Source organism: Camarhynchus parvulus, chromosome 2 (genome assembly GCF_901933205.1).
Source record: "Camarhynchus parvulus chromosome 2, STF_HiC, whole genome shotgun sequence".
Lineage (NCBI taxonomy): Eukaryota > Metazoa > Chordata > Aves > Passeriformes > Thraupidae > Camarhynchus > Camarhynchus parvulus.
Window position 1 is genome coordinate 47,114,428 of NC_044572.1, and position 144,179 is coordinate 47,258,606.

At 40.6% G+C, this 144,179-nt stretch overlaps 2 protein-coding genes across 5 annotated transcripts in view; one reads left to right on the top strand and one right to left on the bottom strand.

Moving 5' to 3' along the window:
- The window catches only part of HERPUD2 (HERPUD family member 2), a 20,548-nt gene extending 19,921 nt beyond the window's left edge, over nt 1-627 (bottom strand). For both annotated transcript variants that reach the window (XM_030971335.1, XM_030971334.1), the window contains exon 1: nt 154-627. In XM_030971335.1, coding sequence (XP_030827195.1) covers nt 154-300 — 147 coding nt within the window. In that variant the 5' untranslated portion in view covers nt 301-627. The remainder of the gene's footprint in view (nt 1-153) is intronic.
- A 35,961-nt stretch (nt 628-36,588) lies between these two features.
- On the top strand, nt 36,589-115,915 carry SEPTIN7 (septin 7). 3 transcript variants are annotated; one of them, XM_030943633.1, is made up of 15 exons: nt 36,589-36,954; nt 37,797-37,798; nt 55,490-55,592; nt 89,075-89,181; nt 95,153-95,253; nt 95,849-95,983; nt 98,948-99,065; nt 100,743-100,835; nt 102,049-102,145; nt 104,171-104,222; nt 105,129-105,254; nt 109,237-109,257; nt 111,527-111,662; nt 114,227-114,366; nt 114,895-115,913. In XM_030943633.1, exons 1-15 carry the CDS (start codon nt 36,951-36,953, stop codon nt 114,932-114,934), a joined length of 1,275 nt encoding a protein of 424 aa, XP_030799493.1. In that variant the 5' UTR covers nt 36,589-36,950; the 3' UTR covers nt 114,935-115,913. The 3 variants fall into 3 exon arrangements, with proteins under 3 accessions (XP_030799493.1, XP_030799492.1, XP_030799494.1); XM_030943632.1 differs by lacking the exon at nt 37,797-37,798 and adding an exon at nt 52,774-52,778 and having other exon boundaries at nt 36,590-36,954; XM_030943634.1 differs by lacking the exons at nt 37,797-37,798; nt 109,237-109,257 and adding an exon at nt 52,774-52,778 and having other exon boundaries at nt 36,591-36,954; nt 114,895-115,915.
- The last annotated feature ends 28,264 nt before the right edge of the window (nt 115,916-144,179 follow it).

Sequence of the window (144,179 nt, forward strand, 5' to 3'; positions counted from 1 at the left end):
CCATCGCCTTCACGCAGGTCACTCTCCGGCAGCAGGGCTCTTGTTTGTTTATTTAACAAGGCTTAAAAGGGAAGTCTTGACCGCCTGTCCCCAAGTCTCCGCAGTGCCAGCCTTAACGACAAGGCGAGGGAAAAGGGCTGGCCAACAACTCACCGGCTTACTGGGGTACACCTTGGAGAGGTGGGACTTCAGCTTGCCCACAGTCCACTCCAGAAAGCAGCTGATGGTCTGGTCGGTGTATTTCTGGTTGGGGGCCTTGATGATGAGGGTCACCGGGTGCTCCACCACGCTCTGGTCCATGCTGCCCGCGGGGCCTGCCGGCCCTGCCCTGATCTCCTCCTCCTCCTCCTCCTCCTCGCCGGGGACACGACCCGCGAACCTTCTGGGGGCTCCGGGCGGGTTCAGCGGCCGGGGCCGAACTTCCCGGGGGAGCTGCGGGAACCCATCCCCGCGCCGGCACTCCGGGAACCGCAGCCACAGGAGATCGCAACCTCGTCCACCACGCCCAAGGAAGAAGAAACAACCCGGCACCCGGAACGCACCCGTCCGGGCCGAACTCTCCACCCGCGGCACCGCCTCGGCCTCCGGCCGCTGCCGCCGCGTAAAATGGAGGCCGGAAGCGGCGGCGCCGCTGCCTCCGCCCCCCGCCGCTCCCGCCCGGCGGCACCCGGGGGCGCCCGCGGGCCGCAATGGCGGGCGGGGGCTGAGGCCGTGGGCCGCGGTGCGGTGTGTGGGTGTTCGCCGGCTGCTCGGGTCGCCGGGCTCATTCACAAGAAGGTCTCAGCGACTGGAAGGCTTAAATGCTTCTCAGCATGGGAATTAAAGCTTTGCTGCTTGTGTGTCTTGCCTCCGTCACGGTTGCGTGGGAATGCCGCAGTGTAGTTAGCCCAAATGTCCTTGTGAGGTCAGGAAATGCTATTTTATAACCGGACTGGAAGCCACAAAGAATCACTAAATCACAAAATAGTTTGGGTTGGAAGGGATCTTAAAGATCATCTGGTTCCAAACCCCTTGCCAAGGGCAGGGACATCTTGCGGTAGGACCAGATTGCTCAGAGCCCCATCCAGCCCGGCCTTGAGCAGTACCCGGGATGTGGCATCCACAGCTTTCCTGGGCAACCTGTGCCAGTGCATCACCACCCTCACATTAAAAATTTTCCTCCTTGTGTATTTAATCTAAACCTACGCTCTTTTTGTTTGAATCCATTCCCCCTTGTCCTGTCACTACATGCCCTTGTAAATAGTCCCTCTCCGGCTTTCTTGTAGGTTCCTTTCAGGTACTAGAAGGCTGCAATTAGGTGACCCTACATCAAGCTTTCTCTTCTTCATGCTGAACCAACCTCACTATCAGCTATTTTTTCTAGGAGAGCTGCTCCATCCCTCTAATTGTCTTGGTGGCCTCCTCTGGACTCGCTCCAACAGGTCCATGTCCTTCCTGTGCTGGGACCCCAGAGCTGATGCAGCCCTGCAGGTGGGGTCTCAGCAGAGCAGAGCAGAGGGACAGAATCCCTTCCCTTGCCCTGCTGGCCACGCTGCTTCAGATGCAGCCCAGGACACATTTGTCTTTCTGGGCTGCAGATGCACATTGCTGGGTCGTGTCCAGCCTCTCATCCATGAGCACTCCCAAGTCCTTCTCCCCAGGGCTGCTCTCCATCAGTTCATCCCCCAGCCTGTGCTGATACTAGGGGTTGGCCCAACCCAGTGAGCACCTTGCACTTGGTTTTCTTAAATCTGTAGATTCCCATTAGCCCACTTCTTCAGCTTGTCCAGCTCCCTCTGGATGGCATCCTGGAGTCACTCAGCCTGGTGTCATCTGCACATTTGCTGAGAGTGCACTCACTCTTTGTTTATATCATTAATGGAGTTATTAAATAACACTTGTCTCAATATGGACCCCTTATGTTGCTCAAGAATTCTGTCTAAAACCATAAAATAAGCTTCTGAAAATTTCCAGGTTAACACTGCAAACTTTTAAATCATCAATGTGGTTTTTCAGTTGCTGGGAAGAAAATACTCTAAAGGATAACCACCAAGGTGGATGGATAAAATGACAATGAATAAGGGAAAAGTTCAGTTCATTATACTTCTACTAAATTTTTACAATAAAAGTTGGTCTCATTAACTTGACAAAAATTTTTAAAAGGTTATAAAAACCCAAATTGTTCTCTTGAACAAATAAACAATGTTTCCTTCTATTCCCTTCTGTCATCAAACACTGAATGTAGCTACAGATGGCTCAAGAGTTTCAGACAGGTTTGATTTTTCCAGTAGATAGTGTCCCTTTAATGCCAAAGAATCAGACCTTTAATTAAGCTGGAGAGAGGCATGAAGAACTTTGCTAATGAAGAGAGGACCACAAGGAACTCCAGCTTCTGAAGGAAAAGATTAAAAAAAAAGCCTGAAGGAATATCATAAGCCCCCAGGACCTAATTCCCCTGTTTAAATAAAACACGGATGCAGACAACTAATGTTAGCATGTGCAAAAGCAGAGGAAACAGTCCTTATTTTTATGTTTATTGACTTTTAATTACCTTTCTGTACAACTACGCCTTTGCAAACCTCATGTTTGAGACGGGGCATGAGACCTCAAATGTGTTCCTACAGCACCTGTTGTCTTTGAGATGGCTTATCAAATTGTAAATGTGGACAACTGGTACTTGACAGCGCCTTCAGCGACAACACTTGACATGCTCATACCAGCTTCCCAGTTCCCTCCCTTGTTCTATAAAAGCAATTGTTTGCTCTTGAAATTCTGATCATGCTGTCACTACCAGATCATGTTACTTGGAATTCCTGGGAATTTCCAAGAATAAACGGGAATTTCCAAGAATAAACTGGAATTTCCAAGAATAAACTAGAATTTCCAAACATCTGGCAAATATTTGTACATAAGGCACTGGATCAGCTAGCTGATCATAGGCACTTGTAAGAATTAGTATGCAAAAATCAAGGCAAATAGTCCTTAGATTTTTCATTCAGAGTGGTTGAAATTTTATTGCTTGACAATTTGATGGTCTGTAAATACACACTGTATTTCTACAGTGCACATTTTAACTGCTGTACAAAATTTTAGACTTGGGATGACTGAGAAATCTCCTGAGTTAGAACCTGAGAACAGTAAGATCCCTCTGGTGGTGGCATTTTAGAAGCTGCATGGTGTGCCAGCTCTGTGAGCAGATCCCTGCACTGTGCACAGGGCCACAGAGGGCAGCATGACGCTTGCAACAATCTCATTTTAGGACTAAAACTTAAAACCTTGTAAAAATGGCTCAGCATTTATTTATGCTCCAGAAAATCAGACTGATAGAATTATAGAATTATTTGGGTTAGAAGGAACCTTAAAGATCATTCCAACCCCTACCATGGGGGCATAAATGTCTTATTAATATAGATTGTGAGGTATCATTTCACACAAAGAGTCCATTTGAGATTTTAACATGCAATAAATTATGTCATTATTCTTAATACTTGCCTGGCTTGACACACCTTGACACATCCACAGTAATAATTTGCATGTTTCTGTCATCTGTGACATCTCTGTAGTCCAGAGGAAAAATTATGGCAAATCTTTAAGAATGCCAAAACTTTTCTTTTTTGCAAAGAAATTCATGCATTAAAATTTTATAAAAGACTGAGGGATCATCTTCTGACTCTTGAAATGTCTAAAACAGGTACCTAATTTGAAAGTTGGGCCTTCTTATAAAGCCACTAGCCTATCCACGAGGAAGTTCATAGCCTATGACATCCTGCATCTCCAGGCTCTAAGGCACAGAAGATACACATATAATTAAATTATTAGAGAACATGCAAAAGGGGCCATGAAGATGGTGACCAAGGGGGAATGAAGATGGTGGTCTAGAGAGGGAATTCATACAGAGGGTGGCTGAGGTCACTTGGCTTGTTCAGCCTAGAGGAGACTGAGGGGAGCTCTGATTGCAACTTCCTCACGAGGGGAAGTAGAGGGGCAGGCACTGATCTCTGTGGTGACCAATGATAGGGTCTAAAGGAACAGCAGGAAGCTGTGCCAGGGGAGGCTTAGGTTGGGCAACCACCAAAGGGTGGTTGGGCGCTGGAGCAGGCTCCCCAGGGGAAGTGGTCACAGCACCACCCTGACAGAGTTCAAGGAATGTTTGGACAGTGCTCTCGGGCACATGGTGTGACTCTTGGGGTGTCCTGTGCAGGGCAGGAGTTGGACTCAATGATCCTTGTGAGTCCCTTCCAATTCAGGATATTCTGTGATTCTAGTCCATGCTAATATCCATTTAATCATGCTGGAATAGCTCAAAATCTCAAGTTATTGGCAGTAAAACACCATCTCTGTTTCTCCATTATTTTATTAATTTATTTATCTCCTGATATGGTAGTATACAGTCTAAAAACTTGGATAATTTCTTTCTTTCATTCCTCTGCAGAAGCCAGCAGGGCACAGCTTAGGCGCTGTAACATGAAGTAAAATCACAGCAGTTGCAAGCTGAGTTACAAGCCGAGTTGCAACTAACAAATTCAGCCTCTTCTGTTATTTATACTAATAGTAGGGGTCATGTGAAATGTCTGACCTGTATGTGGGATGACAACCAGAAAGAACTTGAGAATCTCTATGCTGAGACACATCAGTTTTCTCCAAGAGTTTTTAAAAACTCTGCCTTACCATGAAACAATCACAAGGATTCCCACATTCCTTCCCAGAACAAATGACTTTGAGAAAATCAGTATTTCAGTCCTTGCCAAGATTTTATCTTATAAATCACAGAATTTACATTTCAGTTGATGATTTGGAAAACTTGATTGACGGGGAAGAAAGAGTGGCTTTGTGCTGTTTTTGCTCCGTTCAGTTGTATACATGCAGCCAGAGTGGTTTATTCCTTAAGAAAACTAAGGGAAAGGTCATGTTCACATGGGTTTTCTCACTCTGGAAGTGTGTATCATCTTCTCAGTACTAGAAATATTACAATTCCCAACAGTACTATAGGAATTTCCATAATGGATTTCCGTCAGGAAGAATGTCTCTGTAAGCCTTTTTGTTGCCATATTAACACCACTGACAAACAGGTTTGACTGCATGTCTTTTGACAAGAAGTATGCAATTTGTGAGTGATGTTTCTGATATTTCTGTGAGCAAACAAGCTGAAATGCATATGTTTTTAAATTTACTATATTTAAATAATCAATATAATAAATATTATTATATTTATTCAGAGGGTTTTTTTTGTCAGGACTCATGCACTTATGTTTTCTATATGTACCAGTTGATCCTTCCTCTAAACTTTTAACTCAGTGGCCAATTTCCAGCAAACATCACAAGGGGTAGCAGTCAGATATTATTTAAAGGCTGCAAGAACTATGGGGCTATTAGGAGAGAGACAGAGAGAGAAACTTTACAAACATATTCACTGATAAGAAAGCTAATAATCTCTCTCCTTTCCAGCCACCAGAGAATTCAAATGGAGCAGACGGAGAGAGAAATACAGAATTACTTGTTTTCACTTGCAAATCATGTAAAGAACGAGTCAGTTTAAAGCCCTACAAGTCTGCAAGGGGTGACAGTCGAACATTTGGCAACATGGAAATGGGCTTCTGGAAGAAAAAGAAAAATTATTTCAAATACTTAATTTAAAACATTGCTAAAATGGCCATTGGAAATCTATCAAAACTGGCTATTATCATGGGGTTTTTTCATAAAAACACTTGTTTTTGTAAAAAATACTATTTCCATTTGGCAAATTCCTTGTCTTTTTAAATTTCAAATAATTCTAAGACACTACAAAGAAAAATTGGAGACAAATCAGCATTTCTACAAAGAATGATCTCTTGCAAAGCAGTAAATACAGGAAAGTCTTCTGATACAATTGATTTTTAGCTTTGAAGAAGCCTCTGACCTTGCTGCCCACAAGAGGCTACTGATGAGATGAGTGCTGTGATCCAGCTTCTGCTTCCCTCAGTAGCATTCTTTACTCATGTGACGCCCCATTAACATTAAGAGACCTGTCAGTCTGCCCACATGAAAGAAACTGCAGTCAGCTCCCACAAAGACACTGATAGGGCAGTATATGATAAAATGACAGTGAGAGCTGAAAAAGTGTTTCTCACTCTAAATGTTTCCTTGTTTTCTGCTACTTGCTCGGCTACCCTTTGAGGTTTATAAGCTCTTTGGAGCAGAGACTGTTCTCCACAGTGCCTGGCTGTAGACCAAGAAACAAGCTGGCTGTGTTTTAGGGACATGTATGAAACATGGGAGGTGCATAACTGTCTGCAGGAACTGGGGCTTCTTTGTGCATCATGGCACAGCCCATGCAGCCCCACAATTCTGGGTCCATAACCATAGAAGCAATAAACCCAGAAGGATCTCTCATAATTTGAGAACAAAGCGATACTTAAGTAAAATAAGAAGAAACAAAGGGTGACCCCTTTTTTCATAGTTCTTTTTACAACAGCGTATAATTAGTCTGTGGAACTTGCTATCTAAAGATAATCCCAAGCCCCAGGTTTGAGGGCAGTTGTCAGGAAGCATTTGATTAGGGAAAGGCATAGCTCATGGTAGGAAAGGAGTAACTTGTCCCCCAGCTAAGAACAGAGCAAGTGCAGACTGAAAAGGTGCCTGTTTCATTCTCCACAGCATGTTGAAGCATTGCCAATAAGAGTATCATCCCTTTCACCTCCAAGAAGCAGTAATGGACTCATCTGAATCAACAGCAATGTAAAATTTACTGTCACTGAAGATCACTCCTTCCTATAGTCTTATTTTTTTCTTTGAGTGTGTTCAGGGCTAAAAATCTAAGGAAAAAAACCCAAGAGAATTGATGGTAGCCAGAATTTTTCATGCTCAAAGGAGAAGTTCCTCTGAAACCTGATAGGTTCCTGCTTTACATTACAGGGGCTCTGTCAGATATTTTAAATTTTTTTTTACCTTTTCTTATGTAAAGTTTGTGTCAGCATCTTTAATTGCAGCTCAGGACAACACAGGCAGAAAAAGGGATGGAGGCATCTCCTGGCAGATAACTGGCACTTGCACAATAAGTGTGACATGCTCCAGATACTTTGAATTTTTATTCATTTCAAGTACAGTTGATCTTTGTATGTGTGCTGGGCAGTTATCAGGACAGACATCACTTGGTCTGCACTACTGCACATCCACTCAGGTTGCTAGCTATCCAGAAATCCCAGACATAAGACCAAATTCCTGGTTTTCTGTGTCAACAAAATTTTGGGGGTGAGGGGAAGAAATTACATGCATGGAAAGAAGGTAGATATGTAGGTGAACACCCAGCTTTTCATGAAAGAAGGGATTGCTTCTCCACTAACCACTACAGTGGTGTTTGTTGCTGAGCACCTCCCCAGCTCCCAGGACATGGCACAAGAGAATTACAAGGGCAGAGCAGTGCAGCACTGCCAATTCCAAGCGTTCCTCACCATGCTCCCTGAACGGCGTGGCCCAGCATCTTCTTTCAGTGGCACTTGTGGGACAAGAAATAGAATTAGGAGCATGGTTATGGCAGAATTATCTGGATGAGAACAAGGTGTGGCAGGCTCAGTGATGAAAATGCTTGGAATTAGCAAGGCAGCTCCTCCCTGCTTGCAACTCTGGTGTAGCCATTACCTCCTGGCAGTATCCCTTGCAGCAATCCCTGGGGATTTCTCTCTCCCCCTGTCCCATACACTCTGTGTGTCAGTGCTACACAGGTGAAAATAGCCACACGAGTAATTCATTAATTGGCAGAAGAATGTGAAATGCTGAGAATGTGTCTTTGTGAAGGGGTAGAGGAAAACCTTTAAAAACTGCCAGTCTAATGATTATAAAATATCTATCTTCCCTCATTCTTATCTTTATATGCCTTATTATTATTTCTAACAAAAATTATCAAATGCTTGCTAAGTTTTATCCAGTCCGTAGAAAAGAAACCATTGTTCTTCAGAATGGTTTATCCTTTTTGAAGTTCCAGTCTTACAGGTTTGCAGATGTCACAGCACATGACTGGAGACTTACAGACTCTAATATCTTTACTCATGAGCAGTCCCAGGAAACTTCATGCATCCATTTCAGTGTGTAGGTATTCACAGAAACAAGATCCAGTTGTCCTGGAAATCCATATATTTTGTATATTTATATTTTGTTTTGTCTAAGCCATTGTCTCATGTCTGTTGTGATGACACTCTCATATATTTTTGAGTGGAAACAAGCTGGTTTAGATTTTGCTTCCAAATATTTTGCTTCCAAATGCTTTTCTATTCTTGTTTGTCTTTTTAGGGGTCATCCTGACATCTGTACTCTGAAAAATATAACCTTCTCAGTCTGAAATGCTGTTCTTGCAGCAAGAAGAATCTATGATAACATTTATCTCTGTCCACTAAACATCACACTCTTATTTAAAGAAAGATTTTAGAAGTTTTTGAATATCATAAGAGTCTTGAGTCTCAGTTTAAAGTTTCAAAAGCTCCTTGCTCATAAATGTGGAGCTTAACACTGTGTTCTGAGAATCTGTAGTCACATCTCATTTACAAGAGCAAGATATAATGAAATAACCTGGGGGGGTATTTTGCCTGCAGTTATTGATGCTTTGGTTTTTGTTTTATCTAAAAATTGCAAAGGGTGAATTGAGCCTGTAGGTTGTGTAAGCAATAGGGGTTACAATTTAATTTAAGCCATGCTGAAGTGGTTGCAAGAGGAAGAAAGACACAATTTCCTCATAGTGACACTTCAAAGAGAAGTCTTAGCCATGTAAATCTGGATGCTCCAGTTCCAGCAAGGAATCCTATGTGTGTATGTAATCAGCCTTCTTCCTAGCAGAGCACTTAGAGCTTCCTCAGGGGCACTGCAGGTCACAGGGCTCCTCCTAAACCCAAGGGGGATCGTGGGACTTCACACACCATTTGTGAAGACCAGGTTCTACGAGCTGTCATGAGGGTTTTTGGGCAGAGTCAGTTGCTCTGGCCAGTCTTGATCCCTACAGTCATTTCATAACAATGCCAGACTTCTTATACTGCCAGTCTGCTGTTTGACTGCATTTGCCTGAGTGCCTTTTGGACTGTTCAGCCAGCTACTTGTGCAGCAAGTATGCCAGGTATTTTCTCAGTTTGCTGGCACAGACATTGTTCCCGCTGAACCTTATATGATTATTAACCAACAGAAGGTTGGTAAGAGTGAGCTTCTTGACATCTATCCAGGATCTAGATGTTACCATAACACAAATGGTCTTTAAAATCAGTATTTCATGCACTTTCACTCCATTTTCACATCTGTCGTTTTAAGTTGAATGAACTTGAAAGGTTCTTTGTTTGTTTGCTTTAATGAGAGTCTTTGGCAAGACATGGATTTCCTGCAAGACTCTGTGGTCCTAGGACATGCGAGCCCTCAGGTCACGTAGCACACAGGGTGTTGCATGTCAGGCTCCATTTTCAAACACCTGCATCAGCACACAGCCTACAAACAGCTCCTAAATGCAATTAAAGATCCTCAATAATTCCCAAGTCAAAGATTTCCATGTTAAAGATTCCCATCCCTTTATTTTGCCAGGTTGCTCCAGTAACATTTTGTTATGTCCAGAGTGTTTTTCTGCCTTCTACAGAGTAATCAGTGCTCAGCAAACACCAAGCTTGCTTCTCAACCACGAGATGTGTTGCCATCTCATGCTTGGGAAAATAAATGGCACATGCTTAGGAGTGCTTATTCACACAGGTACCTAACCAGATGTCAAAGTGATGAGTAATAGGGAGACTCAGCAAGTTGCTAATCAGCTATTAACTGTGTGCTTCAGTAATTGGCTTCTGCTGAAAACCAGTTCTCCACAGGCCACAACTTTAGGATGGAAATGGCAAGTTAAATGAGAAGCGCACAGAGATGCTGTGGTTAACCTTGTCAGTCAGCAGATGGCTCTGTTGCTTCTAGCCACCTTCAGGGAACGACACTGCATTGCCATGGCCAAGGAGAGTGCTCTTCCCCAGGGATACAAGGAGCCAATGACAGTGCTCACGGACCTTTCCACTTCGTTTTTTCCAAATAGTTCAATTTGCACACAGTATTGTTCATCTATTTTTTTTTTTTGAAGGTGTTTGTTAGTTGCACAAAATCTTTGTTAACTCTCTGGTTGAGCCATCTATGCATTGCTGTTTCATACAACTTAGCTTAAGTAATTATCTGCTCTTGACATCACCATAATTTCACAGCAACAGGTTACAAATGCCCCACTGGGAAGGAACAAGTTATTTCAACTGCTTAGAAGTGGACTGTGAGTTTCTTCAGTTGTGTATTCATAGTCACTGTCCTGGCTCCTTCTCATTCTCACCTTGTGGCCTAGCAATTGTGCAAGTGATGGGCTTCCTGTCAGCTTAAAACATGGAAACACTCACATCACCAAAAAATTACAATTGCTTCATTGATTAGCCCCAGCAGAGAGAATGAATAAATACAGAGTTCAAGCTACTCTTCCCTTCCAAAGAAACAGTCACACCAAATTGGAATTGCAGGAGACTGCCAGGGCATCAGGAGGAAGCTTGGAGTGTTAGGCTGCCTCTATTCTGCAGATAAAAACAACATTTCAGTTACCCAGAAAATCTATTAATGAGTTTTCTCATGCATTAAATGACCACACAAAACCCTCTTTCCCTCTGTCCTAAAAACACAAGCCAGCATGATGCCAGAAGAACTCAGTGGTGGCAGAATTTGCAATGGGCACAAGGAGATTATATTGGCTGCAATGGAAAGAAATAAAAAAAGAGACAAGTTTATTCCTTGGCAGTTGTGGGAAGATACAGCAAAACTAGTAGCAGAGGTAAAAAGTTCAGGAAAAAATAGTAAACACTTTCAGATGCAGGTGGATTAATGTTCAGAAGGTGGTAATATTCTCTGAGCTCCTATAGCAAGGAAAGCAGGTCCTGTAGGCAGGATCTGCAGTCCTCTGGAAGCACTGGGAATGTTTTTATGGGTTTCAATAGCCTTTAGAGCTGCCAAATGTTGTGCATTTCACTCAGGCCAGTGAGGACCTTCTCACGCTGGCCTGGCTTTCAGCTGGTTTCTCAGGCACTCAAGCTGGCAGTGGGAAAATGTGTCAGGCTTTTGGCTTGTAGTTCTGTCTTTGGACTGTTAGGGGCCCCTATGGCTCTACTCCTGTGTAATCATGACCTGTCTGTAACTGGAGTATGGCCCTAAGCAGTGGACCTGATCCAGGACAAGGGTACCAGGATAAAGGTTCCCAAGCTGACACATCTATTGTCAGTGATGGCAGGATCCCCAACATTTTGCTCCACAGGTAAAGTATCTTTTACCTCTGGAAAGCCCAAGTCAGAGCATCAACTCCTTTTCTCACTCAGCAATGTCTGACTCATTCATTATCCTTCTGCACTGGAACCACATGGGTCTGATGTTCTCTGTGCTTCCCTCCTGCTTGGTGACCATCTCCTCCCATTAATCCCCCTTCCACTTCCCAGCAGCATCCATCTAGCAGCCCTCTCCAGCACTGCACTACCTCACACCTCTGCTCTACACTGCTTACAGTAATGTGTGTTGCCTGCTAGTCTAAAAATTGTTTGCAAGCATGTGTAAAATTGCACACAGGGAGCATGGCACCTTTTGGAATCACTGTTTCAGTCCCAGTCTGGGGCAACATAATGAGCACAATAATAATCACAAAATCAAAGAAACAAATTTTCAACTTGTGGAAAATGCCTGCAGTCAACGGATGACTGCCCAGCATGTGGAAAAGAATAACCAGGGTCTGGAACAAAGTAGGATTTATATTGCCATAGATTTCATACTGGATGGCAAAAAACATCACACAGATTGAAACAGCAGAGGAATTTATCTAGAAAATGCTGCCTCACAGAGCTGAGAGAATATGGAACGTTAAAAATCCATATTCAGTGAGGGGTCAAGGGAGATATTTAACCTTTCTTGGACTGTACACTTACGAAAACTTGAGTTAGATGGTTACAAGCTTTAAAGAAGGCTGACCCATTTTGCTGTTTAAAATATTCTGAGACTTCCATGGAGACATATCTGATGCCACCTATATATAATGACCTAGATTTTAGAAACAGTTGGGAAGCAGACGTCTGGAAATCTGCTGTGAATTTTAACGTTTTCCATGCAAAGATGGAGTGTAAACTCGCAGTTTCATTTCACTTATGAAGGACCAAAATGCTTTTAGGGCTTCCCAGTTATATAATGAGGAATGTCATGTTTGGAAGATGACTGTCAAGTGACAACAGAGCCATCCTTTCTCCCTGCCAGATTCCTGTCCCAAAGGATGCTCAGGTAAGCACAGGTCTAATGCTATCTAATAACTGTATGGTTGTCTGTGTGCCATATCTTAATGGCTTATTAATAAATGGGTGTCAGTGGCACAAAATTCACAGGCACCATTAGTGCCTGCTGGCTGAGTGCTCACAGTGACCGACTAACGGAGCAGTGAAGAGAATGAATTGCTTTGCCAATGTGAAGCACACAGAATAAAACAGACATGTGATGATCGAGATGAAGCACTTTAAAGAATACCTTCCCCTCTCCTCAGATTAACAGGCTTCAGTCCACAGGTTTTTCTTCCCAGCTATATTCTCTGGAGATCACTCAACCATCCATAGTATGGACTATGTGAAGTGGCATTTCTAGAGTTCAGCAGGCAGGCTGCCAAAAGAATCTCTTCTACTCCTATTTTAACGTGAATTTCTATGAGTTGCGGAAACTAAATCAAGCAGTCACATGAAAGGAAATTTCTGGCAGAAAATATTTGGAGAAAAAAAAAGAAAAGAAAAGGAAACTAAAATGTCCCTTTTCATATTTTAAATAGGAAAAAATATCCCAGAGCCTCATAGGCTCAGGGATCCAAAGGTCAGGAGAAACAATAAGTAGTAAGCCTTAAAGAAACAAATAATCTAGTAGAGGGAAAAAAAAGAAAATTTGTAAAAATAATCACAAGCAAGTTAAAGGGTAATTAGTGAGATAAATAATACTGATTTCCAGAAAAATATTTCATCTGACAGCAAGGGGACACAAATATGTTTTTAGTGGAAGCTGACCAAAGATAACTAAAAATTGGTCCATGGGAGCATAATTGTCTTGATTGTCACAGCTCTTTAAATAAAAATTTTGAGATTATGAAAACAGTTGTGTGATACTACTGAAAGTGCTCATTAAAATAAGGCAGGCATTTCTGCAGACTGCTAACAAAAAATTCCTATGAAAAGGTTTGATTAGAGTTTCCTCTTCAGAAACTCTCTGCACGACTTTTGGAGGCCAGAATGCACATGGAGCCAGAGAAAAGTAGAATTAACTATGCACTTTCTCCCACAGTTTCATCAAAACCTTAGTGAATTACATTATAATCGCATTATAAAATAAATGCTCATTTTAATCCCCTGCAAGTCTCACAGGTGCTATCCCTGTTACACAAACAAAGATGACTCCAGACACAACAGTTATGTCTTGAGAAATATCAGGCTAGATCATCTTTCACCAAAGCAAATAAAGGCCAGAAAAGATAAAATACTGTGAAATTATGTTGTCCTTTTCTGCAGATGTCAAGGAAAATTCTGTGTTATAGTAGCAATACTGAATTAAGTCAGAGCTAAATACTAAAGCGATTATTGCTGTGCAGAAGATACAATGGCAGACATATGTGCAATGAATCGGAACATACCAGATGCTTGTTCAGATGAATCTTTGCAAAAATTGAGTCTAGTGAAATAAATTTCAGAGCTTCAGCTTCTCAGAAGAACACACTTTGAATTACTTCTCATAAATATTTGGTGGTTACTCTTGCAACTCTTCTTATTTCCTGAGTGCAGGCCCATTAGTGTGAGACAACGTTCCTCGAGTCTCTTGAAGCCCAGTCTCAGAGGGGACTGCCACCTGTTTAATGCTGGCCCAGTGGCAGAACAAACTGGTTTGGGATGAGGCGAGCATCAAGGGCATTTGAATATCCTTAGAAGTATCAGGTGGAAACCCTGGGCAAAGGGAAGCTTGCAGTGGTGCAGCAGACACAAAGAACCTGAGTAGAAGGCAAGCAAAAAAGCTTGCAATGGACAGAAGACAAATGCTACCAGATGCTTTAACATCAGCTGAGTAATAGCAAGTAATTTTCACTTGACTGCTCTTTCTTACAACTGCAACGCAAAGAAGCTTTGCTAATGCCTCCCATTCTTAACTGCACTTTTGCAGCAGAGAATTTAAACCTCACAGAAGCCAATATGGTACTGCTGGCAGAAGAATGGATTTTGCACATGATTTTTTTTAAATACAAATGGAACTAAACTTTTTTTAGTGTATACTGTGATTTCCAGAAATGACTAGGTTTCCAGAAATTGCCTATCTTTTATACCAACATTAATTAAGAATAACTCAGGTAGCAAAAACCTATAGCCATTTTACCATTTCATAGCTTGCAAAGTTGTCTTACTAAAAATTTATAGCTCACACCCTCCACAAACATGACAAGAGTTAATCCCCAGAAGTTAAATGAACCACATCCTCTGTGAATATACCAGCCCCCAACCATCTGCAGAAGGCCTGAGAAAATAGAGCTAGTAGTATAACCCAGAAGGTCAATAAACTGATTCTTTCAGATCTGCACTATTTTGGATTTGGAGATAAAAGCCAGGATGTGAGCTTTCTGAGGCTCTTGCTTCTATATGTAGAGTGTGTTCACAATCTTTCTAAAGACAATTCAGAGCTATGTTAGTCTTCAGCTTTTCACACTTATTTGATATTTCCTAATTACAATTCCACTCAGTGACAGGACGATTGAAATTCCTATGATTCCTGTTGTAGCTATTTTGCAGGCTTCCTTTATCTACATAAACATTTCCTGTTCTGCTTTCTCATCCTCCCCCAGTGTCCTATAATGGCTTCCTATTGTCATTTTTTACCTTTTCTTTCACTTGAGTTCAAATGGATTTTCACTGGTGACCATTCTGTCTGTGATATTTCTTGGGTTAGAAATACATCACAGCACCTCCCCAACTGTGAAGAGGTTTCTGTGTGCTACCAAATGCTTCAGATAAAATATGTAGTGAAATGTTTAAAATTCTTGACCACATGTTAATTTGACCAGAGCTACAACACAACTGGTTCAAGTTCTGCACCTTACCCTTTTGTGATTTTTACTCCTGAGTGGTTTATTATTTATAGAGCACCATAGGTGTAATTTAGCCACTGTACAGGTGCTGTATTTCTCTGTGATTTATACTTTAGCACTATAATGATTTACCATGGAGCCTGCAGTCTGACTGAGATAGTTACAGACCACACAGGAAGGGAAAGACCAGTGCTGAACAGCACCAGTATGAAAGCTAGTTCATTAAAGTCAAGTCAAAGTCAAGCTGAAAAAGAGGAGTCTTAAGGAGGTTCTTAAGTCTTTGTTATGTGGAATGAGAGATGCAGCTGAGGAAGGTCTGGGAAATGAGCCTGAGTGACATTTGTCTATCCTCACCCCCACTGCTGTGCTCTGACCAAAAAACCTTGCCTCCAGTGACTGTTTCGTCTCTCTCCTACTGGCCTTAAATCATACTAGTCACTTTTACAGCCTTACTTCTCATCATCTTCCTTTCCAGTCATGAAATTTATGAATATCCCCCAGATACCACCACTGGCTCTGTCCTCTTACTAGCTTTACCAGTCCCTTGTTTTTTCTGTGCTTCCCATTTGGATATCACCATCATGTGCACTTAATCTGTAGCACATTTTGCTGCCAGTCACTCAAACCTGTCCCACGCTACAGCCCAAGGGATTCTTCCACTAACAATTAAGTGTGCTTTGGGCACTCTATGGTGCTTTTGATTTCAAAAAAGTAGAAGCCTGGTTTTTTTCCTTTCCCTGAAGGCCCTTCATGAAATCCAAGTTTCCTTCTCCGAGATAGTGGGTGACTCCATCCTGTACACCTGCAGATCCTGTTCCATTAGTGGGTCTCAGTTCTCAAGTAAGAGTGCTCCTCATTAACTTGTATGAATTCCCTCATAATTGTCATGATTGTGGATGGCCACCATGTAAAATAGTCTGCTTTACTAAAACAAGTGGAAGTGGAACATTTTTTAGGGATCTGCCTGTTTTTTAAGAGGAAGATGTTGTAAACATGGCTTCTCTTACAATCCAAGAATTATGTTGGTTCATCCTCAGCTGGAACGTCTCTCCAATAGCTTTTGTGTTTTGAGAAATAAGTAGATATAAGGTAGTTAAAAGAAGAGACAAGGGAGATAATTTAGCAGGAAATATATCCCTGCTTCTGTTGAAGGAAGGTTTAGAATAGAATATAGAATATTGGATATAGAATATAGAATATATAGAAGATAGAATAGTTCAGCTGGATGGGAGCTAAAATGATCATCTTGTCCAACTGCCTGACCACTTCAGGGCTAACCAAGTTAAAGCATGGTATTAAGGGCTTAGTCCAAATAAATGCCTCTTGAACACTGACAACTGTGCTGCATCAACCATCTCTCTAGAAAGCCTATTCCAGTGTTTGACCACCTTCTTGGTAAAGAGATGCTTCCCCATGTCCAAACTAAGCCTTCTATGGTGCAACTTTGAACCGTTCCCGTGCATCCTATCACTGGATCCCAAGGAGAAGAGATAAGCAACTCCAAGGATATGCCTTCTTGCCCTCTCACCATCTTTCATGTACTCCAGACATATTCAAGGATCTTCACATCCTTTTTAAGTTTTGGGGCCCAGAACTACACAATATACTCAAAATTAGGTTGCAGCAGCTTAATACAGTGGGATAGTTATTCATCTTGGCTGGTCAGTTGTGCTGTGTTTGATGCACTCCAGGATGAGATTTGCCCTCCTGGCTGCCAGGGCACACACTGCTGGCTCCTTTTGAGCCTCCAGTCAATTGGCAACCCCAGGCCCCTTTCCGTGGGGCTGCTCTCCAGCCACTCCTCTCCTAGTTTATACTTGAACCCAGCAGTATTCTCTCCCAGGTGCAGAATCTGGTATTTCAGGTGGCTAAATTTCATCCCATTAATCATAACCCAATGTTCCTGTCTATTCATACCTCTCTTCAAGGCCACTTGTCCTTCAAAACAATCAACAACACTTCCCAGTTCAGTATCATCAGCAAACTTGCTAATGGTGCATTCAACTCCTGCACCTAAACCATTGATAAATACATTGAACAGAACTGTTCCCAGGATTAAGCCCTGAGGAGCACTGCTGGTGACTGATCTCTATCCAGACGTAGCCCCATTTCCTACAACACTCTCAGTTCTACCCTCCAGTCAGTTAAAGCTTGAGTAAAAAATATGCACCTTGCCATCTTTTTGAAAAAAGCAAGCAATGATCTGCATTTTGAATAAAAAAATATCACCTTTAAAAAAGCAAGCAATGATCTGCATTTTTTTTCTTTGCCAGATGAATTTCTGCAATAAATGTGTTTTCTTCACACTCTGTCCCCTCAACTGATCTGAGCTTCATTTCAATTTTCAAGACAATTACATCATTCCCTTTGAGCCAAGTATCCCTGGAGTGGTAAGGAGGGAAATGCAGTCATTAATGGGGTTAAACCCTATCCTGCAGAAAGCCAAAAAGAAAAAGAGAATTGTTCTGGTTTAAAGCAGTGACTGAATGGGGAATCACTAAGCTGCAGGGTGATATGTTCTGAGCCATATGTATTTGCCTTTGCAGCTCAAGAGATGCACAGCTGTACAGTGGACTGGTTAATGCTTCTGAACAGCTTTCTGGACATTTCAAAAATAGAACATTCCCATCTTCCATTTTAGAAATAGATACAAGGATAAATGCCTCAGCCCCAAGAAGCAGGTTGGTTTAAGATGGAAGATGTGTAAGATGGCTTCATGGGTGTTCAAACCCTTATCAGAATTAAGTATTACCTGGGTGCTGGTATTCTTGATACTCTCTTATATATAATCTCTCCTTAGCAACTGATGGAAGAAGGGGAAAGTCGTGATTTCCTTGAAGTGCTGTACCATCTGTCAGCTCTACTCATCTTTTCTTCAAACTTATTTTGAGATACCTTCTTTTCTCCTTCTGACATTCTCTATTCCCAGGCTTGGCTATAGCTGCATGATTGTTATGTTCAATTACAGATTATGAGATACATACAACTGTTCACTTGAGAAATCTGAAGTATCTCATCAAGTGACATCCCATTGACACAAACGTTGACAACCAGTTTTCCACGAGGGGACGTGAAGCAAGAAGATTACCAGTATGATTCTCTCAGATATTTCTGCTTGGAGTGCAGATATAGCATGACCCCATTGATCCCAGGTAGCTTCTGTAGAAAAGCAGCCGGATCTGATGTTCATTTGTGTTGGGAGCTGATGATAAACCTTGCAGACTTTCACCAGAGATAAGAGGATCATATTCTGCAATAGCCATAAACCATGCTAAGGAAGGTTTGTATTCCTGTGAAAGCTGTGAATTACTGAACCTGGCTTTTTCATATTTTTCTTGAACTTAAAAAATACAGTGATTATGCAACACAATAAATAGATTCTTTTCTATTAATATGTGATTCTCTCATTGAGTAACATCTGGATCATGTATGAGGGAAGAAATTATGCATCTTTTAAAACTCTGTGTCTGTTCTGATAATTTTAACCTTGCAAAGACTGGTTTTTGGCTTTTAAATTTTCTTCTTGCTGTTAGTAGGACTTTATTTAGGGTTTTAATTATTTTACTTGCCCTCTACAGTCTTTCCAACAGAGCATTAAGGCAGAAGACGTTAAAATGACAAAAAAAAGGCACATCCTTATACAATCAGGATGCTAAATCCAGCTGAGCAAAGCAAGCAGAGTGCAGATGCAAGACAGAAATAAAATATGCAGCAGATTCTGAAGTGAAAGAATAAAGAAGTCAGTGTGGCAGACAGTGAGAAACTAAGCAAACACTGAAAACACAGCCCACGAAAGAAGCAAACATGCACCACGTATAATGAGGAAGGAAAAGTCAGGCTCAGGCCATCCCCACTTACTGGCAGCACATGAAGAGAGTCAGCAAATGCAAGCTGTATGGGTTTCTCTGAAAACAAAGGCTTGATTTTCAGAAATGGAATTTTCTTCTTCCCATGAAGCAGCATATCGCTTTGTAAAAGTCAGTCCCTCCAAAAAGTCAGTGTAAAATACCAGAATGTGGTTTAGGGTTTTGTCTTCTGGGGAAATGTTTATCCTCACTAACTGGGGGTAATTGGAAAGGAATCATTAGAAATTATCTGTGGAACTTTGAAATTTATCTCTTGCATTGTGTCATGTTCTGGCAGTAAAGTGAAAGTAAGTTAATGCTGGTGGTTCAGGAAAAAAGCTGGAACAGGAAATATCAGGAAAAGGGAAGGCAGTGAGTAGCTACTCAAAGCATAATTTACAATATGTGGATGTTACACACATACCTGGAGCAAGATGTGCACATGTACACCTTTGGCATGCAGACACTGAGGCAAGAGACAGAAAGACTGAAGCAGAAAACAGCTTAAGCACTCTGAGCCCATGTTCACACGTGTTAGACCTCTGTCCCAAGCCCACCCACACAGAGCCCTTTTTGTTCACTGCTAGTCTTGAAAAATGTGACGAAGAACCCTGGCATGTGGGAAAAAGCCAGTGGTTTGCTAAAGCTCTTATGGGTTTGCCTGCTTTTTTAATCCTTTGTTAAATGTGATTGCAACTCAGAATTCATCCTTTTTTTTATGTTTTGCAAATTGAATTAAAAAAAATAAATAGCTAAAAGGAGCTTTCTGGCAAATTTATTTTATGTCTGTGTTGTTATAATTCAGCTAGTAAACACCAAGTTTTTCAGAGGAAAACATCCAGGGCTCATGGCTTAAAAGATCAAAAAGCAGAAACAAGGGAGAAAGGAGCTACATCCTTTGCTACCAGCCCAGCATACATTACTAAGATTTTTATTATTAAGTTATACAAAGGCAGCAGTGAAAAATTATGAGCTCAGGAAGATCTCATCTATCACATTGATGGAACTAACAAAATTTTAAAATATGTGTCATTTTAAAGGGCAATGAATAAAGATAAATGTGTCTTGTTCCATACTCCAGAAATGAGCAGCTATTCAGAATGGGGAACTGAATAAACCTATCGTTTCACATCACTTTCAATTCTTCCACCATAATTTTCACAGCCAGAATAACTTAATGGGAAAGTGACACAGGTCACCGATGTAATAAAAAGCTGAATGTCAGATGGTGAGAAAAAATCCTCAGTGGTTTTAACAGTATCAAGAGTATCAGAGGCCTGGCTTCCCTGAAGCCAGGGCTATCTGCTACCAGCTCTCACAGCATTTGCACTGGGGGAACTGCTGGTGCAAAGCAGGCAAAGCAAAATGAAGTTCAAGTAAAGACCTATTTCTGAAAGGTGGAAAGGTCTAGGTACAACAGACACCTCAGCTTGACAATGTAAATTCTGTAAGGACTCAAACAGAAAGGGGCAATTACTGCCTTATGCTCAGGTCTAATCTTAAATTACAGGATAGTTTCCTAATGAGGGGGAACACTGCTGGAGACAGCTGTGGTGGATGGAAGGGAAGGGAACACTGCTGTAATTACAGATCCTCGCACATCAGTGACAGAAGTTTCCAAACTCCAAGGGGAAACACCTTCATGATGTTTGTTTTTACAGAATCAAATATCATTCTAAGTTTGCAGTGGAATGGAAACATTCAAGTATGGGAACCTTAAGACTGGATTTCAGCCCTACATGATGCATGTTAGGAGCTGGACTGTTTTGGCAGAGGTGAGTTAGTATGCTGGGATCTTGGCCTTGGGTATGATAACAATGGTCAACTAGAGAAATGCAAGATTTGTCACTGGAGAGGGAGAAAAGAAAGAAAGCCAGCAGACAAGTCTTAGGCAGAACATCTGATAGGGCATAATCAGAACAAACTGGTTCCCTTCTTTCAAGATGACTGCTAGCAGCAAGGGCGTTGAATATTTCACACGCTTTCTTATGCCACAGAGCATGTTACTGGACAGACTGAAAAAACGATTCTTGGTTTAACATTTTTTTTTTGCCTTTGTGAGATATACAGTCACAGACAGCAGTCTAAAACATGTGGTCTGCAGACTCCCAGGGTTCCACAGATGACTTCCAAGGGCTGCAGCAGAAATAACTGAAGAACAAGCTGTTGTCTAGTCACTGTTCAAGGATCTGCATGTCTCCAGTAAAGTTTACAGGTGAAGAAAGCTTAAAAATCTTTGCATTTACACTATTACTATTACATGAGAAGAAATGGATGATATTTTTCCAATTAGTACTTCCATGGATGACTCAGCTCCTACTAGCATGATACACAACTATATTTTCAGAGTATCTTTGCTTCAGCCAGTACACAGAACAAGACCTGATTATGTAATTAGCAGCTGTTCAATGATTTGTGTTCTACTGGTTGTTTAATGGGGCTTCGGACTTTGCTGTATTCTTTTGTAATGAAGGATTTTTTGTTTCCCTAGATGCTTGCTTATTGGCATTTAACAGTATAAAATCTGACTATTTCACAAATATTTTTTTAAGAAAACCTATAAGTGGATAAAAAAATGGGGGGAAAAGTAAAATAATCTTGGTAACCAATGTGAGATATTAAAACCTGATCCTTTTAAGCACTTAATGTTTGGGATTTTTTTTTTCATATACAAAAAACATAGCCCCCATTGACTTTGGTTACAGCTCTGAACACAGCACTTTCTCACATCAGGAGTCACACTGACCACCAGGGAAATTAGGAGCTTCCAGGTAAACATATACAAAGTTTGCCTGGAATGCAAGGAGTTCTGGAGCAGTGGGACAGAGTCCAAGGCAGCATTTAAATCCCAGGGGCCATTTATCCATACCATATATTCTCTTTGCCCTCAGCTTTGAGTCCTGTACTTCTGACTGATCCAATCCTTACCTCCACTCTCTAAACTTCCCACCCAGTCCTAATCTTCTTGCACAGTAAAACCTAGGCCTTAGTAAATCCAAGATTAATGGCCCACAGACATCGGTCCCATGTACAGTTTGCTTCTTGGACCAGCACTGTTCCCCCTCTCCTTGTCTCAGCATCAGCGTTCCCACTGCCTTTCTCCCTTTCTCCTGTGTCAACTCAGCCAGATTCAACCACAAGTTCTCTTCATGGGTATTCCCAAGCTCTGATGGTCCCTTCCAGCTTCTGCCTTGCACTTTACTTCATCACCAGTGTTCTCCCTCATCTCTGATCCTGGTCTAAAACTTTCATCCTTCCTTCTGCCACCTCCAGGATCACTTTCCACTATTCTGAGGCTTCTGCTGTGCAGCAGCTTCGCCTTTCCTCCTTTCCTTCCTGCTAGCCAGGGGAAGCTGGCTGAAAACCAGGCTGCGCCCCTCTCTCAGTTCAGATCTCAACATTAGGTGTGACCTGACACAGAGCCAGCCTTGTAACAACCATACTGGGGGAAAAGTTATCTTAAATTTGGATTGGAATGTGCTCAGGGAAGACAAGTCATCAGGGAGGTTAGCTGCTGTTTCTGTTGAATATTTGTGAGAGACAAACCTTCAAGGGCCTCCCTCTGACTGAGCAAACTGTAGCTGCATTTGCTGCAGGAGTGTAAAAGAGAGAGCTCTTTCAGCAAGACCACTTCTCCCTCCTCCCCCCAGCCCTCCTGATGGCAAAGGCCAAATCTTCACTCCAAATGCCTTTGACCTGACCAAGCCTTTCAGGCTGGATCTGAAAATTACAGCCACGCGTACGTAGGTGTATCCCATAGAGCCAGACAGCTCTGAACAGCTCAATTCTAGGAGCTGAATTCAGAAGAAATTATAACTAGCTGCAAACAGGGCTTTGTAAGGTGTGCAGACAATTTTAATAATACCTGGAGCCACCAGACTCACTTACAATAACTGATTTCATTTGAAGAAATCTATACAAAAACTGTTTTGGTACAGCCTACAGTAAACAAGCTTTTGTTTTATCTTCCTCCTCCCCATGTTAATTGTGACAGATACAGCCTGACATCATTGTAATCTGGGAAACAGATAGTTAGGAAAGGAATTGCAGCCACACCAGCACCTAGCTTTCATCTGACTTCTTTCTACTCTTTGATCTCTTAGCTAGCTAATTAAGAAGCTTGAATCAGCACCCTGCCAAAATAGGTTGTGTCTTTTTTCCATACCTGTGACCCTCAGAAAGAACAACCAGTGTACTCACGTTCAGTGAAAGAGGCTTTGCTTATGAGTCTTTCAGCTCTGTTCATTTAGATGACCATATAAATGTGTGCTGTGCTCTACTGTGGACCCTCCTCTTTCTGCATTTCCTATTCAAAGATGAATTGAGGGGGAAAAATACAAGCATTGACATCACATTTTGCAAAGGAAGCAAATGTGCTCCTCCCTAAATCTAAATGAATGGCCTTTTAAGGTGACTGCTGAATTAAATTCCTGTATGATGAAATCAACAGGCATGAGAAAGTTCTTATTTCCGAAAAAGAAAAATGCGTCAGGGGAGGAAAAAAAAATCAGCCAGTATGTGATTGCAGGGCTGAGAACTGAATAGGAACTGTTTACATTAACTCAATAAAGGTACTTTACTCAGCTTTGGTAGTAAGGCAGCTTCACAGGCTGAAGGGAAATGGGGATATACATACTCTGAGCCTGCTAAGCTTCTCTAATGTAAGACATGTGCCTTTCGCTGAAGTCCTGAAATACCTCACTTAGAAGAAACATGATTGAAACCCCAAGCCCATCTTTCTGTTTATCATACATCACATATTTCTGACATACTTTGAGCAGTACTGTATACAACCAACACCAGTCTTTATATATATATGCCTGTAAGGTATGCAGCTAAAACTTAATTTCTGTGAAGACCTAAAATACCCTTAAGACAGAGTAAAAATAATCTCATTAGGGGAATGGGGCACGTCTGGACATTCTCAGGATAGAAGCTCTACCCAAGCACAGCCTGTCACTTTACCCTTGCACGGGGAAATCACAGGGAACCAAACCACCATGAAATGCAAAAATTAAACAGTCTCCCTGCAGTCTTGAAAAAAAGAGCCAGAGACCTCCATGAAGGCCATAAATTTTGTAGAGCTCAGGAGGTCACTAATGGTTAATTAACACTACTGAAGCACTTTTCTCTAATTTTTCACAGAGATATTGCAGAAATATGAGAATACAATGGACATGAAAACCTGAGTCCAGTTTTTTACCTCTCCTTATACCTGCTGCCCCAATGTAACCTTAAAACTTGGGTCCTTCCTCCACATCTTCCATTGTTGGGATTTCTCCTGTGGCTGCATTGTTGATAGAAATAATAGCTTGAGGGCAGGAGAGGTCCTTTAAGGTGTTGGTATTTTTATTATTATTCCATCATCCAGACTTGCATTAAGTAAGGTTAGACCAAACAGTGATAAAACATTGATGTCTTATCTTAACTATTCTGAGTGTTGCTACAGGCAATGGTGCTACACGAGAGATAACTGAATGTTAGGGGAGGGTGGCTATTTTAGACAAGCCTACATGTGCAGGAAGGAAGGGAATGTGACGCCTCGTTACAGATTTAGTTTTAAGATAAATGAAGCAGAAAGCAATGATTTTCCTTTTTTGATCACAATTCCTCCTCCTATCACAGATTTACAGGTGGTAAATTAATTACTTGGGCAGTACAAATAAGGAACAGAGAAGGAGCTGAATGATGGATTGAAAACCTTTCAGAGGCAAGTGACTTCTATCACAGCAGACATGGGAGTACTGCAGTCAAAGCTACTTTTTGTGTCATAATCTGGAGCTAACCCTGAACTGGATGTCTCAGCAGGGGATGTGACAGCATTGCATCCTTTTAACTTCTCCTGTCTTCTTTGCTCTCTGTCTACTAAAAGAATGAAATCTGAGTTTTGAACCCTACATATATCTTATCCATAGCAACCACAACACTTCCCTCAGATTTGCTAAAATGTAAATCTTGAATTTTGATGAAAGAAGATGGATCTTCCCCCGATACTCTAATTCTGAGCTTGACTGAAATTGAGAGGTAAACATCTTTGTCAGCATCAGGGCTTCCTGATGGCCCTTCCCATCTTACAGCCTCCAGACTCTGGCTTAGCAACCCATGACCTTTGCTAGCAATCAGTGGGAAAGCACTGAAGAAAAATTGCTGAGTGATGACTCACTCTACCAGAGCTTGGTTGCTCTATCATTTTCTAATGCTGCTGATGGGAAGATATTTTCTATTGTGAGAGGCTTGTTTTCCTGCTCCATAGGAACAATGATCCATAAGGATTTCCTAAGGAGTGACTTCTCCTTAGAGTAAGTCTTTTTGTCTCTTAGCCTCTGGAAGACTAACTGAATTACCCATTACCCAGTTACTTATAACCTTCCTGCTCCCTCCTGTGTTTTCAACACCTACTTTAAAGTAGAGAACTCCTCATTGGACACGGGCACTGGGGAAAAGGGAACTAATGAAAAACTTTCATAAATCAGCAGAGGAGGTGGAAACATGTAGGACCCACAAGAGGAATCAGGGGACCCATGTGGAATACAGCATAGTCCTGGCAATGCTGGAGTGTGAACTCCAGCTTGGAACTGCTGACCCTGATGAGGGTCATGGCAGCAGACTTCTTTCTTCTCTGATCAGAAATAGCACTTGAGGCTTCTTAAGAAAGCAAAGGCACAACAGCAGTCAAAGTTTATCTGCTTGGGCAGAAGTCCCAAAGCCACTATATTCTTCCCCTTTTATTCATAGCCTTCGGTGATGACTCCTCTCCTCTGATGGCTGCAGACTGTAGTGTTTCACTGCAAGCACAGCTGGCTGTTTGGGGTGGCTGACACACAGAGCTGCACCTGCTAGAATAGATGCTAAGAAAAGAGATGTGTTCTGCGAGATACAAAGGCATTGTCTGACCAGTGACTGATTGTATGGGCAAAAGAGTTTGTTAAGACCATCCTGTGTGACCTCCTGCATTGACCAGCTGCTGGCTCCTGGTTGGGTGACAGAAAGCCTTTCAAGATGCTACCAAACCTATAGAAATTACTCTGATTTGATGGTGAGTATTGGTAAATATGTGTGTGTGTGCCTTTAGATTGGAAGAGATGTCATTCGCACTGCATAGCTCACTATTGTCCCTTTTTCTACTCCCAGGAGGCTGGGAGAAGCAGCTGTACTGCAGAGATGCCAACCATCAGCAAAATACAGCAATTGTTTTATGAGTTTAATGCTATTTATCTTCTAATTTATTTGCCAGAGATACATGAAATCTCAATGCTCAATGAAAGCCAGTTTGCTGAGGAGAAAAGTCTTAAAAACACCCTTCCATTTGCTAATGTATTTTTCTTATTAAATAGATTGTTTTGTTTGTTTTAGCATATTTAAGCATCATTAAAAAAAAAAGAAACAAGCAAGTGAGGATGGAGAGCTCAAGCTGAGAGAAGATGGGAGCAGGCAATGGAAAGCAGGCCAGCGAGGTCTCATCTTCTTGTTTCTAATTACTTGCCCCACCAAAGACAGGGCCCCCATTGGCCTGGAAGCGTTTGGTGCCTGCTCAAAGGCTGACAAGCTTAGGGGTGAATGCTCACTTTGTGTAACTGCGTCTGAAGGAGCTCAATCTGATCTCCAGACGCATGTGAGAAAGTTGCTGGCTTGGTATTTGCCAGCTCAGGTACTGCAATCTCCTCTATGTTTACCACAGGTATTTGTAATGGCTGGGAGTGCACAGCGAGCACTGCCGGCCTCTGCACCATGCGGAATTAATGGCAGGAGAGAGGCCCACGGCGGAACAGATAAGAGGGATCTAGAAAAATGACAGAGGCCAGACAGCATGAGATAAATGGTGGTGAGAAAGCCTGCATTAATAGCAGTAATGTAGCTGTGCTTCCTGAAATGAGAGCAAGAAATTCCCTAGTGTGGACACACTTCTTGTTGGCCAAAACATTCTGAATTCCTCAATAATCAGGCAGGAAGTGGTAAAATCCATCAGACAAAATGAGCAAGATGTTATTTTTTCCAACATTAAAAATACATTTTAGGTCATAGCTATTACAGAAAAAACATTTTTATGGCAAATTAGATTTATTTTTTCTGCCATACTTAATTTTTCAGTGATGTACAGCAAGTGGAATTTCTGTACACAAAGATGTGTTTTAGGAGCTTTGTTTCCATCCAGATCATTACTTTACCTAATAGGTGTATTATTCAAAAGTACTTACTGCTCTTTCAAAAATTTGCTCAAATAGAAATTATGTTTTAGTAGCTTCTCAGTCAAATAACCAGAGAGAAGAGCAGAATTATAAATGCCAGGAGTTTTGTGCTTTATGTAAAACGCTGGAGGTAGGTAATTTCGAATTTATTTTTGTCACTTTGTGTGATTTTGTCTAGTTTGCACCATGACTGAAGTCAGTGTTGACTCTGTACCGCAACAGATCTACAGCCTTGTATCCACCTTGTCTTTGTTGGCTGTTCTGAGAGCCTCCTACCAAGATTTCCTGTTGCCTCCATTTTAGAGCAGTTCTGTCTTTTCTCCAATGAGTGGAAGTCAGTAAGATCCAGCAGATGCTGCTGCCTGAGTTCAGTCAGCAGAGTAACACTGTGATTCCTTCCAGCTTCTCTGCTTGTACATCAAGAGGAAGGAGGATGCTAACTTTATAACTTCTCCCCATTGTGCCCCAGAGGTTAGGCACCTTGCCATATACAGATGTTATCAAAAATGGAATCATTTTATAAATAAACTGTGAAATGACAACGGACTACATAAACGTATGCTTTGGTTCAAGACCATGTATTCCATTCTTTGAGAACATTCTCTAAATAAACTGAATGTTTTCATTTTATACTTTGTTATGATTTATCACATTGTGGTTTATTTAAGGCTTTCAATGTTCTCTCTTCCATTTGCTGAACTTTAGATATGGAACTAAAATACACTTGACTGCACGGTCTTCCTTTATAATCAAAGAAGAAGCCATGTAGCTATCACAATGGATTAAGACATCCTACATTAAAACCCTGTCACTTTTGCAACTGCATTTATGCAAGAAGACAACAGTAGCTAATGGGTCCATCTAAGACATTGAGTAGAAGGGACAATTTTTTCATAGCTGTGGTAATCATGAATACTCTGAAAAAGGCTGCTTTGCCAGTTATAGCCCAAGAAAATTGAATACTGTTCTCTTGCAAAAAATGCTCTGCATGTATTCAGCCATCTTATTCCATTACATGCCATTACAAAAAACAGTGATCTGTTTATTCATTGGAAGTTCATGCCCATACACTACATCTTTTGACAGTCCATAAACACTGCTTTAGCCTGCTTTCTGTCAGAGGCAGAGGCTCACGCTAAGAACCTTTCTGAAGGATTACTTCTCCATTTGTCCACGATGGACAGACCATAGCACTAATAGATGCATGCCCCCAGAATTAAGTGATCCACATTCTTTCACATAGGTTTCAACAGCCAGCTGTGCTGTCTGGACTCAGGCACAACAGAGTTATGGGGTGATCCACCCATCTGCAGGGAAAGCTTTTCTTTTGGGGGACATCCCCCAAAACATCAGGATCAAACATTCAAGTCTGTCCAAACCAACTCTTTCAAGAAGTAGGAGTTTCCAGGAAAAAAATATAAATGGTGTTGAAGTATCTTCACAATAAACTCTTTCTGCTGTTTCCAAATCTATTGACTTCCATTTGGTATTTAGTTATGCCTTAAATAATTTATTTACTGTCTTGTAATGATTCATATAACTATATAGTGCTGCCAAGTGAATTCCATTACTATGGGGACATTTGCAGACATTTTAAATAGTTGAGATAAATACAATAAACTAGAAAAACCACCAAGAAATAAATTGATATAAAAGGGGAGATCACTGGCTCTCAAACTGGAATGAAATACACTACATTTTTGAACCAGCTAGCCAACTCAACAGCAACTGCACAAGTTGCTTAACAATACACTACAGGTAGAACAATACTGCATTCTTTTTGCAATAAAGCAGGCAAAACAATTTTTAAAGAAAGGTAATGTGGACAAGTATCTGCTTCCTTCACAACTGAACCCTCTTTCAATAACATTCAATTTTCCAGCTAGGTATTTTAAGGAAATAAAGAACACACAGGAACTGGCATGTAAGTGTCAGTCCAATAGACTATTTCTATCACAGTATCTTTGGTCAAAGTGAGTAATATCTGAAGACAGGCATGGCCATTACAAATACTACTAAATTCATAAAACATGAAGTCATACATCTAAGCATTTCTGGTAGGTCTATCTATCTATCTATCTATCTATCTATCTATCTATCTATCTATCTATCTATCTATCTATCATTTAGTATATTACATAACAGAGGCATTCCCATGCACCCCAGTAGCACAAGATTAACTACCAAAAAGTGCTATCAATTTAAAACCAAACAGTATATGCTTCCCATATATTTGACCAGTTTTTTTACCATAGTTTTTACAGAACTTTGGGCATTACATTGGGCTGTTAAGGGGAAAGGAAAAAAAAAGCATTGGCAAGGAGTTTAGAAACATCCTGTATAGGAAGAGTCCATGCTGCCAATTTATCCAAGAAGGACACTTAATGAGTGCATGACCCAGAAGCTGTTTCAAAAACATATATTTATGATATTATGCAAATAACCCCAACCCTTGTTTTTCCACACTTCCATGCAGATTATGTGTCTTGCATTAAAATTTACACACTGTAAGGAGTATGTCTGAAGTCTGGCTCTGTAACAAGTACATAATTTCTTCAAAAACTCTCTAACATGCTAACTTTCTGTTATTGCAACAACACAAGTACTTTCCTTATCTGGAAGAAAAAGGGTAAGTTTTGGGTTATGCTAATGGATCTACTTTGAAACAAGCTCTTGAAATATTCTTGGCTTATATAGTGTATTCATCGTCAAAAAGACAATTATCTCCCACTATGAATCCCAAATGTCTGTGTAACTGATTCTTTCAGAACTGTGCTCTATTTCTAGTATTGCTCAGTCATCATAGAAAAATCACCAAGTATTTTTCTCCTTATGTAAAATAGAAGTTCAGAATGTTACAATTCAGAATATAAACACAAAGAAGTAATCTGAATTAAGCTGCAGCATTTTCCTTGTTCTATGTTTCTAGGGTTTTTTCCACATTATCCACCAATAATTTAACTAAGTGGATTGAACTATAATGTATTTTGAGTATTTCTGTAGTGTTATATTCATATTTTATCAGTTTGTAGTTTTCTTACAAAATATAGTTTTGAGATTTTTTTCTCTTAATAGTGAGCTTTGACTGTTCAAGATTGAATAACCCTTAAATTGCAGAATTCCCACTATCACCAATGGCACTAGCATTCAGTCAGACCTACATGTAATCAGATGCTAACTGTCACACATGGTTTAAGTAAAAATAAAAAAGAGTTTGCTTTTTACTTACTGCTAAGTATCTCATGTCACCTTTTGTTGCACAAGACAAGTGAGTAGCTCTACTGGATTAACTGGAGCTATATGCATAGGTGTGTTCAGCTTAATGACTGGCACTAAATAAACTATCAGCAAAGCCCAAAAGACAGGGACAAATAAGTCATCCTCTGACAAAAGCAGGAGACAAAACTAAGCAGTGAGCTATAAAAGCTTCTGTTCATTGATTCTAGCCCAGGGGTTCAACAGCTGGGTTTAGGCTGGAACCTAGAGATCACATGCATAAGGAGTACCTGAAATTTGCAACTGAGTGTCTGCAAAGTGACTTTCTGGAGGTTTTGTAAGGCTGATGGTCTGGTGCTGAGACACCAATAAATTTTTTCATACAGAGCAGCTACTCAGAAAACCCAGGAAGGATGGTCTGACTATCTTGGATAAATTACACGTTTGTGTGGTAGATTAGACAGGAGTGGTGCTACAAGTCCTACTCTGTGTGAAATCCTTTGCTCCTAAAGGTCGTGCCAAGCAATTAATTTTGGTTAATCAATTCATTTAAGCGCCAGGTGCAGCCTCCAAGGCCAGATCTGGGAGCCAAATCACGTGCTAAGTAAGCACAGTGGCACAAAGGTAAGTGCACTGGTGGACTCAGAGCCTGCCTACCCAGAGGGAGCAGAGTCCAGGCTGGTCCAGCTTGAGGCACAAAGGGAGAGACTTGTCACTTTGGAATGAACTTGGAGAGGATTCCAGATTGTAGGCATGCCAGTAACTATAACAGAAACGACAGTCACATTTTTACAGGTAAAGGAAACAGAATGAAATGACAAAGTAATTAAAATGCCAGTAAGTGGCACAATCTGCAACACTTGGCTTCAGCTGTTCAGCATTTCTACCCAAGGCCTTACTTGGGATGTGCATACTGCTACCTCAAGTCTAGTGTCAAGTACTAGATGTACTGCTGCTTTAGTATGTGCAAAGACAAAGCCCAATTCAATGCTCCTAGGCTGATATAGATGTCCTTTAATCAAAAGGTGACAACGGCAAAACACAAAGCCAGACTGCTGGGGCCACAGTGGCACAGGGTACACAGTACTTGTTTCCCATCAGAACCTGTCATTCACTTTACTTTTTATAGAAACAACGTCAGTTAAGAGAATAAAGAGCTGACAACTGTACATACAGAATTGATGTTTTAATTAATTCTGTAATATTTGATTTATTCTCTAATATTTTTCTTCTGTAATTTAAAAAAAACCCACTGTCTAGTGTTTATGCAGGAAATTAATTTTAGCTCATTAATTCATTTTAAGAAAAAACACTTTTCTTTGGGATAGCATAACTACTTTCCTGAAATAAAAAAAAGGCAATAAAATGTCACATTGCATGGCATTTCTAAGTATTTTTTTCCCCTAATCTAATATGCAAAGTGTGACAGCAGCACCTTATTCCAGGCTAGGAAGCACTTGCTAATGTAAAGAGGCAGCGAGCCCAGCTGCCCGAAGGCCAGGCTCTCACAGCAGTGGCAGCCTGAGCAGCCCCTTCCTCCGTGCCCCGCTCAGACACAGCAGCCCCTCAGACCGCTCAGCTGCAGCGCTGCTCATGAACAATTACACAGCTGGCTACACGGAAAGCCTTGCAAGGATCTACCCAGACCTGCCCAGCCCCAGTGGGGTTTACTTATTAACAAATAATCAAAGGGAGAACAGGAATTACAGGACACGTGGCACACACGATTGCCTTGCTCCTGGTCATACCAGCAGTTGCTGTTGCTGCCTGCAAGTGGAGGGGTGGAAGGGTGAGAGGGGCCTTTGCTCAAGGCTCTGATTCCCTGGAGTAGGAAATGTATTTTTCAATATGTCAGCTCACCAGCTTGCATCTGTGACTCTTGTACAAACAATGCATTAGATGGTGCATTTTTCAAATAGCTTAACACTACTGGAAACCTCCTATGTCTCCCAAGACAGGAGTCTTTCACGTGGATGAAGGAAACTGCCATGAATACTGTATCTCACCTCACTTAAGGAAGTAATAGCTGTTAGTGTGAGTGTGGGGCTAAGGGTTAGGCTGCCTTCCTGCTTCTACTGAGCTATATTCCCTGCTACACCACTAGAACTGCACAAAGCAACCATTTTCTACCTTAAACAATAAGTGCATGTGTGTGCCTCTCACAAGGATCACATCATTGGGTCGTAATCTATCAAAGCCTCTTTCTTTAGATAATTGAAGTAATGGATGTATACCAGGACGATACAGTAAACACACTACAAAACAAGAGATGCTGTATTTTTCCTGTAGCAATTGTTCAATAGAAGTCTGTGTTCATAACTTTTACAGCATTCACTTGCTGGTGAATGTGGCTCTTTCCTATTGCTGCAGAGCACTTTTTAAAAAAAGCAAATGAGAAAACTTAAAAGGGGGGCAAGAGGTGAACATTTTATCTTGCTTTATTTGCGTATCTGCAGAATAATCTTGTAGGTGGCAGCCAAAGACGCCAGTCATGATGCAGCAGTAATGATAGGATAGAATAATAGAATGGCCTGGTTTAGAAGAGGCTTTTAAAGATCATTTAGTTCTGAACTGCTTGCCACGAGCAAGGACATCTTCCACTAGACTGGGTTGCTCAGAACCCCATCCCATCTGGCTTTGAACACTTCCAGGGTTGGGGCGACCACAATTCCCCTGGGCAGCCTGTTCCAATACCTCACCACTCTCACAGAAAATATTTTTTTCCATATATCTAATCTAAACCTAGTTTCAGTTTGAAGCCATTCCCCCATGCTCCAGTGAAAAGTGTATCTTCTTCCTTGTAGGCTCCTTCCAGGTGCAGAAGGCAACAATCGGGTCACCCTGAAGCCTTCTCTTCTCCAGGCTGAAAAAACCCAATTCTCTCAGCCTTTCCTTGCAGGAGAGATGCTCCATCCCTCTAGCTGGTTACTGTGCTGCTTGTGAGTTTGCAACGGTTGTTTCATGACAGCCCTCCTCCTCTGAGAACAGAAAAGTGCCATAAATACAGGCCTGACTCTGGAAACATTTATTCAGGCAAATGGCTGTACTGACTCGGTATGTTCCCAAAAGACAGGGTCAAGGGACAAGACAGACGTGACACCTGATGCCTCAGATTACTGTTAGCATTTGTGTTACTGCTGTTTCTTGTGCTAGAGAACAAAGCAAAATGGCAGCATTTACAAAAAGATCATCCAATGTAAAGGGCAACAGGTGTCCAAGAGGCAACACAGTACAAGGACAAGAGACGCTTCTGGTTAACATGACAAGCTGATGTCAAAGAGTGGTCAAGATGCTGGTAAGCATTATTCCAAATTTGAAATTTAAGGATGGGTTTGAAGCAGGATGCTGTGCTCATTATTCCCCACTGAGTATCCTCAGCCTCCTATCTTGCAAGAGTTAGACTGTAGACAGAAGCAGGAATCTGGGACTTCACCCCGTTACTGTGAAAAAAACCTGTTGTTTCGGCAAGACATTGCTTGGTACACTAAGATCTGTCCCATTTGCACAGCAGCTCCAAAGGATGCTGCATACTTTGGACTGACTGAGCAAGCATGATTCAGTCTGGAGATGCACCAGGTGTCCTACAAACCCAGGAGGGACTGGAGTTGCCATGCCGGAGCAAGCCAGCAGAGTACAAGTGCAGTTATTCCAGCACATCTCATGCTGGAGCTAATGCTGTGTGCAAATTCACCTAGTGAGTCACGTCTGCTTGCATTAAAAGAAATACAAAAACAAAATAGTCTTCCTATGTCTCACTGGCAAGGAGAGACTGAAACTGGCTAGGCTGGTTGGGAACCAACCTGGAGGCAACTCTAGTTAGTAGATTTTCTAAATGTGGTGAGTGGTTTTTGTTTCTGTATCTGAGGACAAGAGGGACAGAGATGGGGGTTGAGTTATGGTAGGTAGGGTCTGCATTTAATTTTGCAAAGTTTTTTATTAATTTCAAAAAAAGCAGTAACAAAATTGTACCTTCAATATTTGAATCAAATAAACACAATCTCCTGAAATTTACTTGTTGAGTTCAGTTTTTTAAAGTTCAATGACATATTTAATGAAGCCTTTGTTTTTGAAGAGGAGCAGCAGATCACTACAGGAATGGAAAAGTTTGGCTTTATTATATTGTACACAGAACACAGTATTTTTCAAACCTCAGGGACCCATTTGCATTTGCTTTATTTCTCAAAATGAACACAATTTTGCGGAATCTTCCGAAGCCTGTGAATTGCTGTATGAAAAGAGACGTCCCCCACACTGCTATTCACAACCCAGAAAAATGGGACATTAACCTCACATAAAACCCATTGGCTTGCATCTTGCTTCCTCATTAACCCTGTGCCAGTTTTGCAGGAGGTTTCAGAGGTGCAAGCTCACTTTTGTTTTTCCAACAATCAATACACAAAGTAATGTTTTACTTAAAAGGGAATTCCCCAAAATCATTATTTCCTACTTGAAGATATCCCCATCAGTTACATGCTATTTTCTTAACATTACATATCTGAAAACCAAGAGAAATATTTTTAAGGAATGTGAAGCCCTTACTACAAGAGAGAAGACAAGTCTTATTTGTACTGTTTGTTTTCCCACAATGTATTTTTATGGGAGAGCTGTGGGGACCATATTTTGCATTCAGTGAACAACTTCTGTGGTGTAAAATGTCTCTCTTTGGTATTCTAATAACCACAAAAGCAATGTAGCTCTATCTCATTCCCATGGACATTACCACCTAAACCAACCAGAATGAAAAAAAGGTTATTTCTTACCTCATCCATTGTGAAAGACATGGATTTACGAGATAACATTTGGCAGTCCTGTGACCAATGATAATAAAAATCTCTTTCCCTTGGGCACCCAAGAACCACAGCACATTGTAACATTTCCAGTTCTTAAAGAGTGCTGAACCACATTGTGAAGGGCTGCATACCTTTCTGAAAAGATTATGCATTTTCCTTGTTGTCATAAAAAGTATTTGTTTATCAAATGCACAAAAAAAAAAAATACACTAGACAGGAAAGAATTGGATGGAACTCTGTGAGAAATAAAGGCAAACTTTGTGTCTTCATTGTTGCTCCTGCCTGCCTGGCTATGAGTGCCTACAGAACTATTGCATTATTGAAAAATTTCCTTTTGCTGCTGAAATGAAAATTGCTATTTTCATCCTCCCAGTACCAGGGCATGATGTTAAGATGTACTTTTAATAATGGCAGCTACAAATTATATAATAAACAGTAATTAATGTATTTTTACCTTTTTGCTACCACCTTTCCTGATTAGAGAAGTGCACCATGCCTCATATGAAAGAAAAGGCCAGGAACGAACCATACTTGAAAATCCCTGACACAAAAGAAAGTATGCTAAGTTTCAAATCGCACATCATAAATACAGGTCTCCAGTATTCCAGTTTGGGCATAAAATATCCCAGATTTTAAAGGCTCTTGGAGCCTTTGGATAGATACCTGTCCAAAAAGTAAAATGGAAATACAACGTGGAGAGCTCTACTGGGATAGGAAAGGCAAAAGGCATGTTTCTGCCTCTCTTGGAATCCATGTTTTCACTTCTGTACTGCAGTGGACGTTTCTCCCGGCTGGCAGCAGCTTTTCCGGGGAGCCAATGCAGGCTCTCGGGGACGTATTGGACAGACCAGCCCAGGCGGAGGGCTCAGCACTGGGATTCCCAGAGCACCCAAGCATCCCTTCGGCCCTCTACAAAAATGTTACCTAGCGCCTACCAACAGCTGCATTCAAATGTTTTGGTTGTGTTTTGGTTGGTTTCTCACTGAGTGCTCGTCCATTACGGGGGACTTGGGCACCCAGTCGTGACTATGTGGGGGCAGCAGCGAGTCGATCGCCGCAGTGCCGCAGCCCGAGGCTCCCCGGGGCTAAGCGCCGCCGAGGGCCTCGTTCGCTCCGCCCATGCCGGTGCCGCTCTCCCGCCGGCCTTTCCCTACGCCGCCTGTGTGGGCGGCCGCGGGCGGCGCAGGGGCCCCAGCCCGTCCCACCCCAGGCCCCGCCAGGCGCGCACGGAGCGGTGCCGCTCCGAGCATGGGCCCGGCGCAAGGCGGGGGCGGTGCGACCGCCTCGCCCCGTGCGTCAAGCCGGGCGGACATCTTTGATCCGGGCAGAGCCCGCCGTGCGGCCGGCGCGCTCTCGCAGGGTGCGCCCGGTTCCAAAATGGCCTCCGAGCGGTCCCTGTGTTCTTCGGCGCGGCGCGGGAGGAAATAACAGCGTGATCGACCCCGGGCTGGGAGGGGCGGGGGAGAGACGTGGGGACCGCGCCGGGCGGAGGGGCTGAGCCGGAAGCCGCTGTGTGCTCGGAGAGGCGGGCGGGGAGCGTGTGAGGAGCTGGGCGGAGGCGGTGAGGGAGAAGGAGGAGGAGCAGGCAGAGGCGGCGGCGGGAGCGGAGCCGCTAAGTCCGTCCGGCCGCGGGAGCGCGTAGGCGCCGTGTGCGGAAGGGCCGCGGCCCCTCGGCGGAATCGGCGTAGGGGGCGTTGGAGAATCGCCGCCGGGTTGGCTGGCGGGAGGCGCTCGGGGAGGAGGGGGCGGCCCGCTCGGTGCCGCCGCGGCTGAGGGAGGCAGGGCGGGAGGACGAGCAGCCAGCCGGAGCCCAGCGTCAGCAGCGGCAGCCGCACCGCCGCCGGCCAGCGCCATGGGTGAGTCTCCAGCCCGGGGCCGAGGCGTGGCGGGGGGGGCCGTGACAGTGCGAGCCTGCGGCCGTGGGGTCTCCGCGATGGGTGGGCTGAGGGGCGGCGCGGGGAGAGTGGGATTCAGCGGGCACCGCCGAGGCTCCCATCCCGGCGGCCCCGCTGCGGGGCCCCCCGAGCCTTTGGCCGCCCCCCGCCTTCCTCGTCCTCCTCCTCAGATGCGGCTCCAGCCCCCTCGCCGCCGCCTCCCCCACCACCCCCCCAGTCACTTCCTGCCTCGCCGAAATTGTATAATGCCTGCGCGGGGCTGGGGGAGCCGGGCGGCGAGAATGCCGGAGATATTTCTTCTCCCTAGCTTTTCTCCCCTTCCCCCTCCATCCCGGTCCCTCCTCCCCTTTTTTTCCTTTTGCGCCCAAATTTGGGAGGGAGGAATTTGCTGCTGCAGGAATTAAAGCAGCCTTTCAAATATGCGGGAGAGGAGCGGGTGGGACTGGAATCGCGGGAGGAGGGGGAAGGAAGGAAGGGGGCGCCCGTGTGCGGGTGGGAGCGTGTGTGGCAGCGGGAGCCCGCCAGCCGCCTGCCCGCCTCGCTTGCTGCCTTCTCCTGCCTTTTTTTCCGCTTTTTTTTCCTTTTTTTTTTTCCTCTCATTTTTTTTCTTCTCTAGAGCATTTTTGGGGGGTGCATCTCGCTTGGGTCTGGCTTTTATTGGCCCGCCCGCGCTGCCCCGCCGGCCCAACCCGTTCCCCTGCAGCCCGAGGGGTCCTCGGCCGGTCGTTCGTAAAAAAGAGAAAGTAGAAATTACAATTTTCGAGCAGCTACCCCGGGAGTCTGCATGAAACGCCTTTTTTGAGCTGTTTCTGTTTGATCCACTCGCTTAGCGAACCAGTCTTGCAGAATCAATTGGAGAGGTGCTTAGTGTTTCAGGAGGGTGGCTGGGAAAAGGGGCGATTACGCACGAAGATTGTTTTAATGGGCGACTTAAGGAAAAGCAGCTAAACTTATTTTAGCGTGAAGTTGTTGGCTTCACGCTGAACCAGTTATGTGCAAATGTAATTCCTAGAGAAGACAGCGTTCAGGAATCTTCTGCGTGCAGTTTGTGTGCCGCCTCCTGCAGATGAAATATCGCTGAACAGAAGACTGTCAGAACTACCCATTCACTGAATGTTTTTTCCTGGCCATTGTAATCTCCCTCTGACTGACAGTGGCGTCAGGTTGGGCTCAGTGAAAGAAATGCTTCTACATGCAGAAATATCTATGGTCTGTATTAATATCTTGACCAAAAAAAATGTCAGTTTATGTAAAATATGGAGGTTTAGTTCCCATGAAAGTTAGATGGGCCACTGCTGTGTATCTGGGCTTAAAAGGCAGACCATACCTTCTTATGGAAGTGAGATTTTTTTTTTGTAGTAATAGCTGCTCAGTGCTAAATGATAATTTATGTCTAAAACTTTCACTGAGGTATCAAACTAATATTTCTTTTTTATGATTCTGTATATGAAATACAGTTTTTACCTGCTGAAATGCTAGGAAATAAGGGAAGATGTATTTTTGCGTAGTGTTTAGCATCTTTCACTTGATACCTGCTTAGTTTGTGGCATTTTTAGCTGTTGATTTGTGAACGTAAGAGCAGTAATTCAATCTGACTTTGGATGACTGCATTTTTTTTAAGCTGACTCGCAAATAGCAAAAGTCAAGAAATAGAAATTTTTTACCTTAGGAGAGTGGGTTTCAAGAAGCCATTGCTTTAAAGTTAATTACTGCCTTATCTGTGTTGAAACATGAATTGGAATCCAAGAGCGTCACCTGTTCTGTGTTTGCTACTATGGAAGAAAGGGTTGTTACTTAAGTAATTTTGAAATTGAAGCAGATGTAACAAGAACTGTGCGTATCATCCATGCACTGATAATAACTCACAGCATTTCCTTCTGCTTACCCATAAGGACAAGTAACTGGTCTCAGTTGAAACAGTGCTTCAGATATGTACTCAGGGTGCATGTGTGTTTCTGTGTAAATGGATAAAAACTTGATTGTTTATCTTGTGCAGAAATTAAAGGTCAGTTTTGTCTGCTTTGTAATATAAATACAAGAGCTTTTGCTTTTTTCTTGCATAGAAATGTCTAAACGTGCACAGCAGGATTTTTTTCTTTAACTGGCTGTCAGCTTAGTGATATTTGGTCTCTTTCATGGGGCAGGCTCATACTTTGTGTGCTTTATTTTCTTCAGTTCTAGTAACTCAGTGCTGCTGTGGTGGTTTTTTTTATTACTACCTTAAAATACCCATTAAGACAACAAAGATTTACAAATACAATGGCTGCAGTTTCAAAACCCCATTTTAAGCATAAAGTCAGTGAAGAAAAATTTGCCTCTGAGAAGGTGTAGGAGAGAGGACGGTAGTATGACACATTTTTAGCTTCAGTTTATTGCCAGACTGTTCACTTAACCTGTCTAGACCAGAGATGTGTATGTATGTATGAGTGACGTTCTGTTTTCTCTAAGTTGGTGCTCCAGCTCCTGAAATGAGCTAGTTAATTGCAAATGTGTGCTCTGTAATTAGAATGGCATTTAGTCACCATTTAAGTAGTTTAGTAAAGCCTCGTTTAAATTAGTAATTCAAATTTGGGGTAGTGTTAAACTGTAGGCAGTCACAAACGATTCCCTGGGAGGGTTTGAACGTCTTGAGCTGATGTTTGTGGAGTAGATGTCTTGCAGAGGTGGGGATGGTGGCACAAGGAGATGAAGGCATTTCTCAACTGCAGGGGCCAGGAACTCAGCTCACAGAAACCAGTGATTTCCTGTTCACCTTGCCAGAGTGAGTTTCATGTCAGGGATGAGTCAATTTTTTTTCCAGCCCTGGTTTAATGGCTGCATACTGATAACTCTGTAATGTCATCAGGTGACTCCTTTCTATTATGTGGGGGCTTTAAATAGGAAACAATCAGGTCAGTATTTACTTTCATGACTTTAGCTTAATGCAGCAGCCCTGTGAAACCAGGTAGTGGCTTCATTGTGTGGATGTGGCTATGAAACTCCTGTAAGCCGTGGCCTCCTTACTTTACATTAAAAATCAAAAAGTAGCCAGTAGGTTCACAAGCACTTCAGAAGCCAATATGTATCCACTTTCCTTTTGACAGAGTTTGAGTTAGAGCAACATAAAACACACCTGACTAAACCTTGCTCTGATGTATGTCCTGGACTTCCTTCCCCCAAAAGCCATTTAATCTTCTGCTTTTTGTGCATCAGTGCAATTCCACGCGTCAAATGTGCCTTACAGGAGCCTGCTGGTCTCAGGGGCTGGCAGGGCTGCTGCTCACAGTCGCTGCCCAGCAGCCCTTCTTAAAGCCACTCATGGGGAACAGAATACTTCTGTATCTTATTTTCAAATGGCTCTTTGTGTGACTGTTTTCATGCCACGTTTCTGTCATTTAACGCAGTGATAGCGCAGTATGCATTTGAAAATTTTGGAAGCAATATTGCTGAACAATATCACTCTGGGTGTTACATTCAGAAGCACTTAAGCTAAAATAGAACTGAATTATTTCTTAGTGGCACAGAAGATTTTTTTGGTCAACATTGAAAATAACATCTCCAGATAGAGCTTTTCTTAATTGCCTTTATTTTTTTTTTTTTGCTTATTGCTATTATTGCTCTTATTATTTAATGCTATTAATAGTTGTGTGCTTCTTATTTTTTAATCTGAATACTTAAAGTGTTGATTTACAACCAGGAGGAGGATTGATTAAAACGTTAGGTAGATTGTTTCCTCCCATGACACATTGTAGCTCTAGAGGGATCAATATTAAGATACAGAACTTAGTTTTGGTCTGACACTTTTTAAAATAGAGTTTTTTAAATGGAAAGATTGCATCATACTCAGAAAATATGTGAGACCTGAAGAAAAGAAGAATTACTTTAGGCTGCTCTTTTGTGTGATGAAAAAGATCAGAGGATGACAGTGGTCTTTAGAAGTGTACTCTTAAAGTAGAAAATACCCCATATGAGGCTTCTTTCCAGTGCTGTGGAGTAAAGCATGATAGGAGAATGACCAGAAAAATAGAAATACAAACTAGGTATATGAGGTGTGTTCTTCAGCATTGTTGGTGAATGTTGAACTCTGAAGTAGTAGTTTATCAAATTCTAATCAAAGCAGTCTCAATATATGCAGAAATCAGCCTATCATACAGTGATGTTATTACAAAGAAACCTTTGGCAGCTGAAGTCCTTGATGGCAGAATTTCTGGAGTGACATTTGTCTGAAAAAGCATTGTAGGTCATTGGAGTTAATGCTGAGAAAAATGTAAGATGGCATGAAGGTTGGTACTGCTACCAACGATCGTCACTGAATTATGGGCAGGTAGATTCTTAGAAGAATCATGCATTAAATATTGCCTGGTTTTATATCTTGTTCATTTAAAAGACCATTCATGTAATAATTCATACTGAACTTTAAATAAAATGAAACTTGACATAGTGAGGTGGTCAGAATTGCCAAGAATACTTAAGTTAATGTTAACATAAAGCTTAAATCAAACCTTTTCCAGTGTTGGCCAGTTGCAGTGTTTGAATTTCATTTATGTGTAATTCTGTTACAGTGTGCAGGAAATTCTAGTGTGCCCAGCAGTGTCCTCTGCTTTCCTTTTTGTTCTTTTGTAAGAGCTTTACCATAAGATTTTATAACCTAGACTGATATGTAACTGCACTGCAGTTGAAAAATCTTATCTTGATTGTATGTGTTTTCTATGCACAGTGTATGAAAACTTGCAGTGTTCATATGGTGGTGTGATTAGATGAGCTTGCTGATGTAATGGAAAGTTAACCTTACAGTACAGTAGTTTTCAGCTGGGTGTGTGAGCTAATCTCACTTGTTCGATGTGCACTTATCAGAACTGATAGGAGGCCAGCCTGAGCTCACCCTGGTGGTGCAGTTCCTGGGTGAATCTAGGCCAGCTGCTTGAAAGGAGGCAGTTCTGCTGCTCTGCCCACCCTGATGCCTCTTCAGCCCAATAGTGAGTCAGTTCATGGAGCTCAGCTCACAGGGTCTGCCTGTTTTTCTTCCTCAAAATGTTTTTTCTTTCTATTAGTTGAGCTGCCTGAACCTTTCATACCATGTGGTCACAAAAGTGTTGGCATGGAAAAAGAAATGCAGGTGGGGTCGAGGCAAGAGCTGGAACTTCAGCTGACCACTTGGGCAGTACAGAACTGCATGCAGCCTTGGTTTAGTGTGTGCTTTAGACTGGTGTGACACAGCACTGTTGCAAAGAGAGGAGAGCTTCATGTGCTGTTCCCACCCAAACACTGAATCCTAACGTAGGCCAGCACTTGCTGTGTTGGTGTGCCCAAGGCAGCAGAGATACGTGGTAGTTGATCTCGTTGTACAACTTGTTTATTTCCACTCTGCCAATGGTGGAGATAGGGATGGAGGAAGACTATATCCTGTAGGAGGAATTAGTGCTAGTGGTTGAGAATGTAGTACTCTCCCCTTGGTGAGAGCTGGTGACTTACCCGAGGATAAACACAAGTGGGCAAGGTTTAATGGCTTTTGTTTCAGCTCCTGTCATTCGCTTCTTGATCACTGAATGGGTGAGGTGAGGCTTTTTATTACAGGCTGTTGAATCATTGCCTATGACATTTATGATAGTACTATATTAGCATTAGGACTTTTCTAGAGTGATTTGCAAAACTGAGGCCCTCATTAGTGATGGCTGCAGAAATCTCACAGTGCAGAGGGTCTTGTAGTCATGACCAAATCCTGACTGTGGTGGTACCACAGTTTTAGCTGACTTCCTGTTATAAAAGGGAAAAAAAAAGACAGTTTTGAGGCATTGAAAGCTGTTGCTGGAGGAATGTAATTCTCTGGAAGCTTTGTGACAGCAGAGGTTTTTCTGAATGTGTGATCTTACCAATATGCACTGTGGTAAAATTCCAGATGCTGGCTTAAATGTAATTTAATGCTTTCACATTTGGACAGTGAAAATTTCCAAAGTAGACTGATGCCAAGCAACCCATCCTCTTGTTTCTCTCCATCCCTTGCTTCTGGGAGCAAGCGTGTCCTTATTGTAGTTAGTAAAGGTGAATTAACAAACCAAGAGATTCAAGATTATCTTAGTTTCTTCTTGGGAGGCTTTGCCAGATGGTGTGAAATCAAGGTCTGAGTAATCCCTTGATGATGGGTAAAGGGAAGGAAGCCATCCTGTTGCCTTCTGTGTTCTTTATTTTTGTAGCATTTAGTTGAGGGAGAACTTAGAGGAGAATAGACTGCAAACTGCTGCAGTATGGTACTGAAGTTTGGAGTCACCTCCTACTGTTAGCTGTGCCAAATATTGACCTTCAGTGCTCTTATTTGCAATTCTGTGGGCATCTGCAAACCAGTAAGTTCTCAGAGCAGTGGAAAGAACCTGCAGTTTCTATCTGAGAGACTGAAACAATGAGGAACAAGACCTTAAAGAGACTGGGGCAAAAACCATAATATGTGGTTGTTGTACAATTGAGGATTGTGAATAAAAAAATAAATCTCCTTTTCAATCAGTTAAAGAAAAAATGGCTAAATATTGCGAATTCAAAACAATGCTGAAGACTAGATGCTTGAAGGGAGGAGAAGGTAGGGGTAATGAGCCCTCCTCCCATAAAAATTTGGCAAGGAAGGCTGGGAATTTCAGCAGGGAGTTTTTCCTTGCCAGCAGTTTCACATTTAGCAAGTTAATTTTTGAGCTGGGTGGTGGTGTTCCTTTTCATGTCTTTAATAACAAGGACTCTATAAAAGGTGTTTTGAGATTTATTCTGTTTAGAATTACTGAACAGTTGAAATTTTCAGCTGGGGAGGTCAAAATCATATTAATGCTCAGCAGTTTGTGCAGACCAAGTTAAGTTATATGAATGTCAGTATATTAGTAATATACTGACAGTCAAATGTAATATTCATTATTATATACAATATACATTAGTAATGAAGGGTCACTGATGTGTTGTTTGTTCAAACACATGCAAGAGTTAATTTGAAGAAGACTTTGATAGTGATTAAGACACAGCCTCTGCAAAGGAGTATTAATGGATTGCCTCTAATCTGGTTGCTGAATGATTTTCACTTGCCCCTGGCCTTGTGATGTGCCTGCAAGGCATCCAGTGTCCCCTAGGTAAGCGTGACTGTTTTTTGGTATGTTTAGTTCTTTGTGGCTGTGGGCATCAGGAATGATCCTGGGTTTCCTGTGCTTTGAATCGTGTTTCTGGCTGTGCATCTTGCCTGCTGAGTACTCTGGTGTGGCAGCAAGGTGTGGAGAGGATTTAACTCCCACTTGAAAATTTGGCAGGGCTGATCATGCAGGATAGCTGCTCAGCTGGTGTACATGTTGGACCATGTAGTGCATGCTCTTCACAGCCAGCTTCCTCCCTAAAGCCAAAACCAAAACGATTTGGGAAGTTGAGAAACTAACAGCTTTGGTGCTGTTAATCACTGGGATGGTTTGCAGTCCAGCTGCGGATTCACTCCTTATTCCTCTTTAGTTCTGTCATCCAAAGCAGTTTGGCTGCTGCTGATCTGGTTGCTGTCAGATGTGTTGCCTTCCTCTTTGACAAGCATTTGCAGTAAACACCAAATTAAAAATTAAATCTTTGACATAGAATAAATGAAATAAATCTTTGGGATTTCAAAATGCCAAACTATTTCACAGATGAATGGTAGTTTTATCAACTATATATTGTAATAGTCTTAATATTAAATGTGGATGGTAAATTTTACTGTAGATATGGACCATTCCTTGTATCAGTTGCCTTTGGAACTTTTACTTACTATCTTCCTTACACAGTAATTATAATGGGAGCTATCTTTCTGTGGTATCTCTCTAGCTTAAAAATAAAGATAATTAAAAACAATGCAGCCAGCCAGCTGTGTTTCATAACATCTAAATTTAACACATGAAGTGGTTTTTAATACTTGACTTGGCATAATTCTTTGAAATAACACCTGGGTCTTTTTTAAATCATCTTGGTCTCATTAGAATTCTTTATATTCCAAATAGAGAACTCAGTGTGGAAATAGTTAAAAGGTAAAATTCTCCAAGTATTAGTAATGTAATAATATCCCTATGGACTCCTCTCAAGGTTTGATGAACCTTGTAGTAGAAGAATTGAAAAAAATATGATTTCAGCATATCATGAAAATTGTAATTAAAAAGCCTAAATTCTGTGTTTTGGTATCATTAAAATATGCTGTTATAGGGGGAGCAGGGACATGTGCCTTAGAATTTTAGCTCAAAAAATCTGCCATGGTGAAACCAGCAGGACTTTTGAAAGCTTCTCTATGGCAGAGGATAAGGAGTTCAGTATAGAAACTACTATAGGAAAATATGAATATACAGAAAACCAGATGACTTCCATATTGGAATGATTTGCACCCAGTGTGCAGAAATGTATGATAAAAGCCCTTCACCCTTGTTATTTCTCAAAGGAGAATTGTGCATGTTAACAGAAGAATCAGGATGAAATAGTGTAATTTCTCTCTTTAAGGGGAACACACTTCATTTAGACTATGTTGAATGTGCTTGAGTATTTTTGCATGAATGATTCACCTCTCATTAGCATTTCTGCACCTACATGTTCAAGAAATTTTACTAGATCTGATAGTAACCCTTTGGGCTAGAACTGTAATAATGCTATTTCTTGTCCTGCCATCCTTACAGCTGCTTGATGAGGAGGCAGAATGGGATGTGCTGCTGGGGAGTTCACTTCTGTGGGGATTCCAAGCATTGAACAGAAGGAAGTGCACAGTGCACACCTGCAAAAGCCTTTTTCAGAGTCCCTTGGTTGAAATACTGCCAGCTGGATTGCAGCAATCTACTCTTCCTGAGAAGCTGACTTCTGTGCTTGGGCTTATATGAGAGACCTGTGCTGTTGCTGCTGCTTCATCCAGAGATTTGGTGTGGGAATCAGTTGGTTTGGGTTTGTTCTTAGGGTTTTTTTGGGGTTGTTGGGTTTTTTTTGGTTTTAATTTTGGGGATTTTTTTATCATCCCCTGCTGAATCTTTCAGTTAACTGATCCATCTGTATGCAAATTTTGAAGGAAAATGCAATGTTAGGGTGAACATTAAGGAACTGAAAAAGGATATGACAAAGGAACTAAATGATACATTGTGGCAAGGCATGTTAGTTTGTTTCTCAATACTTACTGTACTTTTTCCTTCTGTGTTTTAAGTGCTAAGTGAGACTCTCGAAATGGACTCCATGTGGAGGCACTGACCTACTTGGGGGAGAATATCCATTTCCTTAAAAATGTCTCTTTTCAAAACCATAGTTTAGTTGATGTCATAGGAGATGAAAGTAGTGCAAGATAAAACTGTCTGAAAGATGCCACCATTTTGGTATTGGTTGGTAGGGTTTTTCTGGGGGCTTTAAAATTATTTTAAAATCTTTTATTTACATGTCTTTTGGGAAATATCCACAAGCTAAGTAGACATGAGACATGTCTAGTTGAATAGCAGATAGTTTGTTTTCATTCTTGTTGGAGTTGTTTGTTTGTGTTCAGTGTTTTTTTTCCCTTGGAGGCTTTGTATCCAGGGATCTTCCATACTTGGGTTGGGTTTTTTTGGTGCTTTTAAATTTTTTTTTTCTTTTGTATCTTTCATCTTCAGCCCTTGGTTCAGTGTTTGTATTGCAATAAACATTCAAGGGCAGCAAAACTGAGGCAGAAGAGTTAGGGAGGTTAATGGTGGTGATTGATGCACCAAGTGATGTGTGCTTGATGCCGTTCCTGACACGAGGTCCCCAGCTGCCATTTCATTTCGACCCTGACTTTATAGAGTGGAAGATAATTGGTCACTTCACTGTCAAATGTGATTTCTAGTCAGTCATTTCAGTTGGATGCAAGTGTGATGGTGGTTTGTGTGCTGCTCTCTGCAGGCAGACTAAGGAGTTTTTTAAAGCCAGAATAAAAGGGAAAATCCACACTCAAGCAGCTTTAAAATAGTATTTTTGTACTTTAAAATTTCATCTAAAATGCAAAAAAGGTTTTCTTTATTTTCAAGGAATTAGTTGCCTAGCTAATTCTAGTGGAGGTTGAACTATTACAAAGAATTGTCAACATGTATGGCTGGCCTGAATTACTCTGTAGAGTCATCATGAGTAGAACTTTTTAATATTGTATGTTGTAGTTATACAGGCCTGCTTTTATAGTTCGACAACTTTCCTCCCTCTCTGCCCTTTCTATAACTACGATTAGTTAATGCTTAACTGGCTTAATTTCCCTGTAGTTGTCTGCTTTCTTGCGCTCTGGCTGCTCAAAGAAGTGCAGCACTGGCTGTGTTGGTTATAGCTGCTGTTCATATTTATTGCACACTGGCTCTGAAGTCTCTCATTTTTCTTTTTGCTAGAGAACTTAAGCATCAGTAGTGTGCCTACAGCATCCTGTTTGTTTTTCTTTGGAGTTTTCTGCTTTCCTCCTGGACATGCTGCCTGTAGCTCAACAGACAGATTATGCTGTCTACTCTTTCTAGTGCAGAGTCCTTTTGCTCTTAGACATCACATGTATTTCAGCACTATTTTTAATTAGCCAGATGATGGTGTCTGGTATGGAAAAAAAGAGGGAAGCCTAAAGCTCATTCTTCACCTGCTCACTCACTATGCCCAGTGTGATTTTGAGGAACAGTTGAATTAGTGCATTCAGTGGATCAGTGCTTGAAATTAGCACTTATTGACTTCTTCAGCTTGCTACTAGAGACCAAAAGACATCCTCATTTCTTAATTGTGGTTATGCATTGAAAGGATTTTCTTTTTTTCAGTCCTTTATGGAATTATTTTTTGTTTTATCTAATGTGGGCCATACCCTCAGTTCACACTTGGAACTCAAGTTGTTGTCTTGCGAAGAAAGGCTGCAGCTGATGTCTCTTTGAGGGAATAGAAGTGCTCATTTCCTTTCCATCAGTACTAGACTTCTGCCATGCAGATTACAGCAGATGTTACTGACCCAGCAAATATTTTTACTTTACTTTGAATAGTGAAAGGACAAACGTGTTCGTAGATGCTCAGCTTAAGTTTTACTTTGCAAATAGATCTGATGAGTTTCCCTTTTATATTGTTATTTCCATACTTTGTTCTTTTGTTCTTTGGATTTTTTTCTCTTAGTTGTTTTTTAATATGGATTGTGTTTATCTTAAGGGTTTTTGCAGAGAAAAAAGTCAATGCTGAGGTACTACATATTATCTTAACAAGTGCTCATGGATTATAGAAGCATTATTACACTAAATACTACTACCAGAAGCCTCTATTTTAAGAATGCAGTAACAAAAACTGTAAGTTGCAAGATGTGCAGTTATGTCTCTGAGATGTGGGAGGACAAGATGGGGAGATGTCTTACTTGTTTTATGTATTGCCTCTGTATTGGGAAGTTGAAAAAATGCAACGTTAGATAAACTGTAGAAAATTTAAAGGGGTTTTGAAGATGTTGGTAAGGCCTTCTTACAAGTTTTGGAGGCTTCTCTGTATTGAAGTGGAGACTTCAAATAACTAGCAGTGTTAGAAAGAAGAAAATAAAAAGTTACCATGTCAGGCATAGTGGAGGAGATAGAAGTAAACAATGCTGATAGACCAGTCACTATGCATAGAACCAGAAACTGTCAAACTGGTCATACTCACAGCATGGTGGTAGGATATTGGATAGAAATACTGTGGCTAAAGGATTTGCAGAAATTCAGCTAAAAGTTCTAAAAATACTATTTTAATTCAAATAATTGTTAGAGCAGGTGCAAATTCTTGTGTCTTAGCAGCACTGAGTAAAGTAAATTGTGTATAAAGAAAACTTGCCCTACATCTAGTTACCTTACCAAAATAAATTGACACCATAGCAAATGTAAACTGTAGAAAAAAAGTGTTCAGAGGATGCTCCTGGTTCCTGCTGTGTGAAATGCATGAAGAATGATCAGCTTTTCTTTTCATTGTTGATGACAAACATTGCTATCATATGCCAAATGCAGAGGGTATCTGCCCTTTCTATTATCACTTTGTGTTGTGTCAGATTTCAACAATTTTTTTGTTTTCTGTGATATTCTTGAGTAATTTTAAAAGCAGTATTTCCTAGGAGGTGACTACAGGAAAAATAAGTATTTCTTTCTCTTAGAGTAAGTTTGATTGAGATGCGCTAAAGCCAACTTGGATTGGAAAGGACAGTGACTCCCTGATGTCACACTGCTTTTCTGTTTGGTCTTCTATTTTCTCTCCAGCTGTCTTCATTAATATTTGCTGCTAGTTTGGCTATGTCATAAATCCTCAAAGAGTTTTCATAACATCATATTACAGGCTGTTGGTTGCTACCAGTGCACAGAAGCTGCACTTACCCATGTTGAGTGTGAGCTGAACTCTCAGGTCACACATCATAGAGGTAGAAGATGTCTTTAGCTCACCTTGGACTTCCATCTCCTTTTAGTCAGAGGGATAAGGTGTGCTCTTTTGTCAGACACTGGACCTTAGGCCAGAGGCTCTCATCTTTTGGCCCAGATGGTAATATCTGAAGAATGACTTCAAATTTATCATTCCTGAATACAGTCATCCCAGAATAAAGGAGAAGTGTAAATTACAGTGTCTGGGCAATAATGAAGATGACAGACTTATTTAAAAAGAAACTGCTTTTTTTTTTTTTTAATATCAGTGATCTTCTTTAGAACTACTTGGGAAGCCACTGATGCCTTGTTTCTCTTTTCACTCATTTGCATAGTTAGAGCAGTTTGCTGCTGGCTATTAATTCATTGATTCAGATGATGGATCCAAAAACACCAGCTCTGCAGCTGGTTTATGTGGGCTGTGACATTTTGCTTGAGGGAGACGTACATTAAAGCAACATTGAGTACACAGAGTGGATGCACTAAAAGTCATCTGAGGCCAAGTTTATAATTGTATGGCTTGCCTTCATTTGTGCTGAGTTAGATTGGAGATAGCTGACAACTACAAGAAGATGAAAATATTAGAAGACTTGATATACAACGATAGCTGGAATGCATCATGGATGAATGTAAAGTGATACATGTGGACTGCTGTGCTGTATGCTCAGTGACAAGCTGTGAACATTTTTTAGAGCTCTGGAGTGAGGTCTTGTGTACAGTTCACAGTGTCATCAGCTCAGTGCTTGGAAGGATTCAAATAAGTTACATGTTGGGAATTGATAAAAGGATGAGAGAGTAAGAGATAGCACATGATCAGACATTGGATCTGTGTTTGCCACTTGGATACTGTGTGTAGCTCTTGCCCTGGCTTCCTCAAAAGAGTACAGAGCTAGAGTAGAGTTATGTCAGAGCAGCAGGAGCAATCAGAGATAGGAAATGGCTTCTTTTGAATGCAGTACGTTAGATGATTAGGGCTGTTTTCCAATGAAGATACTACTGTGCTAGCAGGAGGTAATTTTGAAATTATAAAGTCATCCTTTTAACAATGTACAGAGGGAGTTCTTGCTGCAGAGACTTTGGAGGATGCTGTTTTTGTGATAAGAAGAGTGTGCGTGGAAGAGAAATAGGTCAAATGCTGTTTAAGTGAAGAAACAGCCCATCCTAAATGCTTGCGAGGTGGATCTTTGGTGACTGTGGTGGTGTTAAGAGAAACACTGCTGTTTATTCTGCTGTATGTGCTACTTTAGATGTATGTTTCTGGCCACTGATGAAGGCAGGAACTTTGGTGTGACCCATTTGGCTGTTCTTGCTGGATGATAGGATTTCAAATAGTACTGTTTTTGTCCAGGGAAGGAGGCACCTGTGTGCACTCAGTGAACTGGTGCTTGATGATGTTACCTGTCACTCTGGTTTTTTAAGATTTTCTAGGTCTTCTGATATTGACATTCTTGTGGTGAACTTTCTCAGACACTTTCTGTAAACAACTGATTGTTTTGTCTTCTTTTATGGAGGAGGAGAAAGTTGATAGACTGATAGTTTAACCAGTGTCATTGGAGAGGTGTCACTGTCACCCTCCAATCTGCTGTCACTTTTGGAAAACTATAAATGTTGGAGTCAGAGAATAAACTTCCTCTTTCTTCCTTCAGCTTGAGAAGGTAGTGTGCTTGTGCTCTTTTGTGTCTTATAGTGACAGTTACTTTCTTTCACAGTTGAAAGCAGTGATGTGCAACATGATACCTGATAGTAATGTATTACTTAGGGTGGTTGATATTAAAATCTTGGAGTACTGGGACTGCTGTGGGATCTGCAGTATTAGTTATGTTCCAGCCTGTACAGCTTGCTCCAGTTCTGCTGCATATACATCTGTCTTCCTCCCAAAACAAAGGGAGCTTACTCCCAGAGCATCTTGTGCCTCCTTTCTGCGAGGCACAGAGAAGGACTGGCATTGATCAGCAGTGCTTTGCTTTTTTGTCCTCTCAGAAGAGTACAGCAGCAGTGTACCCAGTGTGCTGAGCTGGTATGGCTCTGGGTGCTGATAGACCATGAAGGGGGCTGTAAAACAGAAAGCTTATATTGCATTAGGTAGAAAAGCAGAACGAGACTTCAGTTCCACTTTGAAGTGCAGTTTGCATCGCAGTGTAGAGTTTTTAAAAATAAATTCAGACTCTGGAACTATGGGATTGATTAAAATTTAGGTATTAAGATGCAGAAGCATCTTAACTGCTGGCCTAGAATGTGCTATTAAGATTTTTTTTTTACTTACTTTTTTAGTATCAATGTATTGAAATACTCAAGCATGGGAAGATGTTTAGTGACAAACAGGATCTTTGTGATACAGCTTTTAGTTAAGGTATTGTAAGTGGTGTGTTGGAGAAGGGTTGTAGACCTCTTGTCACACACAGAGTTAGATGTTGTTGAACAGACACGTAGCTTGTGCTCCCTGCTTTGTTCTTTATTTTCTGGCTGTTGAACCATGACAGTTGTGCCCAAGGTTGCAGCAGTGCTCTAATGCTCAGTGTTGCAAATGAAGTGAATTGACACTGTTCACTGAATGTGTAAAGTGACTTAGAAGTACAGAATCCTGGGAGACATTTGCAGAGATGATGGCTTTGGTCTTTCTACCTTTTCCACGCTAAAATAAAGATGCTATGCAGTAGTGTGGTGAGATGAGATTACATATTCTAGTGAACACCTCAGAAGAAGAAACACCCCTGAACCCATTACAGGTTCAGGTAGCATATGGCAAACAAAACCGTGTTGAATAACTGAAGTAAAAAGAGCTATTGTATAGCCACCTGTATTGATCATTAAAGGGCTGGAGTTCAGGTAGTATATTACCATGAAATTAGGTTGACTTACGTGTAATCCAAACTAAATTAAGGTTACTAACAAAGTCAATTAAGGAGGCCTGCAAGAAAGGCGAAGAGAGGTTTTTAACAAGGGTATGAAGTGAGACGACGAGGGGAAATAGCCTTCAACAGACAGATGATAGGTTCAGATTAGCTATTAGGAAGAAATTCTTTATTGTGAGGGTGGTGAGGAACCAATTGTCCAGAGAGGTTGTGGATGCCCCATCCCTGGAAGTGTTCAAGGTCAGGTTCGATGGGGCTTAGGGCAGACTGACCTAGTGGAAGGTGTGCATGCCCATGACAGGAGGTTTAGAAGTGGATGTTCCTCAACCCCTTCCATCCCAAACCATTCTGTGATTCTGCTTAAAATGCTGCATGCTAAGCATAGTAGATGGAAAATACTGTTATGGGATGATGGGAGTTATTTTGATCAAATGTAAGTAACGTTTTCTTCTTTTCTTTTCTTTCTCACACTGCCCCTGTTACTCTCTCTGGATTGTGACTGCACCTGCATGGACTCGTTGCTGCAATGGTTCATATTCATCATTTTACTGGACTACTTCTGGATGCATTCTCTTGATATCTTCAATCGTGAAAATGATGGAAACGTGTTGTTTACAAAGTAGCTGTAAGTATTGCCTTGATGCAGATGTTTTACAGCTAATGTAGGAACAGAAGCAGCATTAGGTTTTAAGTAGATGAACTAAAAATTGAGCTTAGGTAGCAGCTGGTTGAAAATCAGGAAGGGGTAAAAATTAAGGGGAAGTAAGTATTAAGGGTAAGTATTGTAAGTATTAGAAACATGAGATCTCATTTGGCACCATGTTCAAGACAATGGTAGTCAACTCTTTTACCAAAAAAAGTACTAAGTTCTTTTAAAAGCTGTTGCAGGAATTAAAGCAATTCAATTCCTAATTTGTTTTAGTCTCTTTCGAAGTGGCAAATTATGAACAAAGGCAACCATTTAAAAACCCGTATGTTGAAATCTTCAGTTTTAATTGGTGTACCAGAAATCTGAATCTGGCATCCAGCTGCAATTTTTTAAAAGGCTTTTTCCTACTGAGGACAAATGCTCACATTAAACACAGCTTTAATGCCCAGTGTAACATTTCGTACATCTTCATCTTTCTGGTTACTACCATTTTTATTTCATTATCTAAAATTGTGGGTGTAATTAATATAGACTCTCTTAATAAAGCAAACAACCCAAAATTTGCCATCTATTGTTTTTTAGCATTTCATACTCAGTGATCTAGAAGTTCATAGGGGTAAAACTATCTGAAGTGTGGAGCTCTTTATAAAGAGGAAGAGAAATAACTTTAGTTCAAAGCAAGAATTATATGGAAACCCATTATTTTAAGCAAAAGAATTAGCTAATGAGGGGGTGAGCTGTTTCTGGTAAACATGACACACATTAAAAGGTATGTAGATACTAAAAAATGCAGGTGGCAAGTAGAACTATTAGGAGTGGAACTATTAGGAGTGTCTGACTGTGATTAGATATTTCATATCTGGTAGCATGAATAGGAGTTCCACATCCTTAATGGTTATTAAGGACCTGCACTGTTAAGGAGCCCTTTAATATCTTTAACAGCACTGACCTGGATGTCATGTAATATCTCTGAAGCATTGGCTCCAGCTCAGGGTTTCAGACTGTGATAAATTCCATTCCTTACATGCAGTAATGGATTGGAAAATTAATACAAATATTTGGATTTTAAATTCCTGGCTGATTTTTGAAATACTTTAAAACCTTTCAGATGAGATTATAGCTGCACCAGAGGCTATATTGAAACGAAAAGCTTCTTTAAAGAAGTTCCTTGATGACACAACACAAAGATTCCTACATTTAGGGAAGTAATAACATTTATTGCGTTATGAGTATTTAAACTGGAGCCTCTAACTTAGTCTTTGCAATGGTGTAGTTTTATTTGAGATTAACAGTTTATTTGCCAAATGGAGAAATCAGTTGGGTGACTTAAAACACAGAGTCCATTTATTGACTAGGGCTGTTGGATTGCCAGGAGGTTAGTTCTTGCATTCAATACTTTAAAGGTGATAGTGGTTTTATATCCTTGCTTTAATTAAAGAAATATTTTTAATTTAAAAATTCTGAGTTTATTACTGCATTGAACTTATTCTGTCAGTTTTAGAAAGAAAGAATTTCAAAATAAATGACTCAGCCACATACCAAACTTGAATTAACCAAACTGTATCCCATACAGAGAAGTTCTGAGCCAAGAGTGCCTGCAGGAGAAAATTTTTTACAAATTATTTTTTAGAATTCCTCTGTTCTCATAAAGATAATTTTAGACAGTGGAATTTGAACTTGTAGACAGCACTTCAGCTGTGTGGTTATGTACAGCTCTCAAACTCTGAAACTGAGGCAGTACCACCATCACATGACATCCTCTCAACTTTGCATGGACATAATGCCTAAAGGCTGAAATCACTGCTCCATGACAAGCAGTGCCTTGTGTTGCTTTTACTAGACAGTTGTCTCAAGAAAGTGTTTTCAGAATCTTTGTAAAATATCTAAATTGCCCAGTCTCACAAGACAATCCTCAGAGCTGCTGTATTAATAAACAAACAGTTGTAGTATTGTGCCGGAAGAGTGGTGTAAAGGTAGCACAGTTGAGCTTTGAAAGATTGCTGGGTCTAGTACAGTGAGGAGGAGGCATTTTAAGCACCTCCAACATTTTCATTAATGTGGTGAGAAGAAGTAATGGCTAACATCCAGAATTCTTCTCTTGTTTCACAGTAAGCACTATTTTGGGTAAGTTTTTCAGAGTACAAGGCAACTGAAGTTTTACCTGTATGGAGAATTTATGCAAGGCATGCTGCATTAGTGTAAGTCTGGGTTTAACATGGAGGCCTCCAGCTGAGTGACACAGAAGCAGAGGTTTCAAGTTGATTCCCTTCATGTTGAGGCAGTACCACCATGACTTGGAAGTACAGGAATGGTGCATTCATATTGCTGGCCTGTGTTTCAAATGGGCATTGGTACCAAGTTGATTATGTTTTAATTTGTTTGCACATGCTCACTGTGCAGGCATAATATGGCAATTGCATTTGCCCAAAATACTCCTAGTATACCTGAGTTTCTGTGCCAGTTTTTCTGACCATTCAGACAAAAAAAATTTTTTTTGTATTTTTTGCTGCAGTTCATTATACTGTCTTGAATGTAGACAGCATGGGCTGTTGAGAGGTTGGGTAGATAGTGCTTTTCTACAAATGTGAAAATGAAGTGAACATTTCATTAACTAAGAATACAAGCCAATTAAGAAATTACTTGCTTTCCTTTTAACTTTTTCTTTTCCTAAATATCTCTTGCTTTAGCAACAGAAGAACCTTGAAGGATATGTGGGGTTTGCAAATCTTCCAAATCAAGTTTACCGAAAGTCTGTGAAGAGAGGATTTGAGTTCACGCTCATGGTAGTAGGTAAGTTTCTTTCTTTGTTTTGAGTGTTGATAGTTAGAACTATTTTGACATAGTTCTTAAAATCTGTGATGATGATGTAAGTATGTTTTGCATGATCTCGGGAGAAAACATGGATCTTCCCCTGCTGGACTGATAAATTTAGATTGGTTAAAAAGAACACGTCTGGTCCACAAGTTAATGAGGAGGTGAATAAATGGTGAATAAATGGTAGTTCATATGGTCTTAGGAAAACAGTTTGGTGTGGATTTGGTCTAAAATGCTACTTGCAAGTATGACTGAAGTAATTTGAATTTGATTGTCTTTTGTATAAAAAAGAAATTTTTATAGTTGAGTGCAACACGGCAAACCTTGTGTATAACCAGGCAGTAGGATCCTGTCTGTCCTGCCTTTCTGTGGCCACAAAACTATGCTGCAAAATCAAAGCTTTAATTTAAACAAACCTTTCTAGTTTGTATGGTTGCAGAGAAAACCAAATGTAAACAGTTTGTTCCCTCTGGACTACAATAAATGGGAAATTATTGTTAGTTTGAATGAATAATACCATTCAGAACAGTTCATTTAGGCTTCAGTGATGACCCAAATTTGTCATCTTTCCTGCTAGGGAATCTCATTTCTTTCTTTTTTCTTGCTCTTTTGAGTACTTTTATGATAATAGACTGTTAGTAAAGTTGGGTACATTCATGTGTAACTGATGCTGCTGGATATGTGACCTTGTTTTGGCATGCTAATCAGCAAAATAATAATAATAATAGTTTAGAAAGTGTTTTATAATAGCCATCTGTCACTTTGTTATCTGGTTCTATCTTTTGTAATTTGGCTAGCTTGATAGTGCTTTGTTTTGTCATCAACGCAATGGATTTCTTGTGCAGGCTTTATGTGCATGTAGCATGTAACATAACAGTACTAATGACAGTTAGAAATCAAGGGCAAATTGGTGCAAACTCATTGTATAGGTCATATATATTTTTCTTTTGATTACAAAAGTGAGCTAGAATTTTAAAATTTGAGGGCTGCTTTTTTCTTTTGGAACTTGATGACAGGTTCCTTTACAGTCTAGCATCCAAGTACGTAGTTATTTAGTACAAAACTGTTAAGTATAAAGTAAAATCTGGTTTTCTGCTATCTACTGGTAATAAAAAGGAGGAAGGGATGAAGCTGTCATCATAAGTGGTAGACGTAGGGATGTGATACAACTGGAGAAATTCTGCAAAATTACCTCAATGTTCTCTTGTTTCCCTGTAGTACAGTTTAAAGCAATTACATTTAAGAAAGTTGTAGAAAATGGAAGAAGAAAAATTGTTCCAAAATTAGATTGAAAATGAGATGTTGACTAGTTTTACTATTTTTGTGCTTATTACTAAGACTTCATTTGTTTGCATGGAAATTTGTGCCACTGTCTGGAAGCTTAGTAGGAGAGGTGGCAGTATTTTCCTAAATTAAAAATGCCACTACTTCTCTTCTTTTGACCCCCAAGTATAGAAATCAGATACTTGAAAGTGAATGTTTAAACAAAATGGTAGCTGATCTTTTAGTACTCTGGAGACATTTGGGGAGGGGTGGGGTAGGGAAATTTTTTTGTTTCAAAATTAAGTGCCTGGCAATAGTATGCCGTGAAAAAATGTGTGTGTTTTTAAATATGAAGATGAAATAGTTTGTGTATTACTGATCACTTATGTTGGTAAACACTGTAATGTAATCTGCAAGTAGATTGTTAGGATTGTAATTATTTGTTGCTGTATTCATCCTGTGAGGTAGTGTACTCTAATGTGGTTTGAAGTCTTTAGTTGACATAATGATACAAATCTGTAATAGCAAATGGAATTATCTATAATCTACTTGATAAAGTTTAAAAGTTAGAATGTAGTGTTTATCTGCGTATGGTCAGTGCTGGGAGAATAAGAATACTGGATGTATTTTCTCTTGGAGATGATCTAAAATATTCTTTTGGTCTTTCTACTACTAAGAGTCGTGTGTGCATGGCTACCTTTTACTGCAGATTGCACAACTACTGATCTGCTGGTTCTGCTCTATTTGGAGGTAGTCAGTGTGTTACCCATTTGTTCTGAGAGGCAAAAAGAGAAAAACAACGCTTGTGGTTGGTAAACAGGTACAACAGAGAAAACAAATCGTATTTGGGATCTGGGATCTGTGTCCAGCTCTTTTCAGGTGTCCATGAGGTTTGATATTGCAGCTAATGCATTTGTATAGAAACTGTTTTCCTGTTGTACATCTAGTCTGGAATTATCAGTTAAACTTAATAGGTATGCATAGCGTTATATCTGACTTTTTGGTCTTTGGAATGTGTAGTATGAAAATTGACCGGAGCAGTGTTTGGGGGGAATTTGCCAGTATGGTTATACTATTGTGTGTGTTTCTGCTGCTGTAGAAGCAATTCTGTTTTCAGTTTAACAGCGTAAGATTTTTGTGACTGAGCAAGTAGTAAGTACAGCATCAAACAGATCTGTTGTTTCCAGTAAGGATTTTTGCAGGGAAGTAGAATAATTTTGCAGAACATTTCCTGTGCCTAAAGCATGAATGGGAATACATACAATGTGTATTTCCCCAGTTATTGTCATTGCCCTGGAATGATGGAGCTGCTAATAGCAGTGTGTGGTGGCTTCCTGCTCTTCTTTGTGCCAGGGAAGTTGGACAGTGGGTTTTTAAATGGGAGCATGCATAAGGCCTAGTAGTTGTTGAAAAGCCTAGAGAATGGTTTCTGGAGCAGGTTTTCTCCTCCTGAGCTAAGTTGGTTGGTGGCATTGCTTTGGACCCATGTGGACAGTTGTCTGTCTGTAACTTGCTCTTTTGAGTCAGGACTTGGTAGGATTGATGTATCTGAGGCTTGTAATGTTAGTGAGCTCTTTTTCTGTAAAGCACAGTTGCTGATTTCCAGGTGTTATGTTTACATTAAATATTACTAATGGGTGAAGTGATTATGAACTACACATGTACAAGTATAAAAAGAGGATGTCAAAATACATTTTTTATATCAAATGTTTTAGGAATCATTGAAAAGTAAACCTTAATAAAAACTGGTGTTACTCTTTAATATTTAGCCATAATAAACATTTTGACATTTCTATCTCTGTTTCTTTTCTCTAAATTGTATTGATTCTTTTGTTAGTGTTTAAACTTTTCTTGAGAAATGGAAGACTGAGATGGCCCTTTGTTTTCCTTATTAATCAGTTTTCATTGATTTGTCTTTCATCTTCATGAGACATTTTCATATTAGTTATATTCTCAAAGGCTAAGCAGTAGTTTTTGTCATGCTGCTTCTGGAACAAGTTGGTTTTGCAGAATAAAAACTCACAAGCACCTCCTCTCAGGATATGACATAAAGTGAGCAGAAATATACATTTAACTGAGCTCCATTCTTGATGCTTTCAAAGTAAGACATTTAAGTAGTAGTTTAAAGCAACTGATTCTACATCTGAAGCATTAAAGCTCAGCAGTGAAAAAAATGTCAAGTTTGCCTTGGTAGCCTGCTTCCTTCATAATCTTGTGTAATCTTTTCAAGTATAAGACATTTGTTGAAACACTTGAGAACCCGACATAAATATTTAGTCTGTCTGAAATCCAGAGAGGATTCTCTATTTCTCTGCTGTTCGGGTTTTTTGGAGGAAAGTACATGTTTAAGTCAGATGCTTAAGAAAACAAAACTTCCAGAAGTAATACCACTGTGGTTAGTAACTCACAATTAAAGAAAGTCTTAATTGTGGAATTGTAGTTCTGTCTGTTTGTTAATATAATTACACTTGCTTAAGTAGTGGGTGTGTGTTTTTGCTTTAGTGTATATGAGGTGTGGAACAAATAGTTATTTTTCAGTGTGTCTTCCTTCTAAACTCTGAGTCAGGAAATCCCTCTTTTGTTGTTGTATTGAAATGACGCTGGAAACGGGATTTGAACCAACACCCAAGTAGACGCAAAGTCATAATTCTTAAAAATTTCTTTCTCCTATAGACCATAAGTACTTAAGAATATGTATTTGTGGTGACTTTTCCTAGAGCTCTGTATTTCGAAGTGTTCAGGCTTCATGAGTCGCATTAGAAGTTGAACTTTCAAGTTTGGGGTTTTTTTAAAGTCATCTGATTTCCAAAGTCAGACCACTTAGAGTTGAGTGGTTTCCGCAGGACCTTTCTGCGCAGTTCCTAGTTCTTGAGCAACTGTTTGGTAGCTGTGACTTTGAAAGCTGTTTTGAAACCTCTCCCATAGTAAATTGCCTGTTTTGTTTCCAAATTGTTCCTTTAGCCTTGTAGATCACCTGTAGATTACAGCTGGAACGAAAATGCCATGCAATATTGTTGGAGTCCTTCATTTGTAATTATATGCACACTCAAGGGGTTTGGTTTAAACATGGCTTTTTGGCATGGATGCAAAGAAAAGGACTGTATTTTGCAAGACTTGAAGTTACATTAAAGAAGCAGCACACCCTGATTTTAAAATGCTTTTATTGTTCACTGTAGAAAGCTTGGACTGATTTAATACTTGTATCTTCTGGTGATGGGTCATGTTCTGATCAGAAAGGGAGCAAGTGAAGAGGGTAATTCTAAAGCAATTTATTTATCAAGCCAACCAGTAGTACTAAGACACTCAGCTACTCACAGATACTTATTCTTTACTTGCTGTTAATTTTAATGCCAAGAACAAAACCATTTTTTCACAGGATAGGAAGAATAATTAAATGAAAAGTAACCTGTGTGTGGGCAGTACAACTAAGTAGGAAGAGTTTTGGGATGTTGCCAGTTCTTGTTGATCTGCTGTGATTTGAAATGCTCTGATTTGAAATCTGCTGTGGTTTTTAATGCTAGTTAAGGTTTCAGTCGTGTCTCTACCACAGTATCTGAGTAGGTGTTTGGCCTTTGCTGTGACCTTCATTACCTGGCTGGTGAGGATCCTGCACTGCCCTTGCTGAGTGTGCAGTGCCTTGTGCTGCAGTCAGGGGAGTACAGGACTGGAGTAGATTTCTCTAGTTTTTACAAAGAAGAAGCATGTGATGGAAAAGAACTAGGAAGATTTCTTGCAGGTATCCTGCCTCCATTCCCCTGTAAGTTCCTTTCTTCAGAATACCTGAATTCCTCTAGTTCTCTCATCCTCTGAAAACTGCCCTGTGTGCCATTGGACATCTTTGGCTGCAGCCCCTTTTGGGCTACTTGCATGGCAACTGCCTGGATGGCACAGCTGTGCCAGTGGGCTAGGGCTGGGTTAGGCAGCACTCTTCCAGTTCTCGGGGACTTTTTTCCATATTGAGTTGTTGAAGGCTGGGTTCAAGTGTTGTGGTATAACAAAAATAGATTCTTTAGAAAAACAGATAAAAAATGAAATAAAGTTGCAGGGATTCTATTCACAGGATTATGAGGTTTTCCTGAAGTATACATATAGAAAAGGTTGGTTTTAAGGTTACTGAATTCTTTAAAGAAGTAATTTATTGTATTCCACTGATGATGCCTACAAAGTATAAAAAATTGATGGCTGAATATGTTGACATGTACCTGATGGGGATGCTAAAGCAAAATAGGTTGAATGTAGGAGAATTGGCAGAGGTAAAACCAAAGGAAATTGGTGGAACTCAGAATGGAGCCAGTGTATGCCCACAGATGACATGCTCTTCTGGAATAATCTCTGTTTTGGAGTAATGCCTCATCAGTTGCCTGTTACTCCTTTTTGTGGAAAGAGGTTGATAAACGTTTTTTTGAGAGAGCAGAATAGATGAATTCTGAAAATCTTTAATGAAGAAATAAGTGTCTCTCCAAGATATGAAAGATCAGCAGCTTAACAGTGAGTTTACTGTCCTGCACGATTTTCCAGTGAGTTACTTTCAGATGGCAGCTTGAAGTACATATTCATGTGAGTACTTGGCTTCAGTAGAAAATCTTCTAACATACTTTTTTGTTGGTTTATGGATGAATTTTTTCTTATTTTCCCCCCTCCTCTTTATTTTGTATTGCAGTGAACTACAGCTGGCAACATACTTGCTGCTTTTGCCTATTTTGTAGTGTTTTGCTGTTTCTTTTTTCTATTGCTGTTAAAAGAAACCTGTACAAAGTGTACAACCGAATGGAAAAGAGAAACTTTTTGCAGTGGGTTGTTGTTGAAACTTATTGTCAGGGAAATTCAACTAATCTACCTATTTGAGCTTATCAAATAGTTTCAAATACTTTCACAGATTGCTTGTAGCACTGTGGCTTTTAATTGCTCAATAGGAAAAAAAAATCTTAATTTTTGCTAAGCTCATTTTAAACATTTTCTTCTCTGTGCAGTAGCTTAAAGGTTCTAATGAACAGAACTAAAGTTGGCATTTAATAGGATTGGTCTTCAATTCTCATTTTTTAATTGTTTGCAATTACAACATTAATTGGAATTGTAGTGCTTACTGGATAACTTCTAAAGAGCCTTTGGATTTTTGTTTTCTTATTAAGTGTTTGGATGCAAAGCTTCTTGAGTAGATTATATGAAAGCCAACTACTGTAAGGTACTTTTTATTGGATGCTTGCTGTTACATGACTCAAGTTCTGACAACTAACCTTAAGTACCAAGTATTAGTATATTAAAATATTACTTGGAAGAACAAGGAAAATGTTTTTAAAGCTTTGGTGATTGTAAGTGTAATGAATCTGTTTCTCATGTGGCAGTATTTTGGTCAGATCCTAATTTACTGGCAAAGTTTTTTATTGGAAGAGACCTATATTTCCAAGTGTGTGGATGTGAACCCATAATTTGGCAAAAATCTGCCTGTAATCTGAATGGCTTTTATTTTTTTAAAAAAAGTGATGATTCTGTTGCATACAATTTTTTTTCTATTCCATAAATTGTTTTTTTGTCAGTCTCATAACAAATGCTGTGAACTATTTTACTGGATCTCTAACAGATTAATTCAGGAAATTTCACAGAAAACATCTAATGAGAGATTGTGCTCTGCATTGTCTAGATGTCATTTTCACTTTTGAAGAGGATTTTTTTGGTGGTTTCCTGCATAATCAATCCTGTCACAGTACTAGCTGTTTTCAGGCCATCTTTGCTGTATTCCTAACTGCATAAATATTTTTTCAGGTGTTTTTTTCTTCTCCTACTTTACCTTTTTTTGTTTTATTTCTAAATAAAAATGTGCTTGCTGATTTTACACATCCAAATATGTGCACACATGCGCACAAACCCGCAGTAATTCTGTTGATATTTAGTCTTTTGTAGTAAGTTCGTTCATTTTAGTGAGATCAGCATTTGTACCTGGTCCTTGTTGCTGTTGATGACAGGTTTGTAGGTCACAATTTAGCTGCAATGAATGTGTCTGGCATTTTGATATTAGAATAAGGATAATTAGTAATGTGTGAACTTGAACACATCTTAGAGAAGGTACCAGACTAATGGATGTTTTATTTCTTAAATTGATTATCAGGTGGCCAACACTTGTTTTGATGGTACTCAACAGATTGTCCTGAGCTGTCACGTGCATAAGCAGGGTGTGAACTAAATGTTGCACATCTTGTAAGCAGTGACCTGTTAGAAGTCACATTAATACTGTTTCCAGTTCCTTAGCCCAGGATAATCAGGTGACACCATACTGCAGCACTGGTTTTTGAAGCCATCTTGCTACAAGCCCAGAGTGAGATTCAAAGTAGGAGCCAGTTTTTTGTACAGATAAATATGCAGTATGAATTTAAAACTGCTTCTCATTCTCATTTCTTGTTGGCTGAAAATGTTAGTCTTGCCTGCTGTATCAGGAAATACTGACAACTTTTTCAAGGAAGAGGTTCATTTTGTAACCAGAGTGATATTCTTGGATGGAGTATTTGTGGTCTAAATATCCAGTTGTAGTAAAGCCTATGTGACTCATTAAATGTGATTCAATGTGATTGTTTTCCCTCTGGCTGATTTTGCAACAGTCAGTTCAGATCTTCCTTGTCAATCCATTTGAAATAGTTTTTCTTCCTTTTCTAGTTTTTTTTCTTTATGTAGTATGGCTGTTATATGCAACTGTTTCATTTTGGGTTTTGGATATTTTTCTGGTGAGGTTCTGAGCACATTTACTGATATATTAGAGTTTATACCATATTCTTGTCTTGAATTTCTCTTATTAAAGAGAATGAGCATCTTCTAATATTTTTTTTTCACTTCCTATGGTGTATCTGATGGTATTTTCCAGTAATTTTTACCATAATGCAATACTTTAGGCAGAGTGTTTAGATTTATCAGTGGCTGGAGGGGAGAAGGGCTGCTGAAGCTGACTGTTGATTCAAATCGCTTTTTTCTGTTTTGAGTTCTTGTCATCCTTTACTTTCATCCTGATTTTTCTCTGTAGGTAGTTTACCGAGAGCACAAATTTGAGAACTCTTACACTATATTAGAATAGTGCTAATTTTCTGTCAGTGTTGATATAAGCTATGTTAAGTGTGTAATGCCATTTGATATAGTTTCTTTTCTCTGTTAAACTTGAAGTGAAGGTTTTTTTGAGGCTCCTGGTTTCCTAATTTTGCAGTCACTTCTAGGTTTTTATCAGTGAAAGTTTGGTTTTGGTCATAGATGGAACCTTAAGCCAGGATTGTGCTGGTATCTTCAGACTGGAGCCACGTGTCTGTCAAAGTTAATGCAAAGTGCATCATTCTGGTTCTTCTCATGAAGCTTCTCCTTTGAAGGCTAAACAAATGTGTTTCATGGGGCAGAAGCTTCCTCAGAAGGGCAAAAATGATCTGTGATTTGAGGGGATTAATCTCAGCCTTCTGTGGAGTGAGAACCAATGCATTGGAAGGACACAGATAAATGTGGGCTGGATAAAAACATCAAGTGTCAGTTCTAACAGCATCTGGCTATGCTGTTTTACTGCTTGGGATATGTGAAGTGGTGTTGCTTTCTGTATAAGGTGACAGCTTGTGTTTTTAAAAAGAATCTGGAGCATTCCCAGGGGACATCTCAAACTGCAAGCAGCAGTGCCTTTAAAAACAACAGTCTGAGGTCATTATATGTTGAATTTTGAATTTATGGGCAAATCCAGAATTGTGGGTCCATTTCCTGTTGCTCAGATAGTGAAAAAATAGTAATTCAGTGGTCTGAAGTGGAAAGGAGTTGTTGGATGATTGTGGAATTCTTTTCAGTACAGGGTCATGAGCATTGTGTTAAACTGAACAACTGTGAAACAAACCACTGCTGAAGTATATAATTATCAGATAAAGCAGTTGCTGATGCTTGATCAGATCAAATGGCATGGAGTAACAAAGGGCATTTGCTGCACACTTCCATCAGTTGTTCTTGCCTTGATGTGCGTTGCCTGTGTCGTCTGTCTTCCAAGACAGAAATATTATGTGTTGAATTCACAAGTATGATAGGGAGGAATCTCAGGAATATTCCGAGTTTGGCTCATGAAACATATAAGTGGTTCACCTGGGATGTAATAATCTGGTAAAGAGCTGGTTGTTATTTCTATAGCTATCTATAGAAATAGATACATCTATATAATATATCTATAGCTATCTCCTTGGACCCTATGCTGTAAATCTGTAAAATATTTACTTTCTCTCTGTTAAACTGTGATCCATTAATTTGCCTTCACATCTACATGACTTTTCTGATGACGAGATACTATTAAAGTTTCTCTCCCATGCTACTGAGTTTAAAGGGAGCTGTAAGTTTTCTGAGAGGCAACTTCTTTGTCTCAAAAGTCAGCAATTCTCTTTTTACCATCTGTTCTTCCTTGATTTGATGGATGGAGACAGTTTATTGTCAGTTTCCGGTTATTTTTTGCTCTGCTGTTTTCCTCATTAGCTATTTTCATCTGACATTGATGAAGATTATTTGGTTTGTTTTCTTTTTGTCGTCCAAGAAAATGCCTTACATGACGTTAGCACAGTCTGTCAAAGAAGCCTTTGAGCAATTAATGTAATACCCTGCAATAAAAATACCCTCTCTTCATGTAGGACTGAATAACAAAAATAACACAAGGGGATTTTTAAGGACCTGAAGATGAGTTTTCTTGGCTCTTGGATGAAATGTGATGGTGCTTTGCTTGATAGGTTAGCAACATAAAGTAATGTTCAAGTTTATTGTAATTATTTTTACAGGGATGTCCCTTCTGAACATTTTGGTCACCAGATTCTAACCTTGTATCTCCAGACTTCTGGCCAAAAACTTGGGGAATGTAAAAACCTTTTTGATGTTTGCACTGTTTTATGACTAACCATTCTTCAGTGCTCTCAGCAATGGTAGTTATGAAAAAAAACATATAATCTCTTTATATAGGTCCAGTGTATGACACTCCCAGCTCTGAAAAAGCTGAGGTAACCTTGTTAGTGTGAATCTTCCGGCGTAGAAAAAACTAGCTTTAAACAAAATCACAGCCACCTTGTTTCCGTGTTCTCTGAAGCCTGTGAGGGAACTGATGCAGAGTTGGTTTGAGCAGGACAAAAGAAGCCACTTGGCCCCCACCCCACCTATGTTCCATGGCAGCGTTTGTGATGCATTGGTTAACTTGAGTGAAACTCCAGCCAAATCAAACCTTGAAGAGCGTGATCTTAGTTGCTCTGTCAAAACTCCTCCCGTATGTAGTTTACTGTATCAATAAAAATAGCATTGCACATTTGCTTATTCTGTAAAGTTGTGCTGGAATTTTTCAATTTTTATTCTATTACTATCTTAGAGTAAGTAAAATTGTTATTTGAATTATTATTTCAAGGATATATATTGTCTCCTATTTCTTTCTGAGTAACTGAACCTAAAAAACGAAACCAATTACCACTACAGGGCAATGTCTTCTGTCAATGATTTTGCAATACCCACTTCTGCTTCAATGCAGGTAGACCTTAATCCAATAATGCACGGTACTTACTAATCCACTTTAAAGACTAACACTGTCTAGTGGTTAAAAAACTGAATCCACATTCTTAAGAAGAAAAACATGCTGTGTTTCTGATATACTGTTCTTGGTCTGTACAATTTGATCCTTTTAGCCACTGTGGTTTAATAGTGAAGTCATTCTATAATCAGATACTTTTTAGTGGCTGAATGCAGGGAAGTTAGTTGAGACTTGGATGGTTGGGTCACATTTTACCTTTAAATATTTGTCAAATTGAAAAAGTTTGGCTTGAATTATCACAGTTATTTCAGTCTACAATAAGTAAAAACATGATTTTTATATACTGTTTGGCTGTGATTTGAGCTGAGGACAGTGTCCAGATTTTTGACTGTGAATTTATCTGCTGCAGTTGATTTATGTCAAACGGCAAGCATTCAGATAGCTGAATAAAATAAAAATGACTCAGAGGAAGTATTTTATGAGCTTTGCAGATACTTGGACAGTTTGAGGTTCTACTCAAAACCAGCTTCTGCTTTAAGTAACAGTAAATGCATTTTTTCTACAGCTAGTTGCATTACATTTTTATATACCCGTCTAATTAAAAAGGTATTGAGACCTACCATTCAAGGCAGCAGCTATGCTATGTAATCAACAGACAAACTTCTAGGCATTGTGTATGTGTGTATATATATGTATTCATTCTTATTCCCTATTTTGGCGCTCAAATGAAGTTTTCTATTTGGTTTTTTTTCTACAAATAAATTTCATTTAGAAGAAGTAATTTGCTTTTAGGGCTCAGCGTAGAGTGCTATAATTGTATTTCTAGTGCCTATTAAATGGTGTTGAGTGGCTGACTAAGACCAGGCAAAGATACAGACAGCAGGATAAGTAGGGATCATCATAACGACAGTAGCTGAAATCATGTCATGGTACTAATTTGGAGAAAACAGCTCCCTGTAGAGATGGATGAAGAGGTCTCCAGTTTCGTGCCTCCTGCAGTTTCTTGACTCTTCATCTGTAGAGCTCTTTTAAAAGGCTTCAAAGTAGCCCTCCTGCAAATAAATGTTAAGCGGCCATTTTGTGCTTGAAGTTTGTGCCTTGCTGAAGTCCGTGCCTTTGGTTTTTGAGAAACAAATTTTGAGTTTAATAGTGGGTGGGCCTGGCTGTTGATAGTTTCTTGTTTGCTATTTATAACTTCTCAAAAACACATGTTGTGAAGAGGTCAAAATAAAGTTTACTGTCAACTAGCACCATAAAGTTTGGGAGGTAAGTGATATTTTTTTAAGGAAGCACCACTGTTTGCTTGCATGCCTTTTTACAGAATCATGGAATAATTTGTTTGGATGGAATCTCTCAAAAGTCATCTGGTCCAACCACTGTTCAAGGCACTTACATGTGGTTTCTCTTGAACATCTGCTTTTGTCCTTTCTCAGGAGGAGGATGCTGGATTGGATGAAATAAGCACAGTCCCATTTTGGAGTCATACTTGATGATAGTGGTCTGGTGTCAGTTTCCTTCTTGAACTTGTGGTGAAATGTAGGCTCTCTAGTCTGATTATTAAAATTACTTGACAAATGTTTCTGTCAAATCAGTTTAAGGACTCAGTAGTCCAAGCCTTTCCAGAGACAGCATTGTCATGTAGAGATTCATCATATGGATGAGATGCTGCAAAGGTATCTTTGCCATTCAGTTTTGTCATTTTACCATTGAGGTGGTTTGTTTTGGCTCAGAAAAAGGCTGAACTGCAAAAATGCTTTTGTACCATTTCAACCAGAAGCAGAGCTCAGGAAGATGGAAGATGTTGATAGTTCGATAGGACTCTGAAGTCTGTGTGAATCTAATACCTTTTAGAATTGGTCTGTGGTTAAATTTATGTCCTGACATGCTTTGCAGTTGCTAATCGGGTGAAGTTAGGCCACTCAAAGTATCAAGTTACTGAGAAAGTGGAAATATTTTACCCAAAAGTAGGTTTTTTAGCCAAAGATGAAATTGAATTGCCTCAAAATAGATAAAAAAGAATAGAAATTAGCATTTGATTAAATGGCACAAAATGACAGTTCTTATTTGAATTACACTAATTTGAATATGCAGATTGTGAAGATCTTTCTTGGTGTTTGTCTTTTTAATAAACTGCTACAGAAAAGATAATGCAGTTAGTGAGTAAATCCATAGTTGATTATCTTATTATTCTAGCATCTTAAAACTGACATGTTGTTGCATCTTTTCTTGGATTTTTTTTTGTGTTGCTGAAAAGCAGGGTGACAAAGGCTTCCCTGTTACTAGCAAGATGAACTGCTGGCAGATACAGAGAACTTTTTCTGCTTACTCAAATAAGGCCGTTTGTCAATATGTGTACTTACCAGTTTCCTTAAAACTCCTGCTGTCAGCTCAAAAAAAATCAGTTTAATGCATGTTGAATGTGATTAATATTTAAATAAGTAAATTATTACAGTGAAATACTAATAATATAATAAAAAACCCATTAGCCGTGCTTCTCTACTTGTTTGCATATTTCTTAGTGGTTTGATGTAGATATATCACATTAAGGTCAGGATATCCTCAACTTGCCAAATGCAAATATAAGCACTCAGGTTAGAGCTCTAGCCTCAGTAAAGATGATTTTTTTCTTACTGCATTCAGTGGTTTTGGGGAGACTTTTCTTAACTTCTATGTGTTCTTCATATTTGTGCTTTACTGAACACTTTTATGGATTGTGCTCCTTCTTGAGAAAGTGTCCATATCCAAACATTAATAAGTGTTGGGATTTTTTTTTGCTTTGTTTTTTTCATATTGGTATTTGTAGGTTTTTAAGCTGGAGCACGATACTGCTTCCTAATTGTCCAGCTGCTGGGAACTATACCTCTGCAAGTAAAGTAGAAGAGTCACATCCTAGAGAAGTGTCACAGCTTAAGCTGCTTGTTTTTGTTCCTACAAAAAATCCCAAATGTACTGTTCTAACAAACCTACTATCCGTGCACTTCAGATTAAGCTTGAGGCTGGCTCTTCTTGGGTAAGAAGAGAGAGCCTCTTAGCACTTTTAACTCAACTGAAAGATAAAAGATCAACTTTGACACAGAAATACTGCAGATTGCGATGTCTTTTAGAGAGGTGGGTGTATATGCTCAATTTAGATTGGCAGTAATTGCTGCATATTTCCCCATAAAGTATCTATTCTGTTAAAACACCGGGATTTTTTCATGTCAGATATTGCTGTCATAATGCTATTCATTACTATATGAATAGTATTATCTGAGTGACATGGACATCTCAGTTAATGTTACCTATTTATTACAAAGAAGCACAAACATGCAGTTTCTCTTGCTTGTAATAATCTATAGCCTCAATTTGATGATTGGCCTTTTTTGGCTTTTGTATAAAGCCTCTTTGTAGATGAAGTTCTAGGGTAAATTCTGCTACACGGAGGTGCAAAAAGATGTGAACTCAGATGAGTTTTCTTGATACAGTGAGAAGCTTTTAAATGAAGTGTCATTGAAATAATTATTAAAAATAAACCTATAAAAAACTGAGTAATTTTTATTTTTCAGCTAAGACTAAGATAACTAGAGAGACTGGTTTTGTTTCTGTAGATATTCACATGTGACTTCTTGGTTAAATTGCATCTTGAATTTGTTCATGCTTCTGAGAATGGAAGATCAAGGGCTGTCTCTTGGGTGCCTTTCTACCTGTTTAGTTCAAGCTGCTGTGTCATAGCAGTACTGTTGAGTGTATTTAGCATTCTTTCATGCCCAATAAATTGTAGGGCTCTTGTTTCTGATGTTTCTGGCTGCAGCTTTTTTGTTGATGCACTTTGAACCTTTTCCAGAAGGCTTTTTATTACTTTCTGTTCAAAAACCATTTTTAGCTTTTTCCACATATTCTGACAAAGTGACTGCATATGTCAAAACATATGTATAGCTTCAGAGCTCTCTGCTTCTAGCAGCAAGCAAAAGCTGTGGTTCTTTGAGCTATTCTTGGACAAAGTGAGGATGTTATATGCTGGGTGTGAAGGTGGGAAAGTACCGAAGGGGAAGGTGAAAACAGGAGACATAGGAAACTTTTTGTATTGTTCTTGAGATGTAAATTTTGATTTGCAAAAATAATTAATAATTGAATTCCCATGGATAAAAAGGAGGAAAAATGTGACTGGGACAGATATACCTGCTGTGTGCTGCTCTCTTGTTTTGAATCCTGTGATTCAAATTTAGCACTGGGTGCTGCTGAAGAACTGGAAACCATCTGACTGGCTGGTGATAAGGTGGGCAGGAGCAGCAGAGAGCTGTGGCTCATGGAGAACCTTGTTCCTTGGCTGAATATACTAACAGGTATTTCTGTTCAGCCTCTGGCTGTTTGCCAGAAGAGGTTGTCAGATGGTACCCCATGCCTCACAAGGATTTCTCTTATCTTGAATCTGCTGAATACCACAGCATTTTTTCATCGAATTTTGAGGTGAGATCCCTTTGAATCGCAAAATTGTGTGAAGTACAGGTGATATGTTCCCTGTTTCCCTAAAAGATTAGGATAAATGAGTTGCCAGTTAAGAGGTTGTTACAAAGCAGATTTCTAAGGGGAGGCTCGTGACTTGTCTCAAGTCAGGTGTGCCTGGGATATTCTGCATAGACACTGTTCAGAATTAATGCAATTCCCTATATTCTACTTGAGCTTTTGGAAATGCTCTGAATATTGTATCACAGGAAATTTTTGAAAGCATGAATTGTCTCTTCCCCTTTCATCAGAAGCTTTTTTTGCTGCTTTTGTTACATGTGAGCTGGTGATGTTTGCTGTTGAAGCCTTAGATGAGTTTTGGTCCTGCCCTTTCTGTCATCAGGTACCACTAAATCCACTCGGTAATCCTTGGGGTAACTCTTCATCCGACTCATGTGATTCACGTCTCACAAAGACAGGCACTGTAAAAGGTTAAGTGCAGAATCGTTTCTTGAGCAGATGTAGTGATCCATTGGCTCATGGTCATTCTATGGATGTGTTGGCTGCTGCTGTTCTGAAGGGTTTTCTCGCTTTTTGTCTTGTAACTCGCTGAGAAGTTGGTTCAGTTTACTGCTTTCAAAGGGTGCCTGGATCTGAAGTCTGTCTAAAACTACAGATGGCTGAAAAGAATGCAGAAGAATGTATAGAAGCTATTCTGAAGCTCTTTGCCCTCATTAGCTTTCTTGACATGTGTAATCCCAATCTCATTTAGTTATAGAGACCTTGAGAGCATCTGGATTTTGTATTTTTTTTAATAAACAAAACCTGGATATGGGAATCATGGTTCTGTGTTTTGGCTGTTTTTTAAGAGTCTAACAAAGTAGGAAAAAAATTTTGAATACTTTGTTGGTAACCTTTTTAATATAAAGTTTTGCTAAAATGCAGTAAAACCTTCCCTTTTTTACTTGCTTATGTAAGTTGTTGTGTAATGCTGTTTTTAGGTGGTTTTTAGGATTTTTTTCAGCATGTCTCCATTTGCTCTTGGGCATATTTGAGTTTATGCATAATGACTATGACTTGTACTATGTTGATAATTTATCTACTCAAGCTTGTCGAAACTACTCTAGTTTGCCTTTCAGAACAGGCTTTTTAATATCTCTTTTCTAATCCTGCTAATTAGTAGTCAGTGTTGACCATAAATCAAAACTAAGCACTATTGTGTGTGCTCTGAACAGGAGGAAGTAAAAAAGCTTTCTGCCTTGTTACAGGCATGTTTTTCTTGGCGCTTCTTGTTTGAGGATATACCAAATGTAGTAGTTGTTTAATGTTGATCCTTCTCAGTTAAATGCTCTGAAGTTGTAAAACAGTGTTTCTCCTATGCTCTAAGTCCAACTGTGGTTATGGAAAGAAGCAAGTGAAAAAGATAGATGACTTAAAAGTTGCAATGTTGTGGGATTTTTTTTATTTTATTTTTTCAGTAGTACTGATATATTTACTTTTATGTAAAACTTGTATGCAAAAGGGTGCTCAAATATGTTTTTTTTATGAAGTTTCATGAGATCTGTTATATAATGATGCATTTCACGTAGGAGTATGTTTGCTATATACTCTGTCATCCTTCTTTTTCAGAATTCTAAGATCCAGAGGTACTAAATTCAGTTTCTTTTAAGACATTCATGTGTATTTGCCAAAATACTACTGAAAATAGCCTAACCATATTCTGCAGCATGTTGCTGCCTGGGTCAATGGACCAATGGTAGAATTGTAAATAAAATGTATTCAGTGGGCTATGAAATCTCTGAGGGTAGAAGTGTGGTTGCAAAAAGTGCATAATTTTACATAGACTCTTTCAGGTTTATTTTCTTGAGTGGGATTTGTTAATAGAATGGAATAGAACTAATTTCTCATGCCTCCCTAATAGCAGAGTCAATGGGTTGCTCCCAGTAATTATATTCCAAGGCACTAATAATAGAATTCTCCTCTTTGGCTCTGGAAGGGCGAGTATCTCTGCTGTTTTGTGTGAATGCTGCTGCTTTGGTTGGCAAACCAGCACTGGTTTTGATGGGGTTAGTAAAGTATCTTTTGACTCACTGGTGGCTGCTTTAGGCTGTCTGACGGGTTGAGAAATAAAAAGTACTGTTCTGCTTTAGATGAAACAATGCTTCTGCACCTGTAGGGAAAAGAAGTAAACAGCAACAGCCAAGGCTCCATGCAAGGAAGCTGGAGTCAAAAGCATTAATCCAGATATATATGAAATAGAATATAAGGAAAAAACTGTTTTGGGTGTGTTCCTGTTTGGTTGAATAAAGCTAACTTCCTCACTCCCAATTCTGGGTGTGGGAAGACAGACCCTAAAGTTTTGAGGAAGAGGGGAGAAGGGAGGTTTGTTTCCCTTCTGGATTGTATAAAAATTATGCCCCTATAATTAGATACTTTATTTGTGAAAAAACTTTGAGATAACTAAGGCCAGCAACAGTGGTCATGCAAAACAGCTCCTTAAGACTGGGGAAGTATTCTGCATTCAGGTTTTAAAATTACTGCTTTGATCACCTAATTCAGGATTATAGATGTTTGTATGAAGTACTGGAGCTGTTTTCCCCCTGTACCTTTTGTCTGGTACCAGAATACTTGCTATTATTATGTTATTCCTTATGCCTTGTGGGTGGAAGTCACAGTGGTCAAGCTGCCTGTTCTGAGATCCCTTCTATTCTACCACCTCCTAATGACTCTCAGAGTATTTAAAATACTTAAATACTTGAAATACTTAAATATTTAAAATATTTAAATACTCTCAGAGTATTTAAAAAGGTGATGAAGACTAGAAATGTCAGATAATTACATGGATGCTGTTATTGCACATTTTTTTGTAGAATTGTGTGACTTTCTCTCCCTGGGAGAGAATATAAATAAGCTTTTTCTATTCTACACTTGATGTTAGTTGGACAATTAGCAGAAGTGTAATGGGCTAGCAAGTCTCACTTGTGTGCTAGATGGTTGCAATGCATGCAATTCATTTTTAGCTAAGATGTAAATTTATCTTTTAAGTAAATCTCCCAGTTGTTTCCATTTACTGGGCTTCCATTCATATCATGGGGGAGCCTGGCAGCCTGTGAACTCAATTTCTTTCAGGAAAAATATTAAATCAGAAGGTCCTGTCAAGGATTTCAGGTAATAGGGTCAGTTTGCTGATTAGAGTTCAGTCCATCTGCCTTGAGGCTTTCATTCAGAAAGAGTCAAGAGGGCTAAAAGAGGAACCTGTGCTAACTGCCTGGGAGGAAGGGATGGCCACTGGTGTCTAGAAAACCAAATGTGGTTTTGTCAGTTGGGGAATAATATGTGCAATAATAGAATTTATAAACCTTTTTATGTCTATTTGCAATTAAGCCCATAATAAGTGCTTACAAATGAGGGCAGTTTTTCTGGGCATAGCTGTTTCCAGTAAAAGTGTAAATGTGGCCTTAGGTGTAGTAGTAAAGTCTTAGTTCCTGTAGTACAACTTTTTATGCAAATTTTGCAGTGTTTGGCTTTTCTTGTTTGTAGGAAGTAGTTTGTATTTTCTGTTAGGTGAGGGTGATTGCCTTGAAAGGATATAAGGAAATAAGATGTCTAGTACAAGCTTTAGAAGTCTGGGGGATTTTTATGTGTAAAAACTCTGAGAAACCATAAAAGCACGTGGCATGTTTAACGTGGCATGCAGGGTGTAAGCTATAACTCGAACATTTCAAGTTAGATTAAATTAGCCAATGCAGTTCTGACTGGATTTTATTAATAGATTACTTTGTCAAGTGTTGCAAACCTCTCAGTGGTAAAAGCTTCAAGCTTGTTCATCTTAATTCAATAAATGTCAAGGTGCTTAGCATAAAACAGGTTAACACTTCAAGGTTTGCTATGGGTTTGCTGCATTTGCTTTTCCTAGTGAAGAAATCAGCAGATAGTCTCTCAGATGGATGGTGGGATTTTAATGATTGCCCCAATCCCAGATTGTTCCCATTTGTGACGTTTCAAGACTGTTGAGTAAGCATGAAGACGGATGCAGGAACATAGGTGTGGTGTGTCTGTAGTAGGCTTGAGGAGCTTACAAATATTTGTTAAATAATATTTGTATAGTCATAGTGATCTTTAAGATAAGGAAATTGATTCTGACAGAAAAAAAAGCCAGTAAAAAGCTCTTAAAAATCTAGTTGGTATCAAAAATAAAATTAAAAAAAATAAAAAAAAAAGTTTACTTTGTGCTACTGCACAAATGCTGTGAAATGGATGTAGCTTGGAGCAGATCTGATCTGATTTGAAATAACAAATTTAATGCTAAAAGAGTATCTTGTATCAGAGTCACTATAGCAGAAAATGGCTTTTCCATTTCTTCCTGTGCTGCAGACATCACTGTTGTTTATCACATTAGACATCTTAATGTAGCTTATTGTGGGCTATTTATACTTAAATAAGAAGTTTAAAAAAGACATACTTTGGGACTGAAAGGTCACTTTGTGGTTTCCCCCAGTCATGGTAATTATCTCTTTTAATCATTGAAATGTAACTTTTTTAAGTTAAAAAAACTGGGGCCCTCTCACCAAGAAAAAACAAACCCAAAATATACCCAACCTGGGAAAATGTATTTTGTTGGAGTACCTTTAGTACACTTGGTACAAGGACTTCAGGAGTGGTTGTTGAAGTACTTTATTTTTCAAGAAGCATTTCCGTTTAAATCGTCATTGTTTATCTTTTATATGGCTCCTTTCAGAATCAGAGCTGGCTACGTTTTAGGAAAAATTTTGATGCAGGAATATGCCAGCGTTGCATCCAGTCCTTCAGGATTGTTTCAAGCAGCAGAAAAGGCACAGCTTGTGGTCATGATGGGGAGGACAGGAATACATATCTCATATTGTTTTTGTAGGGAGCTAGGGACCCCCTGGATGCTCCTTTTTCAGTAATTGGGCAGTCAACTTACAGAGAAGGATAATTTTTACTTCTTTTTGAGTTAACTTGTGTGATTGAAAGAAACAATGCAGCATCCCGATAGAGATTGCAGCCCTGCATCTCTGATTGAGGGGGTAGAATGTTTTGTGAAATGTAACTCTGGTGTACAAGTAGCAAGTTGAGTCCAATTACAAATAACTTCTGTCGGTCACTTCAGTACCTGAATTACTTCTGGAGCAATTTCGGCCTATAATTCAAATGAAGCATTATTACAGATGAGTGGGAAGGAAAAAATAAATCCTAATGGAAATTGGGAAGAAAATATTATGTTTTGCCAGGGTGACAGTGCCAACCTTGGTCTTTATTTTACAGACTAGAAGAATTACATTCAAACTGTAAAAAGTAGTCAACCTGAAACACATTATGTAGAAAGAGGAAGTTTGTTGAGGTTGTTTATGGTGAGTTTATTTTTGGAAAGAATGCTATTGGGAGCAGAGGGCTTATTGATGCACACTGATGTACAGCTCAGCACAACATATTTTTGCTGAAGTTTGAATCTTGCCTAAAACCATTTTCCACAGCTTTCCAATTGATTTTTCTGCAGGACTGTCTCACTGCAGCATATATCTGGATGCTGGGGTGACTGATGCTGATCTCCCAGTATTATATTCGATTTGGGACTCTGTCCATGTCTTTTCTCTGACCACTGTGCATGACTTAGATGCTTCACTGTTGAGAAGTCTTGTTCAGAAGCAGATAGATTTGGGCTGCCTGTGTGTAACTACTGTTTTCAGATATAGTTAGCAGTTTATTTTTCAGTTTTATTCAAACTGTCTTGTACTTTTTGAACACTTAGCAACTTTCTCTTCTCACCATTCTCCTCATTCCAGCCCCAGGTTTTCTGTTGATTCTGATATTTGCCTGCATGCTGGTTTACCTTTGGATGGGTATTTATGTTTGAGACACCTTACAGTGCAGCATAATGACTGAATCTGCTGGCTTCATCTTTTTGATTCCCTATCCTTTAGAGTGCTTAGTTACATTTTCATTTTTGTGATGCTGACTTGGCTGTTGTTTTGCCTGTACTTTGGAGAATGGAGTTCCCAATAGCACTATAGGTATTCAAGTACAAAAAACCATGCTGGTTTTTTCATCATAGTAAATTTGAACAATACCTGATGTTACTGAAATGGTAAAAGCCTCCCTATTCCCCCCTCTTTTTATAAGGGTGTTATACTACTAGTTGATAGCATTTGGAAATGGCTAGGAAAACCCCAGAACTGGATCTTTCTTTTCAAAAGTTTTAAATTCAGCAGAAAGTCCTTGTCAGTCAGTGCTTTAGGTACAACTCTGTTTTGGAGTTCTGTGTGCCATCTGGCTGCTTTTTTCTTTTTAGTATCAATACCTGTGGATTTCTTTGACATGGCTGTTTTTTCCACCAACTAATGGGATGGTGGCAAACTGTCTTTCTCTAGGCTTCTTTCAATCACTTCAATGTTGGTAGATCTGTAATGTGACCAGCATAAAGTTACCACTGGAAAATAAAATAACCAGAGCTGCTGTCTTCAAGACTGCTGGGTCCTTTGAGAAGTTTCCCATCAGAACATGGCAAGGATGATAAGCATCACAGATGTTAATGGATAAAACACTGTGAAGAAAGAAAAGTACTTTTTGATTATGGCACTGGGCTCACTATTAGACTTGTTTATTTCAAGGTCTGTGTTCTTCTCATTTTCTTCTAGCTTTTCAATAATTGCACATCTTTAAAAACTATAAAACCTGGATGCATATTTTCATTTAAGTATCATGTGCTTGTCGGCTGCTTTTCCTAGACCACGTTATGGTGGCCTTTAGGAAAATGAGACTTGTGTACTTTCCTTGCCAAAAGAACTACAAAACAAAAACAAAACTACAAAAAAAATACAAACACACATAAAACAAAAACAAACCCACATAAAACCACCCCAAAACATAAAAGGTTTGCTTGTTTAATGAACAACAGAACAAAGTGAAGAGGGAAAAAATTATACTATGCATTCCATATGCGGTCAGCCTCCTTTTGACTAGTTCTTCTGTAGAGCTTTTTTTTTTCGAGTCCCTGATTTTTTTTACAGATGCTGGAATTCTCTTTTTATACTGTTTATTAATGCAGTGGACAACTGTTTAAAGATACTTGGATGGGAAAATTTAGTTGATGTAGAGGGTGTCAGTGGCATGAGTAAGAGAATGGAAATGATTGTTCATAATTTTTAAGTACTGGAAAAATTATAATATCCTCAGTGGCATTTATAAAGTGTCCTCCTGGTTTAATTAGAAAAGCTGTGATCCAGCGATAGCAGCTGTTCCTCTAGGCTGAAGTTCAGATTTTAACCTGGCCTAAGTCTGTGCTGCTGCTGAAAGAACTAATAGCACTTGGCCTGAATTGGATTAGTGTGCAAATCCAGCTGGAGTGTTTTCTGGGAGCTGCAAGGAACGTTAGTCTTCAGTCTGCTTGCAGCACAGCAAAGGAAAATCTTATGTCAGCACAAAGGAGGAATGGCTTGGAGGCTGGGATTTAATTATTTTTTTCAGTGGCAGTACTGGTTGATATGACAGTCATATGAGGCATTTGTTTCAGAAAGTTGTCAAACTGAGCCTTGGTTGCATTGAACTAATGTTTTGACTAAAAATTTTGAGCATTATGTAATGTTGTGGTTGTAACAAAGGACCTGTGTTTATGTCTGAGATTTTTTTCCTTGAACAATTTTGACTTCTCTAATTGGAAGAGCACTGCATCCTATGGATAACTTCGTACTAAAAATACTAAATGAGGCTATGCAAAAGTCATTCTTGTAGGGTGGAGTTGAAAAATATTACTAGATAAATGTTTAGAAACTGTATTTTTTGAATTCTATATGCATCTGAAATTTTTGAGAGCCCAGGGCAGGAGCACAACCTGTAGCACTGTTCAGCTTAAATCACACATCAGATCAGCTGATATTAGTGGATGTACATAACTTTGGCAACATCCTTTTGAGTTCACACTTCCTTTAAGCACTGGTTGTTGCAGCTGCTGCTCGGTATGGTGTAGGATGAAGGCAAATATTTGTTCTTGGTTTTAAAAGTACAACTTAAATGTTTGTAAATGACACATCCTTTAGCATAGTGCAGTCTTGGCTTTAAATTAGTTGCGTGTTTCCAAATCAGGATGTCTGTTTCCAAATGAAACATTTGTGGAATATGGATATCTTAGTAATATGCATTTTCAGATGGCTCCCCAAATGGAGAGCTTTCACATATAAACTATAAATAAGTAACTACATGTTAATCAGGTCTATCTCACTTGGACTTCCATGCCTCACTGAAGTTCAATTTAATTTCCTTTATTTTTTTAAAGTCTTGTTACTAAAATGACTATTTCAGGAGAAATGTGTATCTGATATATCATTTTGGACGACAGACTTGAATAGGAATATTATAATTGTGCAAATGAATTTTTAAGGATGGCACCTGAGGTGTGGGAAGATTTTTGCTATGGGAGAGCAACATTAGACTGCTTCAATTCAGATTTTGAAGTCTGGATACAACAAAAATACATAGTGCTGCAAAGGTGGTATTGCTGTATTCTAATTTAGGGAATATAGAAATTATGAGGCTGTTTCATGTCCTTCTGGCCCTACAGAGGCAAATAACTTTGAAATCCACAGTCCAACTCAGCCTTAGCGTAGCATAAATATTGAAATGAAAGATGAGGTGAAACTGTGATGTTTTTTATTAAAAAGGTTAATTTAGAGGAATACCATTACATTGTCATTGGAGAAGAAATTGCAAGATTTCTTTATTTTTGAGGTCTTAGAGATATACACTGCTGGCAAAAGTGTGGAATATATATGAAGTTGCTAACTTAAAAGAAAATTGCTATTGACAAGTATTTGTTCACCACTTTTCTGCTACATCAGTGCCAGGCAGAGCAGAAAACAATAGCTGCAATTCAGCAGGCATTGAGACAGAAAAGAGTATGTCAGATTTTTACTTACTTACATGTTTGGGAGTTTTTTGCATTTTATTTGACTGAATGATTTAAGAATTTATGTGTTTTATATAAGAATTTATGTGAAAAATATTTTAAGAATTATGATTTGTATCTCTTTTGACTAAACTCAGAAGAGAGTATCATTCTCACCTTCTGTAAAGGACAAGCCTATCACTTAGCAGATTCAGCGTCCTTGGCTCTGGGCTGTGTCCTCTGTAGCTGGCAGGAATTCCAGAAGGATTCCTGGTCCACCTCCCATGTCTGTCCTTCAGACTTATCTACTGCAAAACGTAGCAAGCGTTGTAGACAGGTCTTAGGATATGACCTCCTCAGACCTGTCTGTTTTCCCTTGCACTTTGTAAATGGATGCTTCTGTTGGCTACAAAAGCAGCTCAGTTTTCTTCTAAGTTATTATTAGAAAACTGAACAGTGGTGGCAGCAGTTTGGAAATAATGGCTTAGCACTTAAGCAGAACAGTGGTTACCATATTAAAAAGGGTGTAGCCTTGACAACACAAGCTTATTCCACACCCTTTTTTAGAGCTAAAATACCCATTTTTACAATTCCAGTGGAGGCTGTCTTAGGGAAACAAAAGCACGTTTTGCCAAGGTTGCTTAAAAGTGGCAGCAGTGTGTCCAGGAGAGCACATCTCTGTGATCCTCTTGCTCCTTGGTTGGCTAACACCAGACCAAAGAAGCAGAATTATCCCAATTTGCAAGCAACATTGCCCTAATTTCCTGTTCCTTATTGCCACAGGACTCATATCACTGGGGTGTATTTTCAGAATTCTGTCTAGCTGTCTGTATCTTCCTCTTGCCTCTTGTGCCAGTTAAGGGGTTTGTCATAACATAGTTTCCTGTTATAAAAAGTGCTTCCGAGGATATTAAAGAGAGAAGGCAGCAAGAGGGAGGGTATAAGGTATTGAAAGAAAATGTTGCTACCACAAGAATATTCTAAGTTCTCTGACAAAGTTTGGTGGATTTGCTTAATAGCAGAATGTCCCATCTGGGATATTTTGAGAGCACTCAATATACTTCCAGTAGCTTTTGTTCCGTTATAGTGTAAATTTTCAAGGGAAGATATGATGAAGATTTGAGTAAGTCATTATAAGTGCTCTTTGTGCTGTTCTGTAGAGATTTATTAGGTTCCATGTAAATAAAAACAATTTTGGTTTTTGTCCTTCTGAAATTTTCTGTGATACTTATGCCTTAGATGTATCAGTTTGATGGTGTTTTGAGGAAGACGCCGCCTAAAGTGCTTCACCTTTCTCTCCTTTTGCTCAGGTTGATGTCTAGAGCTTCTTGTTCTTGAGTTGCACGCATGTCACATTCAGATGTTGACCCTGTATCTGTACCAAGTGTTTTAATCTTAAAGATTAAGTAAACCCCATCACTCTTTTTTATTTCTTCATTAGCATTTTGATGGCCGTGTCAGTTTTGTTTCTGTCCAAGTACAGAAAGAGCCTAATGTGACTAATCTGCAATCTCTGTTCATTAATATATTTTTTATTCCTTAGTCAGCAAATGTTAGCAGTTATGTACTGGAAATGCTGTACAATTGGCTGGCAGCAGTAATGTGGAGATGCCAAATCTCATGTTCCTATAATCTTCCCCTTTTTTTTTTTATTAATTATTTGTATAATCAGGGAATTCAATTCTATTTATCCCGGTATTTGCCTCCAGAGAATAAGTCCAGCTCTGCAGCAGTGGTGGTCTCAGATGTTTACACTCTTGCCTTAAACAGAGCATCCTGCTTTATCATTTTTCACAACAGTTTCTGTTCCTCTTGATTTGATTTTTGAAGCAATAAGGGTTTTTTTCTTCTCTTGTGAAGGCTCTTTACTTTTGCTTTGTCAAAGCCTGTGAAAATTGAAGGTATATCCTGGTTGTGAGATTTCACCATAGAAGATTTGTCCCGGAACTCTTCAGCTTCTGTCATTTCCAACTGAATTCTTTAACCCAGTTACTTCACAGAGAGCTTGTGTTCTCAATTGAGATTGCCCATGTAGGTCAGTTTTTACAACTTCTTACTGCTTGTAATGTCTCTAAAGCTGCATTGCAGTATGACTACAGCTTAGTCAGACATAGGAGTTTTATTTCACCTAAAACTGAAAACAAAGGTAAGCTTTGGTGAGCCTGGACTGCAGCTGCTAACGATGGGCTTGTAACTCTGAAGCTCAGATTGTTACATTTCAGCTCTTCTAGGTACTAGATAAGTGGGGACCAATGCCAGGCAGTGTTTTTGTCATCTGCAGTAATATTGAAGAACTGGAAGTGAAGAGAAACTTGTGGTTTTGGTTCCTTGGTTTTTACTGGACTGCAAATTTTTGTCCAAGATGCTGAAAGATTTCTTTCCATGCCTCATGTTAAATTAGGTAACATGTCCTATTTTAAATGGCTACTTGACAGACACGCTGTTTATCAGGAGCAAAGCCTGTATATGCAGTTAGAGGAAATAAGACTTTCTTCAGGAAGTGCCACAAATTCTTTGACTTGTGAATTGTTGATGATTCTTTTGTGACAGAGAAGAGGTCTAGTTTTAAATGCAGATTTTTACACTTATCCTTGTTTCCAAAAAGAGAGGAGAGTATTTGACTTAGCTCATCTATCTGGTGTCATCTCCCCCTCTTTTTTCCATACTGAAGCCCTGTGTGCCCTAGTTTGCTGGATTGCTTCTTGCTTCCTATGCTGCATTGTGAATTTTAGTGCAAGAGTTGGACTGGGAGTAGGGGGACCATTTTTCTTGGCAGTAGCCAAAATTTCACCTGTGAAATTAAACCAGTGTTTCATGGCAGCTTTAATCTGTCAGTTGTAGAAAGCTAGACCTGCTTCTGCTTTGAGAGGAAACAATAGTACTTGGAAAATGCTGTGTAGGATCTGTTGCAATATTCTTCTGAGGTATTTCCCATCCCTGCTAATGGCTTTTCTGAGTTATTTAAATGTCATCTCTGAAAACAATGATATACTAAGAGTCTGCCCTCAGTTATTGCACTTTAAATTCGGCTCTACGGAAATTGATTAAATTGTCTTTCTGTATCCTAAATGCTGAAATTATGCTGCTGTTGATGCAGTTGCTGACAGGCAGAAATAGATTTATTGCTGCTAGACTTCCTTGTTCTTCCGTTTTGCTAGAAGCATCTTTGTGGCTCTAACATATGTTGCTTCCATAATTTATGCTTCACATTCAAGTTGTTGAATGGTGGAGCTTTGACTTTCTTCCCCTTATAAATGTCTCTAAAAGACAGAGTTGATAATTTGCAAGATTTCACATGACACCATCCTACATGGAAAAGCAGATACGTGGTAGCAGCATGGTCCTGCTCCCATCCTCCTCCTGACAAGTTTCATTTGGATGTTCTTACATGTTTATTGGACTGTTGGTTTGTATTTTGTAGAGCACTGAAGGCAGGAACTAGCCTTTACAAAAGCTTCTAAAATCAGACTTGAAATGAAAAGCATCTTGTAGTCTCCATTTTTGTGGTTGTCTATAATGACATGGCAGAGCATCATTTCCCCCTGGCAAGAGGACAGTTCTGTCATACCACTCGCCATAGTTCAGGCTCTCTGATTATTCCTGTAGCTTCCCTTCTGTATGAAAACAAAAGCCTGCATGTTACAGTGCCATCAAAGCCATTGCACATTTGCATAAAGCTGCAGGTGCTGTCGTGCACATAAACTGTGAATTGTACAAGGATGAAAGAAGATGAAATGCATTATTTTTTATGCCTTCTGACAAGCTTTTTGCCCTTCTTTGAGTCACCAGCATCAAACTAATGGGATTATATTTTAAGCAAAACCTGTCACAATAATTAGAATTTATAAAATTGAAAAATTCCATGAAAAAACTTGCTTACTAGCTAAAAATAAAATATGCTTTGATGTAAACATTCTGTGTAAGTAGGTTGTGGAGAAGTACAGCATTTTTCTGTTGAATTTGATCCCTGTTTGATAACTCTTTGTGGCTAGCAAATGTGCTATCAAATGCACTTCATCACAGAAGAAATGTGTTGTTGGATATCTTCATTCTGAAAAAGCAGTGAAGCAACTGCAGCTTATGCTTGACTGTATCAGGGAACTCGAAATACAGATGTCTACTTAAAATGCCGTGGAAGATTCCAAAAACCCTGTGCAATTTGTGGAAACCTGGTTACCATGGTACTTACTAGCAGCTTTTCTCTAATGAGCTACAAGTCCCACCTTCTCTCAGCTACCAGAACTAGCAGTTAATGCTCCTTTTCAATCTGCAGTTCTTGCGGTGTCTGGCTAATAGAGACAGTGACAGAGAGAATGGGCCATCTTTTTGGTTGTGATGTATGAAGCAAATCACTTTGAGCAGTTTAACTGAAGTCTCAGCTTCCAGTGCTGCAAAAGATTTTTCTTGCTGGTGGGTGGTTCCTTGGCAGTCTTGTAGTCCCACCTGGAGCTTGGGAAAGCAACTTGAAATTCCTAAATACACATAGCACTTGTGGTCATGTTCCCAGTGGTGCAGTTGACTGTCACAGGTCATAAGCTTGAAATACTGTTTCAGTGGTAGATAGCCAGGTAATTGTTAGTGAAGAGTAGAAAACTTCTGGTTGTTTCTGCAAGAGTAACTTTAAATGAAGAGGTAGGAAGTCATGCAGAGAGCACGCTGAGAATGTTCAAGATTGGTTACTCACCTTGATCACTTGATATGTTTAATGAGCTCTCATGTGAAGTCATAAATCTAAGAATGCATGTCATGCTTTTTTGGGGCTTTGAGTTTTAGAAAACAAGATTCTAAAAATATAGAAGAAAACCAATCCTGGATTAATGTGGTGCATTATTGAGAGGGGCAATATATGAACGAGAAAACTGGTTACAAATTAAGCTGGGAGAAAGAAATCTAGGTTGGACTTCTTGTCCATTTCTCTCATAGATATTTGAGTGTGGATGGCACAGGCTAGAAAGTTGGAGGAGGTTGGAAATATGCTACATGCTCAATGTCCCACAGCAATGAACAGTAAAAAAGCATAATTAAGGGTAACAATTCACTTCTGTTATCACAGGGAGCAGATGCTCGCAATTTGAGGCTTTTTGTATTAATAAAGTCATAGCAAGAACTGATGGAAACGAGTTAACTGTGAGTAGATTTTCTAGCTGATTGTCACAGCTTAGGATTTCTGGTTCATTTATGAGAAGGGATTTGGAAATGAAGGTGAAAGATTTATATAGTTCAGTTGAGCTAGATAGTTATTTTTTTACCTGACCACTGCTTTCCTCTATTCACACAGATTGCACGCCATTGTTCCAGTATTTTAGTTTTTAATTTCCTTTGCTCACTTGCTTTAGTACTATTCTGGAGACTATTTACATGGTTTGCAAACCATCGCAGTGGTTTCCTAGCGGTCTCCTCTGATCCCCAGAAGTATGTTTGAGATCTGTATGCTTCAGATATAAAAGAGGAGACTGGATGTGTTGTTTTTTGGGTTTTTCCTTGGTCTGTTTTCTCATGTTAGCAGCTGGTCTTATATGTGTAGGAAAAAAGTAAGGTACTTGGTCAGTGTTTTGTTCACAGAAGAAAAAATTTTGCTATATCAGGTTAGTTTAAAGTGATGTGCTGTGAGCCATCTTTACAAATATGCTGATGGTCAAGAGGTAATCATTAACCCACGTGTATAAGAAGAGTTCCACTCTATTTGTACAGCTATTTAGAAATTCATGGACTTGAGAAGAGTTGGAACTTCTGCTAGTCCTATGAGGGCTCACAAAAGGTATTCCTTCACAAAAGTATGTTAGTAAAAGTAAGTGCTTATTTCTGCCAACAAGAGTGGCCAGCTTCATGTGTTTGAATGTGAATATAAAAACAGCCTGATAAAATGTTAACATTTGGAAACACTAAGCTGTTCATAAATATGGGACACAAAATAATGAAGAAAAAGAACAATATTCAGAAGAATTTGAAGCCTATGTGAAATATTTAGTGGGAGAGTGAGGGCAAGGTTAAAGCAGTACCTGGATACCACAAATAATTAACGTTGTGGATTCAGGATTACCCTGCAAAATAAATGTTTTCCTTTTTTTCTTCTTTTAAAAACAAATTTCTAAAAATTGCTCACTCTAAATTAGGCACCTAGGTCTAACCACATCATAATTCATTAAGTGATTGGAAGTTATTGCTGTTGGAAAGTTTCTATTACATTGCATTGTTTTACCAGTTCATGCAATGATCAAAGGGCAAAATCTCATCAGACATGCCCACTGAAAGTGGGAAGATGCATTTTATTTGGGATGTATCATATTTTTTTCTGTAAAGGCAAATTAAATTTCACTTCTTTTCCCTTCTCCCTTGCGGTATTGTTAGTCATATTCATAGCCTGTTTCATCCGTGGAAGCGGATTTCCCAGCCTTTCCAGTAAGCAATCCTTTTAGGTAATTTTGGGAAAAACAGAGGGTTTTGTTTGGCTGGGGTGTTTTGTGTGTGTGTTTGGGGGATCTGGGGGGGGGTTGTTTTGGTTGGAGTTTGAAATTTTTGGCGTTTGTGTTTTTTCTTTTTGGTTGGTTGGTTTTTTGTGGGTTTTTTGTTTGTTTTGTTTTGTTTTACTTCTTACTGTATTTCTAATGAAAATTAGAATATTTTACTGTGTCCAGAAAGGCTGATAGAATGTTCACTTACAGTTAATCTCTCTAATTCTGCTTTCACTGTAGTCATCAGAGAAACTCTTGTTTTATTACAGTGGAAGCATCATGACTTCCTATAGTATAATGTTAAATATTGCAGTTAGAGTTTTTACCTACAGTTTCAGGGCAATTGTTTTATTTGATGTTATAGCCTCTTACTACTGTTGCAGATGTTGACTCTTTCCATGGTCTAAGGCACAACTGCCTCCAGGAATGGTGCATTGATGCAGACTCTTACATGTGATACCTCAGTTACTGCTAGCAGTTAAGCAGTTTAAACTGTTATAATCTGCGCTGGCTGATTAAAGTTAGCATGATGGGTAAGGATATCCAGGATGCTGGGCGCCTCTGGGAACAAGATTGAGCATAAATATCTTTAGCTTACTTTCTTTTCACTAATTTCAGCTCAAAATTGTCTTCACATCCTTGCAGCTGTGAGGGCAGTAAAGGGTGTGGAGGGGAACAAACCTCAGCTCTCTCAGGGTGTAATGCTTCAGTAGTTCTGAGACTGCTTGGTATGGGGTGCCACAGCTGCCCAAGCCATCTAGGGCAAGCTGCTGGTTTTCCATTACACTCTTTTGAAGCTGAAAATCTTATTTCCATATGTTGAATTTCAATGACAACTTGACAGGCACTCATTTTCAGGAGAAGTGGTAGTTGTCAGTGTTTTTCACCTGAAATTCTTCATATTAAGATTGGCAATAACCCTAATAGAAGGGAGAAAGAAGGAGCAGCCCTTTTTGTATATTCAAGTAGAATCTGATGCTAAAATCTTTCTTCAATACTGTAGTAGGGTGCCTTTTACAAGATTATGGCCAAGTTAAAAAGCAAAGGTTACTGAAAGGATATGAATCGTACATTTCAAAACCAGAGCCACCCTCTTGAGGGCTTCAGTAGGGTAGATAAAAACCTTCAGTTTAACTGGAATGATGTCTATCTCTTGAGCTGGGTTGCGAGATGGAGGTTAAGCTTTGACCAGGATGTATCTATGAGAATGGGAAGTTGGGCATTTCAGAAGCTTTTTTCTATTGCAGAATTGGTGGGGAGGCCCCTTGGCTGCAGCTGTCTCTGCCCTTTAAGTCTTGCAGATGCAGAGTAGCAAAGCAGTGTCTTTTATAACCGGGCTCGGAGGCATAGTTCGTAGGTGTCTCATGCATCTGACCACGGAAAAAGGCAAAATCTGCAGGGCAGTGATGCAATCTTGTCAGCAAGGATGTCCCTGCTGGCTTGCCTAAACCTGTCCTGGTGGGGTTAGTGTTCATTGCTCTTTTGACACCCATACCTTGAGTACCTATCTCCCTTTCCATCAGCCTGGCTGTGGGCAGCCGCTGCTCGCAGCACGGGTTAGCTCATCTATCCGAGAGGGTGGGGTTTGAGGAGCAAGCGCTGCTGAGAGCGCAGACAGCCGGCAGGAGCTCTGGTTGCAGTGTTTCATCAGCTGCTAATCCGTTTACAGTGTAGCTAATGAGATGGCTCTGCTCGGTGCTGCAGACACTCTGTGCTACACCGCTGTAATCGAGATGGCTGCTGTGTGTGAGCCAGCTCCTGTGGGAAACCCAGATACCTATTACAGGGGAGACAGCTCCTGGCTACTTCCTGTTACATAACTCTCTTCCATTAACCCAGGACATTCATCTCAAGACAGGGTTGGAAGTTTTCTCAGTTCAGTCTCTAAATCAACACAATGTTTGTTGGGGCTGGAGTGATTAGTGCTTTAGTTAAATATTACTTATCAATTATGGGCCCAGTTCAGCTAATTTTCCTCCCTCCCTTTTACTATAGTGAGAGTACATGGTTTGCCCTCAAATTTGTTAGCTTGAAAGCAAATTTCTCTGTGTCTGTTTCTGTTTAGGTCAATGCACTGACAGACTGCATATGAAATTTCAACAGGAAAAAAACCATTTTTTTATACCTTTCTCCTTAGCTATCATGCCAGTGTGAATTGTTGCGTTGAAGTAGTTTCTTAACAAAAAAAAACCTAAGTAAAATACTTTTCTTTTAGAATAATAAATAGTTGATCTGAAATGCCAGCCCTTGTCTCTGTAGAGCTGTAAATGGAGGATAACCTTTGCTGCGGTGTCTTTAGCTGTATTTGCTTGGATTGTCATGGCAGTTCATTGTTTAGCAAGGCTGATTTACTGTTGGTCATGAAGAAATTATCAAAAAAAGCCTAATAAAATCCAGCCCCCTTCTGTACCCCAACAACAACAAAATTCCCAGGCAAACCATGTAGTTTGAAACTTCATTTTATCTCTTGTGGCTTTAATAGTTATAGCCAGCTAATCTCAAGTCTTTATCACTCCACCCCTACTCCCCCCCTTACCCTGATAATAAAGACTCTCAAATAAATAATATTTGAAATAAAGGAGACAACTTAATCTGCTTTGGCATTATGATGAGTTATACGAGGAAGATAGCTTGTGTATAAAATTCAGTGTAATATCATCTCTGTATCTTGTAATGGGAGAAACGGACAAAAGTGCTGAACGCACTCAATTCTTAAAGTGATCAGAAAAATTAATGTCTGTAGAGCCCAACAGTGACAATTGAATTTGAAAGTTTTTCCTTGAAATTGGAAAAGATTATAGATTCTCAAAGTCTTAGAGTGCAGTGCATGTTTTCAGGTACTATGTTTAAAGAGCATTTAAAATGTGGATCTAGATGTTTATATTTGACAGAGTACTTCTGGTTTTACTGAAACTGTTCTGTTTTTTTCTAGGTGAATCTGGACTGGGAAAATCAACATTAATCAACTCATTATTCTTAACAGAATTGTATTCCCCAGAGTATCCAGGTCCTTCACACAGAATTAAAAAGACTGTACAGGTATGTCTGGGGGAAAAAAAGGTACAGCCTGAATATTGTAACTTGCAATTTAGTAATGTAAGGTGATGTAGGTTGTCACATAAGCACCTGAGTTTCAAGATACATTTAGTCATGATATGAACCACTAAGAAATATTCAGTGTGTCTTTCAATGTCTCTGAACAGCAAAACTTTCAGGTTCTCAAACCTGTAGCTTGTAGAAATGTGGGAGCCCTGAAGTGTTTTGTGTTTTGACTGTAGATTAAAATACACATATATGTGCAGAACTTTTTGAAAATGTATTTTTTATTATCAATTAAAATAGTGAGGAAATCTGTAGAAATACATAGATCTGCAGTAAAACTTGTCTGTTAAAGGCAGGCTTTTAGAGACCAAGTAGTAAATGATTTGACAGAAGGGCAGGGACTTGTGTATAAAAGTATCTGTGAGTCTTCTGCAGACTGTATCTTTAGTGGTATTTAGTGGTACCTTGTTTGTTAACCTGTAACAAGTTGTTACTCTAAAACATCGGGGACTAGGGTGAACCTGCCTGACTTCAAGCACTAGACCTAGGCAAAGATGATGTTGCTGCAAGTGCATGATCCACATAAAATATTAAGCCAAAGACTGGGAAACTGAAGCTGATCCTTTTTTTTTTGGTGTGTAATAACTTGCTACTTTCCCTCAAGAAAAGGAGCATGTTTTCTGTCTTATAAAAAGATTACTAAAAGTAACAGCTACCTAATGCTAAGAAATAATAATGCTATGGGTAGTTTAGGAAATCATTGTGTTTGTGAGGTACTTTCTGCCTCCAGAGCTGAGCAGCTGAATAAGGATGCATGAGCTCTGCTTACCTCTCTTGATGTGCACTTGCTTAAGACTTTGGTGAAGATGGCTTGTGATAATCTAACTTTTTACAGGTGAGGGCCATAGGTGCTCACCATTGCTGCTGTTGTCCAACAGAGTTCCTCCAGCTGCAAAATTCAGCTGTGGCTGAAGGGACTGGGCAATTGTAGAGTTGTCATAAAGTCATTAAGCCCTGTGTTGAGTTAGGAGGGTATGCAAGGTGCTAAACAAGCTGTAAAATAGAGTGCTTTTTTACTCACTGGAATCAAGTAATTAGGCTCCAGTGTCATGAACCACTGTCCTTATTGCTTTGTGGGACCTCAGGGTTTTTTTTGTTTGGGGTTTTGGGTAAGGCTTTCTTAATCCAATATCAGAAGACAGAATCATTACCACAGTAGAAGGAAAGTTAGTTATTATGTCCATATTGAGAAGTTTAAATTGCATTGCTTATCAGTTAGCTCAACATTAAAGCTTGAATACTATTACAAAATGAATTCATTGCAGAATATATTTTTTTGTTATTTGAGAAAAACTTTTGAACATCCAGAGTTTGATTAACAATATATTAATAGTTTCTTAGCTTTGTTCATATCTATTATGCTGCTTTATCAGTTTAATGTAAAACCATAGTGACTGACAAAATTGGACTTGAAAGCATGTTATCAGGGGCATCAGACCATTATTTTTATAAGGTCTTGAAACAGCTTACTTGTTTCAAAGAGATGTTAAGTGGGATGGAAGAGGTGTGCAGAGAGTTAAACTCTCATATAATATACTTATTACTTTATTACTGAGCCAATCAGTGACTGTTGGAAAACTGAATAGATGGGTGACTTTTTTATTGGAAGAGAGATGTAGCATGATTTCATTACTGATGATTACATCTTAGTTTAGCAGAAGCTAAACCAATTCAGGTTATTTTAATTGAATTTTAGTTTAAATAACTGTGGGATGGATTCCCTGTCATTGGAAGATTTTTGGTTTTTTCAGTTGGGAAAAATCTTTAGAAGAATTTGTACTTAAGCTAACAAAAAACTCCAAACCAAGACATCTTCCAGAGCACTCACTCCCCCCTAATTAAATGTGCATCAGTGTAAGAAAAAATATGAAAATCTGTGTGGAATTTCTGGAATTTGAGTTAAGTACTTTCATCTGTTAGGGGGCAAGATTAGATGATCTGTTGTTCATTCTGACCATCGGGGTGGTTTGATTTGTATTGATTTACTGGTTTAAGTAAAAGACACACTTTCCACAAAGCCTCACTTAATGATTTTTTTTTTTTGGTATGTAAAGCTGGAGAGGGAAAGAAAAGGGTTTGAACAGAGCTCAGGCTGAAAAGTCATTGCATTTTCTTCTTACTGCCACTCTGTGGGCTAAAGCTTGAGGGCAAGAGCTTGCCAAAGCTTATTTTCAATAGTGAATTGGAGTCTGACATGACTTAGAAAATAATATGGTGGGAATGAAATAGATTTAAAGACCATCTTCCCCTCCAGAAACTAATTTTGACTTTATCTAATACGTACTTTTTTCTTTTTAATATGCTTACAATGCAGCTTTGCTTTCAGTTTCTTGGGATGAATGAAAAGTCAGTGTAGCATTTTAAGAAAGAAACTGAAACTATCTTACTTCATTGTCAGTGTAAGTGATAAAATTGTTTCCCCCTGCAAGCTTGAAAATCTTGCGTGGTAGCAATGTGTATGATGTGGAGGTGTTTTCTGTCAAATATTAAAGAATAAGCAGTGGGAGTTGCTGTTTGGATCCACTGGATTTGTACTCTGCCAGTGAAAACCTTTTTAAGTTAAGGACTGATAAAAGGGTTTTGTAGGGTAAGGATGAGAGAAACCACCTCACTTGAGCATCCTCAAATCTTGGTTGTAATAATCACCTCTTCTTATATGGTGGGAACAACTTACTGATCAGGAATTGTGTATGAGGCTCTCACGTAGACAAACTCAACCTGTGGTTTGGGCTTGAAAACCATTGCAGTTTGGAGTTGTTGGCAGCTCCTTTGCATTAATCTCATAGAAAATGCAGAAAAACGGTTAAGAGTAAGTGATTTGGTGTCAGATGAATTCAAAGGAAACACACTGAGAAATGAGAGGGTATTAAATGTGTTTTCTCTGATCATTATCTGGCTGCCTTAAATGCAGGATGGCAAAGGCATGTTTCATCCAATAAAAAGCAGTCAAGCTGTAACAAGCACCAAGTGATGAATGCTGTGTAGTAGCTGCCAAGGAGACCTGTGTGACCCAGCTGACTGGAGTGCATGGGAAAATGGCTCTTTGGAGGAGACTTTTCTTAAAAAGTCTTAAATTCCAAGACTTGAACTAATGTTTTCCATGAATCCCTTGGGAATACTTGTAAATCAGATGATTGGATGCAGTTGGATGCTTAACTGTGAATGACACTAGTTTACAGTGATTTTCTGGATCTTTTCCAGATGTTGCTGCTTTCTGTGGCTTTGACCATGTATGGAGACATCCATTTAGGTTAGAAAAATGCAACTTTGCTGAGGCTTTGTGGCACGGTCTTTGTCTACTGTTTCCTACCAGTAGAATCCACCGCTTACAATATATCCTGGATGTGGTCTGATTGGCCATAGCACAAGCATAGGACTTTTAATTCATCAGCTAATGTATCTTGTTCTGTAGGTTTATGAAAACCTTGCTCTGATAGCGAGATACCTCCATGAATTTATGAAAAGTAAGAAAAAAATTTAAATCCTCACAACCCAGTAATGTATTAGCACTGTCTGCAGAGATTCAGTTGCTGCAGACCATTTGTCAGAAGGTGACTTCAGCCACAAATTCAGCCACACTTAGATTTTACAAGCATGCAGAATCAGGGAAAATGCTTGGCGTGACATTTCTGAGATCTCCTGACCTTTCTTTTCCTTTGTTATAAACATCTGTTCAAGATAATGTTTTATTAATTGCTTCTTTGTAAAGGCATTGCACTGTGAGCCCATAATAATTTAATGGTTCATGCTGGGAATTTTTGTGCTGGAAAATAACGCTGATACCTTGTAGCTCTTGGCAAGAGTACATCTCCTAACATTATCATCTTCAGTATTTTGCTAGTGTTGTGGGTTTTGTATAGGTGCAGAGAGCTTGGTAATAGGAAGGCTATGTGGTTACTATATGCAAAATAGCCAAAAGAATGCAAGGAATCAGAAGTTAATCTCTGGTGTGCTAAAGCTTGTGAGTAGTAAACTCTTGGCTGAGTTGACTATGGCAGGGGATTACTGTCTTGAGTTCTGGTATCAATTGTGTACAATAAAATTTCTTGATAGAACTCTAGAGGATGGGGGAAATACATTCACCATAATTAAAATGTACGTTTCTAAAGCAGTGCATGTATTCCTAGGTTCTCAGGGCTTTCAGCTGCATGCTTTTGGAAGGATGAGAGTTGTATAGTTTGTCAAAGAGTAACTTGGTGGTGGCTTACGCTGGTGTGTGTACAGTTTTGTTTGGTTGGTTTTAATTCCTGGGTTTTTTTACACCTTCCTAACCTTGCAGTAAGGCCTGTTCATGCTGGAGTTTGAATTGGGTAGTCTTGAAGTCCAGCCCAACCTGGATACTTCTGTTACCAGTATCCTGGTAGCCATTAACTGTTTTGAGAACTAGCAGCGAAAGGGACTGATCCAACTTGGGTAGTATCCCTACTGATGAGCAGATAAAAACAGCATCCTGCATACTCAGAGATTAAATATGATGCTTTCTTTGTAGGTAGTTACTGTTTTTTGTGATTCTGGATATTCTCTTCTGAATTGGAATCAGTGTTACACTTGTGCAAGAGGGATTTAGTTCAACTTTCTGCAGTGTTAGTTTATCTTGTGGGCTTACATGGCATCACATAAACAGTGATTGCAGAGCGTTTGCAACAATGTTCAGGTGTGGCTGTGGGAGTCTGCTTCACTTGCATAACAATCAGAGATGTGCAAGAGCTTAAGAAGCATTAATATGATATTTCTCAAATCTTGAACTGGTCAAGAGACCATCCAGATAGGGTTTATAGAACCCTAGAGAACTTTCTTTTCTCTTCCCAGTTAGGGTTTGTGAGGCTTAAGGAGTGTTAAGCAGTGAGGAACAAGGTGGCATCACCTTGAGTCTTCCAGCTCTCATGTGTTTCTGGATAAATGGCTTACATGGCTGATTTCTTGAATCCATATCTAGAAAATGGTGTAACTCATTATTTAATAGGAATTGATTTAATATGGGGGGGAAAAAAGGATGATTAAATGTCTAAGCAATTGGAAAGAAGTCAACATGGGTTTGTCATTTCATACTGCTGTGCACCTCACTGATAGTACAGTGGTGTACAGCACCTTCTCAGGCAGATGGACCTGTCATTGGCAATATCAATGATTACTGAAATATTAGTAGGAAGAAGGGGGTAGCAGTCCATGTGCTGCTTAGCCTAATTCTTCTCTGTCATGACATGCCTAATCTGTTGGGTGACATGTTCAGTGCAAGCTGCCTGAGCTGTGCTATGGATGGGGGATCACAACTGGAGGCATGAAGTCCCACGCCCCGATCTTGCATCATTCCTTGTGCTGATGCAGTTGCCTTCTGAGGCGGGTTTCCATCAGTGACTTGAGCTAACAGGAACCCAATCCATTACAGTCACATGAGGTCTAGCTCAGCAGATTGCAGACAGATTGTATTACTTTCCAGTATAGTTCTGTTTGTAATAGGAAACCATCACTTTGAGATAGTTCCCAACCATTATGCTAGCTGAAAAATAAATGTATTCTTAAAAATACATTAAGAGGACTAGAAGTGTCAACGGTGCTTGTGGGGAGGATTAGTTTTGAAAAGTGTCATTTTCTTTGAAAACTTTATCAAGATTAATGCCTGGTTAAGATTTTTCCAGTTTATCTGGAATTTAAATATTAAGATATCCCATATACTTAGAGAGTTCTTTGATCACTGACTTTATGTAAATAAGGATCTTTTTCTTTAAAAAAATATTAATTATTATAAAATTATTGGGATTTTATAAGCAGAACACAGACACAGCGTACCTTTGAAGAAGAAAAGTTAGCAATTCTTTGTCAGGCTTCTTATTCATTGAATGCTTTTCCCAGTGTTTAAGATAGTTGACTAAACTGCTAAAAATTTAATCTTACTGTATTCATTTTACAGGTTGAGCAGTCAAAAGTTTTAATCAAAGAGGGTGGTGTTCAGTTACTACTTACAATAGTTGACACACCAGGATTTGGAGATGCTGTGGATAATAGTAATTGGTAAGACATTCTTTGTATGTTCTCCCATGATAATTCTGCGTTGCGTTTTGTATGTGTGTGTGAGATGTAATACCTTGTGACATATTTTAAAATGCAGGCTTCAATATTCAGTTAAAATATTAACACTTCTAAACTTTTCATTTAGCTGAAAACTTCTAACTACTAAGTTAATTCCAAGTATAACTTGACTGAAGTGCTGTCAGCCTTTCCCGTTAAACTGAATGGTTTGGCTCTTTATCCACACATGCAGTGTGCAGAACCACCTTCTGTGCTGTCACAAGATGTGATCAGTGAAGCATATTACTTTATCTACAGTTCTTAAATATTCTCCTTAATGCATTTACAATGAAGGTGATTGTGTTTGAAAGGCTTTTTCAGTGGACTCGCACATTGTATCTTCAGAACTATGTAACTCAGTTTAGGTTGAGGAGTTGATCAGTTGCAGTGTTGAAGTACCTTAATTTAAAAAAAGCAAATGAAAAGCAAAAAAACCCACCCCAAGTGGGGAAATTGTGAACATCTATTTCTTAGCAAAAAGAGGTTTCTTTATGTAAATAATGTAACTTACAGGTTTTTATTCATGTAATCTCTGCAGCTGGCAGCCAGTTATTGACTACATTGACAGTAAATTTGAGGACTACCTGAATGCAGAGTCTCGAGTGAACAGACGCCAGATGCCAGATAATAGAGTGCAGTGTTGTTTATACTTCATTGCTCCTTCAGGACATGGGTTTGTATTAGTGTATTTTATGTTTTCATTCTGTTATCTCAGATAAATATGCAGATTTGGCAGTCTGAGTTCCAAATCGGATTTTCTCAATGGCCTGCAGATCATGCTTAATTTCAAAGATGAGTTTACTTTGGCTTGTCAGACATCAGCAAGCCAAACACCAGAAAATACAATTGCACATGAATTGCATTACAAGAGAAATAGAATTCTAGCAATCAAAAATACAAAGACGTTCAGAGGTGCCAGGTCTGTTTGTGATCTATATATCCTTAGATCACATTAAGAGAAAGTGGTTCACATGTGAAGCAAAAGGATTTTTCCTTTCCATTCTTCCTCCCTCCCATTAGTGTAAATTGAAGATGGAAAGTTTCATACATCCTTGTAAGCATACCAATAATTCACTTGGTGTGCAGTATTTTGTCTAGTGACAATTCCAGTATAGGCATTGCAGATTTTTTTTCAGTTATTATGTTATCTTCCACCCCTGCATAGTTTTTACTAGATCAGACTTCTATCTAGTGGTAGACAGGGAGAACTGCATTTCCAGGGTGTATTAGGTACAGGTTAACTATCTGAAACTGGTTGTGTATCTTTTTATCATGGTATCATGATTAAATTTGTCAGACTCTTGAGTTATACCTTCAAAACCAGAAGGAGGCAAAGATAAGCTTAAGCCTATTCTATTGTGTCAGTCAAAAGTAGTAAAACTTGTTGAAGGGAGTGATGAAGGAATTTAAAGAGTATTCCTCAGGTAGTAAAAACTGCCAGCTATTATACTTAGCCTCTGTAGCTAGCATTGGAATGGGTCTAATAATTTTGAACTGTACAGATACTTCCAAATATGGAAAGAAATGCCAGAGGGTGGAGGTTTTTTTATGTAGACTTGCCTTTATTAAGTATTTTGTTGTTGTTCACCAGGCATGTTTGTAATGCCAGTTTTGCTCAACATGCATGTCAGTTTTAAATGCAAGCACCTGAATTCTTGACATGCTGTTTTACTAGTGTGCAAAATCCAAAATGTAATTTAAATAAAGGGAAGATGATTCCTTATGTTAATCAATTGTTTCTGGGCTAATTTTCACATTTTTCAAAAAGCATGTCTTCCCAGCACAGCCCCATGTCTGTTACAACTTCCTAAATCAGTGGGAGGTACAAGTTGTTCTTAAGGAAAAAGAAAAGTCATGTTTCCAATGGATTAACATTTGGTCACTAAATTTGTGAGGCTAAAAACCGTAAAAGTATATTCCTTGTACAGGTTATTTTTAGGTTATTTTTACATGTTATTTTTAGGGGAGAAAAAGGTGTACAATTATGCTAGGTTTTCATAATGTTTTTCAATTCCTGGAATAAATGCTTAAAATTGTCATCTCAGTTAGGAAGTTAATGAAGAAAAGTGGTGCTGCTTTTAGCATTCATTTCTTCTTTTAAGATGCTGCCCTCTCTGAAAGGACAGAGCTCACTTCCTACCTGGTTTTTGTGGTGATGCAGTCTTTACTCCTGTTTCCTCTGCAGACAGCAGCACATCTAACCCTCCAAGTAGTGTCCTCTTTACTCTTAATGCATGATTATATTTACATTGAATTAAAGCATTTGTGAGTGAGCTTGCTTCTACTTGTCATTTTAATATATCTGTAAAAGCCTGCTTTAGAAATTTAGAAATTATAAAAAAACAACAGTTAAAGTCCTTCAATATAATACATCCCACCGTTTTTAGCTAGTATTCCCATAAACACCTGAAACGATTGAATTGGTTTATGTAGAAGCAGGGGGAGAGAGTGGAGGGGCAGGAGGAGCCTTCCAGGTAAGTGAATCGGGTGATGATGGAATTTGCAATCTTTCTGCCATTTTGAAATCTTTATATAAAGCTTTCCCGCTTCAGTCTCCTCTGTAAACACTCAAGTCCTTAGGTGAACAGACTTTTTGAACAACTCTGCTTTGGCAGCTGCACTTCAACCCTAGGTAGCTTCTTGAAGCAAGTAGGGGGAAAGCATATTAAGATGAATGGATAACCAAAAGAGTGCTTATAATATAGATGTGCTTAAATGTTAGCTATTTAATGGACACATGTTGAGAACTGGTAAAATCAGTGACAGGTAGAAAATGTTAAAATGAAATTAAGTATGTGTTCTTGAACATTTTCTTCATTCTTTTATGTATGATTTTCAGAAATTTCAGTACCAAATTAATCTGGTTTTAATGTTTCTAATTCTGATTTTTTTAGGATGAAAAATAATCTTGTTAAATCCTGTAAGTGAATCCTTTAAGCCTGACTAAACTTGCTGTCATTAATGCATCAAAACCTATCTAGTTTTACTTCAGGAAACAGGAAATACTGACCACTTTGATCCACATAGACAGTGAATATACAACCACACAGCCACCCTATACCCATAGGATGGTTTAGTTTTTATCACTGTCATCCACTTTCATAACTGTCTTTTTGTTTTACATACCAATTTAGAGGTGAAATATTTCTAATTCATTTGTACATAGACTACAGAGGTTAGCATCTTCAGCAATCTTAAGGTCTTAAAAGAAAAAGTCTCCTAGCCCACTCTCAAGAGGAAGCATGCTGAGACATGACTTTGAGAACCTGCAACTGTATGTGTGAACAGAGCGTAATTCACAACTGTGAGCTCTTTTCAGTCAGGCTTTAAGTGGGATTATCTTCCAGCTAATAACACAAACTTTAATACCTTCATAGAGTTCTTACCTCTTGCTTAAATGAGTGTACTTTCAGCTAGTAGAAGACTCATGACTGCTAGTAATATTAACTTACCACTTATTCCTCTTGTATTATACAATTTAGGGGATTTGCTGTAATAATTGCAGGTAACCTTTTCATTTTCAGTCATCTGTCACTCATAAATCAGTGTCTTAAGAGTAGTTGTCAGGACGAATCTCATCATTTGTACAGTCTTGTTTAATTAATATAAATTGCAAAGCTCTAATGCTGTATTTCAGACTTAAGCCTTTGGATATAGAGTTTATGAAGCGCCTGCATGAAAAAGTGAATATTATTCCACTTATTGCCAAAGCAGACACACTTACACCCGAGGAATGCCAACAATTTAAAAAACAGGTGAGTTGAAAAATTAATATTTACAACATATGATAATTTAGTAAGTTGGTCCTTATGGAAATGGTGAGATTTAACTTACATGCAGAGTTTAAACCCTGAAGCAATAACTTGAGACAGCAAAGCTAAGTAATTTATATCTCTAGATTTAATTATAATTCTTGGTGAAATAATCTTGTTTCTGTCCTCAGGGGAAGAGGTTTCAAGTATAGTATGTTTCTTGGCAAGTAAAATAATTCACTGCTGAGATAAAAATCAGTAAGGGAGGAAAGAAGCTTTCAGGATTTAGGTGCCTCACAGAAGTGTGTTAAAAGAAATAAGGTATTCAACAGTATCGCAGTTTTACTGATTGCATTGAGGTATCCACTTCTATGTTGATGCACTGTAATTATTAAAGATACCTCAGGTATTATATGAGAATCAGTAAACTTGTTCGCTCTTGGGTGTGGTAATGCATTTTAAAGATGGTGAGATAATTCTAGCATTGATACAACTGATACAATGTCTTTCTATTTGTAGAATGTATTTGCTGTGAGTGTCTACAAGTGGTTTATGTTTTATTTTCAGCTACATTATCAGAGTAGAACAGTTAAGTTTTGTAGTATTGTATGAAGAGGACAAGGAGGACCCAGAACAAGACAAGACATTTTTTTTTAATTGAACTCTGTCCAGTCCTAGTTTAGAAGAACACAGAGTTCTGAAAAGAAAGTGGCATTAAGAGGTGTTGTGTGTAAAACTCTTGATTTAATTAGATAAGATTAAAAATTCGATGACAAAAAGAAAGGAAAAAATGATAGAACACAGAATATTTCTAAATATATAAGTAGCTTTATCGATAAGTGGATGTTAAATAGGGGGGACTTTCCCAAACCAAACTTTGAAAATAAGTCCTTGCATGATTTGGAAACTTAACTTCTCCTAAGGCTGCAAACCCATGAGCCAGAAATATTCCCCAGGGCTCTGCAGTGCAGCTGTCAGCTAAGTGGTCTAATATTTTTCCATCCTAAAATTCTGCAAAACTAATCAGCTTGTTTTTAAAAATACCCTTCAGACAAATATAGCATCAAAACAGGACAATCACTTTATTTTCCTTATTGCTTGCAAATGTTTTTCAATAGTACTAACTGCTAGAGTTAGTCCATCAGTCACAAGCTCTATTAAAATAGGCAGATGATCCTGATTCAAGCAAGTGCTGCTCAGGTATGAAGGAAACAGAAAAGAATAGGAGTGACAGCAGTAGCTGTTGTAGGAACTCAAAGGGATAAAGTGTGCCTCCAATTATCTATTCAAGTATCTGGTTTTTAAAGAACCCAATTGCAAAACTGCTCTGACACTTTGTTGTATTAGGTTTTGCACCTAATTCTGTGCAGGCAGAATTTCCATTAGAGTAAACCTCTTGTTTGTCCTGTTGTAGAAAACTGGTATTAATTTTTGCTGTCTTGTGTTGGTGGATAATATTCTGGTAGCTCTGATTTTCTTCTCGTGGCTAAGGAGAGATGATCACACTTAACCTGAGGTCACCTGAGGCTGTTAAATGTGCAAGTTATGTTGTAATTTAAGTCAGGGTAATCTGAAGGATTTTTTTACCTATCTAACAAAAGGAGGAGAATCAGACTGCTGCAAAAAATCAGGCTGTTATAAAGTATGAAATCCTCAAACATATAATAATTTTGTTTCTAGATAATGAAAGAAATCCAAGAACACAAAATTAAAATATATGAATTTCCAGAAACAGATGATGAAGAAGAAAATAAGATTGTTAAAAAGATCAAGGTAAACTAATTTTCTTTTAAAAAAGTGCTTATGGAGGGGCAGGGGTGGGGGTCGAATTTGAAAAGCATTCTGTCTTTAATAAAGAGCCCACCAAAGTGTTTAGAATATAGAAATCAGATGTAAAGCTCTCCTAAGGGTCAGTGTTCCTTATCAGAAGTGATGAATGACATCATTAAGTCATCTAAGTCCTTCAATGGCTAAAATTCAGAATGAGAGCACTAGATCACATGTTCATTAATGAACTCTTAAAGATCACTTTTAAAAATTCATCCTTATTTGACTTCTATCCACCCTCCACAGCCTACCACTTTTTTTTTGGTTTTGAGCTTTGAAGGAGGCAAGGGTTTTCTTTTCAGACAGAGCTGTGCAATGGCATAAAGTGTGTGCATTACAGCTAATAGCTCTCTGGCTGATTGATACACTGAAACCTTAATGGAGATAAATGACTAAAGAAAATCAAAAGGACTGTCAGGCTGTTGAAAGGCTTTTTCTTAGTTTACTCATGTTTTCAGTTTGTTCTTTCATGTTGGAGTCCATCTTGTGTATGTTTCTTGAGCCTTGCTTCTGTTTGTTCAGTAGCTGTAAAAGCTTGTAAGAGCTTTTAAATTTTTTTGTTACTGGGGAAATCTCCTAGGATAGGTAAACACAAATAGGACAAAAAATGGAAGATATTCTGGTACTAAGCCTAGAGAAGAGCAGAATAAAAGCAAAGACAAAAGTGCAAAATACTGAGCTTAGTACTCTGTCCCTTTCTGCCCCTTGAAGCTGCTCTTGGCTCCTTTGTTGCTTGTTACACTGGGGGCATTCTCAGTTCAGCTGAAAAGAAGAACTTGACGTAGTTCTTTGCCAAACCTTTGAAAACTGGGTACAAGATCCAGTCAAAGTAACAGCCCTTGTAGCCAGCGGGTATATGACTTGGTAAATAATTGTGCAGTTACATAAATAGGAAATGGTTTGCCTCTTGCATAGCAGTAGTGTCTGTTCCTTAACTAGATTTCCAGAATGCAGCAGCATAAGGAATTCAGGAGTGTGTGTATATATAAGTCATTAAACTGGGCAGAGGTCAATAAACATCACCATTCTTGCACTTTTGGGTTAGCTGCATTGCAGTGTTAGAGCACTGACCTAGCTTATGTTAATCTGATACATGGGCATGCTTTCAGTATCTTCTGGCAGCAGATTTTGATTTTTAAAGTCATACTTTATCTTGTAGGACCGTTTACCTCTTGCTGTGGTAGGTAGTAATACGATCATTGAAGTCAATGGCAAGAGAGTTAGAGGAAGGCAGTACCCATGGGGTGTTGCGGAAGGTAAGGCTTTCTTGTGATTTTTTAAATCCATTTAAAACTTACTAGACATGAGTCTGTATTTGAAATGTTTGAAATGCTTAATTTCAATGATCTTTTGAATATACCATTTTGTTATTCTGACAATATTGGAACAAGGTGAAGGTTTCAGCAACATGTAACTTTGCTAGCAGATTTCTCTTGAAGCCTCAGTGAGAAATTGTAAAACCTGTAGTAATTTATTGCAGGTAATGATGTGACTTCAATTACAGTTGTTTTCTAGCTTTTTTACCTTAATTATCTTCATCTAAAACCTGTGTATTAAATTCTTCTTTCTAGAGCATTCACATTATAAATATTAATTTGATCAGTTCAATTGCCATAAATAAAATTTTCCCCAAAACATCTGAGTCTTAAATGCTGGGGTGTTGCAACAGAAATGTATCTGGTAATGAATAGAGTACTTCTTTTTTTAAGTTTGTTTAAAACTTACTTTCTCCTGCTATAGAGACGTGAAGATTGCATGTTCTTCTGGCAGCCATTTCTTGTGCTTTAATGCCATTCATATATTTCAAATGCCACATGGCATGACTTGCACCACACTCTGTAGTAAAGCAATCACTCTTAGACTGTTTTTCCATGATCACTGAGTTTGTTCCTTTGGTGTGCATGTATTGAATAAAGAGGAATTTTTTTTCCCTCACTATTTCTGCCTTCCAAGGGCAATGGACTATAAATTGGATGCAGTGTAAAACAGACAAAAAAACCCCAGCCAACAAGCAGTGTATGGACCAATACTTTAAAAAGGAATGCTGTAGCACTTTGAAGTGCATGTCTGGCAGGAAATGAGGTTTGGCAGAAAGTAAAAACCAGCTGCATCAGAGAAGATCAAGCTTTATTTCAGGCTCTTCTGTTGGCATTTGGAGATGTGCAAAATTGTGCTGCTTTTCTTTATTTTAAAACAAATTTCTGAAAGGTTTCATGTTCACAGTGGTATGACTTTTGGAAAGGAAGAGCTAGCCTAACTAAAAGGAGCCTTTTGGAGTGGCTTTCAGTCTGTCAGGACAGAGATGATGCTTTTTTGGGAGTATGACTTCATGTACCATCTGAGCGGAATTTACCAGTCTGTGTAAAACCATGGAATAAAATAATGCAGGAGTGCAGATACAAGAATGAACACACAAAGTGGCAATGTTCTGCATTTTTCTGTAGGATTCACTGAATTTACTTGGGCTATTTAATTACTTTCTTGGTTTTTTCCCTCCTTGCCATGATAATGTCTGTCTTTACTTCAGAGGCACACTGGAACCTGCCCTGTGCCTTTCTTTTGTGTGTGCTAAGAGCTTTGTGTGTTGCCTTCTCTGTCTGCACATCAGAGAGTTCTGGAGTGTGCATTTTCCTCCAGTGTCATTGCCCGATCTCTCAGGGAAATGCCACTCACAAGCATCAGCCTCTTCTACTTTAGTGGGGTGATGGGCACAGTGGAATAGGTGGCATCTATAGTGACATCATAATGACAGCTGCCAGCTCTTTCTTGATCTGTAGGTTGATGCATCAAATTCAGTACACAACCTTCCTTTGCTTCAGTAATGAAGAACTAAATCCATATTAAAATTAAAATGGAGACTTCTGCAACTTGTTTGGCAGGGACAAACAGGTTGAGTCTGTCTTTTAAAGGTTTTTGGATATAGCTGGATCTAGACTGAAGTCTTCCCTTAGTGTCTGATCCTTACACAACTGTGCTGTGAGGCAGCCAAAGGATGAAACAGTTAAACTGACAAAACGGTGCTTCTGTTGTGGTGGTTTATTCTGCTGCACTGACTCAGTACAGTTTGCCAGTATGGCTTAGGGGAGCATAGGAACTCTGGTAGTAAGACACATTATTACAGTTATGTTAATGCTTTCCTTCTGCTAACACATGTTGTTTGAGTAAGGAAAGGCTGTGGCAGTAATTTGTTGTTGGAATGAATGTAGATGGGTGACATTTTACCTCTGTGTAAAGCACAGATTTTGGTTGACATCTCAACAAAAGCTTACTTCTTCTTGCAGTTGAAAATGGTGAACACTGTGACTTCACAATTCTGAGGAACATGTTGATAAGGTGAGTAACTGATAGGTAACATTGAGTTTTCTGGTATATCTGAGAGATTGGGAAGTCATATATTGGAGAAAAAGGAATTTGAGATAGTGAGTTCATATGAATTCCCATATTTTTAATTGTAAACAGTTATCTTACATTTTGTGATAACTTGTTTAACCACATACTTAGCAAGCAGTGGTGTTGGTAGTGAATTTTTTGTGTTTACTTTTTCTGTTACTTGTTACTAGTCCATAGGAGCCTGAGTTATCTCTTAGTGCTGATGTGTACGTAGTTGTAAGCATTTTCTAAGAACTTTAGCACTGAAAATTTACCTAAAACAAGACTGCCTGTGCTTTGTTGTGTTAGGTGCTGAGTCCTGTGCTCCCAGCAGTCCACTAGGTGACATCTGCTGTAAAAGCTGTTAGTTTGATTCCTAAGCTTTGCTTTTCTCCTGGCTAACAATGAAAAATTAGGAAAAGAAGTGAATGCTTTCAGCTTAGTCTTGAACTTAAGTTTAGCTTTTGTAGAATTAAAAGATAGAAACTAGGAAGTTTTGTCTTGTTGTTTCTTGCCTGAAATGCTTTTTCTCACCTACTACAATAGTAGTATATACACATTTTGTATCTGCCTATCAAATACCTGCAAGTTTATCTACAGAGCTCAAACTTTCCAAAGACTGGTCCTGTAAGTTAGTGTATGGAATATTGAAGGCTTTAGATAGTTTGGTGCAAAATAACCTGGTATTTCTTTGTCTCTGCTGTCTTGAGAGCTCCAATTTAAATGGTAGAGTAAAAACATTGTGGGAAACGGGACATTAATGGAGGGATATAATTTAATTCAAGTCAATCTGCAAAATGAACAGGGACTGATTTTTCAGATAGTATTTTGTATTTGTGCACTAAGCTGATAAATTACACTTATTGACAGAACTCATATGCAGGACCTGAAGGATGTTACTAACAATGTACATTATGAGAACTACAGAAGCAGAAAACTGGCAGCTGTTACATACAACGGTGTTGACAACAACAAAAATAAAGGGCAGCTAACAAAGTAAGTTCCTGTTAAGGCTGTATTGCACTTTAAATCTTTTTACTTTCCTTTTTTTTGGTTCACTGGTTTTGTGAATGTGTGGTGGTATTTTCGGTTTTGAGTTTCTTGGGGAGGGGTGCTGGTGGGTTTGTATGTATATAACCTTCAGTCAGTTCTGTCTGAAAAGGGACAGCCTCTTATTTACTTGTAATTTGGGGGTTTTTTCCTCTTTCACTAAGATTGACATTAGTTTCACTGAACATGCTAAATAGTAGATTCAGTTTTGAAGAGAATTGTTACATTTACTCAGAGTTTTATTTCACTGATACTGCAAAGTTCTTGTACATTAGTTTCTATTTTGGTTTATGTGTTACTTGTGGAATTTTTGGTTCTTCTGCGTGAATGATCAATACTATTGTGTCAGGGAAGTTTTTGAGAAGAATGGGTTAATATTTATTTAGAAACTCTGAAAAAGCAGACCTGCTGTCTGTCATCTTTGAAATGCTGCTCTAGCAACTCATATGGCTGCTTATCATGGCAGGGGAATTATTGCAACATCATTATCTTTTGTGAGAAGGGAGTTGCAATGCAGTGTTTGGGGGCTTTTGTAGCTGTTTTTTCAAACTCATTTTTATTACCTCTGACAAGAAGTTATTTGCCAACCAGATGAAGTTAGTCAAAGATTTAAAAGTAGGCTCTACTGTATACTGAATTGTATAATGCTATTTGAGAATAGCTACATTCACATATTCTGCTCTGCATGTAGTAACTGCATCAAGAGTAATTTGTGATTAAATAATTATTAATTAATGGTGCTCTTATTTGGTACTATATTTAAGTACAAATTTCTCAATTAAATATAGGATACTGTTCTTTTCAGCTAATGGTATGCAAAGGTACAGCTGTTCTTCCTGAAAAAGATCCCTGAAAATAGTTGGAAATACCTGCTGTTTGCATCCATATGACAGCTACAAAACCATTTTTCACTAAAGAAATGTCTATTCTACACTCTCTTAATGCTTTAAAAGTTGTGAGGGAATGATTTAAATGGACGTGATCTATTTTCATCTAGTGCGAGTCTACATGAGACTTCCCTGCTCAGCATTGACAAAAAATGTAATAGTTTATGTCGGTTAGAGCAGCTCTTCAGAAGTGTACTTGCACTTAAGTAGCGTTTCTAATGAGGTCAAGTCTTAAAAATACTAGTTTTCAAATATATGTGTCCATAACACTGTGGTTACCTCTTCTCACTGTCACATTCCTGCCATCATATTATCCCTGACTTGTAACTCAAGGCTTCTGAGTGCACTGTATTATTATTTGCTATTACTGTACTGAAAAGTGAAACTTCCCCCATTGTGATTTGGACCATCAAAGGAACTTGTTTACATTTTTCTCTGTGTGTTGTTAAATACTGGGGTTTCTTATATACCTTCCGAAATCTTAGTATGTTTTTCTTAGATTTTGGAAATTCTGAATTTTAGTGACAGCACTTTTACCATTTTCGTTTTGTGCCTGCTTAGATTTGTGTTAGTCTCCACCTACAAACTCAGTCTGTTACCTCATCCATGTAAGAGGACTGGTTATTCTGCATTCTTAAAAATAACAGAGTCACTATTTAAAATTATTTTTTGTTCCCATATTGCAGACACAATAAGATGTTACTTTATACAAAAATACGTCTATGAGTAGGTTTCAGAACTCTTTGTGACCTTCGTTCACCCCTCCACCCCACTCAGTTTCTGATAGCATTCCTGATACTTGTTTTTGAGCCAGAACCTACATACACTATGAGGGTCTGGAATTACTTTGCTTTCTGAAGCATGCTCACTTTGCCCCTCCTGTTACTTCACATCACTGTGCTGTCCCACCTGAATATTTCCAGGTGAATGTGCCTTCTGGAACTATTTTCTCCTTTAGAAATCTTGTTGCTTGGAGCGCTGCAGTACTGCAGCTCAGAGATTAATAAATACAATTGGTGCTCTTTGCTATCAGGGTTTTTTTTTGTTCAAGAGAATGAGTAAATAATTGCAGTTTGATTCAGCCATCTGAAAGATGGCAAAGTCTATTGCAAACTTAAAAAGACTATTTTGAACTTTTGTAAGAGTTTGTTCCCCAGAACATAGGGTGACTTAATAAGTAAATACATGAAATTCTTGAATGCATGTGCTGGTTATGAAGCAGCTGATGCTATTTTTCTGTTTTTACCTTAACCATATGTTGAGTTGCAGCTTGTTGGGGTTTTTTTAAAGCTTTAAACATGCATTTTTTACTTCAGTGTGTTTTTATAGCTTTTGGTTTTTTAATCTCGTATAGTTGAAGCAGCATAGAAGGAATCTTCCTAATAACCATGTGCCTCCTGGAAACTGAGGGGGAGGAACAGATATTAACAGTTTATCTATGCCTCCCCTTAGGAATTTTTTGCTTGCCTGCTGGCCTTTTGAAAGAATTGTCTGTGTCTCACATTGGGGCAATATCGATGCTTACATGGGAGACAGATCCTGTATCTCTGTGTGAGAATGGAGACGTGCTCTAATGCTGTCTGGTGGTATTACAAGCATATGGTTAAACACAGAAACACCCCCTGGCTCTGGAAACTCCTAAGCTGCTGGTTTTTGAGAGACTGGAGGGGCAGACATACCAGGAGACATGCAGTGGTGCTTGTACTTTTCCAAAAGTATCTCCTGCTGGCAGCTGTTGGAGCTGTTGGGCTGACCTTTTGTAGCTTTAAAACAGCTGTATTTTTATGATCCTAGGAGATCTCAGTTTTTCATGCAGCTGTTAACATATTTCTTTAGACAAAAATGCTCATGTAAAAACAAATAGAAGTATGTGTTACAAGTTTTAATAATACTGTGCAGATTAACTGAAGCATTTTTCTGTCCAGTTAATAATTTTAACTCTGCTTTGGTGAAACTTGACTATTCTGTAAGTAACCTGTTAACTTAGGAGCAATCCAAAGCATGTATTTTCCATGGTTATGGAGGGGTTTTTTGTGTTTTAAGATTAGTCTGCTTTGTCAAATTTTCAATAGCATCCTAACCATTAAAAAAAAAAATAAAATGTCAAGGTAGTCTTCAGATATGTAGATACCTTGTCTCTTTAAATCATGTGGTAATTGTAGTTTCACATGTGTACTATGTGACATGTGAGAAAATTGGCATTTGCTCTGAAATTCAGATGTTGTAATTAGAGAAATTTTTTTGGTTTGCTGTATGAAGCTGCTATCTTCAGTGAATTTAAAAGTAAAATCTTATTTTTATTGAAAATCATATTGTACGTCATAAAGATGGGTCTTACGCAGGGTAACAAAATACACAATGCTCGAGTTCCTGTTACTGCTCAGCCTGGCCACTTCCAGCTCCTCTTGCCTGTATTGTTGGCGGGTTCTGTGAAACAGCCCCAGTGCCCTGGAGCCCATGTGAGAGGATGGTGAGATCAGAGCCTGTTTTCAGCCCCTTTTCCGCTGAGCCGGGGCGCGCTGGCTGCAGCATCCCGGGGCCCGGGAGAGGTGACGCTGCAGCCGCTGAGACCTCTGGTGGCCGTGGGAGCCAAGTGCTCTTCCTGCAGTGTCAGAACATTCCCGGCTGCTCCATACACGGCTCTCTGCTAGCTGACAAATTCTAACCGAGGAGATAAGCCTCCAGGTGGCAGGGGTTTCCGAAAACTTGTATAGAGCAAGTGGTGGTTCGTGTCACTAAAATATTTTAAATCTTTTTAAAAGCATAGATGTTGTAGGAAAATTGTTCCTGAAAGCATCTGCACATCAAACCTGCGTTAATATTGACATGATGTAGTGATCAACTAACTGAATTTGAAATAAATATAACAAGCTTTAACTAACAATTTCTTCCTTTTAGTATGAAAAATCTGCTTTTGGGGAGCACATAATTAGCTTTAGGAATCTAATAATATTGAATTTACTTTTTTAAATTATTGCTTTTTGGTTTTGTGGTTTTATTTAAGCATGCTAAGCTAAGCCTCTGTATTTTTTGTTTTTTAGATTTGACACAGTTGAAGGCATGTAAGTGGTGATTTAAATTTTTCCAAAAAACTTAAGACAAAAATTCTATAAACACAAAAAGGATTTCACTGTTTGATGTTTCAAATTTAAAACAGTTTCCTGGTATCCTGCTCTTGGCATTGTTTTTTTCCACTAGCAGTTGGTTTGGTTTTTTTTCCTAAGGCAGTGCTACTGTAAATTTTAGGCATTTAGAAATGCTTACAGTGACAGGTACCACTGTAAAAACCCATCCTCTTTAGAAACCTTTTGGCTAAGATTCAAGTCAAATTTGTTCAAATTTCAAAAATTAGTAGAAGAGCATAAATTATGGAATTCCCCCAGTTTCTATCCATGGCTGAATCATCTTTATACAGATGCTTATAGAGAATTAGTGGAATTTTTATCCTTACCTGTAAATTTATAATTCTTCATTGAATTGGGGATTTAGTAACTTTAATAATTTCTGACCATGATTTTATCTCATTACCTGCTTGCAGAGATTCTATTTTGCACATATCTAGAATAATTTTTATATTTTGCAGAATAACTTAGAGGACTGTTATTAGACCACATGTCCTCTGAAATCAGTTAAATGTTTTACATCTTTGTTTAGTGGTTTGTGGTTTTTTTTCCCCTTCAGCTCATTTTTTTTTGTGTTTGTGTCTGATTTTTTTGTTTGTTTGTTTTTGTTTAAATTCCTTGTATCATTTTGTCTTGAAATACAGAGTGATGTGCTTTTACCCGTGTCACATACTTAGGACCTAATAAAAACAGTTGTGACCTATGTTGTAAAGCTCTCAGCTGTAAATGCTCATTTGTCAGTTAATCAGATTTTCTGTGCAGACTGATTTTTACCACTTTCTCAAATACAGCTTGCATGGCATCCCCATTGGATTTACTAAGTTTTCAATCAAAGGACAGTTCTGCACCCCTTTCAAGTTAAAACTGCAGCAATGATTCCTCAATATTTATTCTACTTTGTAGATTAACTTTTGAAGAGCAGATGCATTTGAGAACTTTACATCTCTAGAAGAAAATAGTATTGTTTTGACAGCTGCTTAGCTTCCACAAGTACTGCTACTCACCTCTTCTTTAACTTCTTTAGTATTTTCTGCATTATTTTACCTCACCTGTGTTTAACCATTATTTTTTTCCTTGTAAAAGATTGCTAGCAGTTGGCCTTTTGAAGGACTAAAGTAAAAATTAAACTGAAGATCAGTTTCAGTTCTGTATATTAAACAGCATTTTACTCACAAGTCCAAGCATTGCAGCTATTAATTCAGATTCAGTTTAATATATAGATTAGATGTCCTCTGCGGATTGATTGTAACAATTCCAAATATAATCAGTTCTTCATTTTCACCAACACAATAGTTAAAACTTGGTCCTTTTAAGCCATAGATACTCAAAACTGAAATAAAAGGCCAGTGATTTGGTTTGATTGCTCTTTGTGGAACAGCAGAGTCTTAACAAAACTCTGTAGCAATCATCACTAGCTCTCAATCATCCTGTTTTATTATATGTTTACAGTGAAACTTACTATTTAAAACCCATATCACCATAACATGGATAGCAGGCTTATACAGCTTTAAAAATTCAGTACAATCTAGGAAAGTATACCATAAAGTATATGGAAAAAATAAAAATAATGTACATTAATTTTGTACATTGTGTTTATTAATAGCTTTCTAAAGGAATACCTTCCAACTAACACTTCAAAATATTGATGTTCAGTTGCCCAGACCTTTTTTTCAAATCTGATCTCTCTTTAAAACTATGACCAGAGCATTCAACACAGTTGCAATGTTAAGTGTCTCTTGGGCTCACCTGGGGACAATGAAGATTTAGAGAGAAAATAGAACTTTAGTCTGTAGTGCTCCTAATTTTCTTATTATATCCATTAATTTTTTTATATATTTGAATTATGGGGAAGAAAAAGATGGCTGAAGATCACTTGGAAGATGCTAATTTTCTTTTTCTTGTTTTAACATTTCCTCTCTTCCCATGACCAGGTGGTTCTACCTATAGAAAGTCAAGAGTTTCTGTTAACTTAAATATAGTATAAATCAATTGTGGGGGAGGAAAAGATATTGTATGAAATATCTTTTTGAGTAAAGCTTATCTAAACAGTTAATATAATAATGTAAATTGAATTTAAGCTAGCAGTGCCTACAGCAGTGTGTTTATGTTACTGCTTCAGCATTTTTATCTTGCCTTTTCCAGATGTCCTAATGTAACAGACAGGGAAAAAGTTCTTACTAGCTAACTGCTTCTTCTGGATTTGTGGCAGGAGCCCGTTGGCACAGATGGAGGAGGAAAGGAGGGAGCATGTAGCCAAAATGAAGAAAATGGAAATGGAAATGGAACAGGTGTTTGAGATGAAAGTCAAAGAAAAAGTTCAAAAACTGAAGGACTCTGAAGCTGAGGTAATCAAAATGTTTTAAACACCAATATAACTTGAGGCTGAACAAGTGTAGAGGTGGGACTTTTTGCCAAGACTTTGCAACATAATTGATTCCATAGTTGGTTTATATGTGTAAAGACAACACCATTCTTGTTCCTCAGCTCGTTGCCTTTGCTGAAATGGTATAAATCTAAACTTAAAATGGAATTTAATGTTCACATGCATTCTATTTTTATTTTCAGTCATAACATGTTAAAATACTCCATAACTTCCTTACCCTCTTCTTCTCCCTTTTCTTTGGAATATTTTGTGCTTATTCTTCCATGTGATTTTAAAAGTTATTGAGACTTTTATGGCTTACATAAGCTAATGCAATAATGATCATTTGTTGTGTGTATTGAAAAAGCATTTCAGGAATTGGACACAATGCCTATAGGCATCTCACCTAAATGAGAATTACTAGGCTAAGGAAGAGTCAGGGATTTGTTTTTGTCAGTGTTCTGGTACCATTTGAACAAATTTTATGGATACTTAACTCTAATTTCTGTCATCTCCAGGTGAAGTCCTCACAGTGAAACCGGTTTTTTACAGGCTTCAAGGGGCTCTGAAAATTATCTTTTTAAGGGACTATTATAATTAGAAGTTTTACTTAAAACTTCTGAAGTAAAAGTAAAAAATTAAGTAATTTTTTAAGTTTTGGGAAAGCAGTTTCTCACAAGAAGCCCAATAGAGAAGTTCAGAACTGTCAAAGTTCCTTAAGAAAGTTTGTCTCCAAATTTGAGGAAAAATGAGGAAACTTGGAAGGGTAGTTGAAATGCTTGGCAGCCCTAGGCGCTCTGTAAGGTGCCAAGGCATACTAACTCAAAGGAAAAAAATTAATCTAGATTTTTTTTTTGAGAACTGAATAGATAGGGATATGAATAGTAAGTAGTAAGATATGCCGGTCAGCAGTTTGAGGATTTTAAGGCTGTATGTTCTATCTGGATCATGGTTTTTGTAACCACTTGATTTATCCTTTTTTAAATTTCTGTCTTTAATCTTTTTGAACCCTTTAATACTTCTGGTGTCCACGTTTTCCTTGTTATGTGAAATACAAAAATACTTCTGGTTTTCATGTACTATCTCGTGACTTTTTGACTGAGTGTATCCTGTGATACCAGTTTTTTATGCTCATTGCAATTCATTCTTCTTTTTTCTTCATCATTCATGGCTTTGTAGACTTCTGTTGTATTTATGTAAATGTAGAAAAGTAAGCAACAGACAGTGCCACATAAAAACGTGTAAAAGGAAATAGGTTTTCAAGAGCTGTGTAAACCAGGTTTATGCAAGAGAGTAAGGAAAGAGGGAGTTTTATATCACTTTCTCTGAAGTGTGGACATCAGGTTGAGGGAGGGGATTCTACTTCTCTGTGGTGAGACCCCACCTGCAGGGCTGCATCAGCTCTGGGATGCCAGCACAGGAAGGACATGGGACTTATGGAGTGAGTCCAGAGGAGGCCACCAAGACAATTAGAGGGGTGGAGCAGCTCTTGCATGAGTGGAGGCCCAAGAGAATTGGGATTGTTCAGCCTAGAAAAGAGGAGGCTTCATGGTGGCCTAATTGTGGCCTTCCAGTATTGAAGGGACCCAACGAGAAAGATGGAGAGGGACTATTTGCAGGGGTATGGAGTGACAGGACAAGGGGAATGGCTCTAAACTGAAAGAAAGTACTTTTAGATCAGATATTAGGAGGAAAGTTCGTCATTATGAGTGTGATGAGGCACTGGAACAGGTTGTCCAGAGAAGTTGTGGGAACCCCAACCCTGGACATGTTCAAGGCCAGGCTGGATGGGATTTTGAGCATCCAAGTCCCTGCACCTTGGCAGGAGGAATGGAATTAGATGATCTTTTAAGGTCCCTTCCAGCTCATACCATTCTATGATTTAATTCAAAAAAGCACTATACCACATGAAAGGAATCACTTCTCCTCACAAGTATTTCCATCCTTACATACAACACATTTGATTATCAGTCTGATTTGATTGCAGGAGAGAATTCTTACTCTCTTTTGGAATGTAGACAATTCCACTTCCTCAATAATACTAATTCATTTAATTAGTGAATAAATTAATCCACTTAATATTTTTTTTTTCCAAATAGATCCACAATATACTTAATGCTATAGGATGAAATCCATATTTTGGAGGTTTTTTTGCCCCCACAGAAAGTCAAAGATGTTGCTCCTTTATGCATTAGTGATACTCAAATGCTGTGCAATTTGCTGCTTAGAGTTTGCGTCAAATACCAAAGTATCTTTTAATTTCCTTTTATTTGCCAAACATAGCTGCTTACAAATCCTGTTTGTAAACTGGGTGGCATTTGGGGCATTTTCTGTTAACTGTAAAATGAAGCTGTGGGATTAATTACCTTTTGGTTTCTGTTACTGACAGTACCTATCACCTTAGAGTTTTTAGTCTGAGCTACTTTCTCTGAAGAAAAATAGAACACATAATTTTGTTGCATTAGTAAGTTTAGTTGCTGATGTTTGTTAGCTCCGAAAGTCGCTGTGTTTTCTGCATCTACTGACTCTGTTCATGATCTTCTACAGCTGCAGCGACGCCATGAGCAAATGAAAAAGAATTTGGAGGCACAGCACAAAGAATTGGAGGAAAAGCGTCGTCAGTTTGAGGATGAGAAAGCGAACTGGGAGGCTCAACAACGTATTTTGGAACAACAGAATTCTTCCAGGTAAATTGGGGTCTGGTCCTGCCGTTCATTGTAAAAGTTCTGTAGCTTTCTGAGACAGTAATGGTCTATCCATGGTTGTTGACCACTATGGAGGTGTCACTTAAAAGCCAAGAAAAATCTTGAACTTCTTTTAGTTGTAAATGACCATATTTTAGCAACAGTGGGAAAATTATTAGCTTCTAAAACAGGGTTTAGCCTGCAAAAACATGGTACCCACACATAAATATATCTGTGTAAAAAAAAAAAAGTTTATATTGATAGATTGCATCAAGACTTGTGGGGGGATGAGGAATTAAAGTTCTGAGAATTAAAATGTTTAATTCCCTCAGTCCTTGGGAGGGGAATCTGATAACTGTGCTGCTTGATTCACACAGTACAAGTACTGTGTACTCAGTAAGTTTCATCCATTGTGTTGTAACTAGCAAAAGCCTTATTAAATGCCTTTTTTAAAAGGTGTATATAATTTTTTTTTTTAAATCAGAGCATGTATGCATTATTTAACAAACTTTTTTTTTAATGTCATTTTAGAACCTTGGAAAAGAATAAGAAGAAAGGGAAGATATTTTAAATGCATCATTTTGACCACCAGTTATGTATTAGTTGCCAATATGCCAGCCTGGACATCAGTGTTTGTTGGATCCGTTTGACCAATTTTGCACCAGTCGTATCCATAGTAATGGATTTAACAGCATGACAAATTTTTGTTAATTTTGATGGAGAATGAGATGCCTTGAATTGTCTAGGGTGTTGTGTACTTGGAAAAATAACAGCTCTAAGTACCTTTTTTCATTCTTTTTTTTAAAACAGGTGTCATTTTAATGCAAAAGAAAACATTTTACTGTTGTACAATCATGTTCTGGTGGTTTAACGGTTTACGGGATATCAAAAAATGCAGGACTCTAGACGGTTTTTAGTGAGGATAAATTGCCATAATATGATGCAAACAATGCTTCTCTATTATTATAATAAAAATTCCATTCAGTGCAGCATATACAATAATGTAATTTAGTCTAACACAGTTGACCCTATTTTTGACACTTCCATTGTTTAAAAGGACACATGGAAAAACAAAAGTTGTAAGCTTACAGTGCACCTAAGCTTTTTATAACAACCCTTTTATGTTTTGGATTCTTTAAATATATGCTATTCTCATTTAGTAACTTCTTTAGCCAGAAGGATCTCATTACTGCTTCATTTTTTGTAATAACATTTAATTTAGATATTTTTCCATATATTGGCCCTCCTAAATAGAATATAGCTTCTTTCATATGGTAGGAACCAGTGAGTAAAACTTTCCTTTAACTCCCTTTTTACATTTTATGGTAAGTAGCAGGAAAACGCATTTATAGGTCATTTCTAGGCAAAATTGTGGAGTTAACTACCAACCTGTTTCTACCTGTGTGCAGTCTTTCTTTATTTTACTAGAAATGGGAATATGGCCTCGAGAAAAACATCACCATTTTGCATTTAGCTGTATTCATATACTGCATTTCTGTATTTTTGTTTGTATTGTAAAAAGTTACATAATAAACAATGTTGTGATGTAACACGCTGCTGTGTCAGGAGTTGTAATGGAGTTGAACAGCTGAGTACTTCTCTGGAAATGTGTGAACTTTCTCTCTGATTGACCTGTGCCTTTTATTCCATCTGAGGAATCAGTTTAAGATGTAGAAGACCCCATTTTCCATGGCCATGCTCTGAATTGGCTAAACAAGGATCTTTCTGACGTGCCCAGGAGAGGGCACCAAGTGCCTGCACGCCCTGTGCTGTGTCCCACCAGCTCCCCTTCTGGCAGTCCAGCTTTTCCTGCTGTCCTTACTGCCTTCTGCAAGCTTTTAGGAGGATCTAGTGGATGGGTGGGAAACAACACATTTGTAAGTTGTTAAAAATTGATGGGGATTTCTTATGTCTATTTGACTATGGAATAATGAAGAATATCTCATTTTTTTGCAGATGTTCCCTGTATTATCCCTGTTATCACTCTGTTTCTGCTCATTTTTTTACATGAGTTATGATTACAGAAATATGATTTATTCAGGTAGCTTCTCAAAGAAATTGCATTTCAGTAGCCTGCATAAAGGCCGCTTGTAACTCATTTCAGATATTCTGCCTGTCTCTTTTTCAGAGAAGACACTGAGTATCAATAAGTGGGCATTTCTTTCCCTTGCAAGTAAATAGAATTGCAAAATCTGGTCTGTGATGAGTCTCAGAGGATGTACACTGCCTGCATCTGCCCCTCAAGTTTCACTTTAATTCAGTAAATTGAATAATTTAATAACCAGGCAACAGTTACCATATAGGACAGAATTCTGAACTGCTTTCTGGATTCATCAAAACTGAGGATGCATTCTATGTGGGTATATGCTGGTACTTTAGCATCCCCATTTGCTCTGAAGTAGAGATGTCATTCATCAAGAAACTTGGTTTCACTGTGCTGGTCTTCATTCTCCTCATTGTTACACTCTAGCCTCTCACACTCACTCAGGGTGATCAGAAACTTGTATAAACTCGTTAGAACTGTTGTATTAATCACAGAATCATAAAATGGTTTGGGTTGGAAGGGTTCTGTAAGTTTAGTTCCAGCTCCCACATCATGGACAGGGATACCTTCCACTATACCAGGGTGCTCAAAACCCCATCCAGCCTGGCCTTGAACACTGCCAGGGATGGAGCATCCACAGCTTCTCTAGGCAATGTAATTATTACACGGCATTTGTATTTGTATATGTGTTTGGAGTTCTCTTCTGAAGTAGAATATTGCCCTTTTGGGGAAGACTTCTGTCACCTCAGCTTTTTTTTTAAATGCTTTGGCTTTTCATGGTGAGTTTGGGCTGCACTAAGGCTTTTGTATTAAAAAAGTAAAATTGAGAATGATGTGTGAACCTCTGCAATAGTAGCCATGTAGCCAGTAAAAAATCTGTAAGCTAAAGAAGCACTATGAGTCAGCCCAGGTTTGTATTTTTTTTTCTTCCACTGACAAATCATTAAATGTGTTATTTCTGCAAAGCCAAAACTCATTTTACTTGCTAATATTTGGGTACTAAAATTTCCCTGAATTAGTGTCAGAACTCTGAGCACATGCAGCAGAGGTTTTGTGGTGTTTTTGAGGATCAGCCAGAAACCTGTTGTATCCAGGTGCTGCTGGATGGTACTGGACTTGTCTCCTGTTTCTTTTAAAGTGTGCAGGAAACACCACCTGCTCTGCAGAGGCACAGAACAAGAGCTGTTAAGGAGCAGTTCTGAGCATCTGTTGGGCGTTTCTGTACCAAGAGTTGCTCCAGTAACATAGTCCCAGGTAGCTGTGGGGCTGGAAATTTTGCTGCTTTCATGTGAGAATGAAGATCTCCATTCAGCTTAGCGTATGTTCTGTGAAAGAGGTAGTGAGGGAGAGAAAATCCTGCTCCTGCTAAATGTGGCACTGCAAACAGCCCTGTTGAATGTGCAATTGCACTTAAATATGGGGGATAGGTATATTCCATTTTAGATAGACATAGGTATGAAAATGCACTTATATTTTTATATATGAAGAGGGGAGTAAAGACTGCAAATTTGGGATTTTCTTCTGGTATAAAATACATTCCCACATTGGGTACCTTATCTGGTTGACTGCAATGGAGGTTCAGCATCCTGATACTCAGGATGCTGAAATTGCTGCTTCCAGCATGAAATAGAAAGTTTTGAGAGAGTGATGTAGTTCTTTTGGCTCTCACTGCAGTTTCCCCATTTGATAGGCAGTGAGCTGCTGATGTCCTGACTCTTTGAAAGGCCACGTTGGACCTCTTTGGTTCAGGTGACCCCAGAATACACTTGTGGTCAGGCTGCTAAAACCATTCCTCAATTGGGCACCTCAGGGAATGAGGCAAATCTACATTTCCCCTTCATAATTTCCACAGTAAGCTTAAGAGATTCTTAATTGTTAGAGGATTGCTTTTGTCTTCATTGATCCAAGAAACCCCTCAATGTGATTTAAATATAAATGGCTTAAAATAATGCTTTCAAAGGTTTCAATACAGATAAATCAATATGGGTGTCAAGAATTGGGCTGGATCACTGGTTCATGCTTTGACAATAAGCAGAAAGTGTAACTGAAGTTGTGGAGCAAGCCAATACATGGAGGCTTCATTTTCCTGTCTGTGCAGCATTGTTAAGCCAATTTGTCTGTGGGTGGTGAGGGCAGGCTGTGTTAGTGTCCAAGGCAAGGATGTATTTTTCCCTACAGTCTGCCTGATGAGGTTGTTTTTGCATACAGTTCTTGGGTTTCCAAGCCTCTCTCAATGCAGCTGATGTTTCTCCACTGCTGACATCTGTGTTTCCTGACATTAAGCTGTTCAAGGCTCAGCAAAGGCAGTCGCTCTCTTCCCCACAACCCACACCTGCCTCATCCCACATTCTGGTGAGTATCCTGTTCTGCTGGGTGCCTGGTGGGTTTGGTGGCCAGCCATCAGGATAGCCTGCTCCTCACACCAGGTTCTGCTGTGCTACTCTTCCTGAAAATGGGCTGCCCCTGCCAGCACCTTCAGGAATGGAGCACTTCTGGAGCTTTGCTCCATGCTGTGGGTTTGCCCACCCTGCCTTCCTGTTGCCACATGGTTACTTCTCCTAGGAACTATTCAGCTTGTTCCTCTTGGCAGCTTCCCTTGCTTCTAACTCGTCACAAGTGTTCCTTGTTAGGAGTGTGTGTTACATCCTGGTAAAAATGGCACAGGTCACCTTCAGGGGGTGCCAAGTGGATTCCTCCCCCACACCCAGATCTAAATGCCTGCTGGTGCTGGAAAAAAGCAATGTTCCCATCCTATTGGCTTGATGGAGGTTATTGGTTGTGTTTGGCTCTGGACAGCAGAGAGGAAGCCCAATGAACAGAAGGCTTTCTCTTGCTGTGGTCCCAGGAATATATAGCTGTGAGCCTGGAGAGTTTGATCCGTTCATTGGGTACCCACAACTGCCTGGGGTGTCTGCATGAGCAGGAGGGGATGCAGGAGGGCATCGGAGACTACAGATGGGGACCCAGCAGCAGCACTGGGGGACCTGCAAGTGGCCTGGGGTGCCAGGCAGTGCTGCTGTGGTGGCTGCAGCTGCAAATAATTCCTGCATGCTGCACCCTGTTCTCTTCCCTTGCACTATTAAAAGGGGATGACCAGTGAAACAGATTTTTGAGCAGCATGATAAGGAACTGCTGACTGACAGGAAAACAAGTCAAAATTTTTATCCATTCCCCTCCTGGTTGAAAAAGCAGCTCTGGTTCTGTAATATATCACTTCTGCACTGTCATCTGGGGAGGTTTCTGAGGCAGCCAAGATGTTTGCTTTGTGCAGACTGGGCAGTTTTTTAATGAAGGCGATCATATTTCAGCTTGCCCTGGGATAGCTCGACCACATAGGTTGAGATAAAACTTGTGCTTTTGCTTTACTAAGGGAATATAATTCCTCTGGCTTCTCAGATACCTCCTGCCCCAGTCTGCCTTTCACAATGAAAGGAAATGGAAAAAGCAGTCATGTCACAGTGACCAGATTTTTATAGTGTAGCAAGATTACAGAGAGGCAAGAGGAATCCTTTCTGCTCTCAAGACTTTCTCATTTGGAAACATTAGGAATTTCCTTCTCTCCTTGGGGAGCTGCTGAATTACTTCTCCCCAGACTTGACTCATCTGAGGTCCTGCATGTGTTGTAGCAGTCCCAAGCAAAATAGAGGCTGGGCAGAGGAGCAGCCCTAAGGAGAAGAATTTGGGGGTGCTGATGGGTGAGAAGCTGGGTGTGATCCAGCAATGTGCCTTTGCAACCCAGAAAACAAATGTGTCCTGGGCTGCATCCAAAGCAGCATGACCAGCAGGGAGAGGGAGAGGATTCTGACCCTTTGTTCTGCTGAGAGCCCACCTGCAGTGCTGCATCCAGCTCTGGTATGCCAGCACAGGAAGGAAATGGACCTGCTGGAGGAAGTCTAGAGGATGCCACAAAGATAGAGCACCTCTCCTGTCAAGACAGGCTGAGGGAGTTTGGGATGCTCAGCCTGGAGAAGGTTCCAGGGAGATCTTAGAGCACCTTCCAGCACCCATAGGTGCCCTACAAGAAAGATGGAGAGGGGCTTTTAACAGGGGCATGGAGTGACAGGAGGAGGGAGAATAATGGTTTTTAACTGACAGAGAGTAAGTTTAGATTAGGTATTAGGAAGAAATTCTTTGCTGTGAGGGTGGTGAGGCACTGGAACAAGTTGCTCAGAGAATTGAGTTGGTACTCCATCTCTGGAAGTGTTCAAGGCCAGGCTGGATGGGGCTCTGAGCAACCTAGCCTAGTGGAAGGTGGCCCTTCTTGTGGGAGTGGAGCTAGATGGGCTTTAAATTTTCTTCCAACCCAAACCATTCTATGGTTCCTGGTGAAGAGGAAAGCTTGCTTTGTGTGTGCCATGCCTGAGAACTCTGTTGACAGCATTCAGGCCTTCATATGACTAATAAAGGCCTCTGAGAATTTTGGAAGGTCGCCTAAAATTGTTGTTTTCCTCAGTTTTCCCTCTGGAAACAGAGATTTGTGCCTCCCTACAGAAGCAAAGTTTTCTTTACTTGCAGGAGATGTAGGCAGGGCAGTGGGTCTTGGCAAAGTAGATGAAGCTAATTTAGCCAGCTCCAGTAAATGAGTGTCCTGCCACTTGGCATGGCATGAGCTCCCTTCCCTTCCCTTTCTGCTGCTGTGTTGGTGATTTTAGACCCTGCATGGAACTGGTTGAGCCCTCAGAAAATGAACCAGTTGCAGAGTAATTTCATCATGTCTGGAAACCTTACAGAAATTAAATTCAGATTAAATTCACATGATTCCAAGGCTTTGCATTTCCGTTCCTGTGCACTGGACCCTGGTGGGGTTTCTCCCCTATCCCCACAGATGGTGTAGCACAGTCCCTGCTGTTCCTTCCTGGCCACAGCCACTGTCCCCAGTATCCCAACTGCATCTGCAGCTGAGGCTCCCTTCCAGGTGGTTGTGATTAATAGATTTTTCCCCAGAGGCATTTTACCAGGGGGAATAGAAATTCAGTGCTGCTGTTTCATCAGCTCTGACTGCAGAGCAACCCAGGCTCATTTTATTTCAATTCTCATTGTCTGCCAAGCTGCTGTCTCACAGAAACATCAGCATTTTTATTTAATACTGCACAAAGAATGTATGCTCTAATTCTCAACGTTACAACCTAATTCTTTAAATCGCAAATAGCAGCAGTTTCACTCCTATTCCTAGTGTGTGTAGGCCATACACTTTTAAATAGATATTTGAAAATAATTTTAAAAGTCCCTTCTGTCTTTAATTTGCTTTTGGGTGCTCAAGATTTGGCTCTCTCCAAAAGTTTGCACCTCACACTAGGTTGACACCAGGGAAAAAGTGTCAGCTAAGTAAACAGCTGGGCTCATCTGAAGGCTTTTCAGGTGATGTTTGCTTGCTGTGGTAGCCCACCTGATGTGCAAACCTGATTACAGTGTAGAGTGCAGAGAAAGGAGTGTTTTGTGGTCTGTTGTGTTTGCCAGCAGTACAGTGAGCGCCTGAGTTATGAGCAGAAAAAAAATAACCCATTAGTCCCTGCACAAAAGTTCACGCACAAAAATTAAAATCCCAGGAATGACCCAAACCGTAGGGAACTTATGTAGTCTCTCCTTTTTTAAGCAGCAGGTGGCAACATCCTCTGCCTGATGAAATTCATCTTAGGTTTTTATGAAGGGTTTATTTTTCCTTCTTTTGGAACAAGAGAAACCTCAGGCTCTGTTTGCAGCCTCTGCCTTTCTTGGGAGCACCTTGCCAGTATCTCCAAAGGAAAGTCTTCAGAAGCACAGTAGGAAAGTGTCTTGACTTTTGTGCTCTAGTTCCTGTTTAGAGGAGGTGTTTCTTTCCCTGGTGAATGGGGAAGAATGGTCTTTGCTGAGTGTAACCTGCAGTCAATCAGTGATGTGTGCAAGAGCACAGAGGAATGCCCCCATGTGTACTGACAAATGCTTTCCCTACATGCTGGCTTTAGTGGGTTTGGGAAAGATGCAGAAAAAAATATTTCCCTAAATACAAGGATGTGAACAGATATGTGTTTTAGTGGCTTCTCAAATCAGCAATTGAGAAAAATATCTCTGTTTTCCTATTCCCAGCATTTCCCTGCAGAGCAGCTTCGTGAGCCCCAGGAGTTTCCTCATCCTGCCCTTGTTTCCCCAGCCTCCTGCTGCCTTCCCTGTGGTCATGCCCTGATTCTCCTGCCCCAACTTCTTCTTCTGCTGCTCCTACAGTGACTGATGGGTCTGTGGAGAAAGACCCCACTGAACTGCCTCCTCCCCACACATCCTGCTCTTCTCCTGCACCTCCCCACTGTCCTATCCTGCCATTACCTCATCTTTCCTCTCCTCAGTGTGCCTGCAAGAGCTCCTTGTACTGAGGGTTTTGTTGCTCCAGTGAGCAAGGGGATAATGAGGGAAAGCCACTTGGGAATGGACTGCTGTGCTGGGCAAGCAGCACTCAGCCCTCCTGTGCTCCTGTTCATGGCTCCTCATGCACTCTAGCTCTCCACCTTCTTTTTTCAGCTGTTGGGCACAGGGACTGCTCAGCTGTCCCAAGGCTGGCTCTGGCTTGCAGGGAGAGGTGTCCTGAAGCTGAGATGGGAGGTAGCAGAGCTGTAGTCCCATGTATTTGGGATGCACCTGATTGCAAGCTGGGCACCCATCCTGGATGATGTTTTAAAGCATGACTCCGTGTGCCTTGTTCATACTGCCTTTAATGAAGCATCAAATCTCTTGTTTAAAGGGTGCTGCTGCTGCTGTTCTTTCTGCTCACACTGCTAAATCTCAGTATGCTCCTGAAGCCTTTTGTGGGCCTTTGTGGGCCAGAAACAAAACATTTATAAACATGAATTCAAGCCCTAACTTGAAATATCCTGACACCACTCTTATATCACAGTGGTTAGGCCTGAGATACGGTGGCTTTATTGCAATCCTTGGAACCACAAACTCATAAATAGTCCACAGCCTAACTCAGGCATATTTGAACCTCAGCTTCTCAAAAAAGCTTCTGTAGACCCACTGACCCTGTTTGTTTCACTGTTTGTTTCTGTATGCTTCATCCACCACCTTGCTCAGTCTCAGTCTGGTGGGATGGGGAAAGACATTTGGGGTTTATCTAGAAATGGGGAAAGCTAAAGCTAATTTTTAAATGAAAGCTGTTTGAGGAAGCCTAAAATTTTGATATTCCTGGCAAAGGAGGGCCCAGAGTCCAGACCAAGTGGTTTAATTGTATGATTTCTAATGAATCGAAGACAACTTCAGTAATTTCTTCTATGTGCTGTCTTCATCCTACATCTGTGTTCTTATGAAGCATACTCAGTCTCTGCTCTCAAGCTTTTCTTATTGACAGAGAATCTTGAGTGCCAGAGGTAAGGTTATATATTGTTTTAAACACAGAAGAGCTAATAAATGAAGTGAGTCTATTATGGAAAAAGAAGCAGCCAGAAAATTATGTCAGATCAGAAGATTGTGGTACAACAAAGATTATGTCTGTAACTGTGCAGACAGTCAAGGCAGCCCAGAAATTCCTGGAAATTGCTAAAGAGACACACATGACACTGATTTAAGAGATACTAAAATATTTCTGTCTGTAAAGACAGATGATCAACAATAAATGCCTGGAAGCTCAGGGGATTTCATCTGATCTGGGTGAGGAGGCCAGCTTATGAAGTCACAAAGTGACTGTAAGCAGTGAGGATTGCTATGGGCATTGGCAATAGACCTTCTTCCACTTTCTATTTCACCTTCTGCTCTTGTCGTGGTTGTGTTTCTGGTGTGTGATTCATACTGCTCTTTTCCATTTGCCTTAAACTTTTCCTTTTTGAAACCTCCTCTAACCATTGTTCTTCCTAAATTCCAGGTTTCTATGTCTTCCTGTCTTTCTATTTACAGGGACAATCCCTAGCCACATGAAGCTAGAGAAATACAGTTGCATGAAGAAAGCATGCAAAAAAGTGTTCTTAGAAATTTAATTTTCACATTCAGAAAAGGCAGCAGCAGATGTTAACCTGCTCCTTCCTACTTGCAGCAAGGGGGAAGGACTAACTCCTGACAGCACACCTGGGGTGGCTCTGGCCAGGGAGCAGCGCTGTGGAAGTCCTGGGGGTGGGACAGGAGCTGAGTGTGAGCTCCCAGTTTGGAGAGCGACACCTCCCACCACTGCGGGCAGAAACACGGCCTGTAGGTCGAGGGAAGGGGTCCTCTGCCTCCACTTGGCACTTTGTTAGGCCACATGCGGATGCCACATTCCACATTTCACATTTTACTGATACTCTATGGATGTCAATGAACTGCAGCGAGTTCAGGGAGGCCCCACGGTGGCTGTGCAGGTGCCCAGGGGGCTGGAAGAGCTGGGAGGGCTCCAACCCTGGAAGTTTTACAGCTCAGCTGTATACAGCATCCCAAGCACCCTGCTCTGAGCTTTGAGCAGGGCAATTGAAATACAATCATGATCCTTCAGCCTGTCTTACTCTGTGCCCCTCAGGTTGCTCTGATGGAAGTGGCAAAGAGAAAACCTGAACTAAACTGGCCTGAAATCCACAGCCACACAGAGCAGCCCAAGCTGGCAAGAGCATTGCAGAATGTCGGGAAGGGACTACCTGGCAGTGTTGCTTGCTGCTGCTCTGCAGTCAAAAAAAAAAAAAAAAACAACAAAACAAAACCAACAACAACAAAAAAGCAAAAAAAGCCAACCCCCCCCCCCCAAAAAAAAAACAAACCCCAAAACCACACAGAAAACTAGAAAACTCAATTGCCTTCTCATGACTGAGAAACGAAGAAATTTGAGCTGCTTAAAATGCTAATCAAGGGCAATATCGTGTATGTCTTTATTTCTGTGGGTTTATATAGAGACACTGTGTTTATATACGGGATGTAAAAAGTTGGCCCTGGTTTTGCATGGTGAATGGGAATGTCCCTCAGCAGCTGGTGGTGTCCCCCTGCCCATGGCCTTGTCCCATGACTAAGCCGGGTTTCCTGAGTTCCTGGGTAGCTCTTTTGGACAATGCCTCCATTCTGGCAGTTTCTCCCCGTTCCCCAGGAATGTTTGCTCATGTTTGCGACTCCTCCCATGGTGCTGCAGTGGCTCACGGTGACTGACCCGGCTGCCGGCGCGGGGGAGGGCAGTGCCTCCGAGCAGCCTGGCCGGGACAGCACCTTGGGATAGGGAAACGCAGTGTCCCTGCTGGGAGGGAGCCCCGAGCCCCTCGGCCACAGGGAGAGCACAGGTGTCAGACCCCCACAGGCTGCATCTCGGGGTATTTATGTCGCAGTGCCTGCGTGGCGCCTGTGCCCAATCCCCGCAGAGAGGCAGCTACGGGGCCAGATGTTTCAACTCCATTGACCTAATTCGGCATCTGGGCGCTGGCGTCTGCCCTTCCTGCCACGTCTCCCGGCTTCCCGGAGCGGCAGCTGCCAGAGCAGGAGCAATCACCGCAGGTTCAGGTCCCTGCAGGGCACCTTGTCCCGGGGCACCGGAATGTTGAGCCCCGGAGGATGGCACACGCCTGGTTTTCAGCGCCCTGAGCCGATTTGCTGCGTGCCGTGAAAGGATGGATGGCGTGCTGGGCTTTCATTGAAGGCTGATTTCCCAGAGGAGGGATTTCTGTCAGGGATATTAACTTCCTGCTGCTTCAAGCTGAGTGCTTTGAGTGGCTCTCGCTGATGTCTTAAAAATAGAGATATCCTTATTAATATATCCCAAAGAGGGAAAAGGTTCTTGTTCTCCAGCAAAATATGTAGTCACCCTTGCACCAAGCATCATATTCCTGCCTCAAGGAAAGAAAGAAGCCCATCCTTCCTTGCTGGCCTTTGGCTTTGTCCAAATGAGAGTCAGGAGGCTGCATCCTTTTCCTCAGGATCATTGCTTTGTAAAAGAAGGGTTTGGGCTGATTGAAACCCCAGGGCTTTTCACAGACCTTGGCTTGTTTTTGATGCCTCTCAAGGAATCCAGTGATATACACCCCTCTGTTCCCCCACACATCAGCTTGAATGAACTAGCACCCAGTGTGAGCTGGGCGGTACCTCCAAGGAATAGGTGTGCAGAGAGACTCTCACAGAATCATGCAATCATCATCAAGGTTGGAAGAGACCTTTAAGATGATCCAGCCCAGGCGTCCATCCAGCACTGCCACTGTAACACTTAACCCACATCACCCAGAGGCAGATCCAGGTGCCCTGTAAAAACACCCCAGGGATGGTGACTCCACCACCTTCCTGGGCAGGGGGAGGTGGTGTAGTTCAAAGCCTGACCAACCCAACAGTGATTTTTTTTTCTGATCTGAATCTCCCCAGTCTCATCCTAAGGCCATTCCCTCTTGCCCTCTCACTGCAGGCCCGGTAGAAGAGACCGGCCCCACCTGGCCACAGCCTCCTTTCAGGTGCTCCTAGAGAGTGATGAGGAGGCCCCAGAGACTCATTCCTCTTGCTGAGACTAAAGAAGCCCAGCTCCCTCGGCTATTTCTCACAGACATGTTTTCTAAACCTTTCAGAACCTTGTTGCCCTCACTGGACGTGCTCCAGCCCCTCAGTGTCCTTTGTAAAGTGCAAGGCCTAGATATGGACACAGCTCTCAAGGTGAGGCCTCACGGGAGCCGAGTACAGGCCCGAGTACAGGCCGTGCTCACTGCCCTGCTCCTGCCAGCCTCACCATTCCAATTTTGCTGTGAGGAATTAGCCTTGCAGGGACCTTTGCAATGCATGGCTTTCTCTGCCACACTAAGGGCAGCAGCATGGGGACAAGGAGGCTGGATTTGGAGGATTTGAGGTGCTGAGTGCTGGTTGAGGTCCGACCCCCTGCCTCTCGTTTGCTGTTTTATTGACCAGCTCTGCATTGGGAGGGGTCCACAAAAGCCCATCTCCAGGTATAGGAGCTTGGGCATGTATGGGAAAGGGCTCTGCACAGCAGGAGAGCTGTGGCCAGCCTTTACCTACTGTACCTGAAAAAATCCCACTCAATTTTGCACTGTTTTGGTCCTTAATTCACATTTGCTGTTCCTAATCTTCTCTGGTGTTGTTTGCAGAAGCACTGGGAGAGGATTTCAAGCACACTGCCGTGCCTCTGACCCCAAAGACTAAACCCCATGGAGAAATGGGGTGGTTGGTTCAGCTGCGGGGTCCCAGGCTGCTGGGAGCTGGAAGCTGGCAATCCTGGCAGTGGGCCCAGCTGCTGATCCTGGCTCAGAGCAGCCACCAGTGACTGGCTTACACTGCAGAGGCACCAGCTGTCCTGCCTGGAATGCTGAGGGAGGAAGGTAAAAATACCTCCTCAGTCACACGCTTGCGAGATTCTTGGATGGAGGATGCTAAAAACAGCACAATGGTTGTGGACATGTTGGGTTTCTTGGCAGTGCTGTCAGCAATTAGTCTTCCTCCTGGCTTTGCATTGAAATGGAGGTGTGGGGGATTAGGGTTGGGAGAAAGCAGTGCTGCCCTGGGGTTTCATGCTGGAGGATGCATGGGTGGAGCAGCCTTTTCCCAACTTTCTTTCTGCCTTAATACACTCTGGCAGAGGACCTTCATGGCCAAAAAATTGATGCCCTGGACCAGAAGAGAGGCAGGGCTGGGCCATCCCATACTGGTTTAGAACATCATAGGAGAAAAGGCATCGTAATGGTCAGACATGGGCTGAACAGATTTGCCCCATGCATGTAGCAAAGGAAAATACTCAAGGACAATAACATAATGGGGGAAAAGCTGGGGTTTTTCTCCACAGCCCTGCAAACCCTGCCTGTGGCTGCTCAGAGCCCTGCAGCTGGGCTTCCCTACAGTATAAATGCAAGCAGATTTGGTAGGTGTGCAGCCAAATAAGCCCTGAAGGAGCTGGGTTGTGCTGAGACCCCAGTGGCTGGGACATGGGCAAGAGGTGCCTCTTGACTGTGCTGCCCCACACCAGTGATGCCTGTTGAAGCCCTGCTGTGGTCACTTCCCAAGTTTGACAGGGAGCATGGAGCAGTGAGAAGTATTGGAATGTTGAGCTATTAGTAGGCAGTTTCTCATCAAATCCTGGAAGAGGAGTGTGTCCCTTTCCCCAGCCAGCAGGGCTGCAGCCAAAGGAATAATGTGGTGAATGCCATTTTCTTGGCAGCTCTGAATGCTGAGTTGCTACCTCAGGGAGGAAACAGCCTGTGAAAAATGTCTTTGAAAACCAGTTGCTAGATAGTCATTGAGTGAAGCAAGATGCATCTTTGGGCCGAGTACCAGAGGTGCTCTCCACTGCTCATCCTCACCCAGCAGGTGCACAGCTCCCCTTCCAATGAGCTGGGGACATCGCTGGCACTGCTGCAGAGTGTCCAGCTCCCAGCAGTACTGCTTCTGCTCTCCATCACCTCCTTGGGAGCCAGCTTCCTGCTCCTTATGTAAGGAAAAGGGTCTCTTTGCCCAGTGGAGACAGCTGAGATAACATCATGGATGAGAGCACTACAACCTTGCTCTGTGCTTGGATATGAAGTTTCTCAGCAGAGCTCACCCTGGTTATCCTAACTAGCATGCATGGACAGGGGAAGCCAAATGGCTTTAAAAACATCCATCTACAGGCTGTGCAATGTCAGCTGGCTGCTGGCCTGGAACAGCTGCTATGGAAAGTTGTCCATCCCAGCTCTCACAGTGCAGGAATGAGCCTAGTGGATGGGAAGTCACAGGAAGGAATAGTAAATCAGGAACCAGCATCCTTCCCATCTATTTTTAGCAGCTGTATCAGTGGCGTTTACGGGAATTTCCTCCTCGTCCTCTGTGTTCCTGTTGACTTCCTTCTTGGTGAAGTTACAGCTTCAGTCAGTGTGACCTACCACAGATGCAAAGCAATCAACAAGCCCTTCCTGGCTCTGGGGAGGTGTGGGATGAGGGGCTCTGCCATGGTTACTGGTGTGGGATGCTTCCATCTTTTATGTGTCCGTGCTTAGCCTGAATAGCTTAATCCTTGGTGATGCTTTCCTCAAGTCAGACGTTGCTGAGAGTTCAAATCATTCCTCTGGAACTGTAAATGTTCCCAAATCTCCATCCCCACCTGCCTGTAAGAGGGAGTGGGCCAAAGCAGTGCTGGTGGCAGGAGCTGCTTGTGCACTGGCCCTCAGTCACTGGCGGCTGAAGATGCTATTTCCAGGCAGATGTGGAAAAGCAATCACAATTTTATGATGTGTTGGGCCCTGCTGGGTGTCTGTCACACTGATCCAGATTGTGCAACTTAGTACCATTTAGCAGCACAGCCTGTTTAATTAGCCCACCTGCTCAGCAGTGGGAAAGGGATGGCATTCGCAAGCCTTGCACATCACCTCTTCTGGGCTCCACAAAGCCTTTACACCCAAGAGATGGCAGGGAGCACACCAGGCAGCAGGATGATGTTCCTGCTTTCCCTACAATGGCAGGCAATAGCAAGCCTTGCCTTCCTTCTTTACCAACCCCTTCTGCTTACCCTCTCCCTTTCTGGCAGGGCTTAGAAAACCCATGCACACCCATCCCTGGCATGACAGGACATTCAAATCCCTCCTCATCCCATGAGGGCAGCAGTAGGGCAGCCAGGCTCCCAGCCTAGCACACAGATCTTCCAGAATATGATGTCAGTCATGATTTGCCCTTTTACCACATACCTGGTTTTACTGATCAGGTAGCACAGGCTGACCTTGCCTCCTGATGGGCTTTGCTCTGGGGGCTACAGAGGGAACAGACAGACTTAGGGCACAGAGAAACCCAGCCCAATCCCATCCTGGTGGGGCCAGGGTGTTCTCCTGATGCTTTCTGGCTCAGTGCATCCATCCTCTCCTGGCACAGAGATCCCAGCACCTTCCTGGAGTGGTAATAGTGAGTTACTGCTGATTTCCTTCAGCTAGGGCTTAATCCCCAGCAGCTGCCACTTGTGGGGCCAAGTTATATAGGGATCTGAAGGCCCTTTCCCATGTAAGGAGTTTGAGGTTTCATTGCTGTGGATGTGTTTCTGGTCTGTCCTATGTGCTGTTGTACCAGGGACCTCAGAAGCCATTTCAGCATCTGAGAGCAGGGATGGCAGGTAAGTCAGGCTCCAGAGAGGGAAGAAAAGTAAGGTTTTAAACAAAGCATGCTGTTTCCCATTTTTATTTCCTATAGATTAAGCCCTAAAATTTTAGGTGCTCATGCTCTACTGTAAGTGCTTATTTGTGAAAGATTTGGGCTGTAAGCTGTTGTGTAGAGCTCCTCTCACAGCATGCTTTACCTTCTAAATATGCCTGTGGGTTGTTATTGCTGCAGTGGAACCCCAAAAATAAGAAGATTATGAGATCTGGTGGAAAAATGAAGCAGTGAGGGTTAAGGTTTTAAATCTCCCCTTCTGTGGGTTAGCTGGCACATGGCTTAGAACAGTTTGTCTGGGCAGATATTGGGAGGGAGGGCAGGATGGTGTGATGAGATGCTTTGTGGCTCACCTGGAAACCATTTCAGAAAGATGTAAAGGGTGACAATTTTCTGCTTGCAAAAGGGGCTGAAAATAACTTTTCAGAAAACAGCCTTGGGAGATGTATGGAACCCTAGGAATGCAGTTTGACTGGAGGGGCACTTGAAGAGTGCAGCACTCCTGAGTGAGAGGTGTGCAAGAGCTGTGTACCTGGATTCTTAATTCTGTGCAGCTGAACTCAGGAAGCCGCCTGAATCTGGCCCAGCTGATTCATGCAGCTGTGCAAAGTCTTGGTGACCTTTCGGCCTCTCTGGAGGCTTCATTATTCCCTTCTTTGTTTCTTTCCTCACATTAAACCAGTAAAAGAATATCTTCCAGTATAATAGTTTGAATGGTGAAGGGTGGGTGAGATTTTGGGGTGCAATTCTCTTACTGATTTGAGCCTTTGAACACAAGCAGTTGTACTGGAGTTGATGGCTGTGACTCTTTGACTACCAAAGTTTTCACTTACCACACTTGTGCACAGCACAGCTCCTATATTCTGGCTTGGGGTGATGGTTTTAAGCTGCTTTTGGAACACCAAGAGCTACCAGCTGCTTGGGGTGTTGTGCAGAGGGGGGGAAAGTCCAGTCTTCGTGGAAAGAAAAAGGAGCAGCAGTTTCTCTAATCAAACATTGCCATGGCAAAGCTTGGTGCTGCAGTAAGTGATGCCCGTGTGCCTGCCCACGGGGAACAAGGGCACATGCAGGTTGTTTCATACAGTTTGGAGATGCTGGCCAGGTTACTGACCCTTTCCTTCAAGTGATTTGGGAATCACTATATGGAAAGTTGTTACTGACTTGAGGACAAAGAGACTTTGAAAGACCCCGTGCTGAGGTGAGTCAGTTCCTGACTTGAGAGGGTGATGCAATGAGCTGCCTTCAAATCTGCTCAGGACGACTCTGATCAAACATTGCCTCACCTGCTGTGCCCACAGGACTTCTGCTGCCTTGCTCCCTACAAACACGTGCAGGGCTCCAGGGGACCTTGCACCTGTTCTTAGGAGCAATAACAGCAAAATTAGCCCCCACCCCAAAAGGTCTTGTCTGGGCAAGAACCAGAGTCCTTCCACATCTGCCCTGCCCACTGGCTCCTGGCATCTTGTTGCCTCTCTCACGAGCGAGCTGCACAGCCTTGCTTTTCAGAAAACACTGGTGTTTTGTAATTTTTTTGGCAACTGGGACGAGTTCTGTGCAACTATCTGAACTTTGCATTTGTTTAAGCAATTTACTGCCTTGTCGCTCAGAGGGGTCATTTGTTCAAAGCTGAATAGCTGCGGGGCTGGAGAATAAACATCAGTCTCCCCACTCTTGCCTCCACAGGGTATTGGCCAGCTGTGGGTGATGCAAGATGGGCTTAGCTTCACCCTGTTTAATGAGTCAATGAACCCTGTATCTCTTCTGACATACGGGGTGACTTCTAAAAAGAAAGCTGGTCTCTCTGTCCTGCCCATTCTCCAGGCATCATGAGCTGTGCCTCCATGCCCGCCCTGCTGCAATGGGGCAGAGAGTTTGGCCCTGAGGTGCCAGGGAAGGACATGGTTTTGTGGTGGTGCCCTGTCTCCAGAGGCTCTGTAACAGTTGGGTGCTTTTATCCTAAATAAAACTGCTTTAGAGATGGTGACAAACAGCACCATTGGGAACTTGCAGGCAGGAGAGGCTTGTGCCGCAACCACAACTGGAGGATCTCTCTCCTTGTTCCCTAACTGAGACTGATTCCTTGTGGGTCTTGTGGCTTTCCTTGTCTCACTTAGCAGCCTTTAAAATCTGGAGGAAGTCTCTCTTATCCCATCCTCCAGGACAGAAATGAAACCTCTGCCATGTATGTAGGGATACTCAGGTCAGGGTTTTTTCTGAGACAGCAGGTGAGAGACCAAATTAAGCATCTTTATCCATGCAATGGAAATGCCCAACAGGTGGGTGTTCACTCTTTATAGATGTACAATGTTCCTGAGAACTCTTACTACTTCCTAGGGGTCAGGCAGCTTTAGGACTGGTGAGGTGTCCTGCTGCCTCACCCCAAAAAGAGCACAAAGGCATCTCTCAGAGCACGCAGTCAAGGCTTCTGTTTGCTTCCAGTTTACAACCAGCAGAGCCCTGATGATGATGACTTCTTGGCTTAAAATAAAAGGGATCCCCCTGAAACTGGCAGGCTCTGCTGGGCAGCCATCCCCACAGCTTTGCGGGTGCAGTACAGCTTGGTGGCTGACAAGAGGTGTTTGCCAGGTTGGCAGCCCCTGTGCCCCCCAGCCACACTGCAGAGCCCAAATTGGGAGTTGTGCTCCATGGCTGAAAAGTGAGAGACTACCTGCCCTGACCACTGCCAGGCTGCTCAACTGAATTGCGTGACAAGAGGATGTTGGGCTTCCCAAAATTATCTTCAGTGAATCTCTAAGGTTTCATTTCCTTGTGGTGGCTGCTTTATCAGACGCCAACACTTCCACATGCACATGAACACATCTCCTGCTGCAGCAGTGAGCGCCCCAGCAGCCTGGGTTCTTGAGGCCTGGAGCCAGACCTCTGGCTTGTGTTGGAGCAAGCCAAAATTTCTGCTTTGCCCTGTGCCAGGTAGCGCTGCTCCCCTGTCCTGCTCAGGGACCCAAAACGTGCAGTGCACAGCAGGGGAGAAAAAAACCCAAAGCCTGTACAGCCCTCCTGGCTGGCCAACACTCTTTGCTCTCAGCTTCCTTTTGGGTTCATGAAGCAGTGGAAGGGCAGCATCTTTGCAGGCACCTCTTTGTACCATTTGCATTGTTGTGGCCTGTGTGTTTTTAGGTTTTCCATATGGGGCAACACAAAAGCAGGGGCAAAACTTCCTTAAGGATATGTCAAAACTCCAGAAACTGGGGCAGAAACTGCACAGGCCCCTTTGGTCCCTGGAAGTGCCTGTAAGATGCCTGTGATGGGCAAAGAAGAATTTCAGAGATGTTGCTGGCTCCTACGGGATGGCCTTGACAGAGCTGGGATGTGCACAGATCTCCCCATGCCACCAGTGGCAGGATCAGAGCCTCCACCATGACTTGGGGCAGTGGAAAGAGTCCAAGCCACTGGCTGGGTGGGAGCTCAGGCTGTGCTGGGTCTTGCTGGGACAAGAAGGAAGCGACGTGAACGCTCACCTCATTGAAAACCCCAGAAAAAGTCCCAGATTTTTTTTCTAGCAAGACTGAAACCCTAACATGCATAACACAGCCCCAGCCTGGCACACTGCCCAGCACTGAACTGGCAGGGGAGCCCCTATCCCCTAGAGCGTCCCTCCATGCAAGTTAGTCCAGCCAGCCTTCCTGCTGTCTCCATAGCACAGGTATCTACCTGCAGCACTTGACCTCACACCTTCAGCCTCCCACAAGCCAAGTGGGAGAACACCAAGTCCTGCCAAGAACAGGACCACACTTGAGGTACCCTTGGCTTTGCCAAAGAAAGGATGTTCTGCTCTTGCATGTGGTAAGCTGGGGTTTCTGTTCCAGCCTTGACAGGGCTGGTGACTCATGATCCTGCTTTGAAAACTATGGCTGGATTAGCAGCAATAGGCTAGTTGTTGTTCTCCCCTGTCCTTTGTGCCTCATTTACCAATTTATTGCCTGATCTGAGGCTTTCTCTTTATTCCCTCCAAGACCTTTATTCTATCTTCCTGGCTTGTCTTTTCCTTGACAAATCTCATTTACTTGTTTCACTCACATCATACCCTCAATCATTCCAGACAAAACTAAATTTGGGGGCTTCTAAAAACCTTTCTAGGAAAGGAGAGAGGGAGCTGGAGTGTACTTGTCTACCTCCAGCCCCACGCAGGGACACGCACACACCACCAGGCAGTCCTGGCAGGGAGTGTGGGGAGATGTGTGGGGCAATGCACTGGCAGGGCTGCCAGCAAGGCTGCTTTGATTGTGTGGGGTTTAGTAGCAACCATCACCAGGCTTGCTGTGCTGAGCAAAACTTGCTTTTTTTTTGCTTCCACCTGCTGCCCTTGTCACCTCCTCTGTGGCCGTGGTGGTGAAATGATCTGTTATTTCATCCATCAAACTTTTTTGTGTGTAAGGATATGGCAAACCCAAGCTATGATGTGATTTGGGAAGAGGAATGAGGCATTTCTCAAAGCAGTATTCCAACCCCTCTTCATGAGCAGAGCTGCTCATGTCCACCAGCACCATGGTGTGGTTTACTACTTCTGCAGAGTAGGAAAGGGAACAGCATCCCAAAGTGCTGCTTCAGAGAGGAAAAACTTGCATGATTTTAAGAGAGTAATAAAAGAAGTGCAATGATTCATCTGAGGGGGGTCTGGCTCCTGCAGAGACAGCAGCAAAAGCCAGCCTATGCTGTCCCCTCTCTCCAGGTGCTGGGCCTTATTCCCCATCAATGGCTGAGGCAGGGAGCATGGAGGTGGTTGCTCAGGCCATCATGAGCATCCCAGGGCTTGCCAGGGATGTGCTTCCTACCTCCTACATAACCACACCTGAGGTACCCTACAATGAACAGAGAACTGATGCTCTTGCAGTACCTCTTGCAGGGAGGTTGTTGTCCTTGGTCTGGAGCATTGCCAGTGTTCAGCTGCAGCTGATGAATGAGCTGTTAGGGAGATAAATGTGCCATTTGGTGACTGGCCAGAGCATTATTTACCATTTATGCAGGGAAAGCTCAGCCCTGCACAAGCTGGTGCATGACTGGCATTACCAAAAGTGCAGAGACAGCCAGACCCAAAAGGCAGAGTTGCTGCCTTTGCCTGTAGGAGGTTTCTTTCTGAGCACAGCTGGCAGAGCTGGGACAGCTTGTGCTTCCCAACAGACTGGATCAGAAGCAGTGAGATACTGGATTTACAAACGTGATGCAGGGAAGCAAAGGCCCTTCTGAGCTGACTTAAAGCTATGAGAGGAGACAGTTGCCTGTGGCAAAGTTTAGCAAGATTGTGTTTCAGGAGTCCTTATTTCAAAAATTGTATGCTGTCCCAGAAATAAGCTAGGAACTCACCAGACCTTACCTGTATTGTTGCTGGTACTACAGTGATCCTCCAGAGTTACTAGCTGTGTGTAGCTCTGCAGCAGCTGAGCTCAGAGGTGCTGCAGCACAGAGGAGCATCTCACAGGTGGGAAAGCTGAAGCAGGCAGCAGTGCTGGTGCTCAAGGGCCACTAAACTCATCTTTCCTGTGTCTCTCCACTCCACTGGGTGGGCTCCTCTGCTGGCTGCTGCTCTAGAGCCAGAAGAGCTGTTGCCTGTCATGGGAGCAAGAGAGTGGAGTTGGGTATTGGTGTTTCTTAATTAACAGGATTGTCTGAGTTTCTTTACTGGCATCAAAATGTATTCCTCACATAGCTGTGCTCTCTGCATTGCAAAATGGACACTGCTGCTATTTTTATATGTGTTTTCCCAACTGTTTTTCATTTTTCTGTGCATCTGTTCCTTGCATGATCTTCTGGGTAGCCAGGAGTGAAGATGAAGTAAAAAAAGAGAAAACACTGCAGTTTCTCATTTGGGCAGCCATCTGGAGGCTTTCTCAAAACATTAAGAACCCCCTGAAACTTTGATCTTTTTGCAGTGTTTATGCTGAGCACCCCCCAGAAAATGGCATCATCTTAAATCACAGCTTTGAAACATGAAGGCAAATCTGTGGTGGTTGGCAGAGACAGCAGGCACACCAGCCTTACTCCAGAGCCCCTCTGCTTCTCCCACTTTCTCCTTGCTCTTCTCTACCAGCTTCTGCAGGATGGGGTGGAGGCAGGCAGAATTGGATGGATCCATTTAATATTTTTTCCTTGCTCAGAGTGCTTCTCTGAAGTGACAATTTCCTCCTGGCAAAAGGAAGAGCTGTGCAATGCAAGGCCTTTCTGTCCATGCTCCATGTCCCTGTCCCACACCCCTGCACCCTATCCCAGCATGGATAGAACTGGGCTTTTGCTGGGCACAGGGTGCTGCAAAGTCCTTAAGTTTCTGCTTGTGCGGAAAAGCAACCCCAGCAAGGCTGTGCTACCTCTTTCTGGACAGAATGGCAAAACACAGAGAGGCCTTCTCCCTCCCTCCCTCTCTGTTATTTTTCCCTTGTGAGGGATTTAGATAACCAACAGCACATATGGCATTCCTTCAGTGTAGTGGTGTTTTGTGGCTGGCAGATGTTGACCCTTGGGGTGTGTGAGTCAATTGAGCTGCTCCTCATTCCATGCAAGCATTTACCAGACAAATGTTTTTGTCTCAGGTTGCCTTCAGGTACAGGGTATACCGAGGTGACTTCAGTAGCTGATGGAGAAATGTTCCTACTGAACATGATTCCTGCTCAAAATCACATTCTGGTCTATTTTCTCTTCAGAAATTATAATCTTTAATAAATATAATTATTAAAACCAATCTCTAACATGAATGATTAAATCATTACCTTGGTATAAAACTGCATGGCAAGAAAGGCTGAAGAAGTTGTAGGTGGAGATACAGGTTGCATGGCAGTAAACTCTGAAAACTGTTTGTAGAGTGCAGGGAAGTTTTGTTTTTAGGCACCAGTGATGACAGCTGGAGAGAAAGTGCTGGACTTTCTCTGCAATTCTGTCACCCTCTGACATCTGGTGGGGAAGCTATTTCTTCATTCTGTGTTGCTATCCAGGCTTGGACTTCCAACTTAATTCAGAGTGAGTAGGAAACCTAGACAAAACCCTGAGAGGTGCCTTAGCAGAACCCCCATCACAGCAAAGATCAGAGATGGGCTTTCTCTCCCTGCTCTGCTTGCTGGGTTGGATTTTTTTGCATTCCCTGTGTGAAGAACACTGTTATGAAGCATGCTCAGGTTGCTTTCTTCTATTGTCCCTTCAGAGCTGTGCACTAAATTCTGGATTGTTCCCTTAAGATGAAAGGACAAAGGAAGTGAAGTTCCTCAGCCACAGACCATGTATAGTGTCTGTCAAACTCAGCTTGCTGGTATTTCTAGTACTGGGTTTGGGTTGGTTCACAAGCCAAAGCTTCAGTCTAGGCTTTGGTGCCAGAGGAATTCAGCAGTTAAACTTCTCCCTGCCTTGGAGGGAGGGAACGAATCCCATCCTCTGAGTTCCCTGCTATGCAGGGTTCCCCATATTTGGGGTGTTAAGGCAGGAGGATAGCACATTTCTAACCTCAGGGAAAGGGTTTGGAAAGCACAAACCATTGGCAGGTTCCACCAGAGTCAGATGTGTAACTCCAGCTGACCTTTCTGGAGACAGTGCTAGGCCAGTGCCCAGCAGTTTTGGAAAAATCCCACTCCTTTAAAACTATCTCAGTTGTGGGAATCTCTGTTCTTCATGGAAAATCCTCCAAGCCTTCCCAGTCTAAAAGCAGTGAGGACCCTGTGGTCCCCACGGTACAGGAATGCTTGGGGCTGGTGGGTTATGTGCTTCTCTCCTTGAAGAATGGCATGAGCTCAGCCTGGGATGCTGCAAGGCTGGTGGGGCTGAATGGGCTCTGCCCAAAACTGCTGCTGAGGCTCTCTGTGTCCAAAAGAGCATGGAAGGCTCACTGTTTGGCTGGAATCTTTTCAATTAACATCAGGCTGTCATGGGTTGCTCTACAAAATTGTTGAACATGCCCATCTTCATGTGGGATGGGGATGATTTGAAGGTGTCCTTGAGCATGGCACTTCAACTGGTAGGGAAGCAACCCAACTGTGCAATGTTTAAAGCAGGAAGGAGAAAAGGGGAAGCCCTGCTACTTTGCAAGGAAGGCGGGCTTTCACTGGGCTTTATTTAATTGGAAATGATTAATATTCCCTTGTTGCTATAGCTCCTCTGGGGCTCTTCCTCCCTGTCAGGATTTTCATTTAGCATGTTTTTAATGCACTCTTTGCATATCTGCTATCACATCTGAAAGTCACCTCTGCAATATATAACAGGCAGGTGGAGGAGGAGGATGGAGAGGAACGAGCACAGATGCCTTTTCAGCATGCACCGAGTGCTGTCTCTGGAGAAGACCCGCTGGCAGGTAGTGCTGGGAAGCTGGGAAGGCTGTGCCATAAGCCAGCAGGCAGGCAGTTGGGAGGATGGCAAGCATTTCAGCATGTAGCAGTTGACATCTGGTGCAGGGAATGAGTGGGAGGGGAGGAGGGGAAAAGGCAGCCTGATTTCTCAGAGTTAGCTGCCAGCTTCCTCACCCTCACCACCTTGCCAGCTCCTGGAGTTCAAAGTCGTGAGGCAGCCCATCCTTTGCCTGAAACTATGAGTTGTTGTTACTCCATGAAAACATCCTCATCTCCTCAGCAAGAAAGCCATACTAAATGCCTGGCTCTTTTTGGGGTGGGGGTAAGAGCATGTTTTCAAGCACTGCTCTGCAAGCAGGTGGGCCAGATATGCAGGGCTGATGAGTGAGAACTGAGGCCCTCCCACAGTGGTCATGGGGACTGAGCTGCCACTGCTGGGATGCTGCCTGTCAGCTGTGGAGGCAGCAGAAATTTCAGGCAGTATGTGTTCTCTCAGTGCCCAGATCCCTCACACTTTGTGCGGATGTTTTGGGTTTGGATGACCCTAACACAAAAGTCTGGCACGGTAAAACACCTGTCATGTGTGCATGTACTCCAAGCAGGGACTGAGTGGGAGAAATGTGGCCTCACTTCTGTGTTAGTAACACCAACACAAGTTCTGACTGGTTTGTGGGTTTGTTTTTACATTAAAATTTGTCTTTGTTCTCAACGAAAGTTAAAGAGAAGAGGATTGGGGTTTTCAAGTGTTTAGGCCTACCTACCCTATTGTGTTTTGTTTCTAAGCAGTAAACACTGCTTGATCAACTGTTCCTGACTGCTGCCACCTCCTCACCTTATGTTGCTAACACCTGTCAGCTCAGCCAAAATCTGTCAGCAGAGGTCCAAGTGCACTTCCTGACTTGCCAGCCCACCCAAAACATCCTAACCATCCCAGCTGGCTTTCCTCAACTTTCACACAGTGCTTATTGGATCAGATAAGTCTTTTTCTATTGATGACAAGGTGTCCATGTTCATGTGGGTCATCTGTGCACACCTTAAAATTATTAGGAAAAACCCCTAAACCCATGTTGGCCACTGAGAGAAAAGGGGTTTCTTGGTAATTCCAGGAACAGTCTAGCATTGCAGCACTCCCCATTTGGAAGAGATGTGGATGGTCAAATTTGTGACCCCAGCACAGGGTTGTTAACAGTGCCTGTCATCAGCCCTTCCCACTCCCTGCCAGCAAAGACAAGTCAGGAGGGCTCTCAACTCCCAAAAGGAATGTGTCCCACTTGCACTTGTAAAACTTTTTTGATGTTAAAAATGTTTCTGTGTGGATCTTTTCTCCTTCTTCCATGGGTGCTGTATTTTAGCAGATACATTTGCATGTTACAAGCCACTTTTGCATATGGAACCAAGCAGCACACAATAAAGCAGATTTGTTGAGCAGACCCTTGTACCACTAGAGTCCAAGGCATCTTTAGAGAGAGACCAAGCATATCTCAGTGATAAATCTCTTGTCAAAGGATTTGCAGCCACCTACAAATCAGGTGATAGTCTCATATTTGTCATTGATTTCTGGGCTAAAATACTGAGAGCAAAGACTTGGTTCAAGGGACCATGATGATTACAGTTGTTGGCTACATACTGAAAAACAAGCCTATTTGGTCAGTCATTAACCAGAAAGAAGAAAACAGAAGATGGTTCATTCAAGAGGCAGTTTGTGCTCACTGAGTTGAAACAAATGCCTTTATTTAATTTTGTGAAGTAATTTTCTAAGCAATTAGTTTCATCCTTACCCCTTGTGGTTGTGATGTGCTGACAAATATTTTTCCACAGCCAAGGAAATTGCAAATTACTTTTCCATAAAATCTCAGCTGGTCTTCTGGGAATTTTGTTTTGAGAAGAGATGAAAGTTGAGCGAAATGGGTTTTTCCAAACCCTTTTTTCCAGCTTTAGCTTGGTTGGACACCACTGCTAGAGACCAGAAGTTTGATCATTGTGGTTTTAAGAATCTCTGCAGACTTGAGCTTGTGGGATAAAGAGTCAGTTTAACATGGTTGCACCCATCAGAACTACCTACTGCTATTCTTGTCATAACTTTGAGATGTAGGAAAATATTTGAGGTTTTTCAACCGGAGTGTGACTCCTGCACTGAATAAGGTCTTGGAGTACTGAAGCACTTGAGCATACTCATAGACCCAAGTCTTATTAGTCAAGATATGTAAGGCTGTGTTTAGAGTCAAGGCTCCAAGAAACATTTGTTTCTAATAAACCTGATTATGGAGCTTTGGAAACTCTGAGTCCCTGTCACAGGGAGGCCACTTGCAGTCCTCTTGGTTACAGTCTCTCAATCAGAGGCATTCTTAAAGGTAGCCTTGTGTTGAATTGTAGTCTTGGATCAGGGCTCAGGAAAACACAAAGGAAATTTTTATTACTGAAGACCATTGCAGGAGCTGTTGTGGGGAAGCTGCTTTCACTGAGAAATGTGTGTTGTATGAAAATCATGATTATGGCAAGTTATTTCTTGCAGGCCAAGCACTGGTGCCACCTAAGGGATAGTGGCCTTGTCACAGGCAGTCTGTTCAATATTGATTGTCTATTAGCTGAGGCTTCCTATTGATCTCACATATCTGTCTTTTAAAGAAGATTAGATTTGAGCAACTTTCAATGGAGGAGAGAACAGAATAGAAAGGCTGGTTCCAGCACTAGCAGCATTTCTCTGTGCAGATTTTAATGTCCATGATTCTAGCAAATTATTAGTGCTTTAACTCGGCTTTGCCTAGAGGCTGCCAAAGACATGACCTGTGAGGGGTTTGCAGAATCCCTGTCTTACTTTTCCTTTTTTAAGGAGAAAAATTTACAAACAAGTTTGTATCTTTTAAGTTTGTACCAATGTGAAAAACAGTCAAACATCTTGATCTCTTCCTGACATTTGTGGTGGGGAGTTCAAGGAACAAATCCAGCCCCATGTCAGCTAACCTTGCAGGGATGGGCAACTGCTAGTAGCCAGCCAGGATGGATTTATTCCAATGGTGTGATGAGAGGAGGTAGCATGGACAGTGAGGTTTGGGCTCCTTGCTGAGGACCCCCTCCTGCACAGCTTGGCTATGGATGTGTCTCCCACCTCATTCCCCAGCCTTTCCCTCAGGCCACACTAACTACAACCACCAAGTTACCCATCCCCGTGTTCTTCCATGCCTCGGGATCTGTAATTAGACAATGATGGCTCTGTAAGGGTGTTGAAGACCTATTTTGGGGAAGCAGGTCAGATTTGAGTGAGAGTGTGCTGGATCTCTGTGTGTGTCTGCCACAGCAGAGCCCACGGATGGGCTGACATTTCAGTGCATCCTGTTTACACTGCAGCCCAGACAGCAGGAGAAGTATTTTTAAACAAAAATGCAGATTGCATTGTAATCACCCCATGTTAAGGAAACAAACATTTTTGCCACAGTGCAAAACCAAACATTTGCTCAAGATTTAGGATTCCTTTCCCTTAGCTATCTGCAAAACATAAACTCTGACTTTTTCTCTTTTCTTCCATTGATTTCCTCACCACTGTCCTGTGATACATTAGATGGAGAAATGTTTGCCATAGGTAACAGTTTCACATTTTTGCATTCCATAGCATGCCAGGAATTTGGTTGCTGAGCATTTTGTGTTTTGAAATGTCAGGCGTGTCTCTCTGAATCAACTGACTGCAGCTTGCACTGCGAGCAATGCCTGTATTTTGACAACATCTTTACACCGAAAGAGAGGGGGGAAAAAAACCAACAGAAAAGCACAGGCTAAAAATTACCCTGGTTGCTAAAAATACTGAGGACAGGAATAGAGAATTCACCACGCTGTTTTTCAGACTCACGTGTGCTTTGAGTTTATTACAGGATTAGAGCTGCCAAACTATGCCAAAGGCTGCAGTTGAGTTTCTATTATAAGTCTGCTTTCTGGCTTCTCCCCCAGACTGTGAAAGGCTTCATATAAGGAGGCAAAATCCATAGGTAGGAAGCCTTTAGGATGAAGGGGTAGATATAAGGGAGTTGCTTTGCTTTCTCCAGAAAATTTTGATGTAGGGTGTCTGGAGCAGCCCAGGTATTGGGACCATAACTCCCTGGTGGCCACTGGAAGGGGGAGCAGCTGCTGTTGGCCACCTTGGCTTGGAAAGGGTTTATTGTCACTGCAATGAAGGGTGGGTTTTACCTGTCCCGCATTACAGCCCTCACTGTGCAGAACCACGATGGCAGAAACACTTGTCAGAAAACTGGGCTTTGTCCTAGCAAACCTTTTTGTCCTACCTTTGTCCTCCTAATGCTGGTGAAGAGGATTGAGAGGCAGGTGGGACAAAAGAGCCTTTTGTAGAAGACATTTAATAGGGAATAGAAGTTAAAGACAGCATTAGCATTTAACCAAAATCATATAGCAAAAAAACCCACCCAATCCATTACTGCCTTTTCATGTGATAGGAATTTGAAAGAATAAAAGTTTCAAGATGGGTTCCAAGCAGGGATCCCCTTGAGGTACTGTTGGGCTGATGCTGCTTCATCATACATTCCTGCTTTCCCTTCTTTTTTAATAGTTTCATGTGGTTTTATTCTTCAACGTGCAGAATACATTATTTTGGAGAGCTCAGTCTATAAAAAGCAACAAGTAAGTTGGAGCCTTGACTCAGCTGGGAGCAGCTCTGCCACTCTGAGTTATCAAGCTCTGTTTGCAGAGCATGTGCCAGGAAGGAGCAATACCTGAGGAGACTAACCCAGATAATTTGAATAGCACCATCTCTTTTGCTTCTAGCAACAAGGAATGGCTGCTGCAGGTCATTACTGTAAAGAATCAAGCAGGCAGACCGGTCCCAAAGCTGCACACAGAGGCCAGCTCGTCACCTGTGCTGGCACCATCGTGTCTCTTGGTCAGGCCACATCTGCAATGCATGACAGTCGAAACACCTTGCAGCTGGCAGTAATGATAATAAGGCTAATAAATAGACTGGTTGCTTATGAAATGATAATTTGTTCCAAAACAGTCCTTATTAATAGCCCACGGATGGCAGTGGCCATCTGGGGCCTCAGCTACGCAAACTGCTACAAGAATTTGCTCTGCAGTTGATGGGGAGCCACAAGTGCTGCTGGCTTAGTCCTGGGTGAAATGTGTGTGAAAATGGGGAAATGCTTCTTTGGAGAAATCTATTTCCAGTCAAAATATCTATTTGTTTCCTTGAATATTTCATAACACAGTTACAAAATATACAGAAAGAACACTGACCCCCTAGAGTACAATATGGCTGACTTCATGAGACTTACTCCCTTCACAAACTTAACCTGCTTTATTTCTTAATGACATTTTTGAGCTAATTAAAACCCTCTCATGCAGATAACTTGCTTCCCAAGCAAGAAGGAAAAAAAAAAAACAGGAAAGAAAATTCCTTGAAACCTCCCCCAAAGGTCAAACAATGCCACAAGCTGTGATGAATGTGTCCATTTATCACCTCGGGTGTGAGGCTATCCAGAGCTGTGCCATTTCCC

Coding starts and splice junctions, on each gene's coding strand:
- SEPTIN7 (XM_030943632.1), top strand. Junction 55,593..89,074: donor GTTCACGCTCATGGTAGTAG/GTAAGTTTCTTT, acceptor GTTTTTTTCTAG/GTGAATCTGGACTGGGAAAA. Junction 89,182..95,152: donor GAATTAAAAAGACTGTACAG/GTATGTCTGGGG, acceptor TTCATTTTACAG/GTTGAGCAGTCAAAAGTTTT.